Source organism: Canis lupus, chromosome 19 (genome assembly GCF_003254725.2).
Source record: "Canis lupus dingo isolate Sandy chromosome 19, ASM325472v2, whole genome shotgun sequence".
NCBI classification, from domain to species: Eukaryota; Metazoa; Chordata; class Mammalia; order Carnivora; family Canidae; genus Canis; species Canis lupus.
The window spans coordinates 21,133,801-21,269,660 of NC_064261.1; the positions used below are offsets into that span (position 1 = coordinate 21,133,801).

Below are 135,860 nucleotides of genomic sequence, written 5' to 3' on the forward strand. Positions count from 1 at the left end.
AGAAGAAATGGACACATTTCTGGAAAGCTACAAAACCCAAACTGGAACAGGATGAAATAAAAAACCTGAACAGGTCAATAACCGGGGGGGCGGGGGGGGGAATTGAAGCAGTCATCAAAAACTTCCCAAGGCACAAAAGTCCAGGGTCAGATGGCTTCCTAGGGGAATTCTATCAAACATTTAAAGAAGAAACCATACCTTTTCTACTAACGGTGTTTGGAAAGATAGAAAGAGATGGAATACTTCCAAAATTGTTCTATTAGGCAGCATCACCTTAATTCCAAACCCAGAAAAGACCCCACCAAAAATGGAGAATTACAGACCAATATCCCTGATGAACATGGATGCAAAAATTCTCTACAAGATACTAGTCAATAGGATCCAACAGTACATTAAGAAAATTATTCACCATGACCAAGTAAGATTTATTCCCAGAACACAAGGCTGGTTCAACAGTCGTGAAACAATCAATGTGATTCATCATATCATCAAGAGAAAAACCAAGAACCATATGATCCTCTCAATAGATGCAGAGAAAGCATTTGACAAAATACAGCGTCCATTCCTGACCAAAACTCTTCAGAGTGTAGGGTTAGAGGGAACATTCCTCAACATAATAAAAGCCATCTGCGAAGAGCCCACAGCAAATATCATTCTCAATGGGGAAGCACTGGGAGCCTTTCCCCTAAGATCAGGAACAAGACAGGGATGTCCACTCTCACCACTGCTATTCAACATATTACTGGAAGTGATTGCCTCAGCAATCAGACAACAAAAAGACATTAAAGGCATTCAAACTGGGAAAGAAGTCAAACTCTCCCTCTTCACTAATGACATGATACTCTACTTAGAAAACCCAAAAGCCTCCACACCAAGATTGCTAGAACTCAGACAGCAATTTGGTCACGTGGCAGGATACAAAATCAATGGTGAGAAGTCAGTGGCATTTCTATACACTAACAATTAGACTGAAGAAAGAGGAATTAAGGAGTGAATCCCATTTACAATTTTGGGTGATATTGCACCCAAAAGCATAAGATACCTAGGAATAAACCCAACCAAAGAAGGAAAGGATCTACCCTAAAAAAAGACAGTGTGGTACTGGCACAAAAACAGACACATAGATCAATGGAACAGAATAAAGAATCCAGAAGTGGACCCTCAACTTTATGGTCAACTAATATTCGTTAAAGGAGGAAAGACTATCCACTAGAAGAAAGACAGTCTCTTCAATAAATGGTGCTGGGAAAATTGGACATCCACATGCAGAAGAATGAAACTAGACCACTCTCTTTCACCATACACAAAGATAAACTCAAAACTGATGAAAGATCTAAATGGGAGACAAGATTCCATCAAAATCCTAGAGGAGAACATGGGCAACACCCTTTTTGAACTCATCCACAGTAACTTCTTGCAAGATACATCCACGAAGGCAAAAGAAACAAAAATGAACTATTTGGACTTTGTCAAGATAAGAAGCTTTTGCACAGCATAGGATACAGTCAACAAAACTAAAAGACAACCTACAGAATGGGAGAAGATATTTGCAAATGACGTATCAGTAAAGGACTAGTATTCAAGATCTATAAAGAACTTATTATACTGAACAGCAAAGAAGCAAACAATCCAATCTTGAAATGGGCAAAAGACAGGAACAGTAATCTCACAGAGGAAGACATAGACATGGCCAATAAGCTCATAGAAAATGCTCTGCATCACTTGCCATCAGTTAAATACAAATCAAAACCTTAATGAGATACCACCTCACACCAGTGGAATGGAGAAAATTACCAAGGCACCAAACAACAAATGTTGGAGAGGATGTGGAGAAAGGAGAACCCTCTTGTTCTGTTGGTGGGAATGTGAACTGGTGCAACCACTCTGGAAAACTGTGTGGAGGGTCCTCAAAGTGTTAAAAGTAGATCTGTCCTATGACCCAACAATTGCACTTTGGGATTTACCCCAAAGGTACAGATGCAATGAAACACCAGGACACCAGCACCCCAATGTTTATAGCAGCAATGTCCAGAATATCCAGACTGTGGAAGAAGACTCGGTGTCCATCGAAAGATAAATTGATAAAGAAGATGTGGTTTATGTATTCAATGGAATAATACTCAGCCATTGGAATCGACAAATACCCACCATTTGTTTCGACATGGAAGAAACTGGAATGTGTTATGCTGAGTGAAATAAGTCAATAGGAGAAGAACAAATATTATAAGGTCTGATTCACTTGGGGAATATAAAAAATAGTGAAAGGAATAAAGGGGAAATGAGAAAAATAGAGTGGTAAATATCAGAAAGGGACACAGAACATGAGAGTCTCCTAAATCTGGGAAATGAACTAGCGGTGTTGGAAGGGAGGTGGGCCGGGGTGGGGATGACTGGGTGATGTGCACTGAGCGGGACACTTGATGGGGTGGGCACCGGTTGATATTCTATATGTAGGCAAATTGAACACCATTAAAAATAAATATATAAATATAAAATAAAAATAATAAATATGAATGTCGATAAAAATATCTACTTTTTAAAAATGAAATAATTAAATATATACATTACCAGTGATTGATTCTTCCAGTTTTTACACCTGCTTGTCTGCTGACTTGTTGTTTTAATTCTCATTTTCCTTTTGGCTGCATTCTTTAATGCTATCTTACCTGAACATAATGACCTTGGTTTAGAGATGTTTTCTTTCTACACTATGTGTCACCATTGCTGTGTCTTTTGACCTCTCTTCTCTGAGAACTCATGGTCCTTGGAACTCATATTCTATTATGGTTAATGTCTCCTTTTCCTCTACTTTCAAGATTTTTCTTCCCCTTTCATAGCAGATTTATTACAGGGTGAGTGTTTTCCCAGTTTTGTAGATCTGAATCACAGACTCATGAAATTTTCAGGCATTTGCCCCCATAACTTCTTTTACAACAACTGCGTGTTCCTGTCCTAACTCCATGCTGTGTAAACAAAGTGGATCTATGGGGACACAACCCTGAACCAAACGACTTAATGCTTGGGGTAAAACCAAAATACAACCAGTAAGAGTCAATTGAAAGTAATGTGGAAAAAAAAAAGAAAGTAACATGGAAATTCATTCCTTAAGTTGAATCAAGAAAACTTATTCCAGGGCACAGAGTTGGATCATTCAGATATGTGTCTGTCTCCTGGATTCATCTCAGGTCATGACCTCAGGTTATCAGATTATCCTAGGTTGGGCTACATGCTGATGGTGGAGCTTCCCTAATATTCTCTCTTCCTTTTCCTCTACCTCCCTCCTACTTAACTTTCTCTTTTACTCTCTTTACAAAAAGATAAAGGAATCATTCTTCTACTGTGATCAGGACACCATAGTGCAAAGAATTATACTAAGCTGTATTATTTGTTTCACATGTGAAATTCTTAACTTAAATGATCAGTCATTAGTGTATACCCAAAAGGGTAAATCTGATTTTACCACCCAAATTTGATCAGATTATAAGGGAGGTTTTGTGCAGCTAATATTTGACCCTAGTTTGTGTAAAATACTAACAAAGTAAGATCTCTGATTATATTTTAATAAAGAGTGTTATTACTGAGATTACGGTTAAATTGATATCATAATGCCAGATATCATTTAAAAATTTCCATATCAACCTATCCCTTGATACACAACTCCTATGATCATACACACCTAATTTATTGTGGAAATTTTATCGCAAAGAACAAGCCAGGGTAGAGACATTATCACTGAAGTTGACCACATATATTAATGACTGCTCCGTGTTATGCATTCATGTGTGTTTTGACAAATTCATGCCATTATGTACCCAAAGACACTGGATACATAATGGACCCTAGATCAGGACAAGAGCCCAAAGTAGATGCCCAAAGGAACCAGCCAGATGTCCACATTATTACTACTTTTAATTGAAATTGAGATGACACACAAGGTTACATTATTTTCATGTGTACTACATATATTATATATAACCTATATAATACCATAATACTGTGTGGTATTATATACTTTACTGTGCACACCACAAGTGTTTATACCATATTTCCCTATAGAGCACTATTACAATTCGATTGATCATAATCCCTATGCAGTACTTTTGATTTCTATGACATCTTTAATGGATAATGGGAAGCCTGTCCCTCCCAAACATTTTCACTGCTATAGCTATTGGCAAATGGTAAGGTTCCAGTAGCTGAATTTCTCCCAGATGGAGTATTTTCATCCAAATTCAATAGTGGTGCACCTGGGTGTCTCAGTGGTTGAGTGTCTCTGCCTTTGGCTCGGGTCATGATACCATGGTCCTAGGATTATGTCTTGCAACAGTGTTCCTGAAGGTAGCCTGCTTCACCCTCTTCTTATTCTTTGCCTCTCTCTGTGTGCCTCTCATGAATAAATAAATAAAATCTTTTTAAAAAAAAACCTGATTAGTGAATAAATACAGTAGAGTACTATACTAAATAGAACAAAAGAATAATTTCTAGCACTGAAACAAACCTACCAAGATTATGGGTAAATTCAAGTGAAAAAAATTACAAAAGACAGGAAAGTATATGTGGATCTACAGACACAGAAATGATTTTGCCAGATGTCCAGAGGGTAGGAACTTTTAGTTGGGTTTCACAATAAGCTGCATGAGTTATGGGAACTCATCAATGGAATGGATGTGCAGATCAGTTCTATTCATGCAGTATGCCAGTCTCCTTGAAGTTGTCATTAACTTTTATGGAAAATTTTATTTAATTATTTGAGACAGGGAGATCATAAGAAAAGAGAAGGGCAGAGGGTAAGGGTGAAGCACATTTCGAGCTGAGCAGGTCCCCAAATATGGGATGGATCCTGGAACACTGGGACCTTGGCCTGAACTGAAGGTATTTTATCCACCAAGAAGGATGGCCCCCCACACCCTCATATGATGCTTATTAGTAACTCACTACAATACAGTCTTATTATTTATCCATATAAACAGTGATATCTCAGTAATTCCTGAACACCACATCCAATGCATTGACAAGTAATCTGCATCCTCCTAAATATTGCCAAGTGTTTGGTGCAAGAATTTCCCTCATGAAATCAATGAAGGAGTCTCCAATTTCTTCTATGGAATGTTTGCCTGTTTTCCTGAATTAGAAATTGGACTTCTTTTCCCTTTTGGAGGGAATTCAGATATGATAAGGAACAATGTATTTCATAGGTGTGTGGACCATTTTCATGGGGGTTTGAAGGGGAGATTATAAGCTGTGTGGTAGTGGAATTTTTTCTCACATGCATTTATTCCTTCTTGAGTTAAGGTATTCGTGTTGCTCATTCAGTGAACTTGAGAGATGTAACTCGGGTTTCAAAAATACAAAATCTCATAGTACAGGATGTTTTATAGTCCTAACATGATGAGTGTTCCAACTGTGGCAGTTTAGCCCATGCTTGGTAAGCAAATGCATCATGTTCAGTAGCCCTCTATTCATAGTGATTCACAGCCCCAGATTATTCTTTAATTTTATTAAAATACTTCTTTATGTATTTGAGAGACAGTGAGCTGGAGAGGTAAGCGGGCAGTGAGCAGGAGAGGTAAGAAGGATAGTTGGACAGGAAAAAAAAAACACTCACTGAGAAAGGAAATCCTTGGTAGGCTATATTTCAGGTCCCAGACAGCCTGATCTAAAACAAAGGCAGACTCTAAACTGACTGACAAGCTCAGGCACCCCCATCTGAGTTATTACTGAGCAGCATGACCAACGTACTGATGGGTACTCTGCGTCCTTTCAAAAGCACCCTATGATCCTTTCTGAATGTAAGTGTTCATCAAGAACAACACAGAAGATCAAATATATAATGTCAAAGGGAGCTTGAGTATCTTTGACTGAAACAAGTGTTGCTTTCTTGCTTCCTTTCCACACAAATTCTGATGAAATTCAGACACTGTCCTTTTGAGGTGAAATACAACATAGTCCTGCTGGGAGGAGGGCTGTTTGCCTCTTGCCAACAATTAACATATTTGAGAGGATGCTCCCTTTGGCAACACCGAAGCTGGTTATAAAGAGTGTGATGGGTTACTTTCTCTAAACAGCAGTTTCTCCTGCTTGTTTGAGGAATGTTGTAGTCATCATCCTGAATGGACTGGAGAGACACATCCTTCGGGACAAACAACTTCCTCCAGGTGTCCTTTCACATACTTTGGCATCATTATCTCAGACACTGCATTTCATCTGGCTTCCTAAAGTCATTCAGAATAGTAAAGATCACTTTTATTCTAGGTGGTACCAACTATTGATTAAAAACAGTAAGAGACTTATATTTGCTAGTGTTTTACCTAGATTAACATCCAAATATTAGTTTAAAAATAACTATTTTTAATGATCACATTTCATTTTTAAGGTATTTTTTATTATGTTTACTTTTTATTGGTGTTCAATTTGCCAACATATAGAATAACACCCAGTGCTCATCCCATCAAGTGCCCCCCTCAGTGTCTGACACCCAGTCACCCCCAACCCCCAACCACCTCCCCTTTCACCACCCCAAGTTCATTTCCCAGTTAGGAATCTCTCATGTTCTGTCTCCCTCCCTGATAGTTCCCACTCATTCTTTTTCATTTCCCCTTTATTTCTTTTCACTATTTTTAATATTCCCCAAATGAATGAGACCTAATAATGTTTGTCCTTCTCTGATTGACTTATCTCACTCAGCATAACCTCCAGTTCCATCCACGTCTAAGCAAATGGTGGGTATTTGTCTTTCCTAATGGCTGTGTAATATTCAATAATACACATAAACCACGTCTTCTTTATCCATTCATCTTTCAATGGACACCGAGGCTCCTTCCACAGTTTGGCTATTGTGTACATTGCTGCTACAATCATCAGGGTGCAGGTGTCCAGGCATTTCATTGCATCTGTATCTTTGGAGTAAATCCCCAACAGTGCAATTGCTGGGTGGTAGAGCAGATCTATTTTAAATTCTTTGGAAACCTCCACACAGTTTTCCAGAGTGGCTGCACCAGTTCACATACCCACCAAGAGAGCAGGAGTGTTCCCCTTTCTCTACATCTGCTCCAACATTTGTGGTTTCCTGCTGTTAATTTTCCCTATTCTCACCTGTGTGAGGTGGTACCTCATTGTGATTTGATTTGTATTTCCCTGATGGCAAGTGATGCGGAGCAGTTTTTCACGTGTTTGTTCGCCACGTCTGTCTTCCTCTGTGAGATTTCTGTTCATGTTTTTTGCCCATTTAATGACTGGACTGTTTGTTTCTTTGCTGTTGAGTTTAATAAGTTCTTTATAGATCTTGGAAACTCGCCCTTTATCTGATACATCATTTGCAAATATCTTCTCCCATTCTGTAGGTTGTCTTCTAGTTTTGTTGACTGTATCCTTTGCTGTGCAAAAACATCTTATCTTGATGAAGTCCCAATAGTTCATTTTTGCTTTTGTTTCTTTTGCTTTTGTGCATGTATCTAGCAAGAAGTTACTGTGACCGAGTTCAAAAAGGGTGTTGCCAGTGTTCTCCTCTAGGATTTTGATGGAATCTTGCCTCACATTTAGATCTTTCATCCATTTTGAGTTTATCTTTGTGTATGGTGAAAGAGAGTGGTTTCATTCTTCTTCATGTGGATGACCAATTTTCCCATCACCATTTGAAGAGACTGTCTTTTTTCCACTGGATACTCTTTCCTCCTTTGTCAAATATTAGTTGACCATAAAGTTGAGGGTCCACTCCTGGATTCTCTATTCTGTTCCATTGATCTATGTGTCTGTTTTTGTGCCAGTACCACACTGTCTTGATGACCACAGCTTTATAGTACAACCTGAAATCTGGCATTGTGATGCCCTCAGCTATGGTTTTCTCTTTTAAAATTCCCTTGACTATTCGGGGTCTTTTCTGATTTCACACAAATCTTAAAATAATTTGTTCCAACTCTCTGAAGAAAGTCCATGGTATTTTGATAGGGATTGCATTAAACCCATAAATTGACATGGGTAACAGTGACATTTTCACAATATTAATTCTTCCAACCCATGAGCATGGAATATTTTTCCATCCCTTTGTGCCTTCTTCAATTTCTTTCCAAAGTGTTCTGTAGTTTTTAGGGTATAGATCGTTTAACTCTTTGGTTATATTTATTCCTAGGTATCTTATGCTTTTGGGTGCAATTGTAAATGGGATTGACTCTTTAACTTCTCTTTCTTCTGTTTCATTGTTAGTGTATAGAAATGCCACTGACTTCTGGTTGTTGATTTTCTATCCTGCCACACTGCCAAATTGCTGTAGGAGTTCTAGCAATCTTGGGGTGGAGTCTTTTTGGTTTTTTAAGTAGAGTATCATGTCATTGGTGAAGAGGGAGAGTTTGACTTCTTCTTTGACAATTTGATTGCCTTTTATTTCTTTTTGTTGTCTGATTGCTGAGGCTAGGACTTCCAGTACTATGTTGAATAGCAGTGGTGAGAGTGGACATCCCTGTCTTGTTCTTGCTCCTGATTTTAGGGGAAAGGCTCCCAGTGCTTCCCCATTGAGAATGATATTTGCTGTGGGCTTTCCATAGATGGCTTTTAATATGTTGAGGAATGTTCCCTCTATTCCTACACTCTGAATAATTTTGACCAGGAATGGATGCTGTATTTTGTCAAATGCTTTCTCTTCAACTATTGAGAGAAGCATATGTTTCTTGTTTTTTCTCTGCTGATATGATGAATCACATTGTGAAGTATTAGTGGAGACAGTCACTTATTTGTACACCATGGGGACAAGGCATGATCCCATGTTTAGGATTCGCTCCATTTTGTACTCCTTCCTCTTGGGTAGCCTATTTCTCCTTCTAACCTTCTCCCTTCTCATGCCTCTCTCTTTCCATCCCTTTTCTTTTCTCTCCCTTAAATAAATAGATAAATGAATAAATAAATAAATCATTCCTTACAAAATTTACTGACCTTGATTTGAGAATGCAAATGGACTATTCTCATTATAGACAATGTCTCAGTAGTTAATTTGAATTTTCACATGTAAAACAAAATGAATATGGCTTAATAATTTTCTTCTAAGAATGAGAAACTGAGTAAACTTGAGTAATGCTTCTTTTTTTTTTTTTTTTTTGAGCCACGGAGAAAGAGAGAGCGTGATAACTGGAGGTGGAGAGGAAAGGGGGAAGAGAATCTTTACAGATTCCATATGCAATACAAATCTATGGCCAAAGCTACCTCTCATGGAAATGAGAATATGATCTAGTGCAAAATCAAGAGTTGGACACTTGAATGACTGAATCAACCAGGTGTCCCTAGAAGAGTGATATTTGAATCCATGATTGACTTTCCATAATACCTTCAATTGGGCCATTTATTCGATGTCTTTTTGCTTTCCCAGATGAAATATTCTGGCTCACCTGAGTAGGTACATAGATTTACAGCTTTGGCTATGTGTTTCTTTTGGAGGCTCTGGAATATAGACTCATTGAAATGGACTGAAATAGAATGATATGTTGACAGCTTAATGTCAGAACACCAAAAGAAGGACTGATAACCTTACTGAGCTCAAAAGTTTGATCCCATTCCTAATTGTTTTCCTAGCAGAGCCACCTGATTCAGGGAATCTGATTCACTGGGGCTTTACATAGGACACAGAATTGCTCTATACCTAAAATATCCAAGAGAGAATGTAAATTGATGCAGTTACTAGGACATAAAATATGGAATTCCCTCAAAAAAATTAAAAAATCAACTTCTGTATACATCAATATAATGACTTTTGGTAAACACGTCCCAAAATTGAAATCTGAACTTTAGACAGATATCTGTGCATGTTCCTCTGTGCTAATCACAAAAGGTAATATTACAGAAAGAAACTCATGTCTACTAATGATCAAATGGATAAAGAAAATGGAGTCTATGCATGCAGTGGGATATTATTCTGCTTCATGGAAGGAAATCTTAACATTGTTGACAACATGGATGGCCCTGGAAGCCATTATGTTAAATGAAATAAACCAGGAGTTGTATGACAAATACTGCATGGTGTCATGTGTATTTGGAATCTCAAATACTCAAAGACAAAGAAGGAGAAATTCAAACAGTCCCTTGGGGAAAGAAATATAGAGAAAAAGTTGGGGATAGGAAATTAAACATGTTCAGGAAGGCCTCTTTACCACATAGATCTCTTGATTAAACAAGGGCTCACACTATTTCTGAAAGTCATTGGGATAATATTTCCAAAGGTGTGGTGCCTAAATTGAACAAGAGCAGCTCTAGCAGAAACTGTGTGAGCAAAACCTTCTATTAGCTGAAAAATAGAGAATGATGGAAAAACAGATTCATTAAGAGCATGATGTGGGTGACTTACCAAGTGTTAACAAACTGATGGCTGGTGGGTCCCAGAGGAAGAATGGAAGTGTTTCGGTTTGAAGAAGGTTCTCATAACACCTGACATGTCCCTGAGGCACCTGAGTTCACACCAAATACCCCTGAGCCTTGATCTCTGTCGGTCTCTCCATCAAATCCTCCTGCACTAGGTTCACTGTGGGAGATATCAATATCCTGGGGGAGGTCTGTGAGCAAAAAGAAGGTGAAATCTAACTCAGGTTCCACCTCACATGCTGACCAAAACCACCATGCACCTACCCAAATAAAACCTCTTAGAATGGCCAGACAAGCTGTTGCCAGCCTCCCCAGCATTCACAACTGTTGCCAGCCTGTTGCCAGCCTCCCCAGCATTCACACTACCAGCTCTCTCCCATAGAGTTCTTCTGGGGACCAGCTGACAACTCTCAGTGACCAAGACCAGTGAGTGGTCTGCCCATCTTCCAGACTGATTCAGAATCCATGACATTCCAAACCATCTGTCACATGGCAGCTCTGCCTGCAGATGGCTTCCCTTCAACTGAAGAACCCTTGATGAGCACTTACTATAAATTAATTAGGAAAGTGGTTACTTGGCTGTAGATTAGGTGGTTTAATGGATAAAATATAAGCCACACAAGGTTCCACTGTCTGTGGGTCTCAGTATCTTCATAAGCAGCTAAGAATAAGGACTGCCAGGTAGTGGCCATTGGCTGAGCTTGCTCTAAGTGGGCCCCTTTCATGTTCCTTCCTTTTCTCTCCTATTCCAGCCTCTACAGACTTCTCATCCTTCTTTTGACCCTACTGTGTCAGGGTTTTAAGTCCAATTCTTTGAACAGGACCCTTCCTGGAGGTCTGTGTGTCTCAGGAAATTTAACATCTGACTCTGTCTCAGTACATCAACTCAGGTTCTGGAATCCAGTCCTGTATTGGACCCACACACGATTAGGAATAGAAGTGCCCACTCATATTGGGCCATATTTAAGCAGCTCGCAAACCCAAGCAAAGAATTCCCCCTTGCCATCATCTAAAGACCAAATAAACCATGGCACTTAGTAAATGTACTCATGTGTCAGTTCATATTTCAGGTGACCACATTGCTTTCCTAAAACAAAATTAGGATCTTATATAAAGGAAGAAGAAGTCATAGAGGAAGGGGTCAGAATTTCTTATAAACTCCATTAGATTATAAAACCACCTTTTTAATTTATACGTGGATATATCCTGAAAATGCACTACTTCCAAAAAGGCAGTATCTTACTACAGTCATGCAAAATTAAAAAAATACAAAGCAAACTAATTAAATAATCAGGCATAAAAATTCTAGGCAGACTAGGAAATGGCTTTCCATTTCATTCATGAGTAAAGAGAGGTGCTCTTGAAATAGCAATTCTTTCATCTCCTGCAGTCAACTGAGCTAAAATCAAAACTGCAGACTTTACTTATAAACATATATAAAAATGGAAATGGAGCCCTTACGTGGACCACAAGACACTCATAGAACATTTGCAAAGGTCTTTATTACAAAAAGGAGACAAGAGGAGCATTGGAAGGGCCTGCAGGTGACACATCTTGGTGTACCACACCCCAATTGAAGTACCCAGGTCATCTGTAAACAGTGAAAACAAAATAAATACTGAAGAAAAGATACGTCTTCCTGGCAAAAGAACACCAACACTTAGAAAAATCCTCCATTTCAAAGAAATGAAGGTGTTACAAGGAAAGAGGAAGCACTCAGATTCCTCTGTTGGCTTATGGATTTAAGATAAATTATCTAGAAATAAACAGTCATTCCCATCCAATTTCTGGTAAATCCTGGTACTCCTAGTTGTTTCTGAATGCTATCCGTGTTTCTCATGCTCATCTTTGGAGTAGATATATCCTGTAAGTTGTAGGTATCAAATAGCACACAGATTTTCCTTGAATCACCCCTGTGTCACCATACCCTGTGACCCCTGAACTGAAACAACTATTCTATGATTCTGTGTGTCTCCTGCCCTGCAGATTTACTTTGGAGAGACTTTGCAAATTTAATTGTATTATTGAATGTACACCACGAGGACAATGACTTGAGGTCCCATGGGTCTATTCATAACTGATATATATCTGCTCTGCATATGATTTTGCCTCCTCCATTGAAGGGAACACATAACTTTCACAAGGATTTGGCAGTGTACCTGACATTCCCAGGCTACAAATCACATCTACATAAGTAAAAGAATCAGAGCACAAAGCACAACATAGAAATGATAAGAGCCATCCAACATAACAATTACCTAAACTTCCCCAATAACTTATGATGTGGAAAATAAGGATCAGACTTGTAATTAAAAGCCTTTTAAATAAGATTTCATATACCTTCCACTTGTGCTAGTACCATTTTTGTATTGTTAGGAAAGGCACCAAATGAAGAAAGATAGTGATTTGTTCAAGACCTCAGGATCATCAACAATTTACTTTTTCTTCCTGGTAGGTCCTCACCAGGATGCTGAACTGTTATCAATTCTTCCAAAGCTACTTGCTTCGCTATACTGAATATTTGGTCTCGTTTCTCCATTTGTCTTTGGATCAGAGGGTTAATCCATTTCCCTCTCTCCAGAACAGCACAAAGGTGTTCCTGGACAATCATGGCCTAGGAGTTTACCGAAGGCCCCTTTGGTTTTCCCCTGGGCCTAGTCAAGACTTAAAATAATTTAAGGTTCCCTTGTAATTCAGTTGTTTTCATGTTTAAAGATCTTATTTATTTATCCATGAGAGAGACAGAGACATTGACATAGGCAAAAGGAGAGGCTGGGTCCCTCTAGGTAGCCTAATGTGGGATCCCGTGATCATGAACTAAGCTAAAGGCAGATGCTCAACCAGTGAACTACTGAGCCACCCAGGCAATCCTGTCATTCTTTTCTTATACAATAAGTGGACCTTCATCTGCTTTGTCCAGAGAACAAGAAAAAAAAAAGTAATAAGGATCCACATATTTGCTCCCAAACAACACAGAAAGAAATATAGACATTCAAAGGAAATTACAGTTTTGCTAAATAACTCATTAATCGTGACATAACTTATTTAAAGAGAGGAAATTATTTTTAGACCCATTAAAATAGGCAAAATTTCAAAAACTTGTGAGTTCCCTTCGTGCAAACTGACAGTAGCAAGGACGGCTATCCAGTACATTCACTTCAGTACATACTGATTCTTTTTCTAAAAGAGTTTATTTTTTTTATTATGACAGTCACAGGGTGAGAGAGAGAGAGAGAGACAGCCAGAAACACAGGCAGTGGGAGTAGTGGGCTCCATGCCGGGAGCCCAATGCGAGACTCAGGTATCCCAGGTGTCCAGGATTACACCCTGGACTGAAGGCAGCACTAACCCGCTGAGCCACCTGAGCTGTCCCATAGTGGTTCTTTTATTGTAAATTAGGAGTTGGAAGATACATAAGTCTAGGAATTTCAGCACTCAGACTTGAAGACACTACCTTACTACATGCAAATATGGTATCATTTTAAAGAACTCTTAGGATATTACCCACATTTTTCACCACCAAGTTAAGGCAAATGTTCTGCAAATAGTCCCAGCAGCCTCTCCCTACTCCTCAACAGGAGATGTTTCTGAAGGAAGAGACAAATATCAAAAACTACCCTGACACATCACTGAAAGGGAACTTGTCATGCCTATTTAAAACAAAGCAATAAAATTCTTGGAAATTCCACCTTTAATTACATTTTTAAAAAATTCAGAATTAGGGAAGGGGCAAGATGGCGGAAGAGTAGGGTCCCCAAATCACCTGTCTCCACCAAATTACCTAGAAAACCTTCCAATCATCCTGAAAATCTATGAATTCGGCCTGAGAATTAAAGAGAGAACACCTGGAATGCAACAGTGAGAAGAGTTCACGCTTCTATCAAGGTAGGAAGACGGGGAAAAAGAAGTAAAGAAACAAAGGCCTCCAAGGGGGAGGGGCCCCGCGAGGAGCCGGGCTGAGGCCGGGGCGAGTGTCCCCAGGACAGGAGAGCCCCATCCCGGAGGAGCAGGAGCTGCACCAACCTTCCCGGGCGGAAGGGGGCTCCCGGGGAGGTGGAGCAGGACCCAGGAGGGCGAGGATGCCCTCGGGTTCCCTGAGACAGTAACAGAGCAACTGCGCGCCCAGGAGAGTGCGCCGAGCTCCCTAAGGGCTGCAGCGCGCACGGCGGGACCCGGCGGGACCGGAGCAGCTTGGAGGGGCTCGGGGGCGGCTCCGCGGAGGGGGCTGCGGGGCCCCGGGAGCAGCTCGGAGGGGCTCAGGCAGAGGAAGAGGCTCCGTGCGGAGGGGGCTGCGCGGTTCCAGGAGCAGCTCGGGGGGGCTCGGGCGGCAGCTCCGCGGAGGGGGTTGCGTGGCCCGGGAGCGCGAATCCAACAGCGCAGGCCCCGGAGCACAGGGCGCCGGGACACAGCCCAGGATCCCGCCTCCCCCGGGACAGGCAGAGGCCGGGAGGGCCCAGGACAGCGAGGACGCTCCTGCCCCGAGCTGAGCAGATCAGCGGCCCCGCCCCGGAGCCTCCAGGCCCTGCAGACGGAGTTCCTGCCGGAGCTGAATCCAGGTTTCCAGAGCTGCCCCGCCACTGGGGCTGATCCTCCTGCGGCCTCACGGGGTAAACAACCCCCACTGAGCCCTGCACCAGGCAGGGGCACAGCAGCTCCCCCAAGTGCTCACACCTGAAAATCAGCACAGCAGGCTCCTCCCCCAGAACACCAGCTAGACTGACAACTTCCAGGAGAAGCCAAGGGACTTTTAAGGATCAGAAGATACTCCCCGGTGGTTCCTTTTTTTTTTTGTTTTTGTTTTTGTTTTTGTTTTGTTTTGTTTCGTTTTGCTTTTTGATTTGTTTCCTTCCCCCACCCCCTTTTTTTTCTCCTTTCTTTTTCTTTCTCTTTTTCTTCTTTTTTTTTCCGTTTTTTTTTCTTCCCCTTTTTTTCTCTTTCTCTTTTCTTTCCTTCTTTCTCTCCTCTCTATTCTCTTTTTCCCAATACAACTTGCTTTTGGCCACTCTGCACTGAGCAAAATGACTAGAAGGAAAACCTCACCTCAAAAGAAAGAATCAGAAACAGTCCTCTCTCCCACAGAGTTACAAAATCTGGATTACAATTCAATGTCAGAAAGCCAATTCAGAAGCACTATTATACAGCTACTGGTGGCTCTAGAAAAAAGTATAAAGGACTCAAGAGACTTCATGACTGCAGAATTTAGAGCTAATCAGGCAGAAATTAAAAATCAATTGAATGAGATGCAATCCAAACTAGAAGTCCTAACGACGAGGGTTAACGAGGTGGAAGAACGAGTGAGTGACATAGAAGACAAGTTGATAGCAAAGAGGGAAACTGAGGAAAAAAGAGACAAACAATTAAAAGACCATGAGGATAGAATAAGGGAAATAAACGACAGCCTGAGGAAGAAAAACCTACGTTTAATTGGTGTTCCCGAGGGTGCCGAAAGGGACAGAGGGCCAGAATATGTATTTGAACAAATTCTAGCTGAAAACTTTCCTAATCTGGGAAGGGAAACAGGCATTCAGATCCAGGAAATAGAGAGATCCCCCCCTAAAATCAATAAAAACCGTTCAACACCTCGACATTTAATAGTGAAGCTTGCAAATTCCAAAGATAAGGAGAAGATCCTTAAAGCAGCAAGAGACAAGAAATCCCTGACTTTTATGGGGAGGAGTATTAGGGTAACAGCTGACCTCTCCACAGAGACCTGGCAGGCCAGAAAGGGCTGGCAGGATATATTCAGGGTCCTAAATGAGAAGAACATGCAACCAAGAATCCTTTATCCAGCAAGGCTCTCATTCAAAATGGAAGGAGAGATAAAGAGCTTCCAAGACAGGCAGCAACTAAAAGAATATGTGACCTCCAAACCAGCTCTGCAAGAAATTTTAAGGGGGACTCTTAAAATTCCCCTTTAAGAAGAAGTTCAGTGGAACAGTCCACAAAAACAAGGACTGAATAGATATCATGATGACACTAAACTCATATCTCTCAATAGTAACTCTGAATGTGAACGGGCTTAATGACCCCATCAAAAGGCGCAGGGTTTCAGACTGGATAAAAAAGCAGGACCCATCTATTTGCTGTCTACAAGAGACTCATTTTAGACAGAAGGACACCTACAGCCTGAAAATAAAAGGTTGGAGAACCATTTACCATTCGAATGGTCCTCAAAAGAAAGCAGGGGTAGCCATCCTTATATCAGATAAACTAAAATTTACCCCAAAGACTGTAGTGAGAGATGAAGAGGGACACTATATCATACTTAAAGGATCTATTCAACAAGAGGACTTAACAATCCTCAATATATATGCCCCGAATGTGGGAGCTGCCAAATATATCAATCAATTATTAACCAAAGTGAAGAAATACTTAGATAATAATACACTTATACTTGGTGACTTCAATCTAGCTCTTTCTATACTCAATAGGTCTTCTAAGCACAACATCTCCAAAGAAACGAGAGCTTTAAATGATACACTGGACCAGATGGATTTCACAGATATCTACAGAACTTTACATCCAAACTCAACTGAATACACATTCTTCTCAAGTGCACATGGAACTTTCTCCAGAATAGACCACATATTGGGTCACAAATCGGGTCTGAACCGATACCAAAAGATTGGGATCGTCCCCTGCATATTCTCAGACCATAATGCCTTGAAATTAGAACTAAATCACAACAAGAAGTTTGGAAGGACCTCAAACACGTGGAGGTTAAGGACCATCCTGCTAAAAGATAAAAGGGTCAACCAGGAAATTAAGGAAGAATTAAAAAGATTCATGGAAACTAATGAGAATGAAGATACAACCGTTCAAAATCTTTGGGATGCAGCAAAAGCAGTCCTAAGGGGGAAATACATCGCAATACAAGCATCCATTCAAAAACTGGAAAGAACTCAAATACAAAAGCTAACCTTACACATAAAGGAGCTAGAGAAAAAACAGCAAATAGATCCTACACCCAGGAGAAGAAGGGAGTTAATAAAGATTAGAGCAGAACTCAACCAAATCGAGACCAGAAGAACTGTGGAACAGATCAACAGAACCAGGAGTTGGTTCTTTGAAAGAATTAATAAGATAGATAAACCATTAGCCAGCCTTATTAAAAAGAAGAGAGAGAAGACTCAAATTAATAAAATCATGAATGAGAAAGGAGAGATCACTACCAACACCAAGGAAATACAAACGATTTTAAAAACATATTATGAACAGCTATACGCCAATAAATTAGGCAATCTAGAAGAAATGGACGCATTCCTGGAAAGCCACAAACTACCAAAACTGGAACAGGAAGAAATAGAAAACCTGAACAGGCCAATAACCAGGGAGGAAATTGAAGCAGTCATCAAAAACCTCCCAAGACACAAGAGTCCAGGGCCAGATGGCTTCCCAGGGGAATTTTATCAAACGTTTAAAGAAGAAACCATACCTATTCTCCTAAAGCTGTTTGGAAAGATAGAAAGAGATGGAGTACTTCCAAATTCGTTCTATGAGGCCAGCATCACCTTAATTCTGAAACCAGACAAAGACCCCACCAAAAAGGAGAATTACAGACCAATATACCTGAGGAACATGGATGCAAAAATTCTCAACAAGATACTGGCCAATAGGATCCAACAGTACATTAAGAAAATTATTCACCATGACCAAGTAGGATTTATCCCTGGGACACAAGGCTGGTTCAACACCCGTAAAACAATCAATGTGATTCATCATATCAGCAAGAGAAAAACCAAGAACCATATGATCCTCTCATTGGATGCAGAGAAAGCATTTGACAAAATACAGCATCCATTCCTGATCAAAACTCTTCAGAGTGTAGGGATAGAGGGAACATTCCTCGACATCTTAAAAGCCATCTATGAAAAGCCCACAGCAAATATCATTCTCAATGGGGAAGCACTGGGAGCCTTTCCCCTAAGATCAGGAACAAGACAGGGATGTCCACTCTCACCACTGCTGTTCAACATAGTACTGGAAGTCCTAGCCTCAGCAATCAGACAACAAAAAGACATTAAAGGCATTCAAATTGGCAAAGAAGAAGTCAAACTCTCCCTCTTCGCTGATGACATGATACTCTACATAGAAAACCCAAAAGTCTCCACCCCAAGATTGCTAGAACTCATACAGCAATTCGGTAGCGTGGCAGGATACAAAATCAATGCCCAGAAGTCAGTGGCATTTCTATACACTAACAATGAGACTGAAGAAAGAGAAATTAAGGAGTCAATCCCATTTACAATTGCACCCAAAAGCATAAGATACCTAGGAATAAACCTAACCAAAGATGTAAAGGATCTATACCCTCAAAACTATAGAACACTTCTGAAAAAAATTGAGGAAGACACAAAGAGATGGAAAAATATTCCATGCTCATGGATTGGCAGAATTAATATTGTGAAAATGTCAATGTTACCCAGGGCAATATACACGTTTAATCCAATCCCTATCAAAATACCATGGACTTTCTTCAGAGAGTTAGAACAAATTATTTTAAGATTTGTGTGGAATCAGAAAAGACCCCGAATAGCCAGGGGAATTTTAAAAAAGAAAACCATTTCTGGGGGCATCACAATGCCAGATTTCAGGTTGTACTACAAAGCTGTGGTCATCAAGACAGTGTGGTACTGGCACAAAAACAGACACATAGATCAGTGGAACAGAATAGAGAATCCAGAAGTGGACCCTGAACTTTATGGGCAACTAATATTCGATAAAGGAGGAAAGACTATCCATTGGAAGAAAGACAGTCTCTTCAATAAATGGTGCTGGGAAAATTGGACATCCACATGCAGAAGAATGAAACTAGACCACTCTCTTGCACCATACACAAAGATAAACTCAAAATGGATGAAATATCTAAATGTGAGACAAGATTCCATCAAAATCCTAGAGAAGAACACAGGCAACACCCTTTTTGAGCTCGGCCACAGTAACTTCTTGCAAGATACATCCACGAAGGCAAAAGAAACAAAAGCAAAAATGAACTATTGGGACTTCATCAAGATAAGAAGCTTTTGCACAGCAAAGGATACAGTCAACAAAACTCAAAGACAACCTACAGAATGGGAGAAGATATTTGCAAATGACGTATCAGATAAAGAGCTGGTTTCCAAGATCTATAAAGAACTTATCAAACTCAACACCAAAGAAACAAACAATCCAATCATGAAATGGGCAAAAGACATGAACAGAAATCTCACAGAGGAAGACATAGACATGGCCAACATGCACATGAGAAAATGCTCTGCATCACTTGCCATCAGGGAAATACAAATCAAAACCACCATGAGATACCACCTCACACCAGTGAGAATGGGGAAAATTAACAAGGCAGGAAACCACAAATGTTGGAGAGGATGCGGAGAAAAGGGAACCCTCATACACTGTTGGTGGGAATGTGAACTGGTGCAGCCACTCTGGAAAACTGTGTGGAGGTTCCTCAAACAGTTAAAAATAGACCTGCCCTACGACCCAGCAATTGCACTGTTGGGGATTTACCCCAATGATACAAATGCAATGAAACGCCGGGACCCCTGCACCCCGATGTTTATAGCAGCAATGGCCACGATAGCCAAACTGTGGAAGGAGCCTCGGTGTCCAACGAAAGATGAATGGATAAAGAAGATGTGGTTTATGTATACAATGGAATATTACTCAGCTATTAGAAATGACAAATACCCACCATTTGCTTCAACGTGGATGGAACTGGAGGGTATTATGCTGAGTGAAGTAAGTCAGTCGAAGAAGGACAAACATTATATGTTCTCATTCATTTGGGGAATATAAATAATAGTGAAAGGGAATATAAGGGAAGGGGGAAGAAATGTGTGGGAAATATCAGAAAGGGAGACAGAACGTAAAGACTGCTAACTCTGGGAAACGAACTAGGGGTGGTAGAAGGGGAGGAGGGCGGGGGGTGGGAGTGAATGGGTGACGGGCACTGGGGGTTATTCTGTATGTTAGTAAATTGAACACCAATAAAAAATAAATTAAAAAAAATTTCAGAATTAGACAAAATAATAAGGCTCTCAACCTCCTCAGAGATCTTTTGAAACAGTCAGTCTTTGGAAAAGGCAGTTGATACAAGACTTCTAAGATAGGCAAATGATGATAGATAGTGGGCAGCTTCCACCCAAGATAATGTCCAAGATTCTTATCTAAATCTTTCTCCGTTTTCTATCCACTCAGTAAAAATAATTCTTCTCTTTCCACAGATCCCTTTTGGCCCTTCACCCAGATCTCCCCTTTCACTCCTTATCTTCTCTTATACTTTTTATGCTAATTATAATCATTGTTAGGTCAGAACATAGCCAAACAGGTGCCATGACTCCCTGTCTTTCTGACTGCTGGACATGTCATCCACTAGGGAAACTCGTGGTAAATCCCTCAGGGAAGTGTGGATTTCATCTAATGAAATGAATCACCAACGCTGGAATTTCCAACTTATATGTGAGTTCCCAAATAAGACCACAATTTTTTTTTAAGGCACAGTACTCAGGGGAATTACCCATTATGCCAAAGATTGGAAAAATATTCCCATGTGTGAAGATTGCACAAATCGGAAAGCCTGTATACCAGCGACCTCCAATTTTGGTAATTGGTCACATGTTACTGATGATACAATATATGTCCGACATGGAATATGGATCCATCAAATCCTATTGTCATGAATAGTGACGGACTGTCACATTGCCCTAGATTTCTTAATGGGTGCGTAGTGTCATATCTATCATTGTTAACACCTTCTCTTCTGGGACCAATAAAATCACAGGGCAGAACAGGATGTGCAGTGCCATAGGAATAACCTGTCTAGCTTTCAGGTTGATTTTTTTTCAGGCTGATTTTCATGGCTTCCAGGAACAAATATATTGGTCTAGGTTGAGAAAATGCAGTTCCCCAGTATGAGGTAAATTTTTTTCATTCTTAACTTTTCTTTTTGTTTGTTTAATTTCATAATGGTCATAGCCCTGATCCTTTGTCTTCTATATGGAGACTTAACAGTTTTAATAGAGATGTTCTCACATGACATGAATGGTCAAGAAGATCTTATACTTCAGTTGAATATGAAGATGACTAGACCATGTGCAGCAGCAAAGCATGGGATCTCTTGTTTTCTCTGAATATGTCAACCCCTCGCAAGTGAGAAAAGGACCATCAGGGACTGTGAATGGAAGTCACAAATTGGCAATGGACTGACTACAGATAAACTTGGACTCTGTTGTGAAGTTATCAGCAACCCTCCAAGGATACCAGCAGATAATCTAGATTTTCCTACTAGTAGAAATTCATAACAGTACCTTGAGCAAGCATCCTAAAGAGGCAACCAATAATTCCTCTCATTATTTTCCTAGTCAGAGTATTATTTGTCCCTTAGACAGTCCTTGACTGTTCTATCTTGACAACAAACAACCACCATTAAAATAGCCCAACCTGTGACATGGGATGCCCTGAAGGAAGGGTGTACAAGAAATTTTACACTGGGGAGCTGAGAAGTGGCACCATACTCCCATGATACAGGGGAGAGGGCCTGAAAAGATGAGGCATTAAGAAAAAAGACGATTTGGAATTGGGGTGAGTGGTGGAAGGAGAGGGAGGGAGAGCAAGAGATGGATGATAAGAAGGTCAAACACCATTTTTGCTATTTAGGTTCCTAGTGTGGATGAGACAGAGAAGCGATCTGGTCAGTCCCAAATTTTCCAGACTGTGTATGTAGAACACAATATTTACCAGAGCTGTTTGAAATTTGGTGACAACTGCAAGTCCAGAGTCCTAATACACTTAGGATGTATCATGCTCTGTACTCAGTTAGCTACTTAAGACCCCACAGGATACTTGACAGATTGTAAGTGAAACTCCACTTTTTGGGACAACATTCCTAAAGTTCAAAGAGATCTGTTATCTCCTTGGGGATGTGGGCCAAGGAATTCTGTATCTTGCGATAACAAAGGACATACTATACAAATGATTCAATTGAAGATTCCGTGGAGATTCATTCAGTTAGTTGATTCAAGATTAATTATTCAAGGGGTACCTGGATGGCTTTGTCAGTTAAGTGTTTATTGATTTTTACTCAGGTCATGATCTACGGGTCTTGAAATCCAGTCCTATGTCGGACTCCGTATTGGCTATGGCAGCTGCTAAGATGTTCTCTTTTTCCTTCTGCCCTTCCTCTTTTCCTTCTCTCTCTTCCTGTCTTAAACATAATAAAATGAATTATTATCCTAGTTTACTCAGTATGGCATAATTAAGAGCAACAGAACAAGGCATCTTATTTTTGTTTCATGTGTGTATATTTTAATTTTATGACGATTCATTAGTTTATAACCACACTAGTAAAATTTAATTTCCAACTCATATTTGATCTCATTCCATGATAGATATTTTGCAGCCACCATTTGAGTATTAGTTGGTTGTTAAATCTTAGCAAAAATTGAGGCCATTACTTTCTAGTGAATATAATTTATTATTTAGAATAACTCAGAATACTTGAACAAGTAGTATAAACTGTATCCCTATATCCCTATTCCCTGGCACAGATTTGCCACAATTATTAAAACTTGCATCATTGTGGAACATTTGTCATGAAGAAGAAATCAGTGGAGTGATTTTGTTTTTCATTGAAGCCTACCATTTCTATGAAGGTCAGCTCTGTATTGTGCCAATAGTGCAGGGTTTGACAAATGAATATCATTCATGCACCATGTGCATTGTAGTTTCACTGCCTTAATTCCCATTATTCAACTATTCATGCTGTTGCACTTTCTGTAGAAATCTTAGCAACCATTTAGCTTTTGTCATCCATATAGATCTTTTTTCAGAAATGGAGCCATAAAAAGTGTTGTTGTTTTTGAAGTCCCTACATTTTTCAATTTTATCTATTATTTAACATTCATCCATGTCTTTTTGTGGCTTAATAGGTCAAATATTTTTATATTAATATTTTTAGAGGGATAGACTGCAATGTATGGGGAAAGCAGAGGAAGAGAGAGAGAGGATCTTAAGCAGCCTCCAGGCACAGCACATGGCTGTCACGAAGCCTGATCTCATGAACCAGAGGTCATGAACCTGAGGCATAATCAAGAGTCAGAAGCTTAACACACTGAAACACATAGGCTCTCTAGGAGCTTAATTGCTTTTTATTACAGAATAGTATTTCTTTGTATGGTTTAAATTGAAGTTTCTTTTTCATTCCTTTAAGAGTGACTGCTTAGCTGTCTCTAGTTTCAGTAATCCTAAATAAAGCTGAATTTATTTGCAAAACATACTGGAATACCTTGGGGGAAAGCCAGTTTCAGGGGATCCCTGGGTGGCTCAGCAGTTTGGCTCCTGCCTTTGGCCCAGGGCATGAACCTGGAGTCCCGGGATCAAGTCCCACATCAGGCCCCCAGAATGGAGCCTGCTTCTCCCTCCTCCTGTGTCTCTGCCTCTTTCTCTCTCCCTGGGAGTCTTTCATAAATATAAATAAATAAATATTTTTTAAAAAAAAAATGAAAGAAAGCCAGTTTCATAGGCTAACCTCCTGAATCAGTTTGGATTAGGTCCATTAAAAATCTAATTTTCAAAGGGATGTAAGATTGTGGAGTATAATTCCTGTCAGCTTGTCCCCTAAATTTACCTACATAACATAAGCCATCCCAAACAACATTGAATTCAAGCTGAGATATAAGCAAGAACGGCTGTCTCTGCAAATAAAAAGTTGAAAACATGCATGGTGGAGTATGGAGAAATAAAACATAAGTGATATATGGGAGAATAATGGGCAGGTTGGGGGTGGGTTCATGTGTTAGCCAGCTGCAGGATAGTTAAAGAACACTGAAGTTCAAAATATGGAACTTTAGAAATCTGCTCCTCAATAGACTTCCCTGGCTGAAAGAGCTCATTGGTAAAAAGGAAAGGAACCACAGGTAATTGAGTGGGGTCTCAATTTCCTGGAGGCCAGAAGGACTGGGTGCCTGAGCCAACAGAGTTCCCATGTATTGGTTCAGGGCAATTGGTTTAGATCAGCAAGAGTTGGAGCATGCTTAGCTTGTGGTGCCGTCAACCAGGTTCCCAGGCTGGGCCTGAACTGCAGTCCATGTTGGGTCCATACAAGGGACTGGAACACAGCCTACATCTTCCTCTTAGGCAGAGCAGGTATCCATTGGGCTGATTGAATGTTCACTTACGGTGCCCAGCAAGCACAGAAAGGGACAAAACTTCCCTTCATCCAGGAAGAGGAGGTGAGAAGAGTGGCTAAGACTCTGAGGAAACCTAAACATTGCTCATTTCAGTGTCCCCCCCGCCAGATACCCTAGGGGACAATTGGGGTAGGCAGGCACCATCGGAGACTGCAGGTTTGTTAATCACCACATCACACATCTCCAGGCCTGGAGATGGAGGTGTGGCCTTCTTTCCACTCAGACCGAAAAAAGGCATAAGGGGTTTTAAGGAACAAACAGCTTATAATGTGCCTGGCCTCCTGACAAGGTTAGGGCAACACCACCCAGGCAGAGACCCTTGAGAATCTGTGCAGCAGGACCTTCCTTGGGGCATCATTTGGAAGAACAGGTGACCAGAACATTTCCTGATGGAAATAACAGAAAACTCCAGCCAGGGGGAACATTGCATAGCAACTCAAGGTTTTCCATTCTTGATTCGTTTGTTTATTGTTTGTTTGTTTGTTTGTTTGTTTGTTTGTTTTTTCAAGATAAAATTGTCCTTTATTTTTTAGTTTATTACAATCTCACCTATTTTCTTGTTTTATCAACTCTTCTTTTTAAAACTTTAATGACATATTTTAATATCACCTGAGAAATAAGCAGAGCATACGAGCAGGCATTTTTTGGAAGAGGACGATATGTGGTCAAAAGGCATGTGAAACAATGTCCTCCCTCACTTGTAAACAGTAAAATAAAAATCAAAACCACCATGAGGGCAGCGCCTGTGGCTCAGCAGTTTAGCACTGCCTTCAGCTCAGGGTGTGTGATTCTGGAGACTCAGGATACAGTCTCATGTTGGGCTCCCTCTGTGGAGCCTCCTTCTCCCTCTGCCTGTGTCTGTGCTCTCCCGATCTCTCTTGTGTCTCTCATAAACAAACAAAAACAAACAAATGATAATAAATAAATAAATAAATAAATAAATAAATAAAATCTTAAAAAAAAAAAACACAATGAGGCACCAAATCACACTGGTGAGAATGGCTAAATTTACAGCTAACGATGACAAGGATGACACTGATGGGAATGAAACTTGAAACAGCCACTCTGGAAAATAGTTTGGAGGGTCCTACAAAAGCTTCTGATACAAAGTAATTGCTCTGAAATACCTCCCTTGTCTCCCCAGATACACCCCCGTCTAGACAGCAGAAGTTGGTTGCTGTGCAGCTGCATTCACTATGAAAGGACTATGATGTCACACATTGCCAAGGTGACAAGAAATATACCTGTGCCTCTCTTTCCAAATGACACCCTTGAGCTTAGTAGATCAAAGTTGATATTGAGGGAGTTCTCCGCTCTCTACCTAACTTATTTGAAAATGGGCAAACTCAATTGTTACTGCTGTGAAGGTATGTTCATAAAGATCTTCTGAATGCTCTTTGTTACTAACTGGATACTTAACTGTTTCTCAAACTTTTTTTCTCATTGTTTGAAGTTTCCTCTCCCTGTATTGTCATGGGGACTTTACCTATGTGTTTTCATTTGTTCTAGTCCCTCATTTCTATTTTTGATTATTCTACCAAACTAGTTGCCTTGAAAATTTGGCCTCCATTTAAAAAAAAATGTCTTACTCACTATTATATCTTGCATCCCTCATTTGTCACTACAAAGATCCTCACAGGGGGAAATATGGTTATGTTTATTTTCAGGATTTGTTAGTGTCCAAATTTATATATTCAATTTATTCATTTTAATAATTCAGTGTGAATCCAGAAAGGTTGATATGGAGGATATTTGTCATTGTTTTATCAATGGTTCACAATGTCTTCCTTACTGTTTCTCCCAAATTGGGGATCAAATTCTGTATTTGCAGGGACATGTTGCTACCTTCATCTGAATGGTTGCCCAAAAGTCACTCTGTGAATATGTGTGTCTATGTTTCAATGTATGTCCTCTAATACACATTTCCTTTTACACTTTGGGCATTATCCAAAATAAGACTTTATAGAGATATCAATTTTATCCTAACCCTAATCAAATAATTCCTCCCCTCTTCAGGTGTAAGCATGGTGAGAGTATAGTGATAGTTTTCTCGATTATGCTGCAAATAGTCAGTCTTTCTATTTGCACTGAAGATTGGATAATTGGTTAATAAATTAATGATTAATTAAGAGATAAACATGTAAACATTTATTAGTCATACTAAAAAATAGGTGATGTACACATATGAGTAGAGAAAGGACATCTTACAGAAGTGGAGAATGGCAAGTATTTACATTTGGAAGGCCAGTAGAAAACAGGAGAGTTCATTAGAGTGGTTTTTATGTAAAGTATTACGCAGTTCTCCTGAACTGCCCTCCAGAACTCTGTCCAAAGCTAAGCTATGGTTTATTCTAGGACATGTCAAGGTCTCAGGCACAGTTTTGAAGCACGTATATGTGAGTGAGGAATAAATAATGCATAATGACATTGTTTCATAGGTTTTAAAACACAGGACTTGATACTAGTGAGTCTACTTTCCTGCAACTACTATTCATCACATTTGATGTGCTGATCATGACTCAAGAATTGGAACGTTCTACAGGATAGTCATGTATATTTTGATCAAGGGTCCCAAGAGTATATTTGGGGAGGTAGCAAACAATTTCCCTTTCTTTATTTTTTGAGACCTTAATTCTGTCAATAATACATTGTTTTAAGGTAAAATACTTGTATTTAGGCAAAGCCACTTTGCGTAAAAGACAATAGTCTGGGAAGTCATATTCTTAGATTTTAATCCAGCTCTGGAAGTTGTGAAATGTGAGATCTCAGACATGATATTTAGCTTCTACTTAGACTTCGTGATCACTATCCATACATTTATTCATTCAATGCTCATCAAACACATATGTAATGTTTTGTTGACTCCATCCTCCTCAGGTGGATAAATAGAGGCACAGTAATGAGTTTCATGAACTCTGAATTCAGGAGCTAGGATATGAATCCAAGCTTGTAGTGTGAAATCTCATACTTTTATTATTGAATTACATTGCAGTGATTACTCAGTCATAGGATTATTGGTTACTGTGTAAAGGAGCTTTAGCTTCTGTGTGTATATCAGGAACAACCTGTGCCAAGGGAAATCCCAAAATTTTCACCATTATGAGGTCATTTCAGTAGTTATATAGCTCAGGGAAGCTCTTGAGCTGTAGTGGGAGAGATCTTTCCATAGTCACTAATAGGAACGTGCACAGAAGCCTGGTCAGTCCTAAGTCACAGATCTGGTCAGTTCAAAGCATTATTATGGTCCGTTTAAAGCTATGATAGTGTCAATTCAAGCCATGGTTTGGTTTGCAGATTCTGAGGGTTTGGAGGCACCATTAGAAACCCTGGTCAGGAAGAGAAGTCTGTCATTGTTGAGCTGTCCCTCAGCACATGACCTCAATCTGCTCAGAATTGAGGAGTTTCTTTCATGATGGCTTTGTCTGTATGGTGAGGCTAGTAATGCTGAAATCCTGTAAGCCTACTCCTGGGACAATGAAAGATAGACAAAAGGGCCAGTTTATGGTTAGCTTGCTATCATCACACCTTTGCCATTCACTTGTACAGGTGAGATACAATGCTGATCAATGCCTGGCCAATCAGTGTCATGGCACGGTCTGACTTCAGGATGTGGCCCAAAAATACTAAGAATTGGAATCAGAATGGCGAGTGCCTGGATGGCTCATTGATGAAGAATGCGACTCTTGATCTAGAGTCATGTGCCCTTGTCTATGTTGGGCATGGTGCCTTATTAAGAAAAAAAACAGTATCGGACACATATGGTAATATGTCTGAAAATACATTCAACCTGAGACCTAAAACATGCCTGAATGACATGAATTAACAATAACTGTTCATCATGGCTGGTTAGTTTAAGGGAAGCTGCGTCTTGGCAGAGCCCTCATGGGACAGTATGCTTGGAAGCTCCCGGGTTCTGAATCACCTTGTGAGCAGTCCACTTGTAATTGGGGCTAGTCCCCTGGTGTCCAGGAAGGCTCCACTTGAGACAACTGGCAGTATGAATGCTTGAGGAGGTTGACCACATTTTGGGTTCCCATTGCCATTCCAGAGCTTGACTTGGGGACAACTGCTTTGTGTTTTTGGTCAGGGATTGAAACCAGGATTGGATGATTTAGATAGGATTTGTACTTTACTATTCGCTCAGGCCATCTCCATGTTATGAAATGTCATGCACAGAGAACTTAGGGCAGGAGGATTTGAGAAAGAGACTGAGGCAGCCCTTGGTTCAGGCGTGCAGAGCATGATCTTTGGGACCTTAGGCAATTCACAGACCTCTCTCCACTGCGATCCAACTCACGTCATGTCTCAGTCCCCTTATTCATCAGTTATGTAACTCTTGGCATAATCAACATCATGTCTTGTGCTCTCAAAGACTGTGTTGTTCTGTCTTTCTATATTGTCTCACCTAAAGAAAGGTATGTCCCCACATAGTGTCTGCTAGCTATTTTCTTGTTTTCTGACATTAAGTGCATTTGATATCATCTAATCTCTTCATGATTTTCAAACATATAATACAGTGTTGCTTATCACAGGCCCTTGTCTGCAGATGGAATTTCAGAACACATTGAATTTGTATCACTGAAACTTTGGACCCTACCTGCAACATTTCCCCCTTTGTCCCTCCTTCAGGCTCCTACTCTTTTCTCTTATGCCGTGTATTGGCTTTCCTAGGTTAGGAACATAAGTATCATTCAGTATTTGTCTCACACTACCTGCTTATTCCTCTTAATATAAGGGCCTCCAGGCCCATCCATGTTATCATTATTATTGTGATTTCCTTCCTTTTAAAGTGGGATAATATTTACCACTTTAGTGGGAAAGTGTGATAAGAAATAATATTTCCTTGTGGAGATAGACTAATTTTTTTATCCTTTTGTTCATCAATGGAAGTGAAATCCTTTCTTTTTTTCTTGGGTGTTGTGAATGATGTTGCAGATCATGTGCAGATAACTCTGTGACAGTCAGATTTCAACTCTTTGAGACATATTTGCCAAAACTCAGATTACTAGATTATATAACAGATCTTTTTAAATATTAGAGGGGGGACTCCATGTTTTTTCATCGTGGCTTTATCTGTTTATTTTTTTATTATTATTATTTTTTACTTTATCTGTTTAGACTCTCAGTTGGATACTTTAAGACTATGGCTTCTCTGAAGATTTTCTGCACCCCACTGTGACTCAGGTTTCTCTGCAAGGCAAATGACCAGTATTGGAATCAAATTTTGAATTTTGATAATCTTATCACTCTTTTTGGATGGTCTTCTCACATAAAGATATCAACAGCTCTTACTATGGTCATCCATTTCCCAGGATCTAGAGTTAAAAACCAAAACCCAAAACTATTTATGAAACCAGCTGGATACATCTGAACTGAGAAGTAAGCAAAAATATTTCAAGTTTTCAGAAACAGAAAAATTCACCCATAAAAGACATCAATGGAAGATACAATGAAAATTCATTCATTAAATTGACTCAAGAAATATTGTCATTGGGGCATCTAGGTGTTTATGTCAGTTAAATTTCCTCCTCCTGGTTTTCACCTCTGGTCATGATCTCAAGGTCATCATATTAACCCATATTCAGCATGGAGCCTGCTTGGTATTCTCTCTTCCTTTCCCTCTGCCCCTCTCCTCCTTACACTTTCTCTTTTGCTTTCTTTACAGAAAAAAAGAACCATTATGCAATTTTGCTCAGGGTGCTATTATAAAGACAAATATACCAAGCCATATTCTTTATATTTTTTGTTTGAAAATCTTAATTTAAATGGTCAGTCATTAGTTTATACCCAAAATAGTAAAGAACTCTATGTTGGTCAGACATAATGGTAGGTGTTGTGAAGCTAACATTTGCATACTTAATCCGTGTTAAATGTTTGCAAATAAACCTCTTATTGTATTTTAATAAATAGACCGTGTTACTGACATTGCGGTTAGGGTGATGTCATAATGCAGCATATAATATTAAAATAACCCTATCACCCTATGCCTTGGCACATAATCTCCACAATTATTCACACCTACACCTGTGTGGAGCATTTATCACATTTAACAAACTGGTGTAAAGATATTATCAACATTGACCACTCATATTAAGGACTGCTCTGCATTAGGGAATGTTTTGACACATGCATAGTAGTATGTAACTCAGGATCCTGGGAACATGACCTGAGCCAAAGGTAGTTGCTGATCCAAAGGAGCCACCCTCCTGACCACATATTACTGATTTTAATTCAGGTGAAGATGACCCACTAGGTTACATTAGTTTTAGGTGTACCTCCTGTAATTGTCACTTATGTTTATTGAAAATGCACTCACCCCAAACATAGATACCATGTGTCCCCATAGAGCACTATTACCATTCCACTGATCATATTCCTTTCACCCTCTCTCTTTTTTAATGGACGTGGAAGTCTGTCCCCTGTACTCTTCTTCACAACTATGACTATTTGTAAATTATATAAATTCAGTTTTTAAATCTCTCACATACTGGATGATTTTGTAACAATAGATTAGAGAATAAATACAATAGACTAATAGACTAAATAGAACAGAAAAAAATTTCCCTATGGGGCATTCGATACTGGGACTCCAGGATCACACCCTGAATCAAAGATAGATGCTCAACTGCTGAGCAACCCCGGCATCCCTTGCTCTTTTTTTTTTTTTTTAGTTTTATAAAGCTTATTTCTGACACTACACTACAGGTAAGTACCGTGCTACTAGTTCAACACAGCAGCCCATTTTATCTTTCTTGTCTGGGACCTCAGTTGTCCAGTTTTTTTTTTTTTTAGTTGTCCAGTTTTGTACTGCACTCACTGATGTGCTACCAGAATGGAAAGTCTACCAACTGCTCTCACAGTCATCAATTGCACCTGATGTGGACTTTGTGAGGTCCACAAAGTGTGTTTTGTGTGTGACAATCCGTGTGTTTCCCATTCTGCACACAAGGAAACTTAGGTCCATGAAATGGAGTAAGGACTGACATATCTGAGGTTACAGAGCCAGGGAGGACACAAAAGCAGAAGGAAAAACACACAAGGAGCTCAGATGCGACCACCAGCATGATGCATTTGGAGAATTGCATGTTGTTGTGGAAAGACTTGAATATTGGGGTATGGGGTACTGGGGTGGTCTAGGGAGATGTGGAGCCCAGTAAGAAAGGCAGCACCACGTGGTGGTTAAGATCACAGTCTCTGGTCAGACATACACATAACTGAACCTCATCCCTGCTACTTCCTCACTGTGTAACCTTCATCTTGACCCTTATAATTCCTGGCCTTTTTGCTTGTATATAAATGGGGATAACAATGATCACACTAACCTGTTGTGAGGATGAGATGGACACCAAGTTACTTGGTGTCATTCCCAAAATTTAGAAAATGCTCCAGAAATAGGAGCCTCTAGAATGTGGACCCCCCAATTCTGAATGGCCTAGCACAACCATTGAGTTGAGGCTGTGCTGGGTCACCTGACTACATCTGCTCCAATAAACTGCAGCCAGAGGGCAGAGGTTACTTGCTTCTATGGTCATTGCTGTTCCCAAGACTGATGGAGGGAGTCTCCCTGGAATGAGTCCATAGCTCCTGGTGTCTCCCTACGGAGGCCAAGAGAGCACATGAGAAAAATATTTCTTTCCAGGGATCCGTTTGAGCCCCATATGTCCTTGATGATTGGTCTTGGACACTCTACCACATCCACTCTCTCCACGCTGGATTATATGCAAGGGCATTCTTGTGAATTATGTGAAAGAAAAAGAACAGAGGCTTTGTTTATAAAACACGCAGAAGACAGACGAGGGTTACAGGAGGAAAACAAGGGGGAAGCAGAAGAACCGTAGGTGTCAGGGGGAATCCACCTGTTCCAGGTTTGCAGAGAAATGGGCCCAGAGCCTCCTTCTCAAGTTACATTAGATCCATGGGTTCTCACACTCGCCAAACCTGGGGCAAAACCTCAGGGAAGGCAGTGTGAGTGGAATGCTGTGTGTCTGACCATATGTGGTGGGAGGAGTGGGTCTATTGTAGCAGCACCCTGGGATCCCCAAGCAGAGTTCCCAGGGCTAGGCTGGATTTTGGGCATCTCCCCAGATATTCCATCGAGGACCTGGTGAGCAACATACACCTGAACCTGAGGAAGAAGGCCAAGGGATGGGGCACAGAGGAAGGAGACTTTCTCTATATGAGGTCAAGCAAGGCAGAAGTTAAGACAGGCTCATGTCCTCCTTACAATGATGCAAGGACAAGAATGTTTTCCCTCCTGATTTCAGGCCAGGATGGTCTCCAGTGACAACCAGGATATGATGCTCTGACTGGTTCCCATGGCAGTGAGGATGAACATGGCAGGATAGGCCAGGTTGGAAATACAGAAGCATCGCTCTTCAGGCTCTGTGGTGGAATTCACACTGCAAAGGGTGGACTTCTATCTGGCTCATTTGCCTCCCCCTCCTCCCTGTCCCTCAGAGGCTTGGTTCTCCAATATTCTGAAGAAATGCAGACATGGGAGATGAGTGGTGCTAGAAGCATGAGTGGGGTACAAGCTGCAGAAACCTGGGCAACAGCTATCTTTCAAGCAACCTGCCCTTTCCTTATTTAATTTCATAATATACCCATGAGAGATACAGAGAGAGACAGAAACATAAGCAGAGGGAGAAGTAGGCTCCACTGGGGAGCCCGCTGCAGGACTCAATCCCAGGACCCCAGGAGCACCCCCTGAATGGAAAGTATATGTGTCACTAGCCACCCAGACATACCACCAGCTGCCCTTTCAGGTCAGATTTGCTTCCCAGCAAAATCCCCAGTGTTATAGATCTGGAACCTGAAGGAAGTGAGCTTATTGATGGATATTTCTATGTCCAGCCTAGGCCTGGGCAGGTGGTTGGGGAGAGACCCTGACAGCTAGCTAGGCTCTTCCTCATGGTGTTCAGTGTGGATGCACAACTGCTAGGCTAGACGCAGGGACATAGTAGTGCATAAGCTCAGCCTTGCCTTTGATGGCACTGGGTCCTCTACTCCCCAATAATGGGACTCTCCCCAGATAGGCCTCCAGGATTCTGACTTAAGGTAAGGGCCCTGAGACCTCCAAACACAAAGTTATTGTTAGTTAACACTGGGTCCTCTGGTCGCCATGCAGGCGCTTGGGTGAGAGGGTCCCGGGTGTTCAGACCCAAGCCTCCTGGAGGCCATGTATAGTGCTCATGACCCTACCCTTCTCTGCTCTAATGCACAGTGCTCCAAAGGCACAGCTCACATCTGGGGCAGATCTGCCAAACAGAGAAAACAAGAGCCACCCCAAATCAATAGTCTCCTCTCCAAGAATCCATACTGGTGACATCTGGTGTACTTCCCCATGGCTTATTTTTAGGTGTGTTCCCGCTTCTCCATACCATTAAACCATTAGGGAGAGAGTCCTTAAGCATTCTGGAGCTCAAAGGGTTCTCTCAACAACTGGATTGAGAAAAGCAAAGGACAGTTTGGGAGAAGATACATTGTCCTGAAAATAGCTCAGTGTTAAGTTTTGGAGACTTAAAGAGGTGACTTGGTGCAATCAGAAAAAAAGTAAAGAAATTAAACTTTGTGAGTAGTTATTTTTTGGAAGATGGACTGCTGCTCATACACATGGGTGGTATACACTAGTGTGTTTCCAGCTATTTGAAGGAATATTCCTATAGTGATATTATGGAGGTCACTGATACATATCCAATTAATTTTGTAAATGTCTTAATTCCACACCAATGCTTCATTGCTATTTGTTGGAACTCCTTCAGTCAAAATTCCTGTAATCTTGCCACATAGATGGAAATGTGACTGGCCCAGGAAAACTGGTTTAAATATTTTATTTTTTTAATTATTTATTTTTAAACATTTTATAACCATTCATGAGACACACACACACGCACAGAGAAAGAGAGAGGCAGAGACACAGGCAGTGGGAGAAGCAGGCTCCATGCAGGGAGCCTGAAGTGGGACTCAACCCAGGTCCAGGATCATGCCCTGGGCTGAAGGCAGGCACCATTCTACTGATCCACCCAGGCATCCAATGTTTAAAAGATGTTAATTTTTTTATTTTTTTTTAATTTTTATTTATTTATGATAATCACAGTCACACACACACACAGAGAGAGAGAGAGAGAGAGAGAGGCAGAGACACAGGCAGAGGGAGAAGCAGGTTTCATGCATCAACGTGGGATTCGATCCCGGGTTCCAGGATCATGCCCTGGGCCAAAGGCAGGCGCCAAACTGCTGCGCCACCCAGGGATCCCTGTTTAAAAGATTTTAGAAATGCCTTTGTGGGTTTTATTAAAATAACTTGATATTAGTGATATCTGTAAAGAATTTGAGTAAGAAGAATCATTTTCTAAATGTGAAAAGTATAACAGCAATAACTGTATTTTACATGATATGCAATGTAAATATATCATTGCATCTAAATGAATAAATATCATGGTACACATTTGATTTTACTAAAGGTTTATATTATTAAGACTAGCGACAAAATCTATACCTACTTGATGGAAAAGTATTTTTTGTTACAGCACTGGAAGCTGGACTTAGATTTGGGATTAGCATATATTGGGGTATTAAGAAGTCTGGAGTATATGGTACCAATCCTTTAATAATCTACTTTGTAAGCTTAGCATATTTTAATTATAGTACTGTTTATATCCACAAGATCCTTGAAGTGCACTGGAAGTGCTGTCAGAAAGGAATTTACATGAAAATGCGGATGCTCTTCTCTCACTGATGATGATCTGAAGATGCAGTACTTGCTTCTGCTTCTGGAATACCCCTTGTGTGTATGTACATATGCTTCATGCTTTCCACAACTCTCACTCACCCATCAGAACCTGGGGGTGGTGGTGTGCCTGAATCCCTGCCCTTGGTGGCAGTCAAGGACAGCGGAGAAAACTGGTTTGTTCTGGATTATTTCACCCAAAGGTGGAGGGGGTGGGGCTGTGCACAGGGGCACCAGGGAAGGCAGGACAATGGGGAAAGATGGAAGTGACAGTATGATGAGTATCCTGCAGAGCCAGAAACCCAAGGACCTGGAGTCAGGGGGACACAGGCCTAGCTGCGGATGAGTTGCCTGGAGCCTGGAGATGCCCTGGTTGTGTGTTGTATTGAGGCCACTACTTCATTGGTAACGTGATTGTGAAGACTTGGGGGCTGTGGTGGAGGCAGTGTCCTTAGCTGGACACAGCACAGATGGAGCAGAACATGAAGGATGGGCATCTGAGCCCATGGAGCAGGAGACCCAGCTTCAATGAGGCCAGAGAGGAGGGAGAATGTCACTCCTCCATTGGCACTGAGTCCTGGATCCCATCAAGGGGATCATGCCTGACCTCCCATGCACATATGGGTCACTTCCCTGACATCTCTGCCAACATTTGTCCCTGTGTTTAGAACTTTCTATACCAAATGTCCCTGTGACGCTGTCACTTATTCTTTCCTTCCACTAGATGCTGCTCTACAGCCACTGCAACAACCCGCATTTCTGATTCCTCAGTCCCAGTGTGGACAAGGAAGAGAGAAGATCTGGTGAGCCCTCCTCAATCTCCAGAAGGCAAATGGGGATCCGAGTGTTTACCTGGGCCCTTTGACATTGAGGTGACAGTATTAAGCAGCTATAGCTTGTGGAACACTCCGCGTGTGTCAGGCTCCTTTTGCCAAGTAGCTTTTCTCTCTCTTTTAAAAAGATTTTATTTATTTACTTCAGAGAGAAGATTGTGTGCACAAGTGTAGGCTCTGTGGGGAGGTAAAGGCAGAGATGGATGGAGGGGGAGAGGGAAAGAATTTCCAGCTGACTCCTTGGTGACCAGAGAGTCTGACTCAGGGTGCAATTTCAGTACCCTGAGATCCTGACCTAAGCTGAAACCAAGAGTTCAACAATCAACCAGCAGAAGCACCCAGGCACTCCTTCATGAATTAGTCTCTTAACTGACCCCAGGATTCTTGAAGTTTGTTCTCACCCTACATGCTGAGAAATAGAATCTCCGAGAGATGACGTGACCTCTCCAGAGTCACACAGCATATAGGTAGAGAAGCTGTGATTCGAATTGAGGTCCCCAGATTCCAAATGTCACAGGCTTAACAACTCTCCTGACCCACTGCCTAAGGCAGTTGCTAATTATTGTGTTTCTATGATGTGCTGGAGAATACAGAGATAAATAAGACAGACTCACACTCTAAATGGTTTGTGCTGTGTCCACTCTCCTGGGAAACCTGTCCTCATTTCTCTCCAGGATCTAGCACACAGCTTGGAACAGAGTAAGGCCTCAGTTACTATGGAAAAAATGATTTGCACTTATGTCAGAGACTTTTTTATTTTTAATAAGATTTTATTTATTTATTCATGCAAGACACACAGAAAGAGACAGAGGGAGAAGCAGTCATCCTGAGGGAAGCCGGATGTGGGACTGGATCCCAAGACTCCCAGGATCATGACCTGAGCTGGAGCTAGATGCTCAACCAGTGAGGTACTCAGACAACCCTATCAGATTTTCTGTGGTTCATACCCGAGATTGTAGAACACAGAGGATGTCCTGGGACCTCATATTTCTCCTATCCAGGCATCTTTTTGAGTCCTTTCTTTTGGGCGGTTGGCTGAACCCCACTGTGCCATCCCAATGGTCCCTTCTGGTCCTGGAGTATTACTCTATATAAAATGGTGGTTTAGGATGATTTTTTCCAGTGGCACATGCTTATTCATTTTCTCCATGTTCCTAGGTTTATTTGGCACCTTAAACCTTGTGCAGAATATGTTAAGTTGTCTAGATGCCTTCCCCTGAAAAATACATTTACACCTACCTTTTGCATCCAGTTTCCAAGCCTTCCTAAACCTGAAATTAAGTGTCTGTGCTGCAGAGGATTCTTGGAGGCTGAAGACCTCTCAAACCAACAGAATCACTTCCTAATGGGAGGGGGAGGGTTATTCAATCAGAAAAGTCATAAATTGCTGCCATGTGCTATGCATCACACCAGGTGCTGGGGACCACAGGGGACAGCTGCAGCATCCAGGTGAGTTAGGAGGCCACTCAGGGAAGTAGGAGTAACCCCTGGGCTCTCAGACCACAGCTTCAGACTGGGCTATGGGGCTTCTGTAGATTCCCACCTCCCTGGGGGTGCCTGGGCTTTTCTCCCTCCTGGCGTCTCAATTAGAGTCTACTGTAACAGGCTTATCCAAGATAAGCAGGATGACTCCTAGTAAGGTTCCTTAGTGCTTCTGCTCCAGAGTATATCCTACAGCCATGCAAACTCAGCTGTTGTCTGTTACAAGTTCAAAGCAACCCTCATCCTAACTCCCTCAGCAGATTGTCAGAAACCTCTTCCTCTCCTTTTTGCTGCTAATAACAATAATAACAGCTAATAATAACAAAAAGTTTAGTCATTCATTGGGCACATATATATGGAGCACTGTGGGTCCCCTGGGCCTGCGGGGTGAACAAGATCACATGTTTGGCTGAGACATGGGGTGGCCCCCCCACGATGAGATAATGCCTGGCTGCCAAGTACCAATCCTCATTTTTTAGGGTCTGAATATTCCCCAATTTTTTAGACTGCTTTAAGGAAAAAATATAAACTTCAAAAACAAGTTTTGCTTCTAAAGTGGCAATCTGCAGAATTAAGAAAACTTTGAAATATTGATGGCATCACAAAACTCAGAAAATAACATTTTTGGTATTGACTTCCATCTGTGTACCACCTCTTCCTGAATTTCTTATTTACTTATTTTGCTGGCATGGTCTTTGATCACTTCTCCATAGGACATAAATGTTTCATTTAACAGAGAACGAGCAGTGTCTGGGAGGTGTTAGGGAGCAGAAGAGGGGGAGGGAGGGGAACAAGCAGACTCCCTCCTAACACAAAGCCTAACATAGGGCTTCAACAATGACCCTGAGATCATGACCTGAGCAGAAATCAAGAGTCAGATGTTTAACCTACCTAAGCACCCCACGGGAGTGCTTTTTCTAATATAATCCTTTTTCAAAAAGAAATATTTATTCATTTATTTATTTATTTATTTGTTTGTTTGTTTGTTTATTTATTTATTTATGAGAGACACACAGAGAGAGAGAGAGGCAGAGACACCGGCAGAGGGAGAAGGAGGCTCCTCGCAGGGCTCCTGATGTTGAATTTGATCCTGGATTTGGGATCATGCCCTTAACCCAAAAGCAGATGCCCAACCTCTGAGCCACCCAGGCATCTCTCTAATATGTTCTATTCAACAAGTAAAATAGACATCAGTCTTCCTTCTAACAGAAAAGAGTGAAATTGGTTCTTTCTTAGCCATAGTTTAGAAAGGGATGTGTCACATGTCCTCAGTGGTGACACTATCTAACTTTTTGAGATTGTTGTCATATGTGGGACAGATACTGAACTTCTGTCAGTAATATCCATAATCTGAATATTTTTAGTTTTCTTTGTGAACTGATTAAATTTTAATACTCTGTAGGAAGGTCAGTCATTAATTAGTTTTTCAATGGAGACAGAACGTAAAGACTGCTAACTCTGGGAAACGAACTAGGGGTGGTAGAAGGGGAGGAGGGCGGGGGGTGGGAGTGAATGGGTGACGGGCACTGGGGGTTATTCTGTATGTTAGTAAATTGAACACCAATAAAAAATAAATTAAAAAAAAAGAGTTTTGTAAAGAGTTTTCCATTGACTTGATTTTGTGTGAAACCAGGTGGAAACTCTTTCTATTGTTCAAGATCTTTAATATTTACTTCCTTTCTTAATTTTATTCATTTACAAATAAAGTTCAGTAAGTTTCAGAATGGATTTTATTTATTTATGTATTTATTTGTTTGTTTATTTATTATCTATTTATTTATTTGAGGGAGAGAATGGAAAGGGATGGAAAGAGAGAGAGAACATAGCTGGGGGGAGAGTTAGAAGGAGAAGTAGACTACCCATGAAGAGGGAGCACAACATGGAGCAAATCCTGAACATGGGATCATGCCCTGTCCCCAAGGAGTTCAATTAAGTGTTTCCACTAGTAACCTACAAATCAAATATGATCATCATTAATAGTACTTATTGTGAATTTATTATTTGGATGTAAACCTACTGTAAAACATCAATAGATGTTTTAATCAATTGATGATATTTTAATCAATAGATTTATTACCTAGAATAAAAGTGATCTTTACTACTATTAATGATTTTAGAAAGCCAGATGGAACATAGTGTTTGAGATAATGTCTCACAAAGTCAGTGAAAGGACATCTGGAGGAAATTGTTTGTCCCTAAGGATGTGTCTCTCCAGTCCACTCAGGATGGTTACTACAACATTCCTCAACAAAGCAGGAGTAAATGTTGTTGAGAGAAAGTACCCCATCACAATCTGTAACAAGCTTCGCTGTCTCCAATGGCAAACATCCTCTTAAATAAGGTTATTCTTGGTAAGAGACAACCACTCAGCACTCTTCCCAAATAGACATTGACTGATTTTCATCAGAATCTGTGTGCAAAGCAACCAAGAAAGCGACATTCATTCCTTGGTCAAAAATACTCAAGCTCACTTTGACAATATTTATCAAATCTTCTTCTGCGATGTTCTTGATAAACACTTTCTTTAAGAATGGATCATGGGAAGAAGCCTGGGTGACTCAGCGGTTGAGCCTCTTCCTTTGAATTGGGGCATGATTCAGGGTCTGGGGATCAAGTCCCATTTCGGGCTCCTTGCAGGGAGCCTGCTTCTCCCTCTCCCTGTGTCTCTGTTTCTCTGTGTGTCTGTTAAATAAATAAATAAATAAATAAATAAATAAATAAATAAATAAGCAAGATGGCGGAAGAGTAGGGTCCCCAAATCACCTGTCTCCACCAAATAAACTAGAAAACTTTCAAATCATCCTGAAAAATCTACAAATTCGACCTGAGATTTAAAGATAGACCAGCTGGAACGCTACAGTGAGAAGAGTTCACGCTTCTATCAAGGTAGGAACACAGGGAAAAAGAAATAAAGAAACAAAAGGCATTCAAGGGGGAGGGGCCCTGCTAGGAGCTGGGCTAAGGCCGGGGTGAGTGTCCCCAGGACAGGAAAGCCCCATCCTGGAGAAGCAGGAGCTGCACCAGCCTTCTGGGGCAGAAAGGCGCCCGCAGGGAGTTAGAGCAGGAACGGGGAGGGCGGGGATGCCCTCGGGCTCCCTGGGACACTAACAGACACCTGTGCGCCCAGGAGGGTGCACCATACCCCAAGGCCGAGCTCCCTAAAAGACTGCAGCATGCACGGTGGGACCCGGGAGCAGCTCAGAGGGGCTCTGGCGGTGGCTCTGCGGAAAGGGGCTGTGAGGCCGGGAGCAGCTCGGAGGCGGCTCCTCCAAAGGAAGAGGCTCCATGCGGTGGGAGCTGCGCAGCTCCAGGAGCAGCTCGGAGGGGCAAGGGCGGCGGCTCTGCGCAGACGGGGCTGTGTGGCCTGGAGCAGCTCGGAGGCGTTCCGGCAGAGGAAGAGGCTCCATGAGGAGGGGCCTGCATCGCTCCAGGAGCAGCTCAGAGGGGCTCGGGTGGCAGTTCCGTGGAGGGGGCTGCATGGCCGGAGCACGAATCCAACAGCACAGGCCGGGGAGCCCAGGGCGCCGGGGACAAAAACTGGGATCCGTCATCCCCACAACAGGCAGAGGCTGGAAGGGCCCAGGACAGCAAGGACGCTTCTGCCCCAAGCTGAGCAGAGCAGAGGCCCCGCTCCCCGGAGCCTCCAGGTGCTGCAGGTGGAGTGCTTCAGAGTTCCTGTGGGGGCTGAATCCAGGTTTCCAGAGCTGCCGCTGCCACCATGGTTGTTTCTCCTAGGGCCTCACAGAGTAAACAACACCTACTGAGCCCTGCACCAGACAGAGGGAAGAGCAGCTCCCCCAAGTGCTGACACCTGAAAATCATCACAACAGGCCCCTACCTCAGAAGACCATCTAGACGGACAAGTTCCAGGGGAAGTCAAGGGACTTAAAGTGTACAGAATTAGAAGATACTCCCCCATGTTTTTTTTTCTCGCTTTTTGATTTCTGTTTGCTTCTCCCATGCTTTTATTCCTTTCATTCTTTTTCTTTCTCTTTTTCTTCTCTTATTTTCTTTTTTCTTTTTCCATTTTTCTTTTCTATCCTTTTTTCTCTTTTTCTCCTTTTCCCAATACAACTTGTTTTTTGGCCATTCTGCATTGAGCAAAATGACTAGAAGGAAAACCTCACCTCAAACGAAAGAATCAGAAACAGTCCTCTCTCACACTCAGTTACAAAATCTGGATTACAATTCAATGTCAGAAAGCCAATTCAGAAGCACTATCATACAGCTACTGGTGGCTCTAGAAAAAAGCATAAAGGACTCAAGACACTTCATGACTGAGGAATTTAGATCCAATCAGGCAGAAATTAAAAATCAATTGAATGAGATGCAATCCAAACTAGAAGTCCTAACGATGAGGGTTAACGAGGTGGAAAAATCAGTGAGTGACATAGAAGACAAGTTGATGGCAAAGAGGGAAACTGAGGGAAAAAGAGACAGACAATTAAAAGACCATAAGGTTAGATTAAGGGAAATAAACAACAGCCTGAGGAAGAAAAACCTACATTTAATTGGGGTTGCCGACAGCGCCAAAAGGGACAGAGGGCCGAAATAAGTATTTAAATAAATCATAGCTGAAAACTTTCCTAATCTGGGAAGGAAAACAGGCATTCAGATGCAGGAAATAGAGAGATCCCCCATAAAATCAATAAAAAACGTTCAACACCTCAACATCTAATAGTGAAGTTTGCAAATGCCAAAGATAAAGAGAAGATCCTTAAAGCAGCAAGACACAAAAAATCCCTCACTTTTATGGGGAGGAGTATTAGGGTAACAGCAGACCTATCCACAGAGATCTGGCAGGCCAGAAAGGGCTGGCAGGATATATTCAGGGTCCTAAATGAGAAGAACATGCAACCAAGAATCCTTTATCCAGCAAGGCTCTCATTCAAAATGGAAGGAGAGATAAAGAGCTTCCAAGACAGGCAGCAACTAAAAGAATATGTGACCTCCAAACCAGCTCTGCAAGAAATTTTAAGGGGGACTCTTAAAATTCCCCTTAAAGAAGAAGTTCAGTGGAACAATCCACAAAAACACGGACTGAATAGATATCATGATGACACTAAACTCATATCTGTCAATAGTAACTCTGAACGTGAATGGGCTTAATGACCCCATCAAAAGGCGCAGGCTTTCAGACTGGATAAAAAAGCAGGACCCATCTATTTGCTGTCTACAAGAGACTCATTTTAGACAGAAGGACACCTACAGCCTGAAAATAAAAGGTTGAAGAACAATTTACTATTCAAATGGTCCTCAAAAGAAAGCAGGGGTAGCCATCCTTATATCAGATAAACTAAAATTTACCCCAAAGACTGTAGTGACAGATGAAGAGGAACAGTATCTCATACTTAAAGGATCTATCCAACAAGAGGACTTATAATTCTCAACATATATGCGCCGAATGTGGGAGCTGCCAAATATTTAAACCAATTAATAACCAAAGTGAAGAAATACTGAGATAATAATACACTTATATTGGTGACTTCAATCTAGCTCTTTCTACCTTCTATAGGTCTTCTAAGCATAACATCTCCAAAGAAACGAGAGCTTTAAATGATACACTGGACCAGATGGATTTCACATATATCTACAGAACTTTACATCCAAACTCAACTGAATACACATTATTCTCCAGTGCACACGGAATATTTTCCAGAATAGAACACATAATGGGGAACAAATTGGGTCTGAACAGATACCAAAACATTGGGATCGTCCCCTGCATATTCTCAGACCATAATGCCTTGAAATTAGAACTAAATCACAACGGGATCCCTGGGTGGCGCAGCGGTTTGGCGCCTGCCTTTGGCCCAGGGCGCGATCCTGGAGACCCGGGATCGAATCCCACATCGGCTCCCGGCGCATGGAGCCTGCTTCTCCCTCTGCCTGTGTCTCTGCCTCTCTCTCTCTCTCTCTGTAACTATCATAAATAAATAAAAATTTTAAAAAAAAATTTAAAAAAAAGAACTAAATCACAACAAGAAGTTTGGAAGGACCTCAAACACGTGGAGGTTAAGGACCATCCTGCTAAAAGATGAAATGGTCAACCAGGAAATTAAGGAAGAATTAAAAAGATTCATGGAAACTAATGAGAATGAAGATACAACCGTTCCAAATCTTTGGGATACAACCAAAGCAGTCCTAAGGCGGAAATAATCGCAATAAAAGCATCCATTCTAAAACTGGAAAAAACTCAAATACAAAAGCTAACCTTACACATAAAGGAGCTAGAGAAAAAACAGTAGATGGATCTTACATCCAGTAGAAGAAGAGAGTTAATTAAAATTCAAGCAGAACTCAATGAAATCAAGACCAGGAGAACTGTGGAACAGATCAACAGAACCAGGAGTTCGTTCTTTGAAAGAATTAACAAGACAGATAAACCATTAGCCAACCTTATTAAAAAGAAGAGAGAGAAGACTCATATTAATAAAATCATGAATGAGAAAGGAGAGATCACTACCAACACCAAGGATACAAAGGATTTTAAAAACCTATTATGAACAGCTATACGCCTGTAAATTAGGCAATCTAGAAGAAATGGAGGCATTCCTGGAAAGCCACAAACTACCAAAATTCGAACAGGAAGAAATAGAAAACATGAAGAGGCCAGTAACCAGGGAGGAAATTGAAGCAGTCATCAAAAACCTCCCAAGACACAAGAGTCCAGGGCCAGATGGCTTCCCAGGGGAATTCTATACAGTGTTTAAAGAAGAAATCATACCTATTCTACTAAAGCTGTTTGGAAAGATAGAAAGAGATGGAGTACTTCCAAATTCGTTCTATGAGACTAGCATCACCTTAATTCCAAAACCAGACAAAGACCCCACCAAAAAGGAGAATTACAGACCAATATCCCTGATGAACATGGACGCGAAAATTCTCAACAACATACTAGCCAATAGGATCCAACAGTACATTAAGAAAATTATTCACCAAGACCAGGTAGGATTTATCCCTGGGACACAAGGCTGGTTAAACACTCGTAAAACACTCAATGTGATTCATCATAAAAGCAAGAGAAAAACGAAGAACCATAGGATCCTCTCATTAGATGCAGAGAAAGTATTTGACAAAATACAGCATCCATTCTTGATCAAAGATAGAGGGAACTTTCCTCGACATCTTAAAAGCCATCTACATAAAGCCCACAGCAAATATCATTCTCAATGAGGAAGCACTGGGAGCCTTTCCCCTAAGATCAGGAACAAGACAGGGATGTCCACTCTCACCACTGCTGTTCAACATAGTATTGGAAGTCCTACCCTCAGCAATCAGGCAACAAAAAGATATTAAAAGCATTCAAATTGGCAAAGAAGAAGTCAAACTCACCCTCTTCGCCGATGACATAATACTCTACATAGAAAACCCAAAAGCCTCCACCCCAAGATTGATAGAACTCATAACAGCAATTTGGTAGTGTGGCAGGTTACAAAATCAATGCCCAGAAATCTGTGGCATTTCTGTACATTAACAATGAGAGTGAAGAAAGAGAAATTAAGGAGTCAATCCCATTTACAATTGCAACCAAAAGCATAAAATACCTAGCAATAAACCTAACCAAAGAGGTAAAGGATCTATACCCTAAAAACTATAAAACACTTCAGAAAGAAATTGAGGAAGACACAGAGATGGAAAAATATTCTATGCTCATGGATTGGCAGAATTAATATTGTGAAAATGTCAATGTTATCCAGGGCAATTTACACGGTTAATGCAATCCCTATCAAAATACCATGGACTTTCTTCAGAGAGTTAGAACAAATTATTTTAAGATTTGTGTGGAACCAAAAAAGACCCCGAATAGCTAGGGGAATTTTATTTTTGTATTTTTTTATTTTTTAACATATTATTTTATTTTATTTTTTATTTTTTATTTTTTTAAATTTATTTTTTATTGGTGTTCAATTTACTAACATACAGAATAACCCCCAGTGCCCGTCACCCATTCACTCCCACCCCCGCCCTCCTCCCCTTCTACCACCCCTAGTTCATTTCCCAGAGTTAGCAGTCTTTACGTTCTGTCTCCCTTTCTGATATTTCCCACACATTTCTTCTCCCTTCCCTTATATTCCCTTTCACTATTATTTATATTCCCCAAATGAATGAGAACATATAATGTTTGTCCTTCTCCGACTGACTTACTTCACTCAGCATAATACCCTCCAGTTCCATCCACGTTGAAGCAAATGGTGGGTATTTGTCATTTCTAATGGCTGAGTAATATTCCATTGTATACATAAACCACATCTTCTTTATCCATTCATCTTTCGTTGGACACCGAGGCTCCTTCCACAGTTTGGCTATTGTGGCCATTGCTGCTATAAACATCGGGGTGCAGGTGTCCCGGCGTTTCATTGCATTTGTATCTTTGGGGTAAATCCCCAACAGGGCAATTGCTGGGTCGTAGGGCAGGTATATTTTTAACTGTTTGAGGAACCTCCACACAGTTTTCCAGAGTGGCTGCGCCAGTTCACATTCCCACCAACAGTGTATGAGGGTTCCCTTTTCTCCGCATCCTCTCCAACATTTGTGGTTTCCTGCCTTGTTAATTTTCCCCATTCTCACTGGTGTGAGGTGGGATCTCATTGTGGTTTTGATTTGTATTTCCCTGATGGCAAGTGATGCAGAGCATTTTCTCATGTGCATGTTGGCCATGTCTATGTCTTCCTCTGTGAGATTTCTGTTCATGTCTTTTGCCCATTTCATGATTGGATTGTTTATTTCTTTGGTGTTGAGTTTAATAAGTTCTTTATAGATCTTGGAAACTAGCCCTTTATCTTATATGTCATTTGCAAATATCTTCTCCCATTCTGTAGGTTGTCTTTGAGTTTTGTTGACTGTATCCTTTGCTGTGCAAAAGCTTCTTATCTTGATGAAGTCCCAATAGTTCATTTTTGCTTTTGTTTCTTTTGCCTTCGTGGATGTATCTTGCAAGAAGTTACTATGGCCGAGTTCAAAAAGGGTGTTGCCTGTGTTCTCCTCTAGGATTTTGATGGAATCTTGTCTCACATTTAGATCTTTCATCCATTCTGAGTTTGTCTTTGTGTATGGTGCAAGAGAGTGGTCTAGTTTCATTCTTCTGCATGTGGCTGTCCAATTTTCCCAGCACCATTTATTGAAGAGACTGTCTTTCTTCCAATGGATAGTCTTTCCTCCTTTATCGAATATTAGTTGCCCATAAAGTTCAGGGTCCACTTCTGGATTCTCTATTCTGTTCCACTGATCTATGTGTCTGTTTTTGTGCCAGTACCACACTGTCTTGATGACCACAGCTTTGTAGTACAACCTGAAATCTGGCATTGTGATGCCCCCTAGATATGGTTTTCTTTTTTAAAATTCCCCTGGCTATTCGGGGTCTTTTCTGATTCCACACAAATCTTAAAATAATTTGTTCTAACTCTCTAAGAAAGTCCATGGTATTTTGATAGGGATTGCATTAAACGTGTATATTGCCCTGGGTAACATTGACATTTTCACAATATTAATTCTGCCAATCCATGAGCATGGAATATTTTTCCATCTCCTTGTGTCTTCCTCAATTTCTTTCAGAAGTGTTCTATAGTTTTGAGGGTATAGATCCTTTACATCTTTGGTTAGGTTTATTCCTAGGTCTCTTATGCTTTTGGGTGCAATTGTAAATGGGATTGACTCCTTAATTTCTATTTCTTCAGTCTCATTGTTAGTGTATAGAAATGCCACTGATTTCTGGGCATTGATTTTGTATCCTGCCACGCTACCGAATTGCTGTATGAGTTCTAGCAATCTTGGGGTGGAGACTTTTGGGTTTTCTATGTAGAGTATCATGTCATCAGCGAAGAGGGAGAGTTTGACTTCTTCTTTGCCAATTTGAATGCCTTTAATGTCTTTTTGTTGTCTGATTGCTGAGGCTAGGACTTCCAGTACTATGTTGAATAGCAGTGGTGAGAGTTGACATCCCTGTCTTGTTCCTGATCTTAGGGGAAAGGCTCCCAGTGCTTCCCCATTGAGAATGATATTTGCTGTGGGCTTTTCATAGATGGCTTTTAAGATGTCGAGGAATGTTCCCTCTATCCCTACACTCTGAAGAGTTTTGATCAGGAATGGATGCTGTATTTTGTCCGATGCTTTCTCTGCATCTAATGAGAGGATCATATGGTTCTTGGTTTTTCTCTTGCTGATATGATGAATCACGTTGATTGTTTTACGGGTGTTGAACCAGCCTTGTGTCCCGGGGATAAATCCTACTTGGTCATGGTGAATAATTTTCTTAATGTACTGTTGGATCCTATTGGCCAGTATCTTGTTGAGAATTTTTGCATCCATGTTCATCAGGGATATTGGTCTGTAATTCTCCTTTTTGGTGGGGTCTTTGTCTGGTTTTGGAATTAAGGTGATGCTGGCCTCATAGAATGAATTTGGAAGTACTCCATCTCTTTCTATCTTTCCAAACAGCTTTAGTAGAATAGGTATGGTTTCTTCTTTAAACGTTTGATAAAATTCCCCTGGGAAGCCATCTGGCCCTGGACTCTTGTGTCTTGGGAGGTTTTTGATGACTGCTTCAATTTCCTCCCTGGTTATTGGCCTGTTCAGGTTTTCTATTTCTTCCTGTTCCAGTTTTGGTAGTTTGTGGCTTTCCAGGAATGCGTCCATTTCTTCTATATTGTCTAATTTATTGGCATATAGCTATTCATAATATGTTTTTAAAATCGTTTGTATTTCCTTGGTGTTGGTAGTGATCTCTCCTTTCTCATTCATGATTTTATTAATTTGAGTCTTCTCTCTCTTCTTTTTAATAAGGCTGGCTAATGGTTTATCTATCTTATTAATTCTTTCAAAGAACCAACTCCTGTTTCTGTTGATCTGTTCCACAGTTCTTCTGGTCTCGATTTCATTGAGTTCTGCTCGAATCTTTATTAACTCCCTTCTTCTCTTGGGTGTAGGATCTATTTGCTGTTTTTTCTCTAGCTCCTTTATGTGTAAGGTTAGCTTTTGTATTTGAGTTCTTTCCAGTTTTTGAATGGATGCTTTTATTGCGATGTATTTCCCCCTTAGGACTGCTTTTGCTGCATCCCAAAGATTTTGGATGGTTGTATCTTCATTCTCATTAGTTTCCATGAATCTTTTTAATTCTTCCTTAATTTCCTGGTTGACCCTTTCATCTTTTAGCAGGATGGTCCTTAACCTCCACGTGTTTGAGGTCCTTCCAAACTTCTTGTTGTGATTTAGTTCTAATTTCAAGGCATTATGGTCTGAGAATATGCAGGGGACAATCCCAATCTTTTGGTATCGGTTCAGACCCAATTTGTGACCCAATATGTGGTCTATTCTGGAGAAAGTTCCATGTGCACTTGAGAAGAATGTGTATTCAGTTGAGTTTGGATGTAAAGTTCTGTAGATATCTGTGAAATCCATCTGGTCCAGTGTATCATTTAAAGCTCTCGTTTCTTTGGAGATGTTGTGCTTAGAAGACCTATCGAGTATAGAAAGAGCTAGAAGAAGTCACCAAGTATAAGTGTATTATTATCTAAGTATTTCTTCACTTTGGTTAATAATTGATTGATATATTTGGCAGCTCCCACATTCGGGGCATATATATTGAGGATTGTTAAGTCCTCTTGCTGAATAGATCCTTTAAGTATGATATAGTGTCCCTCTTCATCTCTCACTACAGTCTTTGGGGTAAATTTTAGTTTATCTGATATAAGGATACCTACCCCTGCTTTCTTTTGAGGACCATTCGAATGGTAAATGGTTCTCCAACCTTTTATTTTCAGGCTGTAGGTGTCCTTCTGTCTAAAATGAGTCTCTTGTAGACAGCAAATAGATGGGTCCTGCTTTTTTATCCAGTCTGAAAGCCTGCGCCTTTTGATGGGGTCATTAAGCCCATTCACGTTCAGAGTTACTATTGACAGATATGAGTTTAGTGTCATCATGATAACTATTCAGTCCTTGTTTTTGTGGAATGTTCCACTGAACTTCTTCTTAAAGGGGAATTTTAGAGTCCCCCTTAAAATTTCTTGCAGAGCTGGTTTGGAGGTCACATATTCTTTTAGTTGCTGCCTGTCTTGGAAGCTCTTTATCTCTCCTTCTATTCTGAATGAGAGCCTTGCTGGATAAAGTATTCTTGGTTGCATGTTCTTCTCATTTAGGACCCTGAATATATCCTGCCAGCCCTTTCTGGCCTGCCAGGTCTCTGTGGAGAGGTCTGCTGTTACCCTAATACTCCTCCCCATAAAAGTCAGGGATTTCTTGTCTCTTGCTGCTTTAAGGATCTTCTCTTTATCTTTGGAATTTGCAAGCTTCACTATTAAATGTCGAGGTGTTGAACGGTTTTTATTTATTTTGGGGTGGATCTCTCTATTTCCTGGATCTGAATGCCTGTTTCCCTTCCCAGATTAGGAAAGTTTTCAGCTAGAATTTGTTCAAATACATATTCTGGCCCTCTGTCCCTTTCGGCACCCTCGGGAACCCCAATTAAACGTAGGTTTTTCTTCCTCAGGCTGTCGTTTATTTCCCTTAATCTATCTTCATGGTCTTTTAATTGTTTGTCTATTTTTTCCTCAGTTTCCCTCTTTGCTATCAACTTGTCTTCTATGTCACTCACTTGTTCTTCCACCTCGTTAACCCTCGTCGTTAGGACTTCTAGTTTGGATTGCATCTCATTCAATTGATTTTTAATTTCTGCCTGATTAGCTCTAAATTCTGCAGTCATGAGGTCTCTTGAGTCCTTTATGCTTTTTTCTAGAGCCACCAGTAGCTGTATAATAGTGCTTCTGAATTGGCTTTCTGACATTGAATTGTAATCCAGATTTTGTAACTCTGTGGGAGAGAGGACTGTTTCTGATTCTTTCTTTTGAGGTGAGGTTTTCCTTCTAGTCATTTTGCTCAGTGCAGAGTGGCCAAAAGCAAGTTGTATTGGGAAAAGGAGAAAAAGATAGGAGAGAAAGAAGGAAAGAAAAGAGAAAGAGAAAAAAAAGGAAGAAAAGAAAAACGAAAAAAAAAGAAAAAGAGAAAGAAAAAGAAAGAAAGAAAGAAGAAAAAAGGGGGGTGGGGGAAGGAAACAAATCAAAAAGCAAAAAAAAAAAAAAAAAAAAAAAGAACCACGGGGGAGTATCTTCTGATTCTGCGTACTTTAAGTCCCTTGGCTTCCCCTGGAAGTTGTCAGTCCGTCTAGCTGGTCTTCTGGGGGAGGGGCCTGCTGTGCTGATTTTCAGGTGTTAGCAGTTGGGGGGGCTGCTGTGCCCCCTGCCTGGTGCAGGGCTCAGTGGGGGTTTTTTACCCCGTGAGGCCCCAGGGGCAACAGCCCTAGTGGCGGGGCCAGCTCTGGAAACCTGGATTCAGCCCCCACAGGAACTCCGGAGCTCTCGGTCTGCAGGGCCTGGAGGCTCCGGGGCGGGGCCGCTGCTCTGCTCAGCTCGGGGCAGGAGCGTCCTCGCTGTCCTGGGCCCTCCCGGCCTCTGCCTGTCCCGGGGGGAGGCCGGATCCTGGGCTGTGTCCGGGCGCCCACGCTGTTGGATTCGCGCTCCCGGCCGCGCAGCCCCCTCCGCGGAGCCGCCGCCCAAGTCCCTCCGAGCTGCTCCTGGAACCGCGCAGCCCCCTCCGCACGGAGCCTCTTCCTCTGTCCGAGCCCCTCCGAGCTGCTCCCGGGACCGCGCAGCCCCCTTTGTGGTAGCAGCCGCCCGAGCCCCTCTGAGCTGCTCCCGCCCCGCAGCCCCCTCCGCGGAGCCGCCCCCAAGCCCCCCGAGCTGCTCCCGCCCCGCAGCCCCCTCCACGGAGCCGCCCCCGAGCCCCCCAAGCTGCTCCCGCCCCGCAGCCCCCTCCGCCGAGCCCCCCCCCCGAGCCCCCCCGAGCTGCTCGGGGTCCCGCCGTGCGTGCTGCAGCCCTTAGGGAGCTCGGCGCACTCTCCCGGGGCGCAGGTGCCTGTTAGTGTCCCCGGGAGCCCGAGGGCATCCTAGCCATTCTGGGTCCTGCTCCAACTCCCTACGAGCCCCTTTCCGCCCGGGAAGGTTGGTGCAGCTCCTGCTTCTCCGGGACGGGGCTCTCCTGTCCTGGGGACACTCGCCCTGGCCTCAGCCCGGCTCCTCGTGGGGCCCCTCCCCCTTGGAGGCCTTTTGTTTCTTTATTTCTTTTTCCCCGTCTTCTTACCTTGATAGAAGCGCGAACTCTTCTCACTGTAGCATTCCAGGTGTTCTCTCTTTAATTCTCAGGCCGAATTCATAGATTTTCAGGATAATTTGAAGGTTTTCTAGGTAATTTGGTGGAGACAGGTGATTTGGAGACCCTACTCTTCCGCCCTCTTGCCCCTCCCCCCTCATTCTTTGTTTTAAGCAAGGATTTGTAAGTAGTGGTCTATGAGAAATTATATCTCACAATACACATCCCTAAATCTGCTCCACAAAAAATACAAAAGGTAATTTCTCACACTGAAGGAAAATTTTCTACTTGAAGTACAGTCTGTATGTAGGAAATAAAAGTAAAAATGTTTGTGTGTATATGTGTGTGTAATATACATGCTAACTATTTATGCATTTTTGAATATAGATATATAAATGAATATAAATATATATAAACATTAAAAGGGTAAATGAAAATTGACTTTTAAAAATAAAAATTAGTGTGGTTGCAGACATGTAGAATTAAAACATATGAGGGTAATAATAATAAGGCAGAGTGACAAATCAATCTCGTGAGTCTTAAGACTGAGAGGTTAGAAGTATGAAAACTGCTATCAGCCACACAACTCTAAGTAGAGGGTATATGTATTGAATCTGTAGCTTGACTGCCAATTAAATTGAAAAAAATATGTATAATCTGTGTACACTAACCTAGAAATAGATATAAATTTCTACATATATGTGTAACTATATATGTTAGCACAGGAGAAGTAAAACATTAAAAATATTTCATCAAAAAAAAAGAAATAAAGCTAAATCTAAAAGGTATAGTCATCAAACAATATGATCTAGATATCACTAAAGACAACAGAGAAGAGAATGGAATAATTAAAAATAATTCATGAGAACAAAAGCACAAAGAGTGATAAAGTAACAAATAGAAGAATGCTGACACAAAACAGCAAGAGTTGAATTATGATTATGCACCAATGATTCATGAAATATAAGTAGACTAAAAAAAAAGCAAATTTCAGCAAATAAGGCAGACTGAAATAAAATGAAAGATGGAATTCCATGCTGTTGACAAGTAGCACATGCAGACTGAAAATAAAAAGTTGAAAATAAAAGGTTGGAAAAATGAACACCTTGCAGAGACAAACCAAAGAAAGCAGTGGTGCTCTATTACTATAAGACAAAGCTGACTCCAAGTGAAGAATTACTACCTGAGACAAAGTGGAATATTTATTAATTAAGAGGGTCAGGGCAGCGAGATAATACAAAAATCCTATATTTATATGCACATATAAACATGACCTCAAAATAAAAGGAAGAAACAGACAAATCCCATACTGGAGTTATACACATAACTCTTTAACTGCTAGAATAAGAAGGAAAACCCAGTCGCAATACAGGAGACTAGAACAACATGACTACCAAACAGAACAAATATATCCAACAGTACACACAACTCAGAATATACATCCCATGGCATTTCAGACAAAATGATCACCAGAATAGACTGTATGGTGGATGAGGAACCAAGTGTCAACAAATAGTAAAGACTGAACTCACACTGACTGTGCCCTCTGAAAAGTGTGGATTTCAATGTGAAATCAATGACATGGAGAGAACTGAGATTCCCTTTCCTACTTGGACTGAAGCAACACACTTCTACATGAGCCATGGGTCAAAACACACATCACAGAAAATTTCAGAAAGAATTCTGGACTGACTAGTAATAAAAATAGAATTTTGCATGGGATGTAGGTTAGATGGATAAAGAAAGTTTCATGTGTCTATATTAGAAAAGAAGAAATGCTGAAAATCAATTAAGGAAGCTTCTCCTATAAGAAGCCAGAGAAGAATAGTAATTGGGCACCTGGGGGGCTCAGATAGTTGAGCATCTGCCTTTGGCTCAGGTCATGATCCTTGGGTCCTGGGATTGAGTTCTGCATCAGGGTCTCTGCTCAGCAGGGGGGCCTGCTTCTCCCTCTCTCTCTGCCTTTCCCTCAGCTTATGCTCTCTCTCTCTCTGTATCACACACACTCTCCCCCTCTTAAATAAATAAATAAATAAATAGTAAATAGAACAAAAGAAAGTAGAAGCAACTACAGTACAAATATTAAAGCAGAACTTCATTAAAAGAAAGCAGATGCATGCTAGAGAAAATCAGTAAAGCTAAAAGTTGGTGGTCTGATAAACTTAGATTAATGTGATAAAAAAAAATAAGATTCGGCAACAGAAATGGTAAGCACTGGAAATATAATGATAGAGACCTATGAAGTGCTGGGACAGGAAGCTCTGCCCAGATTGTCAGCATCACGTACAACTGCACGGTAGAAAGCAGCTACCTCACTCAGTGTGTCTGGTGTTGCTTCTTAGGGATTCCCCTGGCCTTTCCCTTTTGGCCACCAGATGGCAAAACATATCCAGACGTCACTGCCACTGCCACTCCAGCCTTGAACACTTCTGTCAGGAACCTGTTCTGGCCACTTTGATGCTTCCAAAACCCAGATGCATGCGCCCACTTTTACCAGAAAAGTGAGGAGCTTCCTTCCTTAAGTAGCTTATTCTCCACTGAAATTCCATCAGGCAGATCTGCCTGGTGGAGCTTGTGCCTCTGCTGTAATTCTGTATTCTTTAGAGTTCTCTTTTATCCTTGTGATAGCAAAGCACCTTTCTTTTTCAGGTAATAATTCATCCTAGTAAATTGGCCCTGTCTCTTACAGAAATGGTTCAATATTCACAAATCAAACAATATAATATATTACATTATTAAAAGAAAGGATAAGAAGCATATGACCCTCTCACAAAAAGCATTTAACAGAATATAGTAGCATTACTTGATTAAAAAAAACCTCAACAAAGAGGGATAGATGGAACATACCTCAACTTTAGAAAGGCCATATATAGAAGACCCACAACTAATATTGCCTTCAATGGGGAAAAATCGAGAGTCTTTCTCCTATGGTCAAGAAAAGTCAGGGATGTCCAGTCTCACAATTACTACTGAACACAGTATTGGAAGTCCCAGCCTCAGCAGTCAGACAACACAAAGAAATCAAAGGCATCTAAAATGTCGAGGAAGTAGTCAAAATCTCACTATTCGCAGAGAACTTAGTACTCCATATAAAACCTGAAAGACTCCACCAAAACCAGTTACTACTAATATATGAAACCAGTAAAGTTGCAGGATATAAAATCAATGTATTAAAATCTGTTGCATTTCTATCACCAATAATGAACATCAAAAAAGAAATCAAGGATTTGATCCCATTTGCAATTATATAAAAAAATAGGATTCGTAGGAATAAAACCAACCAAGTTGATAAAAGATCTGTACTCTGAAAACTATAGAACACTTTTGGAAGAGACAAGGAAGACACAAAGAAATGGAAGGATATTGCATGCTCATGGATTGGAAAAACAAACATCATTAAAATGCTTATACTACCCAAAGCAATCTATACATTCAATGCAATCCCTATCAAAATAGCACGGGCATTTTTACAGACCTGGTAAAAATAATCCTAAAATTTTTGTGGAACCAGAAGAGATCCTAAATGATGAACATAATGTTGAAAGAGAAAAGCAAAGCTGGAGGCATCACAATTATGAACTTCAAGCTGGATTACAGAGCTGTGACTATCAAGACAGTATGGTACTGGCACAAAATCAGACATGTAGATCAATGGAACAGAATACAGAACCCAGAAATGAACACTCAATGAAATGGTCAACTAATCTTGATAAAGCAGAAAAGAATATCCAATGGAAAGAAGACAGTCACTTCAACAAATGGTATTATAAAAATTGGACAGCCACATGGAAAAAAATTAACCTGGACTACTTTTTTATACCCTACACAATAATAAACTCAAAATAAATGAAAGACCTAAATTTGAGACAGGAAACCATCAGAATCCTAGAGGAGAACAGAGAAATATCTTTGTGCAAACTGCAGCAACTTCTTACTAGATACATTGTGGGAGGCAAGGTAATCAAAAGCAAAAATGAACTATTGGGACTTCATCAAGATAAAAATCTTCTGCACAGTGAAGGAAACAATCAAGAGAACTAACAGGCAGCATGTGGAATGGGAGAAGATAGTCGTAAATGATATATTGAATAAACATTTAGTATCCAAAATCTATAAAGAACTTAACAAACTCAACACTCAGAAGAACAATCCAGTCAGAAATGGGCAGAAGACATGAATAGATACTTTTGCAAAGACAACATCCAAAAAAGATGTCATGGAAAAAACACTCAACATCACTCATCATCAGGGGAATAAAATCAAAGCCACGAAGAGATACCACCTCGCACCTGTCAGAATGGTTCAAATGAAAAAAAAAAAAGAAAAGAATGGCTCAAATGAATAACACAGAAACAAGAGGTGTTGGAGAGATGTGGAGAAAGCAGAACCTCTTACACAATTGGTGGCAATGCAAACTGGTGCAGCCATTCTGGAAAACAGTATGGAGGTTCCTCAAAACGTTAAAAATAGAAGTACCCTAAGATCCAGCAGTTGCACAACTATGTAATTACACAAAGGATACAGAAATAGATTTAAAGTGGTCCATACACCTCAATATATATAGTAGCATTATCAACTATAGCCCATCTAAAGAGAGAACCCAAATGCCCATTGACTGATGGAGTGAGAAGGTATAATATACACACACATACACACACACAACAGATTACTTACTACTCAGCTATCAAAAAGAAAGAAATAATGCCATTTGCAACTACACGGATGGAGGTAGAGTATATAATGCTAAGTTAAATAAGTCAGAGAGTATATAGTCAGAGAACAATACCTACTGATTTTACATATTTTTGGAATTTAAGAATCAAAATATATGAACATATGGGTGGGGGAGAAGGGGAGAGGGAAATAAAACACAAGAGGCTCTTAACCATAAAGAATAGAGGGCTGATGGACAGAGGTGGGTGGGGGGATAGGCTAGATGGGTGAAAGATGTTGAGGTGGACACTTATTGTGATAAACACTGGCTGTTGTATGTAAGTGATGAATCATTGAATTCTACTCCAGAAACCAGTTGTTTACTGTATACTCACTAGGTAAAATGTAAATTAAATAAACAAATAAATTAATCAAAAATAGGCCCTGTTCCAGTCACTGGTGGGGTCTGCATCCTGAGTAGACCCTGACTGATACACTTTGTCAACACATTTCATATTGAACTGCAGTCTGGGATTTGATCTTTCTGTCTTACGTAAAAGTAACAATTATCAATGCTCTACAAAAGTGGGTAAAAGTAATTGATTGTGAAGAAGCAAAAGGGATATTTCTGGAGTGATGGAAATGTTCTATGTCTTGATTAGGGCAGTTGTTACTGAAAAGGGAATTACAAAAGTCTCTAGAATTTTGGAATTTCTTTCCTGACAAAATAAAGAATCTCCATGAAACACACCACATCCCAACTTTAACTTAATGTTGGTCATACATCCAAATAGGAACAGAAAAATTGTAAACTTTTAGGAGGAAATTGGACATCATCTTATAATATATGTTATATACATTTGATATCTATTCTGTTTGCTGTATTCAATATCAAGTATATATTTGATGAATTTGTTTAATACATTACATAAAGGAGATATTATATATACTAGTATCTATTTATAAATCAAGTGTATGGGAATTTTCATATACATCAATAAAATGCATATCAATGTTTCATATTTAAATAATATACATATTTACATATCACTTATAGTATGTATATTTTTGTTAAATCTACTACAAATCAAAAGAGAGAGAGATTTCCTAAACCTCCCTAATTAAAACAAACATCCTGGTGGGACACCTGGCTGGCTTAGTAGAGCATGCCAATCTTGACCTTGGGGTCAAGAGTTCAAGATCCATGTTGGGCATTGAGCTTACTTAAAAATAAAAAAAAGTGGTGCCTAGGGGGCTCAGTCAGTTAGGCATCTGCCTTCAGCTCAGGTCATGATCCCAGTGATGTAAGAATGAGTTAGGGGCAGGTGTGGTTAGACAGGGAAAGATAAGGGAAAGGCCCAGAGTTGGGCTCCCATAAATCCCAAGGACACCAAATGGTCCAGAGTTAGGTTCCTACCCATCCCAAGGAAACAGAGATAAGACAGTAAAAACAGAGAAAGAAGTAAACATAGTTCTCTCACAGTGCTAAACTCCCTAACTTTGAAGTGTTACAGAGTATCTCCCTTTGATGGCTACCAGACAATCCCAGAGATTCACTAATCTCAATCACTGAGACAGCGTAAAGAAATCCCAAGGCCTTGGGCTCTCTGGTTAGGTTTCCAATAAAAGGCCAGCCAAAAAGCCCTCAGTGGCAACCCTGTCAGGACCCCTCTCACTTCTGAGAGCTTTCTCTGTATCCTTGCTTAATAAACTTCTACTGCTTTACTCATTTTCCTGTGTCCACGAGATTCATTCTTCAACTCTGTGAGACAAGAACCAAATTCTCTAGTATCACAAGGGTCCTGGGATTGAGCCCTTCATTGGGCTCCCTGTGCAGCAAGGAGCCTACTTCTCCTTTTGCCTCTGCTGCTCCCCTTCCCCCTACTCCTGCTCTCTCTCTCTCTCTCTCTCTCTCTCTCTCTGAAATAAATAAATAAAATATTTAAAACAACAAAAACAACGTGACATGAAAATGAGCAAGTGAGCCCTGCACTCTGTCTGTGGTCAGCAGGCCCAGCAGCATGGGCAGCTAAGAAGGCAAGACTGCTTATTTGCTCTAGGAGGGGAGGAACCTCCCAGACTCAGGATCAGCCCCCAGTAGTGGTAAAACCAGATGAGGTGCAGCAGTGGCTTGGTGGCTCTTTGGGGATGTGATCCAGTTCTTTGAGAGAAGCAGCTTGAAGCTGGTAAGGATGAAGATTCTGTAGGTGCTCAAAATTATGCTTGCTGCAAATCACCATGATTTGCAGAGGAAGTCCTTCTGCTCAGTCACCACCAGCAAAACAAGCTCCAGCCCCATGGTGGCCATGGCTGGGAAGGTCCCATTGTGGTCTGCACCTCACCAGCCAGGACAGGACATACCTGCTAGGCTGAGGTTATATCTCCAGCACTAGCCAAGGAGACATCAGCAGGAACGTAAGCAGTGCCACTGACTCCATGGAGGCACCTGAGGGAGACCCAGCTGTGGATCCAGAGCAGTGAGCTGGTGGACTGGACAGAGGAGGGACACCAGAACATCCAACCAGGCCAAACTATCTCTGACAGTGAGAACTTTAGCGCAAACACTTGCTCTGCCAATCTGCCCAGACCACCACCCTGTCTACCTTTTGCTCCAGCTCAGTACAAAAGGATTAAGCCACAAAGCTTATGTGCCTTTCAGTCTCCTAAGAAAGCAAGAAATGGCTTTCTATACCAAAGTGACAGACAACAATGGGGGTGTCTCTGAAAGTATGTAATGTGACCTCCTTTCCTAAAGGGCAGGCAGTCACTTAAATTCACCTTGCAGTGCAAAATAAAAAATAAAATAAGCAAAGAATATGCATTGTCCTTCATAGAAGAAAATGTACAAATGGTAGTAAATGGTGTGGGGAACACAAGCAAAAAGGAAATGTAGATAAAATTACATTTTCTTATGACCTACAGGCTATTGACAAATACTTGAGACAGGCTGACTGTAACATTCTTGAGAAAACTCCCAACTGTCTTAATGTTAATGCATTGCTTAAAGGTAGAACAACTTTAGCTTGAAAATAGCAAGGCTTCCAGGATTCTGAGAGTCTTCTTTAGTATATGACAGTCCTTTTGTAAGCTTCCCTTTGTCTTTACCTCCCCCAATTCCAAAGTCTATACCAGCCATTCCTCATAACCCCAGGGAAGTTCTTGCTGCCCAAGGGTCCTGTCCCCCTGCTTTAATAAAACCACCTTTTTGCAACAAAGACAGCTCCTTGGCCATAAGGTCAGAACCCCAGCACTCCAAACCACATCAGTAAACAGAGGCATAGCGCTCAACATGATTAGTTGTCAGGGAAACACAAAGCAAAACTACAATAAGGGGCAGATACACAAACCTAAAGGGCTGAAATTTGAAAAAGACATCCACAATGGGTCAGAAAGGATCTGACACAACCAAAAGACTCATAAGTTACTTGTGGGAGTGTAACATGGTACACTCGCTGACATTATCTCATAAAAGTAAATTAACACTGTCCTTTAAGCCAGTAACTCCACCCCTCAGTACTTACTCAAGAGAAATAAAACAAGTGTCCATAAGCAGAGTTTTATCAAAATGTTTTTAACTACTTTTTCATAGCAGTTTCATACTGGAAACAATTCAGATATCCATCAGGAGGAGAATGGCTAAGCATACACAAGTAGTTATCTTTAAGAAAGGATACTACTCAGCAGCAAAAGAATCAAAGTTTCATCAAAGTGATAAAATTGATAGATCTCAAGAATACCATGTTATTTGGAAAAAATGAGACACTGAATAGTAGCTAAAGTGTAATTTCCCCTCTTGCCGTTGGATTATCTTTGCGTTTGGTCAGGAAAACAGTGGGGTAAATTGTGGATCTATTTCTGGACTCTACTCTGTTCTTTGTATTAATTCTGAAGCCATTTCCACCACGCTACCTTGATTGCTATTGTTTTTTTACAGATCTTGAAATCAAGTTATGTGATTTTCCAACTTTGTTCTTTTAAACAGTGTTTGGACCTTTCTAGGTCATTCAGCAATGCAGTTATTTTTTGTTTTGTTTTGTTTGTTTGTTTTAAGATTTTGTTTATTTATTTGAGAGACATACAGAGCAACAGGCATTGTGAAGTTTGGACTTAGATCTGGCAAGATTTTCCACTAGATCACTGGAGACCTGGCCTCAGGAAAGAGGTGGCTGTTCTCTCTGGAGGCAGGATATAGATAGCCTTAAAGTATCAAAAGCCTTGGCAATCTCCCAGGAAAAATGCCTGTGAGTTCTCAGAATCCCAGACCTGGGCATTTTCTTCTCCCAACACATCCTGCCCTGCTGTTGGAGCAACTGATTATGTACTTTGTGGTTGAGGGAAGTAAAAATAAGGGAAGTTTCAAAAGGATTTTCATATGTTAAAGAAGACTCACAGGATCCTGGAGGCCTTGCTCGTTTCTTTCTTTCTTTTTTTTTTTTTAACTTCTTTTTATTTGCCAACATATAGCTTAACACCCTGTGCTCATCCCATCAAGTGCCCCCCTCAGTGCCTGTCACCCAGTACCCCACCCCCCCACCCACCTCCCTTTCCACCACCCTTGTTCGTTTCCCAGAGTTAGGAGTCTCATGTTCTGTCACCTTCTCTGATATTTCCCACTCATTTTCTCTCCTTTCCCCTTTATTCCCTTTCACTAGTTTCAAACTAAGGTTGTTTTTCCCTCTCTCAAAGCATTAACATTAAGATATTTGTGAGCTTCCTGGGGAAAGGCTATATACTTTGCCTCCCCCAAGTATTTGTCAATGGGCTACACATTATAAGAACATTAAATATTATCTACATTTACTTCTGCCTTTGTATCCCACATCCTTTCCCCTGAACAATTTTTTTTTCAATTTTCCCCTTAAATCTTTAAGGTTACTGAAGGTGGGAGGTCTCACCTTCTGTAACTTCTTCCTGCTGAATAGGGGGGTAGAGATGTCCCTATGTACTGGTCAACATTGGTCAGTTGAGGAATTTATATATATGAGTCACAAAAGGCAGAGGCATCCAATCCAAGGGAAACAACATATATGAATCTCTTTGAGTAAGAAAGGATCATCTATAACTAGAAGTTATGGCAGTGAGGAGTCTTGGTACCAGGTAGGGATGTGGAGGCTGAGAAAATTAAGGCCATTCCACCTCAAGTTCAGCGTTAGCACAAGTACAGCCATCTCAGACCCCTGTGCTTAATGCCCACGGCAGGAAGCCCCATATCAGAATGAGAACAGAGCTTAAGAAATTCCTCCACTCCTTCTGGAAATCCCCTAGACCAGCCCATAAAAACCCAACTGAAACCCACCTGGGGTCCAAGTCCCTGCTCCGCTGTGTCGGGTATACTTGGACCCAAGCTTGAGCTTGTTAATAAACCCTCATGTACTTGCATTGGTGTCAGCTCCTTGGTGGTTTCTCAGATTCACAATCTTGGGCACAACAGGGAGACACAAAAAAGACAACAAAAGAAGGTTAGTATTATGATAAGAAAGAGAAGACTACTTCAATAAATGGTGCTGGGAAAATTGGACATCCACATGCAGAAGAATGAAACTAGACCACTCTCTTGCACCATACACAAAGATAAACTCAAAATGGATGAAAGATCTAAATATGAGACAAGATTCCATCAAAATCCTAGAGGAGAACACAGTCAACACCCTTTTTGAACTCGGCCACAGTAACTTCTTGCAAGATACATCCACGAAGGCAAAAGAAACAAAAGCAAAAATGAACTATTGGGACTTCATCAAGATAAGAAGCTTTTGCACAGCAAAGGATACAGTCAACAAAACTCAAAGACAACCTACAGAATGGGAGAAGATATTTGCAAATGACATATCAGATAAAGGGCTAGTTTCCAAGATCTATAAAGAACTTATTAAACTCAACACCAAAGAGACAAACAATCTAATCATGAAATGGGCAAAAGACATGAACAGAAATCTCACAGAGGAAGACATAGACATGGCCAACATGCCATGAGAAAATGCTCCACATCCCCTGTCATTAGGGAAATACAAATCAAAACCACAATGAGATACCACCTCACACCAGTGAGAATGGGGAAAATTAACAAGGCAGGAAACCACACATGTTGGAGAGGATGCGGAGAAAAGGGAACCCTCTTACACTCTTGGTGGGAATGTGAACTGGTGCAGCCACTCTGGAAAACTGTGTGGAGGTTCCTCAAAGAGTTAAAAATAGACCTGCCCTACGACCCAGCAATTGCACTGTTGGGGATTTACCCCAAAGATTCAGATGCAATGAAACGCCGGGACACCTGCACCCCGATGTTTCTAGCAGCAATGTCCACAATAGCCAAACTGTGGAAGGAGCCTCGGTGTCCATCGAAAGATGAATGGATAAAGAAGATGTGGTCTATGTATACAATGGAATATTACTCAGCCATTAGAAACGACAAATACCCACCATTTGCTTCAACGTGGATGGAACTGGAGGGTATTATGCTGAGTGAAGTAAGTCAATCGGAGAAGGACAGTCTATGTTCTCATTCATTTGGGGAATATAAATAATAGTGAAAGGGAATATAAGGGAAGGGAGAAGAAAAAGACTCCTAACTCTGGGAAACGAACTAGGGGTGGTGGAAGGGGAGGAGGGCGGGGGGTGGGGGTGAATGGGTGATGGGCACTGAGGGGGGCACTTGACGGGATGAGCACTGGGTGTTATTCTGTATGTTGGTAAATTGAACACCAATAAAAAATTAATTTATTTAAAAAAAGAAAGAGAAGACTAAATAAAAAGATCTTTGATAGTTAACTAAAATTTTCCTTCAGTTCTTTATTGTCCTTTGAGGTGAAAGTTGAGGTCTTCCCACAGGTTCACAGGAATAGAAAGACATGTGAGTTTCCATATTGATTTCCTGTGAAGGAGATAACAGGTTTTCTTCTAGATATAAGAGCCCATGAAGAGTGCCCCTTTATATTTATTGCAGTGGGAGTACATAAAATGACCCGGTAGGGGCTGTTTCTGTTTTGGAGTTAAATTCCCTGGTGCATTAGACTTACCATCTTTTAAATAAACCATGTCTCTGGGGTTCATATAGGGTGGGTTGCTAGAGACCGTCAGATCAGGGTTAGGAGGGATATGGTTTGCATATTCATTTAGAGATTTGTTAATTAATATGGCCTCAAGTGATTAATTTAAAGAGCACTATAAGATGAGAATAAAAAATAAAAAATGAAAAAAATAAAGACCACTATAGTCTCCATCTATTGATAGGTCTACAATTTGAAAAAGGAGTTTAAACTTTTTCCATTTAGTAACTCAAAGGAGCTTAACCTTATTGGTTGTTTTGGGGCAATCCTCATTCTGAGAAGCCCTATTAGCAAAAGAGTAATCCAGTTTTCTTGAGTCTCAATCTCTAGTTTGGGCAGATGCCACTTTAAGGTGTGGTTAACGTTTTCCACCTTTCCAGAGGATTGTGGATACCAGACCTAATGTAAAGGGTAACTTTTAAGGCCCAACCTATTTGGTGAGTTATTTGTGCAATAAAAGAAGGTCTGTTATCATTTTGTAGAAACCAAGAGAGTCCAAATCTAGCGACAATTTCCCTTAGCAATGTTTTTGTCACCTCAGTAGCTTTTACTGTTTTACAAGGGAACCAGTAGAAGTGTTTTCATAAGTATTTACTTACATCCTTTACATGATTGCATTTGCATGAAATCTAATTGCCAGCCCTCCCTAGGATATGTCCCCTGCCTTTGGATTGCCCTTAAAAGAGCAAGAGGGGGGCCAAGAGGGAAGAGTGGGACGAGTAGCACCTTCTAGATTTGGTGTGCTCAATGAATAATAGCGCATGACTGACAGAACTGTTTTATGGTAGTGGTTAAGTTAATCCCATCATAGGTGTTTTTAGCCATTTGTTCCAGGGCCTTTTTAACCCAAATGAGTACCCTGATGTATCCCTGAACTAGTTTCCATTGGTTGACTCTGGGTATAAAGACTTTTCCTCTATCATTTATAAGCTAGTCCTGCACATTTCTTTTTGAAAATCACTGTTCCTGGATTACTCAGGTTTCTTGATCTGAATAAACTGGACATATATCTTTTCTTGGTGACAGGACTGCTATGAGACTCAGTATTTACAGGCTTTGAGCAGCCTCCTTGGCTGTTATTCCCTTTAGATTCCATGGTGTCATCCTTTGGATGTTCCCTGAGGTGAATTATAGCCAACTCTCTGGGTTTGTTAACAGCTTCTAAGAGAGCTATTATTTCAGGTCCATATTTAATGGGAGAGTTATGACTTGATAACAGCCCCCTCTCTTTCCAGATTGCCTCATGCATGTGTGGAACCTGGAAGGCATATGTAGAGTCAGTATAGATATTGATTCTGAAGCCCTCTGCCAACTAAAAAGCATGAATGAGTGTCATTAACTATGCTTTTTGGGTAGATGTATTTCCTGGAAGAACTTTGGCCTCAATAGTCTGAGTTAGACTGATTTGCATACCCAGCTTTTCTTTTTTTTTCTTATTTATTTATTTATGTATTTATTTGGGTGCAGAGAGAGAGGGACAAGCAGATTCCATGCTGAGCACAGAGCTCAATCTAAGGACCCTGAGATCATGACCTGAGCAGAAATCAAGGGTCAGACACTTAACTGAGGCACCCAAGCACCTCATGTACCAAGATTTTCTTATCGCCTTTCCTACAAAACTATTGCCACCAGCAAACCAACTGTTATCTGCATTATCAATAGGAGAATCTTTTCAGTCTGATCAGCTAGAAAAAACAAAACCAATAACCTCTGATCAGCTATGTTCTATTGAAGTACAATAGTCAGGTCCAGGCATATGAGTAGCTGAATTTAAAGTCTGACAGGTCTTAAGGACCACTTTAGGTATGCCTAAAAGCATAGCCTGGTATTTAGTAAGTCAGCCCTCTGTTATTCATTGATAAACTTTAGATGTTTGGTTTTTTTGTTGTTTTTTTTTTTTTAGATTTTATTTATTTATTCATGAAAGACACAGAGAGAGGCAGAGATGCAGGCAGAGGGAGAAGCAGGCTTCATTCAGGGAGCCTGATGTGGGACTTGATCTCAAGACCCTGGGCTCACACCATGAGCTGAAGGCAGATGCTCAACTACTGAGCCACTCAGGCATTCCTAACCTTTAGTTTCTTTTTTTTTTTTTTATTTTTAACCTTTAGTTTCTGTAACACTTTGGACCTGGTATGAGGTCATCACAGTTCAGGACTGCTCCATAGTAAGTTTTGAAGCTTCCTCTAGCAGAAGGGCAATCACAGCCACTGATTGCAGGTAAGTGGTCACCGTTGTGCTACACTATCAATTGGCTTAGAAATATAGCCCACTGATCTTGTTTTATTTCCTAATTTTTGGGTAAGAAGTCCCAGCTCTTGGCCGTGTTCCTCTGCTACACATAAAGTAAAAGGTTTTCCAAAATTTGGTAGAGCCACATCTGGAACTGATAGGAACTTATATTTTAATGTTCTGGAGGTCTTCTGGGGGCTTAGTCCTGAGTAAAGGCTCTTCATTAAGAGGTTTAATTGAATCATACAGTAGCTTGGCTAAGAGCCCAATTCCTGGAATTCATAGAGGGCAGAAGCCTGCCATGACTAGGAAAGTGTGGAATTGTTTCTTAGTAGTTGGAGGCTCAAGATAGCCTTTTCCTATCAGTATATAGAGAATGGTGACCTTTTGTTAGTTAATATCCCAAATAGTGTACTTCCTGGTTAGATATTGGTGTCTTTTTAGGGAAGACATGATACCCTCTGTCTGCCAAGAAATTAAGCTAAGGTCTTAGAATTTTTATCAGATGTTTTCTTTGTAGGACTACAAATTAAAATATCATCCCCTTTTTGAATTATAGTTCCTTGAAGCAGTGATATCACAGAGGTCTTTGCTAAAAGCAGCCCCAGTAAGTGAGGACTTGCCCAGTTATTAGTAATGTGGAAAACAAGGCAAAGAAAGAATTAAATTTCCTTACTACTTACAACCCATTGGCAAGTCCTTGAAATAGGCAAGGTGACATTCCTCTAGGAACTAAGCTGCCTCAATGTTAATATGTTAAGGGCAAAAGGCAATCTTAGCTTTTTTTTTTTTTTTTTTTTTTTAAGGCAATCTTAGCTTAACATTACCCCAGCCTCCAGGATCGTATAAGTCTTCTTTAACATAAAAATTCCTTTGGAAACTTCCTTTATCTCTACTCCCCACCTAGATATGTGTTAGCAATCACCCTCCAAGCATATGGCCCACTGATAAACATCTGAAAGTCTCATGACTGAGTTTTTACTAAACGGTAATAAATGACCTTTCCCTAAAAATAGCTAGGTCCCCGAGGATCCTGCAAACCTTGTTTCCAAAATACCTTAGAGGCTTGTACTGTTCCTAACTTCCTCCCAACTTGAAAGTCACAACCCCAATTCAGCTTTTTCTGCACAGGTGTCCTGTGCCTGTGCTTTAAAAAAACCAAATTTTTGCAATGAAGATATTTGAAGAATTATTTCCTGACCTTCAGCTCTGAACACCAACAACACCATTCCAAAAACTACATCATTTGGCATCCAGGGTGGAGCTTTAACTCTTTTCTTCTGGACTCTAAGCCATGGTGAAAACTGGTGAGTACTTTCTTACCTCTCCTCATTACTTTCATTCCAGGGGCTTTTCAAAGAGTAGTCTTATTGCATGCCAATTGCTCAGGCTGCCATCCTCTAGCCCATGACTACTCTTTGAGGAGAAAAATGCCTGTCTTCTGACTGGTAGTACTCTGGCTGGAATGGTAATAAGACCCAGAAACCTGAAACCCTCTCTTTATTCCTGTCCTTATACAAAGCTGTCTGTCTTGGGCATAAGACAGCTGCCTAACTACCATGGCTGCCAATCTTGAGACTGCTGTTTGAGATTTCCTCCTCATTTGTCTAATGTGATCCCCTCCACATCTCTGTTCTTGCTGCTTCTGGCCTTGAGACATCCAGTGGGAGCTGGCCAAAACCAGTACTCAGTTGAGTTAAAACCCAACCAGGGAACATTTCCTAAGGAATCTGGGTGTAAAGACCACAGATATTGGAATATCACTTAGATCACGATGGATTTTTATCTTTACTGTTGGTCAATGTCCTCTACTAAGGACATGTCCTCTTAAGTTACAAAATTGGGCACTTTCCTCTTGTAAAACTTTTCAAATGTTTTCCATGAGTTATAAACAGTGGGTTCTTCATGGCCTTCATGGTACAGCCTTCACTAGAAGGCAAGCCAAGGTGCAGTGGGGCCTTCACAGCAGGGTAAACTTGGTCCATATGTCGGCATGCATCATAGTATAGAATGCATTTGGGAAGTGAGAGGAGGGCAGACCTCCCTCCTATAGGGCCTTTACAGAAAGTGGTGATCATAGCAATTTCATTTGAGGGATGCCTCAGGTCACTGTGACACCACTCTGACATATCATGCACAAGGGATGGCACCTGGGAGTCAAGGGGTGGGGCTGATTTTCTTGGTAATGCATCAGAGCTTCTTTTTCAATCCCCAAGGATTGAAAGACATTCCCTTGGGATGTCTTTTAACCCATCAGAAACAATTTGCATTGCAAGGTTTACGGAAAAAGAAAATAATCTGTAATACTGCATGGCCTCAGTACTCTAGGAGATGAGAAAAACTGGCCCACTAATGAGACACTCACTTTCAATAGGACTTATAAGATCTCTATTGAAAGAAATAAGGTAATGGACAGAAACCCCATGTTCAGGCTTCTGGGTTCTAGATCCAGACCCTGACCTAAGGGCCTCTTGAGTTTGGCCACTAATCAGACCAACCAACCTCCTCCTGATATATTGGATAATGATCATCTAAACAGGTTTCATCCTAGTGAATCTAAGTTGTCAAAGGAATAACAAGCCTCTTCAAATGAAGAGGACACTTATTCTGTCACTTCTCCTTCTAAGCCTGAAGGCCCTTATATGCCCAGCTCAGCTGGGTACTCTAGGAGCAGGACTCCTTATATCCTTGGAACTCCTCCTATATTAGGATTATATTCTCTTAGAGAGGTGGCTAAGGGAGAAATGGGCACTATTCAAGTCCATGCCCTGTTCTCCATGTCAGACTTGGGTCAAATAAAACAACAATTAGGATTACATTCTGAAAACCCTTCTCAATTTATTGAGAGTTTTCAACAAATATCCATTAAGTTTGATGATGTTTGATCCATTGTGTTTGTTTGATATATATCATACTAACTCACTGCTGCACCTCTGAGGAAAGAAACTGTATCTGGGTCAGTGCCCAAACTCTTGGTGCCCAAGAGTTTGATGATGAATTGTCAACAAGGACATAGAACATTATGTGGAGGGGGGTGCTGTTGTCCCAAATACTGAACCACATTGTAACTATCAGGAGGATAGGGAAGAAAGAAACGAGATCATATGATTACCTGCCTGATACATGGAATGAAATAAGGCTTTACTAAACCTATACATTTTAACAAAATTCAGGAAAGAACTGATGAAAATCCTGCTCTATTTCAAAGTTGCTTTAGTAGAAATTGTCCACAAGTATACAAACCTGGACCCGAGTATGCCTTAGGGAATAACTATTTTTAAATATGCAGCACTGCTCCTAGCCCATAGGAGAGGTATGAGAGGTATTTCCCATTAAAAACCACAGGTGTCCTCCCCCACCCAAAGGTACTGCCCAACTTCTTATCTTCCCTCTCTGCCAAGAGTAAATGGAGTGAGCACAAAAAGGCAAACAAAAGTGACTATACTTACTATTGGGGAAGGGAGAGGTTAGCAAAGTGGTTGTGACAAATAGGGGTGCCATGATTGCCAAAGGGCCAGGTGTGACCTTGCCCCAGAGGTACCCCATGTTGCCAGGGGGACCCTGCTCTGGGACATTAAAAAAAGGCAGGTCTTCAAGGCTGCTTCCTCCTTTAGAACTGCCCAAGGTTCAGATCAAAAGGGGATGGGGTCCAGGAAGGCTCTACAACCCCAGGAGGCAGTCACATCCACTACCAATGGAAATTTCTTAGTATAAGTAGCATCTGAAATTCAATTTTAACTGGCTGTCCTATATTTCATCTGGCCCCCTTGTCGTTCTTTTGGAGGCCGAGAAAATTAAGGCCATTCCACTTTAAGTTTATTGTTAGCAGAAGTACAGCCATCCCAGGCCTCTGTGAATAAGAGCTGAAATTTACATTACTTCAGTTACAGGAAAAAAAAACCCCAAAAAACAGTTTACAGCTTAATGCCCTAGAAAGCCCCATATTAGAATGAGAACAGAGCCCAAGCCAGTGGCAAGAAGCCCTATATTAGAATGAGAACAGAGCTTAACGCCCATGGCAGAAAGTCCCATATTAGAATGAGAACAGAGCTCAATGCCCTTGAAAGCCCCATATCAGAATCTAAACAGAACTTGAGAAATTCCTCCACCCCTTCTGGAGTTCCCCTAGACCAGCCCTTAAAACTAAGCTGAAACCCACCTCGGGGTCCAAGTCCCTGCTCCGCTGTGTCAGGTATTCTTGGACCCAAGCTCGAGCTTGTAAATAAACCCTTGTGTGTTTGCATCAGTGTCGGTTCCTTGGTGGTTTCTCGGTTACGTAATCTTGGGCACAACAATTCTGTATTCTTTTTCCCTAATTGAAATTGTTGGCAAACAGACAACAAAGAAAAGGTAGGTTCTCTGGCAGCATACTAATGAATTCCAGCTCTCTAATCACCAATACTAAAGTTATCATCAAAAAAACACAAAGGACTACTATACTGCAATCCTATGCATAAAAATTGAACCTTTTGAAAGCTCTCAGATGAATAATTTGTAATGTAAAATTCTTTCTTAAATCAGATTCTTTCATTTTACGCTAAAAATCACACTGTATATTTAATAATATACAATATTACAATATACAAGAGAACAAACAAATTACACTCTACTTAAAAAAGTGATGCAGGATGATTGAGCTAAATGGTTGGGGTTTTTTTTTTTTTAAAGATTTTATTTATTTATTCATTAGAGATACACACACACACACACACACACACACAGAGGCAGAGACATAGGCAGAGGGAGAAGAAGGCTCCGTGCAGGGAACCCAATCTGGGACTCTATCCTGGAACTCCAGGATCACACCATGAGCTGAAGCAGACGCTCAAACACTGAGCTACCCAGATGTCCCAAGCACAATCGTTAAGAAAGAATTCCTGAGATGTTTCATGGTGCAAAAGGTGCTTTTATTGTAGCAGGGTGGACAGGACCTGTGGACAGACAGACCTGCACTGTGATTGTGAGGTGTGACTGATTATATATTTTTAAGTTGAAGCAAGGTAGAGATAACAGAAGTCTCTAAAGGGGTTTCTGTTTGTCAAAGAAGACTTACAGGATGCTGGAGTTCTGGCTATTGTCAAGATGAGGTTGGTTTTTGTCTCTAGCAAAGCATTGCAACATTAAGGCAGCTGTGAGGTACATGAGGAAGGGTCACATTCTGCAAGTCTCAGGTGGGCTGCCGGTTATAAGGAAATTTAATTTTATCTACAGTTCTCTTGCCTTTGTTCTTTTCATCAGAAGGGAGATTACTCATTGCTAAAATTGTGGGAGTAGAAAGCACCCAGAGGCTATGTTTCAGCCACAAGCCCTAAAACTAATCTAATCTTAGCATTTACTACTAATGGGTGGTGTGAACAGAGCCAAACAATTTTCTTCCTTTGAGTTTCAATTTCATCCTCTCTAAAACAGGGGAACTATCACCTGTTCTGAATTCCTTAGGAGTGCAAGGTGCTGTTTTCAGCAGGGTTTAAAGTCAAGAATACCAAACTGGTAATCAGGAGCTAATTTTAGGTCCAGCTACAAGACTATACAGACATGATTCTGAACCCATTACAACTTCTCTGGAGTTCAAGCTTTTCAGTTGTAAAAAAAAAAAAAAAAAAAAAAAAAAAAGCCAGTTGAATGGATAGATCATCAAGCCCCCACTACTTTCTTCACAGGCCAGGTGATAGCAAATTCACTTAAGATCTGTGAATTCACTTAAGATCTGTTTGCCCCTCAGCTTCCTCTTTTGTTAAATAAGAGAAAGATCTCACTACACAGGACTGATATAAATCAAATTAGAAATTGCATGTGAAAGCATTTGAAAGCTCTAAGATTTTCTGATCTATATCCTTAATTTTCATTCCAACAGAGATGGAGATGTAGGTCTGGGGTAAGGAGCAATGACTGTTCATTTCTACATACAATTTTACAATGAGGACAGGGCAAGGATAAGGGGGGAAAGGTGCTCCCAGAGTACAAGCCCATAGGCTGATGAGTTAATGGGATCTGGAAAAAGGCTGGATACATGCACCCAGGACTCAAAGGCCTAGGCCAAAGCAGACACTGCAGAATGCTTCATGAAGTCCCCCTGATGCCCACAGGCCAGGTCCAAGGACGCCGAAGGAGTCTTGCAGAACCAGCCAAGAGAGTTATTTCTGGCTTCACACAGGATGGAAATCAAAAGTGAGCCAGCAGGAGGTGAAAGCAGTTTATTGAAAATAGAGAGCAGGTAATAGACAGCTGAATGACCAGGAGACTCAGAAAGGAAAAGACCAAGAGTGTCGTCTTTGTACAGGGTCTGGAGTTTTTATTGAGGACAGTAGTCTGAAATGTGTCTTCTCAGGCAAGCAAGAACCAATTAGAACAAAGGCATAGGCCCATGTGTTATTTCTTGGAGCCAAGGGGCCTTGGCCTCCAGATATCTAGCTCCTCTTTTCTGGAATATGTATATGATAGCTTCCTCTGGTCATTCTCACCTAGTACTTCCTTAGATGTTATTTATTCTACAGAATCATTAACTGCTTGTCCATTATTAGGAAAACACAGGCTACTTGCATTACAAGGCATATGTAAAGTGGGATGGTGGTGCAGGTCCTGGCAAGAACAGAAGCAGGAAAAGAAGCAAAGGCAAAATAATGCTTCTTTTCTCCCAGGGTTCATTTGATTTCCCTGTCTCATCTCCACTCAAAATAAGGGTAATGTCATAACTCTTGCATAAGTTACATCCCAGCCATCTAAGCAAAAGGAAAGAAAGGAACACAAGCTCCACAAAGGTGTTTCATCCTTTGCCACAAGCACAGAACTTAGTAACTGGGCTTTCATGTATAAGCTTGTCCTTGTAACTACTCTGCAATCTTTTTAGCAGCCCCAAGCAGAGCTCTCCTGAAGTCTTTGAGTTGATTTAACTATATAAGGCTGTTGAGAAAGCTAAGAGCTCCTAGACAGCACTTGAAATAAAACTATGGCCAAGAGAAATGCAGTGAAAATTGGTGCCGGCAGCTGCTTGGGTGGCTCAGTGGTTGAGCATCTGCCTTAGCTCAGGTCATGATCCTGGAGTTCTGGGATCCAGACCCACATTGGGCTCCCAGCAGGGAGCCTACTTCTCCCTCTGCCTGTGTCTCTGCCTATCTCCCTGTATCTCTCATGAATAAATAAATAAAATCTTAAAAAAAAGTGGTGCCAAGAATTTATAATGAATGACAAGACCATGATGTTTAACATCCCATCCAAATCGTTCCCTCTCTCCTTAACAAACTCTGTTTTATTATTTTCCAGTCACTGATTTCCTTCTGTATTTTATTACACAAAAAATATCTCACCTCATAAATTACTTGTATTATATACCTTTTTGAGTGGGTAATTTGAATATAATTTGTGCATGTGTATTTTTTTAGCTTTTATAATTTACCTTAAAATTGCTGGAGAAAACCTGGAGGGTTGAAACCAATGTTGGGTGTTATTCCTCTCAGTAAATACAAATGATAATGCCATCTGGGGTTTCAATCTCATATCATAGATGCTGCTCAGGCTCCCCTAAGGAACCTTTTCCCACGCTGAGCAGCAGAGACCCCAAAAGACTGATATCAGTTAAACAGCAGGAAATAAAGCTAAATGGCAGTTGCCAAAATCTTGCCAGTTTGACATAAACGAGACACCAATATTCTATCTCAAATCATTTAGACAAATGAATTGAATCAGAAGTTTACCCTTTAAAAAAAAGTTTATCCTTTTAATATTCTACCTTAGGGAAGACTCTTGCAGCTCAAACTGATCATGCAATGAAGATTTGCTATAAAAATCAGTGTCGTGAAGAATAATGTTCAGCACATTTTTATTTCACCAGGCTTCTCTAATACCACCTGCACTGCACTCTTCAAAGCAGTGTTACAACATAGGTGGAGCGCTCTACAAATAAATGAGTTCAGGCATGCAAAAGCCCAGGCAGCCAGGTTCCAGCAGTAGATGCAGGAAAAGGCTGAGCTGGACATTTCCAGTGGTGGACATTTTGCATCTTTAGTAATATGCAGAAGGATGAATAGGTTCACTCCTGAATAGTAAAAAGGATAAAAGGAATTCTAAGGAGTAAGAAGCTTAGAAGATGAATTGTCAGGTTTTTTTTTTACAACTATTGTAACAGAGTTTATTTCATCAAAATGACAAACATAGCAGGATCCTGCGTGCTCATATTCAAGTAAGATGAAGTATATCATTCTTAAAGTGATAGACTGATACATATTAAAATTTTTTAAATGACGGACTGAACCAAGTTAATGATTTAATTTTTTTTTACAATTTCAAAATACTTTAATGTCTTTTATCCACATAACAGTTTTATGCTGTAGCAGCTATTGTTACCCTTGTTTTACACTTCAAAAGGAAAACACAAGAAGGTTAAGAGACTTGACTTGCATAATTAGCCAGTAACAGGCTCAGCTGAAATGAGGATCCAGACTTTCCGTAGTCTGACAGCTCAATACCTTTCTTTGAGCCTTTTCTTCCTTCTTTTTGAACTTCTTTTCTCAAGGCCAGTTGTTTAAGTAACAGCTGTCTTGATTAATGGTGCCAAGTTAGTAATATCTTTTCTATTGATATTTAAATAGGTTTAGGTTTTTTATATTGGGGGTACTTTATCTTCTACTTTGTAAAAATATCGATTAGTAAGATTGATTGAAAACATGAGATGTCACTGTATGGCACATGCTCTGTTAGAAATTGAAACTTCCACCTTTTCCAATTTCTTATTTGCATTCAAGATTATGATAAACCTGTCACAAGAAAAAATAACTAATTTATAGTCTGTGTTCTACAGATTTTCTACTAATTTAGACAAGTCACACCTTCATCCAAATGCCTACTATCTAGAAGTATTAAAAAGGATATGCAAAATGTATTGACATACAGAGGGATGTAAAAGCTCATATAATCCTTCAAATATGGTTAGTAAAAGACATGCACACACACACACACACATGCCTCTGTCATAAGGGCTCCATGCAGCAGTAACTTTATTTTCTAACAGAGTTGAACTACTCAGTCATCAAAATGAATCTTGATAAAGATAGAAATGCCTTAATGTATATATTCAGCATTCCATTGAATATTCAATTTTCAGCTGGGAGTCTGCTTGAAAATTCTCTCCCTCTGCCCCTCTGCTCATGTGCTCTCATGTACTCTCTCTATATAAATAAATATATAAATCTTTTTTTAAAAAGGAAATATACTGGACTTAGGGCATTTGTGTTCTGATACTAAAAGTACAAATGCAATTGTCTAGCATCTAAATTTTCAGCCACTTTTATGTTAAAATGTCATTTGAAAGTTCTCAATTTTTGAACTCTAAAATTATACATGGAAACTAAACCCACGTGTGCACAGTATCTAGGCATATCACTTAGTAATGTGCTTGTACATGAAGAGGCCCTTGAAGGAAATTTCATCTCTTCCTGAGTTAGATTCCACATGACATTAAACCCCAGAACTTTTGCTTTGCTGCATTAATGCTAACACTGAAGTTCAGTAAAGCTTGGTAGATAAGGCTCTAGGTGGGACGGACTTAGGCTTCAACCCCAGAGATACTTCTTTCTAAGAATAAGACCTCAGGTATATTACTTACTTGCTCTATAAAATGGAGGTAAAAAAAAAAGATAAAAAAATTAAAATAAATAAAAAAATAAAATGGAGATAATAACATTAAACCTCCCAGGGTTTAAGGAAATAAAGGAAAATACAGATAAAGTGACAGCACAGCATCTATTATAATCAGATTCTAGTATGCCCAGACTCCATGAATAATACATGATAGGCACTGTTTGTAAGTTAGTTGAACATTATTAAATGGAGTATATTTTAAAAAGTGATTTTTTTGGTAAAAATAAAAATACTTGATTCAATGGGATTAAGTCATTAAGCATAACTTAAATGGTAGCTGCAGCTGCTTCTTAAGCTCTTAAATTAAAAGCACTAATTTTCCTATGAAAACACTTGTATAAAAAAAGAGTTGTTTTAATGTTAGCACTTAAATTACAACTGAAGGGATCCCTGGGTGGCGCAGCGGTTTAGCGCCTGCCTTTGGCCCAGGGCACAATCCTGGAGACCTGGGATCGAATCCCACATTGGGCTCCAGGTGCATGGAGCCTGCTCTACCTATGTCTCTGCCTCTCTCTCTCTCTCTGTGTGACTATCATAAATAAATAAAAATTTAAAAAAAGAGGTCTAGAGTTTATTTTAAAAAAAATAAAAATAAAAAAAATAAATTACAACTGAAAAAACATCGACTCCCAAGACCAATACTACACTTCCGTATGACATCATTTTCTGAATAACATAAAGATTAAGAGCTGATCATTTGAATCAGAATTAAGATGGTGGAGGGACTATGGGGTCCCTAATTTTGTCTGGTCCCTGGGTTTCAGCTAAATAGTTATCAAATCATTCTGAATACCTGAAAAATCTATCAGAGATCTGAGAAAAGAATTTCTGAAATTCCACAAGTAGAAAAGTGACCACTGTTTGCAAATTAGGAGGTACGGAGAGGAGAATCCAGGGCAATATATAAAAAAATAAGCTAAAAAGGTGAGGAGCTTCTTTAACCTGACTACAGGAAAGTATTATAAGCAGGTGGAGCACAAAATCAAAACTTTTAGAACTTTGCTACAGGGCACCTGAGTGGCTCAGTCAATTAAGTGTCTGCCTTTGACTCAGGTCATGATCCCAGGGTCCTGGGATGAATTCTCACATGGGACTCCTTAATCAGTGGGGAGCCTGCTTCTCCTTCTCCCTCTGCCTGCTGCTCCCCCTGCTTGTGCACATTCTTTCAGTCAAATAAATAAATCTAAAAAAAGAAAAGTAAAAAAGAAGAAGAAGAGGAGGAGGAGGAGGAGGAGGAGGAGGAGGAGAAGACTTCTACAGTTAGGGACATCCCTGGCATAAAGGTGCTCAGGTGGTGATGTGGGGAGGAATCCCACGTGGGACAACATTGTCTTAGGATCCTAGGGGTCACAGAAAGAACAGTGGTGCCTGAGTGTGGCAGAGTTCCCAAGCATCAGAGAAGAGAAGCTGGCTGAAAACAGTGAGTGTAGATATTAGCTTTCTGCTCAATGTTGCCATAAACCAGAAAACACTGCATGGTCATGCAGTGATTCACCAGGCTCAGCAAAATGCAGAAGTACAGCAAGAGCCACCTCCCTCCCCTAGGAGGAAGGGCTCTGGGCCACTAGGCAAGAGTCCATAAAGTTTGGAACCTTGAAACTAGGTCATGTGCCTGAGATAAAAATGCTTGGTCACAGGCTGGGTAAACACAGAGTTAGGATGGAAACCAAGGAGACAAGAGTGATTGATTGCTTTTCTGTGGCTCACTGAAGAGTAGAGGGTGCAAACTTTCAGCTCTGGGGCTAGAGATCTGGGTACCATCACTTTCATTCCCCTCTTCCCCTGTCACTGGTGTTGAAAGTATTCAGGTAGCAAAATAGCTCCACATAGTGTAAGCTGGAGCCACTGACACTAAGCCCTGGCAAGGGGGTGGGGGTGCAATGATAGCTGGGCAAGGCCTCATGAGAATCAGGGCAACAACCCCCACCCCCACCCCAGGAGACCAGCAGGAACAACCAGCTAGCATCAAGTTCACTGATTATAGAGAATTTAAAATTCCAGCTCTTGGGGAAAACAGTATGTAGTATTCTTTTTTTTTTTTTTTTTTTTTACTATTATTATTATTTAGTCTTTCAGGGTTTTTTCCCAGCTATTTTCTTATTTTTCATTCTTTTTTAATTTTAATTTTTATATTTTCATTATATATATTTAAAATTTTTGGTTTCCTTTCATTGTATATTATATATAGAATATGTATATATATATAATATAATAAATATATATTATGTGTATATATATAATACATATATGTGTGTGTTTTTCTTCCTTTCTTACTTTGGGATCTAATTTCCTTTAACAAACAGATCAAACTACACACAGGGCAGTAGGGTCAGAGGTGCAGGCAGAGGGGAGAAAACCATTTTTCAGTGTGAGCCACAACAGGATTAAACCTCTGTGAGTGTTCCAAGCAGCTACTTTTCTGGGACTGGCTGAGCCCAGCACAGAGACTCCAGTGTATCGCTGGTAACCTGACCCTGCTTTTTGCTCTGAGCCACAATAGGCTTGAATTCTGTGCATGTGTCAAGCAGTCACTTTTCTCAGCTGGCTAGGTCATTGCAAAGACTAGAGCATATCACTGATATGATTGATAGACACCACTTTTTGCTGTCTGTCACAAGATTCAAGCCTCTGTGATGACTTTTCTGGGACAAAGCAGATTAGGGGACTAAATCAACTGCAGATGGCTGATAGCCTCGCTCCAGCTTTTCAGTGAGCATTACAATAAACTCTAGCTTCTGTGCATGCACTGCAGAAAGGCTTTTTGGGGGATGAGATGGTGCTGGGCACACCTTGAGCCTCCCCGTCTGGGGACAAGAGGGTATGCACATTAGACTGTTCAAAATTAGAGTTTTCAGGGGTACCTAGGTCGCTCAGTCAGTAAAGCATCTGCCTTCCACTTGCATCATGATTTTATGGTCATAGAATCCAGCCCCACATCAGGCTCCCTGCTCAATGGTGAATCTGCTTCTCTTCCTCCCTCTGCCCCTTCTGCCCCTCTCGTAAACGAATGAATAATTTTTTTTGTTTAGAATTTGTTTCTTTTATTTTTGTTATTGGAGTTCAATTTGCCAAAATATAGCATAACACCCAGTGCTCATTCCGCCAAGTGCCCCCGTCAGGCCAATCACCCAGTCACCCCCACCCCACCCCCCCACCCACCTCCCCTACCACTACCCCTTGTTGATTTCCCAGAGTTAGGAGTCTCTCATGTTTTGTCACCCTCAGTGATATTTTCACTCATTATCTCTCCTTTCCCTTATTTCCCTTTCCCTAATTTTTATATTCCCCAAATGAATGAGACCATATAATGTTTGGCCTTTTCCAATTGACTTATTTCTCTCAGCATAATACCCTCCATTTCCATCCACATCGAAGCAAAAGGTGGGTATTTGTCATTTCTTTTTTTTTTTTTTGTATTTGTCATTTCTAATGGCTGAGTAATATTCCATTGTATACATAGACCACATCTTTAACCATTCATCTTTCTTTCTTTTAGTTTTTAAAATTTTAAAATAAATTTATTTTTTATTGGTGTTCAATTTGCCAACATATAGAATAACACCCAGTACTCATCCCATCAAGTGCCCCCCTCAGTGCCCGTCACCCAGTCACCCACACCCCCTGCCCACATCCCCTTCCACCACCCCTAGTTCGTTTCCCAGAGTTAGGAGTCTCTCATGTTCTGTCTCCCTTTCTGGTATTTCCCACTCATTTTTTCTCCTTTCCCCTTTATTCCCTTTCACTATTTTTTATATCCCCAAATGAATGAGATCAAATAATGTTTGCCCTTCTCCGATTGACTTATTTCACTCAGCATAATACCCTCCAGTTCCATCCACGTTGAAGCAAATGGTGGGTATTTGTCATTTCTAAAGACTGAGTAATATTCCATTGTATACATAAACCACATCTTCTTTATCCATTCATCTTTCGATGGATACCGAGGCTCCTAAAGTTGAGGGTCCACTTCTGGATTCTCTATTCTCTTCCATTTATCTATGTGTCTGTTTTTGTGCCAGTACCACACTGTCTTGATGACCACAGCTTTGTAGTACAACCTGAAATTTGGCACTGTGATGCCCCCAGCTATTGTTTCCTTTTTTAATATTCCCCTGGCTATTCGGCATCTTTTCTGATTCCACAAAAACCTAAAGATTATTTGTTCCAACTCTCTGAAGAAAGTTCATGGTATTTTGATAGGGATTGCATTAAATGTGTAAATTGCCCTAGGTAGCATTGACATTTTCACAATATTAATTCTTCCAGTCCATTAGCATGGAATATTTTTCCATCTCTTTGTGTCTTCCTCAATTTCTTTCAGAAGTGTTCTATAGTTTTTAGGGTATAGGTCCTTTACCTCTTTGGTTAGGTTTACTCCTAGGTATCTTATGCTTTTGGGTACAATTGTAAATGGGATTGACTCCTTAATTTCTCTTTCTTCAGTCTCATTGTTAATGTATAGAAATGCCACTGATTTCTGGGCATTGATTTTGTAGCCTGACACACTTCCCAATTGCTTTATGAGTTCTAGCAATCTTGGTGTGGAGGCTTTTGGGTTTTCTATGTACAGTGTCATGTCATCTGCAAACAGGGAGAGATTGACTTCTCCTTTGCCAATTTGAATACCTTTTATTTCTCTTTGTTGCCTGATTGCTGAGGCTCGGACTTCTAGTATTATGTTGAATAGCAGTGGTGAGAGTGGATATCCCTGTCTTGTTCCTGATCTTAGGGGAAAGGCTCCCAGTGTTTCCCCACTGAGAATGATATTTACTGTGGGCTTTTCATAGATGGCTTTTAGATGCTGAAGAATGTTCTCTCTGTCCCTACACTCTGAAGAGTTTTGATCAGGAATGGATGCTGTATTTTGTCAAATGCTTCTCTGCATCTATTGAGAGGATCATATGGTTCTTGTTTTTTCTCTTGCTGATATGATCAGTCACATTGATTGCTTTATGAGTGTTGAACCAGCCTTGCATCTCAGGGATAAATCCCACTTGGTCATAGGTGAATAATCTTCTTAATGTATTGTTGGATCCTATTGGCTAGTATCTTGTTGAGAATTTTTGCATCTCTGTTCATCAGGAATATTGGTCTATAATTCTCCTTTTTGGTGGGGTCTTTGTCTGGTTTTGGAATCAAGGTGATGCTGGCCTCATAGAATGAGTTTGGAAGTACTCCATCTGTTTCTACCTTTCCAAACAGCTTTAGTAGAATAGGTATGGTTTCTTCTTTAAACATTTGATAGAATTCCCCTGGGAAGCCATCTGGCCCTGGACTTTTGTGTCTTGGGAGGTTTTTGATGACTGCTTCAATTTCCTCCCTGGTTTTTGGCCTGTTCAGGTTTTCTATTTCATCCTGTTCCAGTTTTGGTAGTTTGTAGTTTTCCAGAAATGCGTCCATTTCTTCTAGATTGCCTAATTTATTGGTGTAAAGCTGCTCATATAAGTTTTTAAGATCGTTTTTATTTCCTTGGCATTGGTGGTGATCTCTCCTTTCTCATTCATGATTTTATTAATTTGAGTCTTCTCTCCTTTTTCATAAGGCTGGCTAATGGTTTATCTATCTTATTAATTCTTTCAAAGAATCAACTCCTGGTTTTGTTGATCTGTTCCACAGTTCTTCTGGTCTCGATTTCGTTGAGTTTTGCTCGAATCTTTTACTTTTCTTCTTATTCTTGGTGTAGGATCTGTTTGCTGGTTTTTCTCCAGCTCCTTTAGGTGCAAGGTTAGCTTTTGTATTTGAGTTCTTTCCAGGTTTTGAATGGATGCTTGCATTGTGAAGTATTTCCCCCTCAGGACTGCTTTTGCTGTATCCCAAAGATTTTGAAGGGTTGTATCTTCATTCTCATTAGCTTCCATGAAACTTTTTAATTCTTCCCTAATTTCCTGGTTGACCCTTTCATCTTTTAGCAGGATGGTCCTTAACCTCCACGTGTTTGAGGTCCTTCCAAACTTCTTCTTGTGATTTACTTCTAGTTTCAAAGCATTATGGTCTGAAAATATGCAGGGGTTGATCCCAATCTTTTAGTATGGGCTAAGACCTGATTTGTGACCCAGTATGTGGTCTATTCTGGAGAAAGTTCCACGTGCACTTGAGAAGAATGTGTATTCAGTTGTGTTTGGATGTAAAGTTCTGTAGATATCTGTGAAATCCATCAGGTCCAGTGTATCATTTAAAGCTCTTGTTTATTTGGAGATATTGTGCTTAGAAAATCTGTCAATTGTAGAAAGTGCTACATTCAAGTATCCAAGTATAAGCGTATTATTATCTAAGTATGTCTTAACTTTGGTTATTAATTGATTGATACACTTGGCAGCTCCCACACTCAGGGCATAAATATTCATGATTGTTAGGTCCTCTTGTTGGATAGATCCTTTAAGTATGATATAGTGTCCCTCTTCATCTCTTACTACAGTCTTTGGGATAAACTTTCTGATATAAGGATGTCTACCCCTGCTTTCTTTTGAGGACCATTTGAATAGTAAATGGTTCTCCAACCTTTTATTTTCAGGCTGTAAGTGTCCTTACGTCTGAAATGAGTCTCTTGTAGACAGTAAATAGATGGGTCTTGATTTTTTATCCAGTCTGAAACTCTGCACCTTTTGATGGGGTCATTAAGCCCCTAAAGTTCAGAGTTACTATTGAAAGATATGAATTTAGTGTCATCATACCTATTTAGTCCCTGTTTTTGTAGATTGTTTTCTTGGACTTCCTCTTTCTTTTACAGAGTCTCCCTTAATATTTCTTGCAGAGCTGCCTTGGTGGTCATATATTCTTTCAGTTTCTGCCTATCTTGGAAGCTCTTCCTCTCTCCTTCTATTCTGAATGAGAACTTTGCTGGATATTCTTGGCTGCACGTTCTTCTCATTTAGGACCCTGAAAATATCCTTCCAGCCCTTCGGCCTGCCTGGTCTCATGAGAGGTCTGCTGTTAATTTAATATTTCTCCCCATATAAGTTAGGGATCTCTTGTCTCTTGCTGCTTTAAGGATTTTCTCTTCATCTTTAGAATTTGCAAGTTTCACTATTAAATGTTGAGACGTTGAATGTTTTTTATTGAATTTACGGGGGACTTCTCTGTCTCCTGGATCTGAATGCCTGTTTCCATCTCCAAATTAGGGAAGTTTTCAACTATGATTTCTTCAAATATTCTTTCTGGCCCTCTGTCCATCTTGGCATCCTCTGGAATGCCAATTGTATGTAGATTTTTCCTTCTGAGGCTGTCATTTATTTCCCTTAACCTTTCCTCTTGGTCTTTTCATTGTTTTTCTCTTTTTCCTCAGCTTCCTTCCTTGTCTCCAACTTGTCTTCTATGTCACTCACTCTTTCTTCTACCTCATTAACCCTCGTCGTTAGGACCTCCAGTTGGATTAAATCTCATTTAATTGATTTTTAATTTCAGCCAGAGTAGATCTAAATTCTGCAGTCATGAAGTCTCTTGAATCCTTTATGCTTTTTTTCCAGAGCCACCAGTAGCTTTATAATTGTGCTTCCAAATCTTAGCTTTCTTTTGATGTCCATTAGCATGATACATGGTTCTCCATCCCCACACGTTCAATCTGGAGGTGATTTGGATATAAAATGAGTCTCTTATAGATGAAAAATGGATGGGTCTTGCTTTTTTATCGAATATGATATCCTGTGCATTTTGATTTAGCCCATTTACATTCACAGTAAGTATTGAAATTTATGAATTCAGTGCCATTATATTACCTGTAAAGTAACTGTTTCTGTATATTTTCTTTTCCTTTATGATTTATGTTACTTTTGGGCTCTCTCTTTGCTTAAAGGATCCCTTTAATTTTTCTTGTAGGGCTGGTTGAGTGATCACAAATTCTTTTAGTGTCTGTTTGACCTGGAAGCTTTTTATCTCTTTTCATTTTTACAGTGTTGCTGGATAAAGTATTCTTTGCTGCATAGTTTTCCCTCCTGAGGCATTTGAAATCTTCTTGAACTTTACTCAAAATTTTCTGTTTTGGAATCCCTGTTTTTAATTCTACTAAAATGCATTCCTTTTTAAAAAGATTTATTTATTTAATTTTAAATAGCTAGCACTCATGTGAGAGCAAATGGGAGGCAGATCAGAGTGAGAGAATTCCCAAGTAGATTCCCCACCATGTGAGGAGCATATCTCAGGGCTTCAATCTCACAACACATGAGATCATTACCAGAGCTGAAACAAGTCAGATGTTTAACCAACTGAGTCAGGTGCCTGTAAAATGTATTCTTTTTTAAGATTTTATTTTTATCTAATCTCTACACCCAACATTGGGCTTGAAACAATCAAACCAAGATTAAGAGTTACATGCTTTACCGACTGAGCCAGCCAGACACCCCTAAAATGCATTCTTGGTAGGTCTGGAACCTAGGAAGCCCACTTTCATTAACATCTCATTTGGGGTTACATCTTGGTACCACTTTTAGGGTCTCCAGTCTGGCCTCCAGCAGGTGGAGGTTCCTCCCATGCTTCATTCAAAGCCATACAACATTCTTCTACTGTCAGAAGGACATTTAGTAAGGTTTGGATATCTGCCTGAGTGGGATGGTTAGTAGCAACTATCAAGGAAATAAGCCTTCCATGCTGAGTGGTTCATGAGACTTTTTTCCCATTAAATAGATCTCATGTGGTGAGTCGAGAATGGACTCAAACCATTCCTATAGATTTGCCATTAGCAGTTAATCCTCCAATAACGTATTGGCACAAAGGATATTGCAATATTGGCAAGCAAGGTTGCAAACCCACACCAAAAGGGGGACACTGATGAGTATGCAAAAGGGAGATCATTCCTGAGCTTTCTTCTGAGGGTCCCTGGTTAGAGTCCCTTGTTTCCTATACAGGATGGATTTGTTCCATCTTGGGTGGGGGGAGCAGGTGGAGGAGCTAGCAGTGGAGTATTAGCTTCTGCACTATTTTCTAGTTCCCTGGATGGGGGCGGTTATCATATCAATAATTATTTTTGCATTATCCCCTTTGTCAGAATCAGGGAGGATAGGTCGAATCTTTATGGACTGTTATACTATAAGCTTACATGATTTCTGGGCAGGTTCATTTTACACAAAATCTTGTACATAAAGTATTTCATCTCATTTTCTGTTCTTATAAAACAGGATTATAATTTCATGTTCCATTTGTCAGTCACTTTTCTGTCATTCAATGCATATTGCAGCTGACCCACATTACAAAAATATATCATATTTTTCTTTTTCATAGACTCATAACTAAAAGTAGACCAATTTTGGAGTAAGCAGCCCAACAGGCTACAATCTGGAATCAAATCAGCATTTCTCATGGCACAAACAAGACAAATGCACAGTAACACACAAAGACAATTAGGGCCCTGTGAGAGGAAAGAAATCAAATAAGGATAGTTGTACAACTTTATCCATTTCGTAAAATGTGAGAGTCCCTCTTACAAACAGTCTATCAGGAAAATTCCCTGAAAGGACTAAAAGCAAAATGAGAGGAAAACACAGTTGCTGGTATGCACACTAGAAGCTTACTCTTCAGCTGCAGAATTCCTCGCAGTGGCCAGAGGTTTCTCTGCCTAGTGGTGGCTTGACTTTGAAGGTGGCAAATCCTGGGCAGAGAGACAGCTGAGAGAACTCCCTTGGATTCAATCTGCAGCCCAAACAGCCACAGGGAACCCCCCAAGTCACACCATTGCTCAGGGCCTTTCTGCCATAGAATAAATCTTCCTGGCTGGCTCGCATGATTGCTACCAAACCCTAAAATCAGATTCATGTATGTGCAAGAAGTCAGTCTCTGAATCACTGGGTTTGAAGCAGAGAAAGCTTTATTATCAGAAGGGCAGCCCAATGAGAAGGCAGTGGGTTGGTTCTGAAATCTGCCTTGATTTCATTAGGTCTGACGTTAGGTGAGTTAGCTGTTTTGTTTGGGGGCTTTGATCATAGTAGCTGCCCCCTTGTGTCCTCCACAGGTCTCTGCTTTTGGCCCCAACCATCCCTACATGGTCTAGACTCTACAGTCAGACAGGCTAGCTTTAGTGTACTTTGCTTCCTACCAACCTCCAGCCCTCAGGTTTTCAGAACCTCTAGTCCCTTTGAAATAGGATTTTCCCCAGCTCAGCAGGATGTGTTTCTTTAGCTAGAGGCTACCAGCACTATTCTACTGATGCAGTGATGGGAAGATTATTTCAGTGAGAGCCCTTGCGACCTGGTGCCAGGTAATACTCAAAGCACCTGTAGGAGTGAAGTCCCCTAGGTGTCTCTCATTAGAAATTTCCTGGATGCTTTCAGGTTAGAAAGACTGACAATTTCCTATGAGATCTGGCTTCAGAGGAACAGGCAATTTCCTTTTACAGCGGGTTGCAATTTGGCATCCCTGTGAGATTCATAGAAGTCCTCATTAGAGGCCCTGTCTCCACAAAGCACTGGGAACAGATACTGAGTGATAGCATCTCAAGCATGCTTAGTTGGTTCCTGCCCACTTACCCCCAGGCATCAGGCCTAGTTGGCCTGTTACATAAGACTGGCAATTGCTTGCCACACCACCTTCCTGGGGCAGTGTTTCTCTACATTAATCCAGTGATTAAGAGGTTTGAATGCTATTTACAGTCATACCCTATAGGATGTCTTATCCTTATTGGACTGTTTGTTTAGCAATCAACCCCAAGCTGTCTCCCATCCCAGGAAACATGTTCAGACCCAGAATGGCTATTCAGATCCCATGAGATCTGCACCAGTTATTAACTATACTGTTTTGGGTGTATGGACCTTTGCCCTATGTGTACCCTGCTGGACCCTGTATCTGGCCCAAATTAACATACATGGCATTTACCTGGGGGTTGAGCCTGGAGAGCTTGACATTTCCTTTGGATTAGTCAATGCCTGTGCACTTTGTTACCTAAGTACTTTGGGCCTTTAGATGTTTCAGAATTCTCCATAAAGCAGGTATTCTTCCTGGATCTAGGGGTTCTGTGCACTGTGCTGCAGTGGGAGAATGGAAACTTTTTTTTATTTAGACCACTTGTAGCCTCGTGCCAGTGGGATAATCAGGGATTCTGGGGGAGGTCAGGTCTCACATGTGTCTCTTATGAGTGGTCAATATGGCCATACTTGAGATGGCAAAGCTAAGCAGTTCCATGAGACCTGACTTCAGGGAACAAGGAACTGTGTTTTGGAACAAAGCACACATTGCCACCACTGAGTCCCCCAGAAGTCCCTAATAGGGACTAGTCTCAGACCTGGGGACCCATCCCAGGGTGTCTGAACAAAGAATCAGTAAGGCTTAGGCATTCCCAGTCTGCTCCTGGGAATCTGCCACAAGCATTTTGCACAAATAGCCTATTAGAATAAGCCTGCCCTCATCTACCAGGACATCTTCCTGGTACAGGCTTTCCCTATACTGTGCCATTGATGAAAGAGTTCGAATGATGATTATTCACGTTAAACCCCCAATAGACCTTGCTGTCTTTACCCTGTCTGGGAGCCTATAATCATGATGTCTAGGTGTTTCCAATCCCACTGGGCTCTAGTGACCCTGGAAATTCATCTGAAATCTCAAGAGATCTGGCATCAAGGGAATTAGCTATCCTGTTTTAGAGTAGGATGACCTCTAGCAGCCTCATGTGTCCCCACAAGCTCAGGCTTGTAGGCTGGAATATCCCTACATATTTCTGATGGGGAACTGTATCAGGGAGCCTGGCTGCAGGTGAGAAGGGCCAGTGCATGCTCACTTTGTTCCCTGTGTACTTCCTGTCATCAGATTTCCAGGACCTCTAGTCCCAGAGAAATAGGCTCTATTTCATCTCAACTGGATATCTTCCTGTAGCTGGTGTTACCAGCACTGCACTCCTGATGCAGAAAGTGGAAAGATGTTTGAATGAGATCCCTGGCACTCAAGGGATACTCAAGGTGTCAGAGGATACTTAAGTCACATGAGAGTGAGGTCCCCCAGGTATCTCTCATCAGTGAACTTCCATTTGTCCTGTTAGAAAAGGCCTGGGCTTTCTCACCATGCCATCTTCCCAGGGCAGTGTTTCTCTGCATTGAGGAAGAGACTTGAATGGTGGTTACCCTCATAACCCATAGGGTCCCTTATTGGACTAAGGACTTACTTGTTTGGTTTTCATGATTCCAAGGTGTGTCCATCCCACATAGCCCTGGTCATGCCTGGCTATCAAGATCCCAGAAGATCTGGTTGTGTGATCCCAGGAGACCCTCAGACCTGCTTTGGAGCATGATGGACACTTTGGGCCTTTTTGTATCCCACCAGTCCCCACCCATTGCCCAAATTATGCCTGCATGGCTCTGACCTAGGGGCCAAGACCATGGAGGCTGTCTTCCATTTCTGATGGGCCTATGCATGGGCAAGTCCTGCCCTGTGCAACTTCTGCCCTTAGACTTCCTAGATTCTAGACCTAAGGGCCTTTCTGACAATCATGATTTCAAATTGTCTCCCATCTCTTGTAGCCCTGGTTAGGTGTGGAGTATTAATCAAGATCCCAAGAGATCTGGCATCAGAGGAATTAGCTACTCTGTTTTAGAGCCCTTTTAGATGGGCCCTTTTAGCCCTGTGTGTACCCAGCAGTCCCCACCTGTGGCCCAAATTATGCTTCCATGTCCTGATTCATGGACCAAACCCAGGAGCCTGGCTGCCCCTTCAGATTGCCCAACATATGCACATTGCTATGCATGCACTTCCTACCCTCAGGCACCGTGGACTTCTAAGCTGCTGTTTACAGAGGCTGCCCCAGCTCAGCAGGCATCTTTCTGGAGTGAGGGGTTACTTACTTGCACTGCACTTGTGGTGCAGTGAGGGAAAGTTCATCTACTGCTGTGGAGAGTGGTTTGGCAATTCCTCTAAAAGTTAAAAATAGAATTACCTACCACACATCCCAACAATTTCATTCATAGGTATATTCTTAGAAGAATTAAAAATAAGGACCAAAGTGAGATATTTATATACCAGTGTTCATTACTATAGTATTCACAGTAGCCAAAATCAACCCAAGTGTCCATCAACAGGAGAATGGTTAAGTAAAATGTGGCATATATGCAAACAATATGAAATAACTTTCAGTTATGAAAAGAAGTGAAGTTCTGATACATGCTACAACATGGATGAACCTGAATATGTTAATTATCCAGAAATAAAGGGTCAAATATTGTGTGATTCTACTCATATGAAATATTTAGAATTTGCAAAATAATAGAGACAAGGTAGATTAGAGGTTATCTGGGGCTAGGTAGGCAATCAGTGGGGAGTTATTGCTTAATGGGTACAGAGTTTCTTCTGGGGTAATGAAAATGCTTTGAAGTAGTAGTGATTCAAAGACAGTATTGTTGCTAAAATTAATACCACTGAATCATACACTTAGGTATGGTAAAATGGCAATTTTTGCTATAGACTGAATTGTGCCCCCTCCATTCATATGTTGGAACTGTAACACCCCATGTGATGGTATTTGGGAGATAGCTTTTGGGAGGTTTAGATCAGAGAATGAGGGCTGGGCCCTCAAGATGGGATTAGTGCCCTAATCAAGGAAGAGACCTTGCTTCCAGACCAAAGAGCTTGCTTCCTGCCCCACTTTTCTGCCATGGGAGGACACGGTGAGATGGCAGCTGCTTGCAAGCCAGGAAGAGAAACATAACCAGGAACCAATTCTGCCAGCACCTTGATATTGGACCTCTCAGCCTCCAGAACTCTGAGAAATAAACGTCTGTTGTTTAAGCCACTCAGTCTGTTGTATTTTGTTATAGCAGCCTGAGCTAAGACATTTCATGTTATACACATTTTACCACAACAAAATCAATTGTATTCCTAAATACAAGCATCAAAGAGAGGAATTAAATAACAAAAAATACCATTTACAATGATATTAAAATATATAAACCACTTAAGATTAATCTTTAAAAATGGCAGTTATCCCATGCTCAGCAATCTTCATATACTGCACATGCACCCTGCAGCCTTCTTCCCATAATACCTGTATATTTTCCAAAGATTGAACTGCCACAAGCTGTAAAGCTCAGTTGCCTCATACATTACATGGGGATAATAAAAGACTTGAATGAAAAAGCTAATAGTCATTATTTCTGAACAATGACAATATGAGTGATTTTAATTTTCTTTCATGTTTTCTTGTAGTTCTTAAATTGACTGACTGAAAGAAATCTATTCGAAGCCACTCCCCCACCCCGACCCCAGCCACACTTAGACAAAACTCACAAGTGTCTGGACTTGGCCCTAACTTTTTTTTCTAGGTCACGGTGCCCTGCATTCTCAGAAAGTAGACCCAAACTACAAAACATATTCTTCTCTAGCCTGACCATAACCCACATCCAGGACAGAGTCCCTTGAAAAACCTGCCACTTCCTGCTCTATCTGGCCAAGAATCAACCCTCTCCCTTCACCCCATGGGTGCAGCTGCAACCCTCTCACATCCTTAAAAATCTCCTAAAAGGCCCAGCCAGACAAAACTCAAGGCTGACATTTCTCCTGATGCCTGGCTCCTCCCCCACCTTGGAGAGTAAATAAACTCTGTCCTGCTTGTAGCTTTACTCTTTGTGCAATTTTTTTGTGCCCATGTCACCCACTTTAACACTAACATCAGAATAGTTTTTTAGAGAGAAATGATATTGGTTGTTTAATATATTTAGAATTTATTCTTTTCTCTTAATTCCCACTTAATCTGTATTCTAGGTCTTCATACTTCCTGCATGAGCATCCAATAGGTTCCACATTGTCTGGCCTTTCTATGTTGTAGTTCCTCCTGCACCCACAGCTCCTCCTCCTGCCCTTCCACCCCTCCTAAAGACTCTGGTGTTCTCTGTTGTCATTCCCATGAGACCTCCCTCACTCTAGCAGTCTGTGCGCTCAACACTGCCCCCCACAAAGCCCATGTCCTGTAGCTGTCCGGTAACTGTCCTGTGTGGGTACTTTCTGCTTTCTAAACCCCTCTGTTACCTGCACAACTAGGGCAGTGATTCTTCACCTAGTTTTTTCCACTGTGCCCAATCAGAAGGCCTCAGGCCCTGTCTGGGGCAGCAGCATTCTGTCATGGCTGCAAGCAGTAGCTTAGCTTTCACAGCCTGGTACAAGTACTCAACTCTTGAAACCTCACTTTTCTCGCCAATAAAATGGAGAAATTAATGTCTATGTCATAAGAATAGATGACAACAAAATAAAACAATCTGCGTAACTCAGTGGGAATAGTATGCTTGGCCTACATTAAACAATAATTTTAAAGCAACTTGAATCAAACAAGAGTTTAGATCAGATGAGCCTGGGTTCAAGCCTCTCCACACAGCTGTTTGTTAGTCACGTACCCCCAAGCCAGTTTCTTAACTTCATAGATCTCAGTTTCCTCACTGAAAATGGGTGTAAGTATGATAATCCATTTATTCGTTTATTCATATGAACAACACCAGATTGTGTGGTAGCTACATTAGGCACTGTGTTGAAAGGTAGGAATGCAGAGACAAGAAAGGAGCACTTCCATCACCGGGGGCACATAGCCACCTAGAAAACAGACAGCAGAATCATAGTCCTGGCTACATATTGAAGTCCCCTGAGAAGATTAAAAAATCCTGATGCTGGGCTCTGCCCAGGAATTCTGAGAGGAGGTCTTGAGGTCTGGCTTTAGCATAGGTTCAGAGCTTCCCCGTCGACCCCAGTAAGTAGTACACATCTACAACTGCTGCTTTAGTCACTCTCAGAGAATTTCTTCACACCTAATTTGCTGCAGGACATTTCTCTCAGAGATTGTTTGATGTACTGAGGACACAGAGGTGGGGTGGTCTCCAATCCTGGGACAGGGTGTCCCAATTCCCACACACTTTATGTCAGCTCAAAGTGAGTCAGAAGTTCCACTGGAGGTCTGCTGGCTGGGTTGGCTCCAATCTCATCAATTTACAACTGATAACAAGAAGGAGTCTTACCCAGAGCTAATGATGTGCTGCCCCTCACTAGGCTTTCAGCTGTTCCCAGGCAGCCTCTTCCAGCTGGGCCTTATTAATCAAGCATCCCGGGCTCCTCTGCCGTGAAATGCAAAACTCATTTTAATAATACCTGTAAGTAAATAAGAGTAAGTGACAGGAAGCTGAGAAATAGCTATCAGCAGCTTTCTACCGGTAGGCCATCAGCCCTTTCCCCCTGGAGCTGACTTTAGGTCCTAAGCAAATATGGGGCATTTCATTCCTAATATGGGCATTTCATTCTTATTTCTAGACAGTAAGTCCCATCTTGCCGGCAAGACATTTCCTTTCCTTTTCCTACAGTTTCCTTATAAAGTGCTTATTTTCAAAATCTTATTTGACATAGAAAATATGATTTCTGAGAGTTGCTTTCAAAAACTCCAGAAAAAAAAATGGGGGTGGGATACAGAATAAATAAGACTGGCAAAGGTTGATGTTTAATCGATGAACCCCAGTTTACTGAATCATTATCCTGGCTTTGGTGTATGTTCAAAAAATGCCCACAATACAAAATTTAATGAAAGAAGCTATGGGGGAAAATTAGATTTTAGATACTACTCTTATAATTTTAATGTTTCAGAAAGGTTTGGATTTGTTATCATATAAACTCATGTTTTAAATCTTCTTATTCAAATATAATCCCTTAGATTATAGTTTTATTTTAGTGTACAAGCTATTTTGCCCAAAAAGTTTCCATTGATTTAAAGTAATAAATTATTCTTACTTTTACATATAACTCAATTATGTAGTTACTAAGTAATAACAATTAAGTTTAAAAGTATATTTGTCATGACTCCAGTTACACATGTTTCCATGAAGGTGTGAGGTGTCTTCTTCCACATAGTTCCCCCAGCCAGGTCTGCTGGTTCTGACGTGGTCCTGGCAGCTCACACAAATAGTCCTTGGGAAGCTCACTAATTTCCTGTTGCTTTATATAATAGCCTTTTTAATAAACCTCACATTTAAAGGTCTAAAAATTAATCAGTATCAAAGACGATTTCATCCTTGGAGGAAGCATGTTATTTTTAGAAAGCCATTTTTATACTAAAATCACAACGATTTACCCCAGAGCTTATTTTTATTTATTTATTTATTTTGCCCCAGAGTTTAAAGTATCCTCTTCAACGATTATAAAAGGGTCCCAGTCCTTATTTTGGCAATCACTCCCTTCTTGGATTTAGAGCTTAACATCAGACCACCAATGGGGCAGTCACCTCTGCATTCAGTGGTCTTCACAAACTAAGCACATTGTAGACTTCTCATAAAATCTGTTCATTACATATTGAAGATGTAACTGCCCCAAGAGACTTAGACTAAGCCTCTGTTGCCTCTCCTTTTACATAGGGGATAATAAAACACTTTCCCAGAGGCATGCTGTAGTAAATGGGTAATGTAGATGGTATATTCACCACCGTGCTGGACACAGAGAAAAGGCTTAGTCTGTGGAGGTATCAATACATCCTCAGAAAGCAGGTGTTGAAATGTCTCCCTTTATATTCATGATTCCCAGTCAAGACTTTTGGGACCCATGCCTGCTGGTTATGTTCCACACGATGGCTCCCTCCCTTCTCTATCTGGGCCCTTACCATCAAGCACAAAGGTATGAAATATAAAATTTCCATTTTCCTGTGAACATTTTTTCATGCTGGGATTTTAATTTTGGGTTTTTTTTTTTTTTCCAGTGAGGAAAAGACTTGTTGCCTTAGCCACCAATGTTTGACATCAGGGTTGACCACTCCTGCTGCTTTCAGCACGGTTAACACTACTGAGAGAATCAGGCCTAGTCTCCAGCCCCTCCCCCCCCAGGTCCCATTGAGAGGACAGCCTGGAGGCTCAGCATGGGCCTGCCTGTCACAGCAGGTCACTGCCTAATGGGCTTCCACAGCAGAACCCAGAGATCTCACTGCTATTTCTCACAGCCTAGGGAACAGGTAGGAAATATCTGTATCTTCTTTCCTTATCCATCTTATGTCTTAATACAGTTATTCCAGGACCTGGAGTAAAGATACTTTTAAACACAAAACCCAGTAAGACTGGACTTCCTTGGAAACTGGTCTCAGCTAATGTATTGATTAGAGAAGGAGCTTCTCACACCAGACTTGCCAGTGTGAAAATGACCTGGAGCTACCCTGTCAGGTAAGAACACAGATCATCCAGATCTGAGAGTCAAGAGGGGGCATTTAAAAGCTTCTAGAATAAGCTGCAATGCATGCACAATTGTTCCATCCCATTAAGGGACACAAAGACTTCGTTGGTCTCAAAATCTTTCTAAGTCATGACAACATTGACATGTTAACATTAACATATCTACAAGTTGCAAAATGATGACATAATATTATACATTAAATACTGCATATACTTACATTTATATGATTATATGATTGCTTTACATTTTAAACACGTAATTTTCTACCTATGCTTTTAATATTTTAAACTTCAATAATTTTCTTTAAATATTCTAGGCTTCTGTTTTTTGTCAGTTTGGCATTATGGAACATACACTTGGGAAACAACAGTAAGAAGCATTTTATTTATACTGTCTTTTTATCACATATTTATTTCTTAATCATTAAGTCTCATATTTTCAATGTTTTTAAAAGGTCACAGAGAAGAAATCAACAATGCTACAACCCAGAAGCTCCAGCAGAAAACACTCAACTGGACCCTGAATAATTTGGGGGAGGTGAATGGGAACGGAGATGGCTGGAGGCCCCAGGATACACGTCCCTACTTCCATGCTTTCCAAGATCGTAAGCCGTGATATCGCCCAGAATACCTTTGTGGTCATCTCCATCAGTGGCTTCTCAGTCTAGATCTGAGAAAAACCTGGAGTAAACTAAGGATAAAATGAGAAATCCAACACAGCACATTTTATCATATTCAGATGATGCACTATAAAGTGGAAAATATTTCCTAGTGAGGTGTTCTTTTGCTCTGAAACAGGTTTTACTATTTCATTGGTAAAATGTTGCATTTGCTCATGTCTAGCGAACTGTGATTAGATATATTCAAAACAACTACTCCATCTCAAGATAATAGCAGACTTTTGCTTGGCTTATTGCAGACTCTCAGGCTCCAGACCCCAGTCCCTGGCGCGGGGAGGAGTCCCTCTGGCGGGAAGGAGGGGTTGGGGGTTTTCTATAGCCATCGAACCCGTGGGTGGTCCCCGCCCTGGAGGCCTGTTTTTAATCATTGTCAGGGCAACTCGCAGCTTGACTTTAACATGTGAAGGGAAGGGAAAGAGAAAATCATACTTACAGTCGGGGCAGGGTTTCTCGCCGGGGACCTCGAACTGGTTCCTGACCCTCTGGTACCCCTGGCAGTTTGTTTTTAATCCTTAAATTAAGAAGTAGGGTTTACCTGAGCAAACATACTTGGCAGGGGGTTAAATTTTATTGCCTCTCCGAGGCAATCTCGTGAGGCCCTCCCGGGGATACACTAACGCTGAGGGCCAGACGGTCGGCGGACACTGATGCCCAGGTGTCCCCCCGCAGTAGGTGCCTCCTCGCCGCCGCGCTGCTGCAGGAACGGCGGCACCTGCGTGCTGGGCAGCTTCTGCGTATGCCCCGACCCCTTCACCGGCCGCTACTGCGAGCACGACCAGAGGCACAGGTGGGCGCTTGCACCAGCTGACTGCATGGCCGGGGGGGGGGGGGGGGGGGGGGGGGGAGCGCACGGAGCGGAGCGCACGGGGGACAGGAGGGACAGGAGGCGCACGGGCGGGGGAGGGACGGAGCGCACGGGGGACAGGAGGCGCGGGGCGTGGAGCTGAATGGGCGTGGGGAGCGCACGCGCGAGGGCAGCGCTGACGACGCGTCTGTCTCATCAGCGAATGCGGCGCACTAATGCACGGAGCCTGGACGTTCCGCGGCTGCCGCCTCTGCAGGTGTGTCTTCGCAGCCCTGCACTGCCTCCCTCGCCAGACACCTGGCAGCTGCGGTAAGGAGACCCACGTCCTGTGCACACAGTCCACGCACGCGGGCTATTGCTCCTTTGTATCTACCAATTTGTAGAGATCTAGCTGTGCCAGGCGACACAGAAATGAGCAAACTTAGAAAAGTCACATTCGTTGTGAATCACATGGCATATTGTCATTATTATTTAAAAATATTCCTAAGTTTACTCTGCCCTAATTGCTTGGTTTAAATCTGATTTCCGAACACTGCCCTTTCAGTAAGCAGAATTTGGGGGAGCACACAAGCTGGTAAGCAGAGCCAAGCCTGCCAGACAGTTTACCCGATGAAATCTCCAGTTGATGTCCCTACACCACACCAACACCATCTCCTTAACTGTGAAATAAGGAGGACACTGGAGCAGGACAGGAACAGGCATGGATGGCCAGGCGCCATTAGAGCCAAACAGACATTGCTCCAGAGAAGGAAGATACCTTGTAACCACAGCCCAGGTCTGCCACGCATATTAAAAGCCAGGAGGGTGTGAGGAATCTACCAGGTAAAACACTCCTTTGTAAGAATTCTGAGCAGTGAGCAAACTCAGTGCAAATGTTTCACTTGTAAAACTCAGTAAGGAATTGCCTGGGTCAGAAAACAGATAAAACACTCTGCTGTTGACCTTGGACAGGCCTAGGGGCACAGGGAAACAAGGCACAGCATTTCAATCCCACTTCCTGCCTCCTCTCACCTCTTCAGCATGCTCCAACCAGACTCCAGTGAGGAGCACACTTAATGAATGCTAAGCTTCCAATCCTCCTCCTGCTCCCTCTTCTGCAGCCTTGGGTAAGATTAGCTATCAAAGGATCCTTAATGAAGGTAAAGCCCATTAACCTCGCTTCCAGCCCCTCCCTCTCATCTAGCTGGGCGTGGTGTGGGCAATGCCAGTAGGGAGAGTGTGATTATAGTACAGTATTGCAAAATGTTGCATCTTTTTGTCTTTCTGCCTACCACATTTCCCAAATCTTTCCCTCTCCTTCCATTTGCTGGGCTTATGCCCCTGATTCACTAGCTGCTCCTTTTGTGCCCCAGAGAAAGGAGGATGCAAATTAGGGAACAGGTATTGGGATTTCAAGTGGGACTTGTGTGGTCCTACAGGTGAAGTCATTTCCTCATGCCATTGGTGCTCCCAGCTGTAATGTGGGGAAAGGGCCATCTGTGATCATGTCCAGTCTCCTATGCAAGTCCAGCTTGGGTTCAGAAGCAGCAGGGCAGAGACTAGATTCCAGACTACCTGCTTATTATTTTTATATCCTTGGAAACATTCAAGTCTGGGAATGCTATCTTCCAAGGACAGTGACAATGGCTCCTAAATGTAGCTTCTGCTCATCACAGTTGAACAAAATAGTCATTTCAGAGTAATTTTTCAGGTGCCAAAAGGACAGTAACACTTTTGTACTGTTTGATCCATTGATCCTTCCTCAGGGCATGACTGCAGTGGCCGTGCTGACAGTGGTTATGATGACATGAGAGATGATGAAGATAATGATGATGGCTCTCAGTATATTTCAGGCACTTTATACACTTTATTCCATTTAATTCTCTTAAGCCCATAAAATAGGTATTATTATACTTTTTATATTTGAGGAAACTGAGGCTTAGAGGAGTTAATTCCTAATAGCTAATAAACAGGGTCTGATATTTTTTCTTTTTTTTTTTAAGATTTTATTTATTTATTCAAGAGAGACACAGAGAGAGGCAGAAACATAGGCAGAGGGAGAAGCAGGCTCCCCATGGGGAATGCAATGTAGGACTCGATCCCAGGACTGTGGGATCATGACCCGAGCCAAAGGCAGATGCTCAACCGCTGAGCCACCCAGGTGTCCCTGATATTTTTTTCTTAAGAGATAATCACAAAAGGCTAATTGTTAATTTAGAAATAATATATTTTGTAACATTAATTATTTAGAAATACTGTAAATAAACATACCATAGCATATTTATATAATTAATATTATTCTATGAATATTAACAATATTAATCTATGAATAAAACTGCTACCGTATTGAGATATAATTTGCAGATAACATTATATTAGTTTCAGGTGTATAACATAGTGATTTGTTACTTGTGTATATTGTGAAATGATCACCACACTAAGTCTAGTTAACATCCATCACCTCACATAGTTGTTATTTTCTTGTGATGAGAACTTTAAGATCTACTCTCTTAACAACTTTCAAATATAATTTTATTAACTATAGTGACTACTATACATTACATCCCCATAAGTAATTTTACAACTGGAAATCTGTACCTTTTGATCTTTGATCCTCACCCACTTTGCCCACCTACCAGCCTAGATTGGCAATCACCAAATTTCTTGTATCTATGAGTTGTTTTTTTTTTAAGATTCCACATAGAAGTAAGAGCATATGGTATTTGTCTTTCTCTGATTTATTTAACATAACACCCTCAAGGTCCATCCATGTTGTCACAAATAGCAAGATTTCCTTCTTTTATATGGCTGAAAAATATTCCATTGTGTGTGTTTGTGTTATCTACATGTCATATATTTTCTTTTATCTACATTTATATCATATTTATATCATCATATTTATACATATTTACATCATATTTTCTCTGTCCATCAGCATACACTTAGATTGCTTCCATATTTTGGCTATTGTAAATATGCAATGAAAACAAAAGTACCTATATATTTTTGAGTTAATATGGTTGTTTCCTTTTGAAAAATCCCCAGAGGTGGAATTGCTGGATCATATGGAGCTCTATTTTTAATTTTTTAAAGAACCTCCATACCGGTTTCCATAATGGCTGTACCAATTTACATTCCCACCCAGCAGTGCAGAGGGTTCATGATGTGAATCTTAACTACTGTGCCATTTCTCTACTCTTCCTATAAGAATAATTATCAATATAAACTAAAGAAGATAATTTTGACAGTGTTATTTAGAATATTGAAAATATAGCCATATTATTTTTTATTAAGATTTTACTTATTTATTCATGAGAGACACAGAGACAGAGAGAGACAGAGACAGAGAGAGACACAGGCAGAGGGAGAAGCAGGCTCCATGCAGGGAACCCGATGCAGGACTTGATCTCGGGACTCCAGGATCCTGCCCTGAGCATGAAGGCAGACGCTCAACTGCTGAGCCACCCAGGTGTCCTAAATATGGCCATATTCTAAATCTAACAGCAAAGTAATAGGTAATTGAATGTTTTAAATCCTTTAATAGGATGTTATGAGGATTTTGAAGAACATATGGAAAATTATGTTTATAATATAATTATAATGATGTAAAACGATACATCTGGATGGAAGAATCACAAATAGATAACAACACATTACAAAATCATGACCCTCTTGGCACCTCCAGGGACCTGAGGGCCAAAAGATCTCCAAGGGCTCTTCTTGCTCTGATGTTCTTTGGGTCCAAGAATGACAGGTTTTCATAATCCCAAATATAATGTCTTTTCAAGGGCCTGTTTTTCCATTCTTACTCAGAAGAACACTGCAAGTTTCCCAGTTTTCTTTTGTAAAATGAGGATAACCTATGCTCTATCCTCACATAGATGTTGAAGGATAAAATAATCTTGTTAGTGTGAGCTATTTTGCCATTTTTCTGCTCCATGACCTAAAATAATGTTTTGTGAATAATAATTCTGAATATTGAATGGATGATTTTTGACCAATTATTTTATTTTATTTTATTTTATTTTTATTTTATTTTTTGTTATTTTTTTCTTTGACCAATTAATTCCAAATACAGCTCCAAAGAAGAAATTGCTCCATATAAGCAATTATCTGTTATTATATTGCAATTAAAAGAAACCATTTTTAGTATTCTAAAACCAATTTGCTTGAGGCAGGCAACTGTCATTATCTCTACCATTTTCTTCATTTACATTTGTTAATTTTGCATTTAAAGAGACAGTGTAGCATAATGGAAAAATCATGAAGATCCCTCCAAAATACGTGTTCAAATCCCAAAATATACTTTTTATAATATTTATGATCTTTATGAAATGTTGAATAATTTGTGTTTCAGTCTCTGCAACTGCAAAATTAGAGCTGAATATTTACCCCATTGATTTAAGATGAAAAGGCACTGTACCTGTTACATATTATGCACATAATAAATTCTTACTTTATTATTATCACCATCAACAGTATTCAAGTCAATATAATGAGATTTTAAAAATTGTTTTTTGATCTATCATTTATATACTGATGTGTGTTTTTCAGGTTGTGAACAACATTCACTAATTTAGGGGCATTAAGTAAATAAGGGTTTAAAAAAAAAAAAAACAAGCTTCCATCTAGCAGGGTCTTTGCTTAGTGTTGAGCTGGGCCAAAAACTCATTATATTAAGAGGGTAATTCTTCCCACACATAGCCCCAACGAATTACTTCATTAGCCTCAAGAACCAGTTTGGTGCTCTAAAATTTTAGGTTTAAGTTCTGACACAGTGAAGTAGCAAACTCAAGTACCTTCAGGGGTAAACAGATAATGTGAATGTCAGGTTGGGGTCAGATCAAGCCTCTTCTCATGCTTTGAACTCAGTTTTTAAAAAGTACATTTCTGGCACCAACCAACCCAAACAAGCAAACAAACATTTTAGGGCCAGAACCATCCTGAAGGCCAATGGGAGAGATGGCCCTCCAGGGTCCTGGCCCCGGGTCAGCTCCAAGTGTGCAGTGTTGGAAAGAGAGACCCTTTGTTCTGCCTTCTGGGGACATTCTCCCATTGCCATTTCAATGGGTAAGATTCTCTGGGTGTCATGGCAGGAGAGGAAGCCATCTGGCTCCCAGAGGTATCTGCAAATTGCAAATTTTAGGAGTGCTGGATCTGGACCTCAATTCAAATATGACATTAGCCTCATTCAGGGTGGTCTCCAGACTTTTTTTTTTAATTTCCCACTCCACTCCAGTAAAAATACTTGAGTATATTCCCCATTCAGTGGTAGTGAGACAGTTGCCATGCTGAGCATGTACAAACTTGAATTTACTTATATCTTCTTTTTCACATATGCACAGGATTAATACACATGATAGAAATCTTTGCTATGTCTAACCAAGTCTAAAAAAGGCCTTTTGATAAGTATATAATAAAAATCCTAGATTATAGTCAGTCATCCACAGATAGCAGAGTTTCCCTCTTGGTATGATGTGAAATAATGGCTATAGAACAGTTGATTCAGTAGATTCTAATAAGTACAGTAAATATTAGTAAAGCTTAGTTTTAAATTTTCCTATAAATATATAGTTCTAGTATTTTCTCTCTAAGCTCAGTGGATGACCTGGGGCCTCGTGAGAGGGACATCACATGGTGCTCACAGCCCCAATTTGGTGAACCCTGCTTGCAGGACTGACTTGGTCTAGCCAAATTCACAAAGCTGACTAAAACAAAGGCCTTTGAATTTCTATACAAGAAATAACTGCCAACAGGGTCTTAATCCTTTCCTGTAGGCAGCCTATTTCCTTCCACTAGGGGAGAGTCAACACAGAAGCTCAGTATGGGCTGATGCCTTTCTCACTTGAATAGCTTCTTATGCTGTGAGCACCTGTTTTATTTAGCATCAGCTTTTCTGGAACATTCTCTGAGCCCAGAAGTTAAGTTTCCTGTTTTCTGAGGTTTTGGCACTCTGGAACAACCCTTTCCCAAGGTAAGGTGGTATGTAAAAGTGGTACCCAGGCCTAGAGTAGGCCAGACCTCAGTCTTATCCTGAATCTAGTCTCTTGGATGGTCCCACCATAGCCCACCTGTGAACAGGTATAGAATGGGTACCTGTTGCAGTTGCTTGTCATCATTACTTGTTAACTTCCACTGTTTCATGCTCACCATAGGTTCTCACATTCAGAGGACATCTCCTGAAGGTATTGTAGAGGGCAGGACCAGGCAGTCCAGTCTGGGGTGGGGTCAGGGGGAAGAAGGTGGGAAGTACACCAGGTTGGCCTCTGCCAGGCAGTCCTAGAGAGAAGTTCTCCGTAGTGCCTTTTCTCATCTGCATGCTTACCTGCCAAGCCAACCCCACACATAGGCCCAGATTTGCTTGTGAGAATGCTTTAGTGGAGTTGGCACCCTTGCCCGTGGGGCTTGGCAGCTTCACATAGTCATTATTCAGGAGGGACTTTAGCTGAGAGCCTGGGTTCTGCTACCCCAGGGACTCCCAGCCAACACCTTTGGGGTGGAGTCCCAACCATACAGAAAGCTGGACTCACAGACCCTTAGGACTAGAGTGAGACCCTACTGTTGAGGAACCACACTGTGGCAGCAAAGAAAGTGAGCACCTTGGGGTGCTGCACCAACCCCCAGAATGCTATGAAGCTGTTCATTTTTGTAACTTCCTCTGTAGAAGTAGTAGCCATTGCTTTAGGGATGGGTGCTTTCCTCCTGTTTAATAGGTAGTCCCTAATCAAGGAAATGGTATAAGGACTAATTTGGGGAAAAGTTGGACCTTCTTTGCAACACATAGATGCAAGTTGTTTTATTTTATTGTATTTCAAATCAGATCTATTTGCCCCTGATTGCTAAATGACTTGGTGTGGAATTCTCTGAAAAATCACCTTTGGTCAGCTCACAAGTAAATGAGAGAGCTGAAGGGCTGTTTCTTTCTTAAGCCCTAAAAACAATAAATTCTCTTTCAGTTCTCTAAGTTCCACAAAAATCCCATATAAAAGCTAAAGGAAGGCACAGCTTCCTTGAACAGCCACTCCCACAGTGGAGCTTCCTTCTGCTGCCAGGTGAGCCCACTGTTGGCATGGTGGGGCTGTGCTTTGGAAGGGCTCTGCAGCAGAGCCCCAGCAGCAAAGTCTAATGAGGAGGTTCCAGCAGAATAGGGCCTTTATCAGAGCAGGTGCAGACATCTCTATTTCAGTTTCTTAAAGACAGTCTGTAACAATGTGTCTTACACACTTGGGATTTTTTTTCAGACCTGGAAGATCTTCTTGCTGCACGCTCTGATGGACTAAGCGCACAACTAAGCTCACAACGCATGCTGAGTGTTCTCTTCCTCCTTCCCTGCTTGCTCTTACAAACTATCCTGAGTGAAGGGGGAGACTGCTAACTAAACCGTAGAGGACTTAATCTGCAGTTCCACACTGGCAGAACCTTGGCGTCACCAGCACAGCTTGAGTAAGCATGGTCCTCTATGGGAAAACCAGGACTTGTGCATCATCTCATTTTCTGTTGTAGGTAATAGATTTCCTACATTTCCTATAAACTGAAGCATGAGATGAATATTTTTATTGTTCAATAAATATCCTCATGAAAGAGATTTTCTTGATTCTCTAAGTCTTATTTCAAGGGTCTGCCACTTAGACGCCTTGTGAGTAAACACTTGTGCTGGGGCCTATTCAACTCTAAATTATCTCTGATTTTGGAGTAAACTGAGCATGTGGCCCCTCCCAAATGACAACTATTCCTTGAGCACCCCTTCATCCTCCACACACATGGATAAACCATGGATAGGGCAATGCTTCACTGTTCGACTCCCCCACTACTCTCTAAGTCCTTGGGAGGCAGACATAGCACCACATGTGGTGTACTCTGGGTCTGGCAAAGAGCTGCAGCCTAAAAAATGCTTCATTGATAAGGAAGACAAGAAAGGGGAGGGAGGGTGAGAAGGTGGGAGCCAAGACTTGAGTCTGACAGCCTGTCAACCCACCTCCTTTTCTGTAGCTTCCTCTACTAACCAGCTCCTTTGTGACATGCTTTCCAGGGCAATTAGCACTTACTGGGATTATTACCAATCTACTTAAAAGGGGAAGATTTTACAGAGCAGAACCCATTCTAAAGGCAAGGCAGAGAGAGAATTTAGCAAAAAGGGTTACATTTGCTCAGGTTCTAGGCTAGCCCTCCTCTCTTGGAGTCCAGTCATCTGACAGCCAGCCAGGCAAGCACAGCTTACCTGCAATAGTCCAGCCACCAAATCTTGTTACTTACTCAAACTTGCACATGCTGTGCCTTTCTTTTTGTCCCCAAATCTGCCTTGCTCTGTTGAGCCTGGGAACAGTTTACATATAGTGATTGCGTAGGGAGATGAACACATGAGAGGAGGGTGATAGGTTTCTTGAAGCCTTGGCTGGGGGAGCTTTGAAACAACCCCAAGGGATGTATTCTTCTGAACAATGAGATGCCATCCAGAATCTGGTATGATGGGATATATCAGTTTAGATCAAGACAGACGTTACCATCTAGTCTCCATTAAGTTTCTATAATCAATGTGTAAACAAGGAATAGAGGGTGGAAAAGGTAGTTAATGATTAATCATACATGGGGCTGAGAGGAGATTAAAACATAAGTAAGGAACATAACAGAAAACGACATAAAGCTAAGTTAATAAGGTAATTCATACAATTATGGTACTGCTTATGCTTTCAAAACAGGTCCAGCAAGCATCCAGCCTCAATCTGAACCCCAAGCTGAAATTTGTGAAAAAATAAAGGGACTGAAGGGCCCGTCTTGAATCAGTTGCATAGCACTTGGGAGTCAGGCATTACTAAGCTGGATCTGTCCACTACATTAGCTATCTAATAATCACAGCCCTGTTTGAGCAGTTACTTCAACTAGAACTCAGATGAGTGAAAACAAGAATATTACATTATTCAGGTAAATAAACAAGAATAAAATTGAAGCAAGAAAAGGACTCTGGAATAGATAAAACAGTCTGTATTAAAATATTAATTGATCAAGATATTGATACTTTATAAGACTTATGGATTTCATTTAAAATGTTCACACCTGGGGGTGGGGCAAGACGGAGGAGGAGTAGGGCCCCCAAGTCACCTGTCCCCACCAACTTATCTAGATAACTTTCAAATCATCCTGAAAACTTTTGAATTTCACCTAATTTAAAGAGAGAACAGAAAGGGGAGGGGCAAGATGGCTGAAGAGTAGGGTCCCCAAGTCACCTGTCCCCACCAAATTACCTAGATAACCTTCAAATCATCCTGAAAATCTACGAATTCGGCCTGAGATTTAAAGAGAGAACAGCTGGAATGCTACAGTGAGAATAGTTCACGCTTCTATCGAGTTAGAAAGACGGGGAAAAAGAAATAAAGAAACAAAAGGCCTCCAAGAGGGGGGGCCGCGAGGAGCCGGGCTGAGGCCAGGGCGAGTGTCCCCAGGACAGGAGAGCCCCGTCCCGGAGACGCAGGAGCTGCACCAACCTTCCCGGGCGGAAAGGGGCTCGCAGGGAGTTAGAGCAGGACCCCAAGAGGCCGAGGATGCCCTCAAGCTCCCTGGGACACTAACAGACACCTGCGCCCCAGGGGAGTGCTCCAAGCTCCCTAAGGGCTGCAACGCGTGGTGGTACCCGGAGCAGCTCGGAGGGGCTCGGGCGGAGGAAGAGGCTCCGGAGGGGGCTGCGGGGCGGGAGCATGAATCCAACAGCGCAGGCTCCAGAGCACAGGGCGCTGGGACACAGCCCAGGATCCGGGCTCCTCCCTGGACAGGCAGAGGCCAGGAGAGCCCAGGACAGCAAGGATGCTCCTGCCCAAACTGAGGAGATCAGCGGCCCTGACCCCAGAGCATCCAGGCCCCTGCAGACTGAGACCTCTGTAGTTACTGCAGGAGCTGACTCCAGGGCTCCAGAGCTGGCCCCGCCACTGCGGTTGTTCCTCTTGTGGCCTCACAGGATAAACAACCCCCACTGAACCTCACAGTGGCCTCACCAGATAAGCAGCTTAAACATTACTCACTGAGCCCTGCACCAGGCAGGGGCTGAGCAGCTCCCCCAAGTGCTAACACCTGAAAATCAGCACAACAGGCCGCTCCCCCAGAAGACCAGCTAGAGGGACAGGGGAAAAACAAATTATTGACCAAGCAGCACTGGAAAGTACCAGGGGAAGTCAAGGGACTTATATTATACAGAATCAGAGGATACTCCCCCTTGTTTTTTTTTTCTTTTTTTTTTTTTTAATTTTCGTTTGCTTCCCCCACCCTTTTTTTCTTTTCTTTTATTCTTTTTTATTTTTTTATTCCTTTTTTCTTTATTTGTTATTCTTTCCTTCTTTCTCTTCTCTCTTTTTCTCCTTTTCCGAATACAACTTGTTTTTGGCCACTCTGCACTGAGCAAAATGACTAGAAGGAAAACATCACCTCAAAAGAAAGAATCAGAAACAGTGCTCTATCCCACAGAGTTACAAAATTTGGATTACAATTCAATGTCAGAAAGCCAATTCAGAAGCACTATTATAAACCTACTGGTGGCGCTAGAAAAAAGCATAAAGGACTCAAGAGACTTCATGATTGCAGAATTTAGATCTAATCAGGCAGAAATTAAAAATCAATTGAATGAGATGCAATCCAAACTAGAAGTCCTAACGACGAGGGATAATGAGGTGGAAGAACGAGTGACATAGAAGACAAGTTGATGGAAAAGAGGAAACTGAGGAAAAAAGAGACAGACAATTAAAAGACCATGAGGATAGATTAAGGGAAATAAACGACAGCCTCAGGAAGAAAAACCTATGTTTAATTGGGGTTCCCGAGGGCGCCAAAATGGACAGAGGTCCAGAATATGTATTTGGACAAATCATAGCTGAAAACTTTCCTAATCTGGGAAGGGAAACAGGCATTCAGATCCAGGAAATACAGAGATACCCCCCTAAAATCATTACAAACTGTTCAACACCTCGACATTTAATAGTTAAGCTTACAAATTCCAAAGATAAAGAGAAGATCCTTAAAGCAGCAAGAGACAAGAAATCCCTAACTTTTATGGGGAGGAGTATTAGGGAAACAGCAGACCTCTCTACAGAGACCTGGCAGGCCAGAAAGGGCTGGCAGGATATATTCAGGATCCAAAATGAGAAAAACATGCAACCAAGAATATTTTATCCAGCAAGGCTCTCATTCAGAATGAAAGGAGAGATAAAGACCTTCCAAGGGAGGCAGGAACTGAAAGAATATGTGACCTCCAAACCAGCTCTGCAAGAAATTTTAAGGGGGAGTCCTAAAATTCCCGTTTAAGAAGAAGTCCAATGGAACAATCCACAAAATAGGGACTGAATAGATATCATGATGACACTAAACTGATATCTTTCAATAGTAACTCTGAATGTGAACGGGCTTAATGACCCCATCAAAAGGTACAGGGTGTCAGACTGGATAAAAAAGCAGGACCCATCTATTTGCTGTCTACAAGAGACTCATCTAAGACAGAAGGAACCTACAGCCTGAAAATAAAAGGTTGGAGAACCATTTACCATTCAAATGTTCCTCAAAAGAAAGCAGGGGTAGCCATCCTTATATCAGATAAACTAAAATTTACCGCAAAGACTGTAGTGAGAGATGAAGAGGGACACTATATCATACTTAAAGGATCTATCCAACAAGAGGACTTAGCAATCCTCAATATATATGTCCCGAATGTGGGAGCTGCCAAATATTTAAACAAATTAATAACCAAAATAAAGACATACTTAGATAATGATACACTTATACTTGGGGACTTAAATCTACCGCTTTCTACAGTCGATAAGTTTTCTTTTTTTTTTAATTTTTATTTATTTATGATAGTCACACAGAGAGAGAGACAGAGAGGCAGAGACATAGGCAGAGGGAGAAGTAGGCTCCATGCACCAGGAGCCCGATATGGGATTCGATCCCGGGTCTCCAGGATCGTGCCTTGGGCCAAAGGCAGGCGCTAAACTGCTGCGCCACCCAGGGATCCCTCTATAAGTTTTCTAAACACAACATCTCCAAAGAAACAAGAGCTTTAAATGATACACTGGACCAGATGGGTTTCACAGATATCTACAGAACTTTACATCCAAACTCAACTGAATACACATTCTCTCAAGTGCACATGGAACTTTCTCCATGGATAGACCACATACTGGGTCACAAATCGGGTCTGAACCGATACCAAAAGATTGGGATCGTCCCCTGCATATTCTCAGACCATAATGCCTTGAAAGTAGAACTAAATCACAACAAGAAGTTTGGAAGGACCTCAAACACGTGGAGGTTAAGGACCATCCTGCCACAAGATGAAAAGGTCAACCAGGAAATTAAGGAAGAATTAAAAAGATTCATGGAAACTGATGAGAATGAAGATACAACCCTTCAAAATCTTTGGGATACACCAAAGCAGTCCTGAGGGGGAAACACATCTCAATACAAGCATCCATCCAAAAACTGTAAAGAACTCAAATACAAAGGTAACCTTACACCTAAAGGAGCTACAGAAAAAGCAGCAAATAGATCCTACACCCAGCAGAAGAAGAAAGTTAATAAAGATTTGAGCAAAACTCAACAAAATCGAGACCAGAAGAACTGTGGAACAGATCAACAAAACCAGGAGTTGATTCTTTGAAAGAATTAATAAGATAGATAAACCATTAGCCAACCTGATTAAAAAGAAGAGAGAGAAGACTCAAATTAATAAAATCATGAATGAGAAATGAGAGATCACTACCAACACCAAGGAAATACAAATGAATAAATTACGCAATCTAGAAGAAACGGATGCATTTCTGGAAAAGCACAAACTACCAAAACTGGAACAGGAAGAAATAGGAAACCTGAACAGGCCAATAACCAGGGAGGAAATTGAAGCAGTCATCAAAAACCTCCCAAGACACAAAAGTCCAGGGCCAGATGGCTTCCCTGGGGAATTCTATCAAACGTTTAAAGAAGAAAACATACCTATTTTACTAAAGCTGTTTGGAAAGATAGAAAGAGATGGAGTACTTCCAAATTCATTCTATGAGGCCAGCATCACCTTAATTACAAAACCAGACAAAGACCCCACCAAAAAGAATTATAGACCAATATCCCTGATGAACATGGATGCAAAAATTCTCAACAAGGTACTAGCCAATAGGATCCAACAATACATTAAGAAGCTTATTCACTATGACCAAGTGGGATTCATCCCCGGGATGCAAGGCTGGTTCAACACTCATAAAGCAATCAATGTGACTGATCATATCAGCAAGAGAAAAAAACAAGAACCGTATGATCCTCTCAATAGATGCAGAGAAAGCATTTGACAAAATACAGCATCCATTCCTAATCAAAACTCTTCAGAGTATAGGGACAGAGGGAACATTTCTCAACATGTTAAAAGCCATCTATGAAAATCCCACAGTAAATATCATTCTCAGTGGGGAAACACTGGGAGCCTTTCCCCTAAGATCAGGAACACGACAGGGATATCCACTCTTACCACTGCTATTCAACATAGTACTAGAAGTCTAGCCTCAGCAATCAGACAACAAAAAGACATCACAGGCATTCAAATTGGCAAAGAAGAAGTCAAACTCTCCCTCTTCACCAATGACATGATACTCTACATAGAAAACCCAAAAGCCTCCACCCCAAGATTGCTAGAACTCCTACAGCAATTTGGCAGCGTGGCAGGATACAAAATCAATGCCCAGAAGTCTGTGGCATTTCTATACACTTAACAATGAGACTGAAGAAAGAGAAATTAAGGAGTCAATCCCATTTACAGTTGCACCCAAAAGCATAAGATACCTAGGAGTAAACCTAACCGAGGAGGTAAAGGGTCAATACCCTAAAAACTATAGAACACTTCTGAAAGAAATTGAGGAAGACACAAAGAGATGGAAAAATATTCCATGCTCATGGATTGGCAGAATTAATATTGTGAAAATGTCAATGTTATCCAGGGCATTTTCACATTTAATGCAATCCCTGTCAAAATAGCATGGACTTTCTTCAGAGAGTTAGAACAGATTATTTTAAGATTTGTGTGGAATCAGAAAAGACCCCGAATAGCCAGGGGAATTTTAAAAAAGAAAACCATATCTGGGGGCATCACAATGCCAGATTTCAGGTTGTACTACAAAGCTGTGGTCATCAAGACAGTGTGGTACTGGCACAAAAACAGACACAGAGATCAATGGAACAGAGTAGAGAACTCAGAAGTGGACCCTGAACTTTATGGTCAACTAATATTCGATAAAGGAGGAAAGACTATCCATTGGAAGAAAGACAGTCTCTTCAATAAATGGTGCTGGGAAAATTGGACATCCATCTGCAGAAGAATGAAACTAGACCACTCTCTTGCACCATACACAAAGATAAACTCAAAATGGATGAAAGATCTAAATGTGAGACAAGATTCCATCAAAATCCTAGAGGAGAACACAGGCAACACCCTTTTTGAACTCGGCCACAGTAACTTCTTGTAAGATACATCCACAAAGGCAAAAGAAACAAAAGCAAAAATGAACTATTGGGACTTCATCAAGATAAGAAGCTTTTGCACAGCAAAGGTTACAGTCAACAAAACTCAAAGTCAACCTACAGAATGGGAGAAGATATTTGCAAATGACGTATCAGATAAAGGGCTAGTATCCAACATCTATAAAGAACTTGTTAAACTCAAGAGGAAAGAAACAAACAATCCAATCATGAAATGGGCAAAAGACATGAACAGAAATCTCACAGAGGAAGACATAGACATGGCCAACAAGCACATGAGAAAATGCTCTGCGTGACTTACCTTCAGGGAAATACAAATCAAAACCACAATGAGATACCACCTTACACCAGTGAGAATGGAGAAAATTAACAAGGTAAGAAACCACAAATGTTGGAGAGGATGAGGAGAAAAGGGAACCCTCTTACACTGTTGGTGGGAATGTGAACTGCTACAGCCACTCTGGAAAACTGTGTGGAGGTTCCTCAAAGAGTTAAATATAGACCTGCCCTACGACCCAGCCATTGCACTGTTGGGGATTTACCCCAAAGATACAGATGCAATGAAACGCTGGGACACCTGTACCCCGATGTTTCTAGCAGCAATGTCCACAATAGCCAAATTGTGGAAGGAGCCTTGGTGTTCACCGAAAGATGAATGGATAAAGAAGATGTGGTTTATGTATAAAATGGAATATTTCTCAGCCATTAGAAATGACAAATACCCAGCATTTGCTTCGACGTGGATGGAACTGGATGGTATTATGCTGAGTGAAATAAGTCAATTGGAGAAGGACAAATATTATATGGTCTCATTCATTTGGGGATTATAGATAATAGTGAAAGGGAATAGAGGGGATGGGAGAAGAAATGGGTAGGAAATATCAGAAAGGGAGACAGAACATGGAAGACTCCTAACTCTGGGAAACGAACTAGGGGTGGTAGAAGGGAGGGGGGCGGGGGGTAGGGGTGACTGGGTGTACGGCACTGAGGGGGGCACTTGACAGGATGAGTACTGGGTGTTATTCTTTATGTTGGCAAATTGAACACCCATAAAAATAAATTTATTATTAAAAAAATAAAGAGAGAACATTTGGTACGCTACAGAGAGGAGTTTATGCTTCTAACAAGGTAGGAAGGTTGAAAAAAAAATCAAAATAAAAATGAATCAAGTGGGGGAGGGACCCCAGAAGAGATGGGATAAGGCCGGCCATGCAAGCCTCCTGGACAGGAAAGCCCTGTCCCAGAGAAGCAGGAATTTAAAAAATCGGCACCAGATTCTTCCCAGAGGGAAAGGGGCTTAGCAGGGAACTCAGGCAGAACCACAGGAGGGTGGGTGGAGCCTCCAGTCTCCAGGAGTCACAAACAGAGGAAGCGTGCCCCAGGGGAGAGCTTGGTAAAGGGCTACAGCAGGCACCTGACAGGGCCACAGGAGAAGCTCAGGCGGTGGCTCTGCCGGCCTGAAGGATCTGCCCCTGCTGCCTTTGGGAGCCGAGGCCTCGGGAGCGCAATTCCAGCTGCACAGGGCCCGGATCCCAGGACACAAGGGGACACAGCTTGTGATCCTGTGCTACCTCTGGGACAAGCAGAGGCAGGGAGGGCACAGGACTGTGAAGACCCTCCTGCCACCCGGTGCCCCCAAGCTGTACAGATCAGCACCCCAAGCCCCCGGAGCATCCAGGTCAGTGTGGACTGTGATAGTTACTGCGGGAGCTGACTCCAGAGCTGGAGAGCTGGCCACTGCCAGTGTGGTTGTTCCTACTGGTGTCACCCTGTGCTTGGGATGGAGTGCAGCCGCCAGGGAACAGGGGCCTACAGGATAAATTGCTCCCACTGAGCATGGCACCTGGCGGGGCGGGGCAGCTCCCCCATGTATGCACACCTGAGAATCAGCACAGCAGGCCACTCCCTCAGAAGACCAGCTGGAAAGACCGGGGAAGAACAAGTTCTTAACCCAGCAGTGCTGGAAAGCTCCAGGGGAAGTCAAGGGATTTACAGTATATAGAACCAGAGGATACACCTCTTTTTTTTTTTTTCTGAACTTTCTTTTTCTTTCTTTTTCTTTTTTTTCCCCCCTCCCTTTTCCCAGTACAACTCGTTTTTAGCCACTTTCCCCTGAGGAAAATGACTGGAAAAAAGAACTCACACAAAAGAAAGAATCAGAAACTACTCTCTCCCACAGAGTTACAGAATTTGGATTACAATTCAACCTCAGAAAGCCAATTCAGAAGCACAATTATAAAGCTACTGGTGGATCTGGAAAAAAGCATAAGGGATTCAAGAGACTTCAGACTGCAGAATTTAGATCTAATAAGGCCAAAATTAAAAATCAATTATATGAGAGCAATCCAAACTGAAGGGCCTAAAAACGGGGGTTAATGACGTAGAAGAAAGAGTGAGTGACATAGAAGACAAGTTGGTGGCAAGGAAGGAAGCTGAGGAAAAAAGAGAAAAACAATTAAAAGACCATGAGGAAAGGTTAAGGGAAATAAATGATAACCTCAGAAGGACAAATCTACATACAATTAGGCTTCCAGAGGACCCCAAAAGGGACAGAGGACCAGAAAGCATATTTGAATAAATCATAGCTGAGAACTTCCTTAATTTGGGGATGGAAACAGGCATTCAGATCCAGGAGGTAGAGAGGTCCCCAAATAAAATCAATAAAAACTGTTCAACACCTCGACATTTAATAGTGAAACTTGAAAATTCCAAAGATGAAGAGAAATTCCTTAAAACAGTAAGACACAACAGATTCCTAACCTATATGGGGAGAAATACTAGATTAATAGCAGACCTCTCCATGAGACCAGGTAGGCCAGAAAGGGCTGGCAGGATATACTCAGGGCCCTAAAAGAGAAGACATGCAGTCAAGAATGCTTTATCCAGCAAGGCTCTCATTCAGAATAGAAGGAGAGATAAAGAGCTTCCAAGATAGGCAGAAAGTGAAAGAATATATGACCACCAAACGAGCTCTGCAAGAAATAGTGAAGGGGACTCTGTAAAAGAAAGAGGAAGCCCAAAGAAATAATCCACAAAAACAGGGACTGATTAGGTATTATGATGACACTAAATTCATATCATTCAATAGTAACTCTGAACTTGAATGGGCTTAATGATCCCATAAAAAGACGCAGGGTTTCAGACTGGATAAAAAAGCAAGACCCATCTATTTGCTGTCTACAAGAGACTCATTGTAGATCTAAGGACATCTACAGCCTGAAATTGACAGGTTGGAGAACCATTTACTATTCAAATGGTCCTCAAAAGAAAGCTAGGGTAGCAATCCTCATATAAAATAAATTAAGTTTATCCCAAAGACTGTAGTAAGAGATGAAGAGAGACAATATATCATACTTAAAGGATCTATCCAACAAGAAGACCTAACAATCATGAATATTTATGCCCCTAATGGGGGAACTGCCAAGTATATCAATCAATTAAGAACCAAAGTAAAGATATACTTAGATAATACTGCACTAATACTGGGAGACTACAACATGGCACTTTCTGCAAATGACAGATCTAAGCACAATATCCCAAAAGAAACAAGAGATTTATTTATTATTATTTTTTTAAGTAATAATTTATTTTTTATTGGTGTTCAATTTGCCAACATACAGAATAACACCCAGTGCTCATCCCGTCAAGTGCCCCCCTCAGTGCCCGTCACACATTCACCCCCACCCCCTGCCCTCCTCCCCTTCCACCACCCCTAGTTCATTTCCCAGAGTTAGGAGTCTTTATGTTCTGTCTCCCTTTCTGATATTTCCTACCCATTTCTTCTTCCTTCCCTTCTATTCCTTTTCACTATTATTTATATTCCCCAAATGAATGAGACCATATAATGTTTGTCCTTCTCTGATTGACTTATTTCACTCAGCATAATACCATCCAGTTCCATCCACGTTGAAGCAAATGGTGGGTATTTGTCATTTCTAATGGCTGAGTAATATTCCATTGTATACATAAACCACATTTTCTTTATCCATTCATCTTTGGATGGACACCGAGGCTCCTTCCACAATTTGGCTATTGTGGACATTGCTGCTATAAACATCGGGTGCAAGTGTCCTGGCGACAAACAAGAGATTTAAATGATACAGTGGACTAGATGGATTTTACAGATATTTACAGAACTTTACATCCAAACGCAACTGAATACACATTTTTCTCAAGAGCACATGGAACTTTCTCCAGAATAGACCACATACTGGGTCACAAATCAGGTTTTGATGGATACCAAAAGATTGGGATCGTACTCTGCATATATTCAGACCATAATGCTTTGAAGCTTGAACTCAATCACAAGAAGAAATTTGGAAGAAACTAAAACATGCGGAGGTTAAAGACCATCCTCCTAAAAGATGAATAGGTCAACCAGGAAATTAGAGAAGATTAAAAAGATTCAAGGAAACTAATGAGAATGATGGTACAATCATTCAAATCTTTGGGATACAGCAAAAGCAGTCCTGAGAGGGAAATACTTTGCAATACAAACAATTGGAAAAAACTCAAATACACAAGCTAACCTTGCACCTAAAAGAACTGGAGAAGGAAGAGCAAATAAAACCCACACCCAGCAGAAGAACAGAAGTAATAAAGATTTGAGCAGAAATAAATGAAATAGGGACCAGAAGAACTGTAGAACAAATTAAATAAAGCCAGGAGTTGGTTCTTTAAAGAATTAATAAGATAGATAAACCATTAGCCAGCCTTATTAAAAACAATAGAGAACTACTCAAATTAAGAAAATCATGAATGAAAAAGGAGAGATCACAATCAATACCAAGGAAATACAATGATTTTAAACACATAGTAGGAGCAGCTATACGCCAATAAATTAGGAAATCTAGAAGAAATGGACACATTTCTGGAAAACCACAAATTACCAAAACTGGAACAGGAAAAAATAGAAAACCTTAACAGGCCAATAACCATGGAAGAAAATTAAGCACTCACCAAAAACCTCCCAAGACACAAAATTCCAGGGCCAGATGGCTTCCCAGGGGAATTCTATCAAATGTTTAAAGAAACATACCTATTCTACTAAAGCTGTTCTGAAAGATAGAAAGGGATGGAATACTTCCAAACTCTTCTTATGAGGCCAGCATCACCTTAATTCCCAAACTAGAGAAAGACCCCATGAAAAAGGAGGATTATAGACCAATGTTCCTGATGAACACAGATGAAAAATTCTCAACAAGATACTAGCCAATTAGGATCCAACAATACATTAAGAAGATTATTCACCATGACCAAGTGGGATTTATCCCCGAGATGCAAGGCTGGTTCAACACTCATAAAGCAATCAATGTGACTGATCATATCAGCAAGAGAAAAAACAAGAACTGTATGATCCTCTCAATAGATGCAGAGAAAGCATTTGACAAAATACAGCATCCATTCCTAATCAAAACTCTTCAGAGTGTAGGGACAGAGGGAACATTCTTCAGCATCTAAAAGCCATCTATGAAAAAGCCCACAGTAAATATCATTCTTAGTGGGGAAACACTGGGAGCCTTTCCCCTAAGCTCAGGAACACGACAGGGATGTCCACTCTCACCACTGCTATTCCACATAGTACTAGAAGTCCTACCGTCAGCAATCAGGCAACAAAGAGAAATAAAATCAATCAATGTCCAGAAATCAGTGGCATTTCTATACACTAACAATGAGACTGAAGAAAGAGAAATTAAGGAGTCAATCCCATTTACAATTGTACCCAAAAGCATAAGATACCTAGGAGTAAACCTAACCAAAGAGTTAAAGGACCTATACCCTAAAAACTACAGAAGACTTCTGAAAGAAATTGAGGAAGACACAAAGAGATGGAAAAATATTCCATGCTCATGGATTGGAAGACTTAATATTGTGAAAATGTCAATGTTACCCAGGGCAATTTACACGTTTAATGCAATCCCTATCAAAATACCATGGAGTTTCTTCTTAGAGTTGGAACAAATCATCTTAAGATTTTTTGTGGAATCATAAAAGACCCTGAATACCCAGGGGAATATTGAAAAAGAAAACCACAGCCAGGGGTATCACCATGCCAGATTTCAAGTTGTACTACAAAGCTGTGGTCATCAAGACAGTGTGGTACTGGCACAAAAACAGACACATAGATCAATGGAACAGAGTAGAGAACCCAGAAGTGGTACCCTGAACTTTATGGTCAACTAATATTCGATAAAGGAGGAAAGACTATCCAATGGAAGAAAGAGAGTGTCTTCAATAAATGGTGCTGGGAAAATTTGACATCCACATGCAGAAGAATGAAACTAAACCAGTCTCTTGCACCATACAGAAAGATAAACTCAAAATGGATGAAAGATCTAAATGTGAGACAAGATTCCATCAAAATCCTAGAGGAGAACACAGGCAACACCCATTTTGAACTTGGCCACAGTAACTTCTTGCAAGATACCTCCACGAAGGCAAAAGAAACAAAAGGAAAAATGAACTATTGGGACTTCATCAAGATAAGAAGCTTTTGCATAGCAAAGGATACAGTCAACAAACAGAATGGGAGAAGTTAGTTGCAAATGACATATCAGATAAATGGCTAGTTTCCAAGATCTATAAAGAACTTGTTAAACTCAACAGGAAAGAAACAAACAATCCAATCATGAAATGGGCAAAAGACATGAACAGAAATCTCACAGAGGAAGACATAGACATGGCCAACAAGCACATGAGAAAATGCTCTGCGTGACTTACCTTCAGGGAAATACAAATCAAAACCACAATGAGATACCACCTCACACCAGTGAGAATGGGGAAAATTAACAAGGCAGGAAACCACAAATGTTGGAGAGGATGAGGAGAAAAGGGAACCCTCTTACACTGTTGGTGGGAATGTGAACTGTTGCAGCCACTCTGGAAAACTGTGTGGAGGTTCCTCAAAGAGTTAAAAATAGAAAAAATAGACCTGCCCTATGACCCAGCAATTGCACTGTTGGGGATTTACCCCAAAGATTCAGATGCAATGAAACGCTGGGACACCTGCACCCGATGTTTCTAGCAGCAATGTCCACAATAGCCAAACTGTGGAAGGAGGCTCGGTGTCCATTGAAAGATGAATGGATAAAGAAGATGTGGTTTATGTATACAATGGAATATTACTCAGCCAATAGAAACGGCAAATACCCACCATTTGCTTCAACGTGGATGGAACAGGAGGGTATTATGCTGAGTGAAGTAAGTCAATCGGAGAAGGACAAACAGTGTATGTTTTCATTCATTTGGGGAATATAAATAATAGTGAAAGGGAATATAAGGGAAGGGAGAAGAAATGTGTGGCAAGTATCAGAAAGGGAGACAGAACATGGAAGACTCCTAACTCTGGGAAATGAACTAGGGGTGGTGGAAGGGGAGGAGGGCGGGGGTGGGGGTGAATTGGTGGCGGGCACTGAGGGGGACACTTGACGGGATGAGCACTGGGTGTTATTCTGTATTTTGGTAAATTGAACACCAATAAAAAATTAATTTATTAAAAAAGAAGATTTTTTGTGGAATCATAAAAGACCCTGAATAGCCAGGGGAATATTGAAAAAGAAAACCACAACCAGGGGCATCACCATGCCAGGTTTCAAGTTGTACTACAAAGCTGTGGTCATCAAGACAATGTGGTACTGTCCGAGAAACAACCACAGAGATCAATGGAACAGGATAGAGAACCCAGAAATGGGCCCTCATTTCTATGGTCAACTAATGTTTGACAAAGCAGGAACGAGTATCCACTGGAAAAAGGACAGTCTCTTCAATAAATGGTGCTGGGAAAATTGGACAGCTACGTATAGAAGAATGAAACTAGACCACTTTCTTACACCATACACAGAGATAAACTCAAAATGGATGAAAGATCTAAATTTGAGACAAGAATCCATCAAAATCCTAGAGGAGAACACAGGCAACACCCTTTTTGTACCTGGTCACAATAACTTCTTGCAAGGTACATCTATGAAAGCAAGGGAAACAAAAGCAAAAATGAACTTTTGGGATTTCATCAAGATAAAAAGCTTCCACACAGCAAAAGAAACAGTCAACAAAACTAAAAGACAACCTACAGAATGGGAGAAAATATTTGCAAATGACATATCAGGTAAAGGGCTAGTATCCAAGATATATAATGAACTGATTAAACGTAACAGCAGAGAAACAAAAAATCCAATCATGAAATTGGCAAACAACATGAACAGAAATTTCACAGAGGAAGATATAGACATGGACCACCAGCAGGTGAGAAAATGCTCCTCATCACTGGCCATCAGTGAAATACAAATCAAAACCACAATGAGATGCCACCTCACAGCAGTGAGAATGGTGAAAATTAACAATACAGGAAACAACAAATGTTGGCAAGTATGTGGAGAAAGGGGAACCCTCTTGCACTGTTGCTGGGAATGGGAACTGGTGCAGCCACTCTGGAAAACTGTGTGAAGGTTCCTCAAAGAGTTAAAAATAGAACTACTCTACCACCCAGCAATTGCAGTGCTAGGGATATACCCCAAAGATACAGATGCAGTGAAATGGCAGGACACCTGCACCCCAATGTTTATAGCAGCAATGTCCACAATAGCCAAACTGTGGGAGAAGCCTCAGTGTCCATTGAAAGACGAATGGATAAAGAAGATGTGGTATTGTATATAATAGAATATTACTCAGCCATTAGAAATGACAAATACCCACCATTTGTGTTAATGTGGATATAACTGGAGAGTATTATGCTGAGTGAAGTAAGTCAATTGAAGAAGGACAAACATTATATGGTCTCATTCATTCATGGGATATAAAAATAGTGAAACGGAATAAAGGGGAAAGGAAAGAAAATGAGTGGGAAATATCAGTGAGGGTGACAGAACATGACAGACACCTAACTCTGGAAAAGGAACAAGAGGTAGTGGAAAGGGAGGTGAGTGGAGGAATGGGGTGACTGGGTGATGGGCACTGAGGGGGGTACTTGATGGGATGAGCACTGGGTGTTATGCTATATGTTGGTAAATCAAACTCCAATTAAAAAATATACAAAAAAATAAAAAAAATAAAATGTTCATTGCTGAATTCAATGGAAAAGCCATCCTATTACATCATGTGCCCATGTGATGATGTTTATAAAGCTGGATGTACTGGAGTACGTTTGTGGACAGAAAAGTGCTCTGAGACCATTGCCACAGTGCTCAACTGTCAAATGCTCCATGAAGGATGGTTTAGACTCTGCCTAGATAATTGACACAGCACCTCTATGTGAATGGAGAGTTCTTGTTGTGAGCACTGAAATGAGAAGTCATGCTGAATTAAATAGGCTACTACTTTAGTGCTATTCATAGCATACACACAAACACTCAAATGTAACAATTCAAGAAAATCTTTTGAGGTCCACTATAACCTGTTCTCCTTGGCCCAGCCCTTCAAGCAGGAAATGCCAGAGAGAAGTGAAACAATACAAAGTTTCCCAGTAACTACAGAAGTCCATCAGGATGGGGGAAGGGCACACTGGGAACCAGACCATAGAAGCATGTCCGGAAGGTTCACTTTGAAAGCACCCACTTCAAATAGATGGTATTTCTATTGACTTTTTCAGCTTTTTAAATCCACTTTATTTCATAAGCCTATGTAATACAATTAATTCAAAAATTTATAGTATAGTTTATTGGCATTTTCAACCATTGGCTATGAAAATATGAGTTAAACGCAATATTCAAATGAATGTTAAGACAGTAGAGTTCAGAAAAATGTTGATTTGTCCTCCTATCTCGGATCTTTTTATTTTTTAAAAATATAAATTGTTTATATTTAAGGCATACAATGTGATGTATCAAGTTAGTTAACACATCTATCATCCCACATAGTTATCTTTTTTCTAGATAAGAACAGTAAGAGCTCTTAGCAAATTTCAGGTACACAATAAGGTGTTTGTAACTGTGGTCACCATGCTGTACATTTGATCCCAGAACTTCTCATAACTGAAAGTGTAGACCCTTTGACTAACATATTTCCATTTCATATGCCCACCACCCTTGGCTGACAACCACATTTCTACTCTTTTCTTTAAGTTCAACTAATTTAGATTCACCATATAAGTGAAATTATGCAGAGTTTCTGTTCTGTGCCTGGTTTATTTCACTTAGCATAATATCCTCTAGGTTCATCCATATGGTCCAAGATGGCAGCATTTCCTTAATTTTAACACTGAATAATGTTCTGCTGTATATATGTGTACTTATATATGTGCATATGAGATATATAAATATATCTGAGAATATATATTAATACATATTCATATATATCCATACATATTCATATATATATATATCCATTCATTTATTGACAGATACATAGATTGTTTCCACATCCTGTCCATTGTGGATAATGTTACAATGATCAAGGGATTGCTGGTATCTCTTCAAGACACTGTTTTTATTTCCTTCACATGTATACTCAGAAGTAGAATTCCTAGCTCATAAGGTAGTTTCATTTTTTAAAAATTATTTATTTATTTATTCATGAGAGACACACAGAGAGAGGCAGAGACACAAGCAGAGGAAGAGGCAGGCTCCCTGAGGAGAACCCAATATGGGATTCCACCCTGGGACTCCAGGATCACACCTTGAGCTGAAGGCAGGCACTCATCCACTGAGCTACCCAGGCATCCCAGGTAGTTTCATTTTTAATTTTTTGAGGAACTTCCCTAGTGTTTTCCATGATGGTTGTACCAACAGTATACAAGTATTCCCCTTTCTTCAAATCCTCATGAATACTTGTTATCTATCTCTTGTCTTTGGCATAATAGCCATCCTAACAGGTTGGATATGTCATTGTGGTTTTGATTTACATTTCCCTCATGATTAGTAACATTGAGTCCATATTCATATACCTGTGGATCATTTGTATGTCTTCTTTGGGAAAATGTCAGTTTCAGGTCAGTAAAAAGGTTGATTTGCACTATGGTTCACGAAAAAGTAAATACTGAAGTTTTGAGACAGAGGTGCCTGGGTGGCTGTCAGCTAAGCATCTCCTATTGGCCCAGGTCTGATCCCGGGGTTCTGGGACTGAGCCCCCCAATGCATGGGGTTCTCTGCTCAGCAGGGAGTCAGCTCCTCCCTCTCCTTCTGCCCCTCCCTGCCTCCACTAATACTCTCTCTCTCTCTCTCAAATAAATAAATAAAATCTTAAAAAAAGAATTAGTTAAAAAAAAAGTTATGAGAAATAAATATTTCTATGCAATTGTGATTTTTGATAGCAAAGTTGTGTTTAAATAGTTTCAAGTACATTCTGAGCAGTACCTTCTATTTTTTTTTTTAAGATTTTATTTATTTATTCATAGAGACAGAGAGAGGGAGAGGCAGAGACACAGGCCGAGGAAGAAGCAGGCATCATACAGAGAGCCTGACGTGGGACTCGATTCAGGGTCTCCAGGATCACGCTCTGGTCTGCAGGCGGCGCTAAACCGCTGCGCCACTGGGGCTGCCCTGAGCAGTACCTTCTATTGCACCTCAGTTATTACAGAAACAAGTGATGAACTTTGAAAACTTATCCTCAGAACTTGATGAATATGTTTATACTATGTGTAGAATATTTATAAAATGCTTTTTATATTTTTTACCCTTTTACACCAATAGGAAGTATGCTGAAAAACATAGGCAGACAAAAAGACACATTGTCTTATTTTCAATGGCCTCATTTAGGAAATTGAACTGAGAGGACTGTCCCACATTTGAGAGAGTCTAATTGTGGTAAAAAGGAAAAGCAAAATGTGTTCATTATTGGTATGAATATGTAAGATATAAACACTCATTTGCATTTTAAGTAGAAAATTGGATCCTACTAATAGAATGATTCCTGATTATAAATAAGAAAACCAGGGATGCCTGAGTGAGTCAGCAGTTGAGTGTCTGCCTCTAGCTCAGGGCTGGTTCCTGGGATCCAGGATTGAGTCCCACATTAGACTCCTTTCAGGGAGACTGCTTCTTTCTCTGCCTATGTCTCTGCCTCTCTCTTTGCAGCTCTCATGACTAAATAAATAAAAAGTTTAAAATAAATAAATAAATAAACCAAATTAACCATTTTGTCTCCTTCCCTCCCTCCCTCCTTCCCTCCCTCCCTCCCTAAGAAACCTATACCTACCTAACTTTGAAAAGAACATAAATTATCATCCAGTAATTGTGAAAAGTAAGCCACCAACTTTTATAGTGCAACTTTTGTAGTGCAACTTTTGTAGTTGAGAATTTGAGGATAAAAGGTATTTTCCTTGTAAATAGCTCTCCAGGTATCCAGAGAGATCATTAAAAAACAGATACTTCCCAGGACACAAAAGAGGATTCTGGGCTCATGGTTGGAAACTTCACATAAATGTGTCCCATGTCTTATCTGTACCCTGCATTGAGTAAGGCACATAGAGATAGCCTTCCTAGACCAGTATCTCAGAGCTGCCCCATCCCAGGGATGAGCCTTTTCACACTCCTGGTTTTGCTCACCCTACAGCCCATGAGGAGACCTCGTCTTGGAAAAAGCAATAACAAGCTCTCACCACGCTGGATTGTTTATAGAAGATATTCTTTCCTTGCCAGCCTTCCTTCTAACTCAGTGTACCCTGGCATATCCTAGAAAGGTAGGATCTGTTACCACAAGGCCATGTGGACTCTTGCTGAGGGAGCCACTTGAGGATATTGAGAAAAGGAACAGGGAAAGCCACAAGGATTTATACCAGTCATACAGTTTCAATTTCCTGACCTTTCAGAGCTTTTAAGCCATTCCTGCATTAGAGTTTACTTCAGAGCCAAAGTGAATGCCTGCCAGGCCTGAGCCCTCTTGTACCTTTCAGCCACATCATAATCCCTTCACACCAGCCTGGAATCAATTGATTTCTTGGCTGGGAGCATATAAAAGCAGCTCTGAATGTATTTCCAATTTTTGAGGTCTGCAAAAGTCACTCTGGCACAAGTAGCTTTATATCACACAGGCAATATATTTATTGGTCCTGTGACTGGCCTTTCTATTAAATTTATCTTTGAATATTTAAAATTAAATTCTATAAGCTTTATATACACAGACTTTTGTCATTTCACCTGGGCTGTCTACTATTGGAAAGGAAAACAAGGAGCAGTATCTGCTCCACTTAGAACTGCTGGGCACTCCACTGATCTTCTGACCAGCAACTGGACCCCAACTAGATTATGAAAATTTGTAGCCATAGAGATGGCTGAGTCCCAGCAGCTTATATTGCCAAGCTGAATGAGAGTATGCTTGGAAATGTCTGCAGCACTTCCACTGGTATTTATATACTGGCATGCAGGTAAATGTTCAATAACCTGCCCTCCAGAAAGAAATCTATCTACAAATATATACATATATTGCTCTTTATAATATTTATTTTATATTTTTACAAATCTGTTATATATTATAAATGAACATATCTATCAGTTTATCATAAGTAAGATAGATAAGAGTTTGTTATATATAAAATATAGATAACTCAGAATTTATACATAAAAATAATAATACATATAATATTCTCTTGTAAGTTCCATGTAGCCAATTAGCTTTTATTGATTTTTTTACCAAATTTTGCATCTGTATGCAGCATATGGTTGTGATTCAACCATAATTTGACAAATGGTGCTGCATCCTAGTTCACTCTTTCTCCAATAAATTTATTGTCATTATATCTGATTGTGATCTACTGTGAAACTATTTCTTTTTTTTTTAAATTTTTATTTATTTATGATAGTCACAGAGAAAGAGAGGCAGAGACATAGGCAGAGGGAGAAGCAGGCTCCATGCAGGGAGCCTGATGTGGGACTCGATCCTGGGTCTCCAGGATCACGCCCTGGGCCAAAGGCAGGCGCCAAACTGCTGCGCCACCCAGGGATCCCCTGTGAAACTATTTCTAATGCTCATACAAATGATGTTAATTAACTGAAGCCTCTTTGAACTTTGGTACTACATGAGAGCTTCACTTGCTTGTTGACATGAGTGATTTCTTTGCTGTTTTAAAGTGTGGTTGGGATTTGTTTTACTTCAGCATGGTAAGACATACAGACAGACACACAGGACTGTCACAAACAAAGAAGTTTATGTTTGCAGATCCCTAGAAATAGGAGGCATGAAACACCACACAGAGCCACACAGGGAAGCACCAATGTCATTCAGAAGACATCTAGATGGAGCAAGGGAAAAGTGTAGGCAGAAGTCTTAAATGTGGTTTGCAAGGAAAGGAATGAGCAAGGCAAGGTAAGAAGGGTTAGGATTGGCTAGTTTGAATAATTTCAGGAGACTCTTGGGTTTAGAGGCTGTCCTGGTCCAGTTTTCTGGGACATTTTTCCATTGCCTCCTCTGCCTCCTAACTGACCCTGTGTTTTCCCACATAGGCATGGTGTGCCCTGTCCTCTGGAGACTTGTGAGTACAACAAACTATCTTTTCAATGGCCTTGCCATACCTAAATAATAATAGAGCTGCATTTTAAGACACTAGGGAAGAGCTATTCATACATTAGAACTATAATGGACTGAAGAACTGCTTAAGCATTGGCATTGGGTCATCACTGTGAAAGCTCCTACATATGCTGATGTGTTGGCTGAACTTCCACAAAGGCCAGTCCTACAGGTATGGCCCAAAGGTCAAGACAAGGCTGGTTAGGAATGAGCATCCACTTGGACCCCAGGCATTGTCTTTAGGGAAGCCTGGTGCTGCTTGGGACTCTGGAGTTTATTATATACTGAGGGATACTTCAGTGAACCTAGGGGTGGGGGGGCATGTCATCACCACTAAAGAAAATGCATGAAAACCATTATTTTAGAATCTCTGTTACTGAGTCAATAAAAACTTCATCTGATAATAAACCTCACCTTGGCTTCTACATTTCCCTCATGGCATTTGATTAATCCTGATAAAAGAAAAGCCACCCTAACTGTCTCTGTGTGTGACGTGAGGGAACGGAGGCTTGAGGACTCAGCAGGGACACGGCCAGCATATGAGAAACTGGGCACTGAAGTTGTGGTGCTTGATTCCAGAGCCCATGCACTTTCTCTTACATCTCTACTCCCTGGAAGGGATTATAAATTTCTGCTATGAGTTTGGCATCAACTGTGACTTTAGTCCTTGCTCTTGGACTTCCTGTGTGGAGTGCCTGCCAGGCCCAAGGCATCAGTAACCCAGTCCTTGCCCATTCAAGTACTTTTAGCATCAAATGGGTGTTTTTCTCATTGACGCTTCACTCCTTTCCCTTTCCTCACTCCCAAACTCTTTCGATTACAGGCAGTTTCAGAGTTAATCCTCCCACAATCTTAAAAGTTTGGAGTTCTGGAGCAGGGCTCCTTCCTGTTGTAGTCAGGTCCTTGGAACAGCTCTGGTGGGAATCTGAGAAAGGAGGAGACTTCAGATGGAGCTAGGGGAACTTCACTCCAAATTTCACCCATTGGGATCTAATATTTCACTTCAGATAATGTTGTCAAAAATGAAAATGCCATTCCCTTGTGGAAAATCTGTCTTCCTCACTTGTGCCAGCCATGGTTTCTGTGTGATAAGCAAAAGACACTAGAATATTAAAAAGAAGCAAAAGATCTTCTTCAGGGGCAGAGCATTAAGATGGGCACCTGGCTTCCTTCCCAAGAGGGTAAAAGAATAGGCCATGTATTACAAAGTGGAGGAGGAAAAGCTTAGCAATGGGAGAGAGAGAAGGAACCACCTAGGTTCCTGTCGAATTGACCAGTTCAAATAGGCTCTTGCTCTCTTATGTGGACCTTTGGAAAGAAACAAACCTAGGTTGTCATTTTGAATAAATATAAATATAAAATGAGACAAATTATGGTTTGAACTTTCCTTTTAGATCATGTATATGTATGAAATATGTTACATTTGAATGGACTTTGTTCGCCCCATCAGTGCCATTATTTTTTTTCCCACAAAATAAAAAGCTGAGACTGCTTCATTTAAAAATGACACTCACCTCAGAAAGTCCTAGAAATCCATAATTTCCACAGTATAGTTTCCATGACATCAACAGGGAGGACCTCAGGATTAAGAGACAGCTACCTGGTGGGCTCCGTGGGTGAGTGCCCCACTCAGTGCCTAGGGCTGGGCCTTATGAGGAAAAAGATTTCTGAGGGTAGAAGGAAGACGACTAGGCACATCAGACCATGAGATAGATGAAGGGTCCAGCATTTCAAGATCAGAAGAATCAGGAGAGCACCATCTTCTGAACCCAGCTATGACTGATGGACCATCTGTTCACCAATATTTGTGCTCCTCTGAGTAGGGATGAGGCAAGATATGTTTCTGTGGCTGTCATGAGCACCATATGGAGGTCTCCCCACAAGACTTCTGTAGAGCTTCCTTCTGTTCTCTTGTCTTGTCCAACTACCTGTGTGACATGGGACTTTCCTGACTAGCAGTCTCACTGACAGAAGTTGGTGAGAGGCCAAGTGAAGTCAGGTCTACAATGATTGGCCCAGAAACATTTACACTGAAGGGCAATTTAAAGGGCTAGGGGAGGTGCTTATAGCATGTTCTAGTACAGTGGAAGTGGTGAGGGCACTGACTTCAGTGCAGGGTAAGCCCAGCAGAGATGGGAGCACATCCTAGGGCTCAGGTGGTTCTTGCTGCTTCCTTTATGGCCTGCAGGGCATCTGTTGGAGTTTCTCTAAAAGGCCTTTGGAATTCTCAGGCCCAGACTCTCCCTTTGTGTGTCATCCCACTCACAGGGACAGGAACCCTGGCTATGAGCAAGTCCTACAAGGGCAGAAACCATGCCAATCTCATCACCAGTGCTCAGCCCTGGACAAAGTCAGGTGAATACACTCCTGGACTGCGATCCCATTCAGGTGTGAAAAGAATCCCTTCTCAACTTGTTCAGGCCTGTTGGGTTCCAGATGAAGCAGGTGTCTGCCCATACTCTCATCAAGGGTGGGCTTCTGAAGTCAGTGGAGGATTTTTCTGCTTTGATTGTGTCTAGTACAGTCTCTGTAAGACCATGCTCTTCACCTCTGTTTTCAAGTGACCCTCTGCTGGGAACTATTCCAGGACCTGAATATTGATCTAACTCTTTCAGTGTTCCCATGGCACCTGTGTATGTGCCTAAGCCAGTGAACCACTCTACAAGGAAAACCAGGGGATCTTCTTCATCACTGGAACTCTAGAGCTGCACTATTCAGCATGGTAGCCACTTGCCAGATGAGCCTGCTTATATTTCAATGAGCCCTATTTCAAGTATCCATCAATTCTCTGTGCCAGCAGCCACCATGTTGGACAGTGCAGAGGGAATATATCCACCTTCACAGAGGCTATCTTGGGCAGCTGCTTTGAGTCCAGCATAGGGTCACTGGCCTTATACTTCATCCAATCCAAAGTTTCAGAAACAGAGAGTAGCAACTGGCATGTGATTTACTTCTTCTTTCTGTCTCTTTTGAATTCTCTCTTTTAGTCATAAGCTCTTCTTTGTAGTCCTTCCCCATTCCCTCTTTCAAGATTTTCAACCTGAAGGACCTGGGCTCATCTAGTCAGTTGAAGTCATTGGATCTTCTGTGCCTATAAAATCTGCCTGCAGCCCCTAACCCCTGCCCAGTTTCTTAGCACTGCCCTGGTTTCTGAATGCCAAGCTGTGCCCTGATGTGTTGAGCAACCCTGAATGCCAAGGTAGTGGGGCTGTGAGTCAGAAGACCTGGGCCCACCCTGCTGGAGTGGCCACAATAGTGCTGCCTGTTCCCTGGACACTCCCTACACAGGAAATTTTCTGCCTTGGACATGCATGATTGTTTTTCTTTCTTCCAGTTGTCAATTCTGTTCCAGCAGGAGTCTGGTTCCAGAGATTCTCTTGTCATGGACTCAAGAGAAGGGATTGAGGAAGTAAAGGACATGATAAAGTAGGAGAAATGTGCATGTGGAACAGGTGAGATGAAGCAGAGAAAGCAAATAAGTTCACAAACTTTTATGCTTTTGTATGTTTTTATTAGCACTGCATAAGAATTTTTTTTAAATCAAAAGGCACAGGCAAAGTCTGATGGTTGTGCTAGAAAGAAAAAATCCTTATTAGGGCAAAGGGAAGCACTCCAGGAAGCTGCCGACTTTTGAAGTGTAGATCTCATAATGGGACTGTCTTGAGTGGAGGAGGTGGGGAAGAAAAGGTCTGAAAGAAATGGAAACCTTTCCATTCTAGTTCCAGAGAGACCTGAGACAACCGGCTACTTAACTGGCCCAGGTCTGTGGGACTCAGACTTTCATCCCTGGAGATCTATAGCCTTCCCCTTTCCTTTGCATTATTTCACTGCCCAGGGGACCTGACCCTTGAAAACTGCTCTGCCCATCACGTAGGTTAAATGGCTCTGTGCACAGAGCAGCCAACAGACCTCCATTGTGCATCTGACCTCTGGGGATTTTAGGGGTCAAGGTTATGTTCCCAGGGCTTAAAACACACTCATATATCCACACTGGTGAGACCCTCTTCTATCCATCTCTGTGACCCCTGTGGATTCCTGTTTGTGCTATAGAATCTGGAACTGGTGACCAGAGTCCTCAGCCTGACCTTCAGAGGGGCTGGAGCTTGCCCACTGCTGGGGGGGCTTCCATCAGCCACTCCTTGACTCCTTGAACACTCCTCTCTCCCAAGTCAGCTTATGTATTGCCAGTTATTTAGTTCCTGAATTGTGTGGACTTAGAATTAGTTTTGGCGAATACTCTTTTATATTTTTTATATTAGTTTTAAACTCTTTTATATTTTTTAAAATTTAACATCAATTAATTAACACATAGTGTATATATTAAGCAGTTTTAATTTTTATTCACTTATAAGCAAATAATATTTACTACCAGCTGTTTTAAAAATATGTATACATAAAATAAAAAGCATCCCAAACCAAGAAAGTTAAATTATTATGAGGCAATTACCCTAATGACTGCTACTAAGATCATTCTCCCTCTCATACTCTTAGTCATGCAAAGTCATTATAGATTTGGTGCTTACCATCTGTCCTTACATTCTTTGTAGGCATTTCATTATCCTAAGTTTGGTCATTCCTCTTCAAAGTGTCATGAGAACAATATTCCCTGAGGTCTTGCATGATGACTTGAATGCCAAGATTTTTAATCTATGTAAATCAATTTTTCTAGCTATAAGTATCTGTGGCTCACAGTTTCTTCCCTCAGTGTCTTTAACTACATTACTTAATTTTTTTCTGACACAAAATATGGCACTCAGAAATGTTGATGAAATTCTAATTTCCTTTCCTTTGTCATTTGCTCTTTTTTCTAGATACCCTAGGATCTCCTTTTTCTTTAAATTTTCATTTTTACATTTTAATTTGAATTTAATTTTTCTTTCCAATGATTTTGCTAGACTATGTCTTGCCATTTGTTGTTCTGAATCAGTGCCCAGTATGTTCTGTTAATATACAGTTTGAAAAGCATTTCTTTATTTCCAGGAAAATTTCTCAATTATAACTTTTAACTTTTTTGTGTTTTTGCTTTGGTTTTCTTGTAAGCACTCCAGTTATTTATCTTCTCTGCTTATCCTCACATTTTGATGTTTTCCCTCAAATCTTGTAATCTCTTGCTTAGTTTCTTTTTTAGCATTTTCCTTTTCTTGTCTTCTATTTCTCATACAGCAGTGTTTGCCACCTTGCTCTTACTACTTTACATTTCATTTATGATGTTGATTTTTCAATATGCTTCTTCTTCCCTGAGGTCTGTCCTTTCATTACTGAGTTTTCTAAGTCTAATTTATGATGTCATTTAATATTTGTATCATTTTCTTAATGCCTTTTACTTCATTAAAAAAAACCACATTACAGTTGATGAAGTATGTCAACAAAAAAAAATGTTTTCGTTTTGTGTAGTGGCATTATTCTGAAGTTATTTCCCTTTTCTCCTACAGTCCATGGGATTGTATGGGATTCAACACTGTCACTAAATTTGTTTTCTTGGATATATAGAAAGCAGTATGACTTAAATAGACTTTCCAGCCTCACAAAGCTATTTTTGTTCTCCTATTGTTGCTGTGAAATGCTCAAAACCATGGCAACTTGCTTCTGGAGATTTTCTAGCTGTGTTCCCCTACCCCTTGTTTGTAAGGGTTCTGCTTTCTTGCTACTTCTATTGCAACCGTCCTTCTCTATTTACTGTAGCAAGCAGTTTGTACAACTTAGAAGGGACAACTGCCTTTGTCTTCCTGAAATTTATAGCCACTTCTTTACATAGTTACCTATTTTCAGATTCATTTGACTTTAAAGTTATTTTCAATTATACGCATGTTTTTGAATTATTTCATTTTAGAATTACTTTTAAACTTATTTTTAATAATAAGTATTTTATTCTTATAATTATTATTTTTTAGTTTTTTATTTATTTTAGTCATTGATTTTCTTTTATTTTTGTTATTTATATTTGAGTCTTTTGATAATAAAGTTGTCAATTTTCACTTCATTTCATTTATTTTATTTTAAAAATCAGAATAGATTAACTTATTTAGCAATCTTCTGTGCTAGGTTTTTTTTTGGGTATGGGGGGAGGATCCCAGCTCAAAGAAGCTTGCAATCTTAGGCAAACTCTTAAAATGTTAAAAGTATACAAATGGAGTTCTATTAAGATGACACTTCCTGATGAAACTGATGAAGATTTCATGTAAAAGGTAATACTAGACTCTCCAAAAGAGAAGAAAGGGAAGGACATTTGATGCATGTGCAAAGCCTGAGTGTTACCATTTCATTATTTTTTAGTTGTCTATTTTAGAAGGATATGGTTTTTATTTTTATTATGGCAATTTATTTTTAGTGCTTAAGTAGCTAGCTTTTTTTTTTTTTTTTTTTTAATTCTAGTTCTCTAGATTCCTAGTCATGTAGGTTCAGAATCATGTACTTCATCAGCAAATGGCTTTTTTGAGTATCAGGCACACGTGCCAGGCTCCCCTTTGGATCTTGTGTATGTCACAGAGCCTCCAAGTATTATCTTAAACACTAGTCCATACCACATAAAAAAACATTGTTTTGGGAAAAACCTCTAAAATGAAAGAACTCTTTTAATTTTTACTTATTTTTAACAATGTGAATGCACATAAAAAAGTCAACCACATAATGCCATAAATCTAATTAGTCAGCATCTTGAAAACAGACATGCAAGCTAATTATGTGGGTCACAGACAAAAATGTTAGCCTTCTACATATGAATGAGCTCTTGTTCCAGGAGTTGAGAAATGTACTCACAGACTGCGCAAGGGTGGTTTGCTGCTCACTGCCAGCAGACTATCAGTGCTAGAAGTCCTTGAAGCAGAGCCACAGCTATATTTGAAACACCTTCTTAAGACATCTCTCTTTATTAAAGGATGAGAGCTACATCATACAAGGCCCCTGCAAAACTTGATCTCCACAGAAGCCCTGTCCCAGAATCTTTCAATAAAGGTTGCCTGGATTCATGGATGACAGAGCATGTGACATGTAGCTGAGTGCTGGACCAGGGTGACTATGTCTCATGGGCAACTGTAAGCATATCATTCGCCTTGGTCTAAGTCACTTATAGGCTAATGGGAATTCACATAATTAAGCTCTGGGCTTGTCCTACACTTGCTTTTCAGATGGTGGGCAGAGGGCCTTGATTGCCTCAAGAGTAGGTGTAATCAGAGACAAGGGTATCAAATCCTTGACTTTTCTTTGGAGAGAGAATGTAGGAAAAGAGAGAAAAACAGGGGATTCGTAGCCAAGGCATCAGGTAGCATGTGTCAGGGGAGGAGTAATGATGGCCAGATTTTCACCCAGGTAGAGTCTTGCAAAGTAGCAGGAGAAGGACTGTGGTACAGAATTCGCTGTCAAATGTGCAGTCCATTGACTATGGGATTAGTCTTTCCCTGATCATCAAGGAAGACAGCAAGTGGGCAGGCCCAGCTTCATGGGCATGTGGCACAGTAATTTTTATCTTTGAACTTGTGTTTTGTAACACAGTATGTGCACAGGGACAGGAGAAGAGGTGCTCCAGGTGGACACCTGGCAGGCCATGGGAAGTGTGCAAAGGAGTAGTTGGCCTGATCCAATTAGATTCAAGCTCCTTTGGGGGGATGGTTTTTGAAGTCAATGTTTGAGATTTGATCTCACCCAGGAGGGCTTTTCTTAGCTTTTTTTCTTGCCCTGGTTCTCTCCAGTAAACCATCTGGCCTTCAGTTTAACTTTTATCTCTAATAATTCTGCCTGTCTTTGTCTTTGATGAGTCTGTCTTCCAGAGTAGGCTGGATGGTAGAAAGGGCCCAGTCTCTTAGCCACACTTGCCAGGAATTTTACCTCTCCAACAGGTAGCTGAGGTCAGGATGAGAAAGCCTGGTATCCTGCCTCTCCCAAGAGGATGCAGTAACCCTCTAACTGGGGACAGGGAGCTCTGTGTCCTTGGCTGCAGCTATCTGAAGTAGACTTTGTTTCATGCTGAGCTGGGAATGGGAAAGGGAGGAAGTAGGTTGTGATTCAAATGTCACAGACTTTTATTAGTCTTACTAAGTTTTTGCAGGTTTTCTTGAATTTTCTTTCATTTGCTAGATGTCCATAGGACCATTTCTGGACACTTTAATTTTTAAAAAATAATCTTTATCACTTTCACTTTTCAGAATTGGTCTAGAGAGCCATGCTGGAAGTGGTACTTTTAGATGGTAGTTTTGTGGTCATCTGTTGTTCAGGAAATAATAATAGATACAGGGATATGAGTAGAGATATTTAAAAGCTAACAGACACAAGGAAATGAGTAGAGGTATATGTAATGTTTGACATTTACAAAGTCTGAAATCTTAGTCCATTTTTGCTTTCTCTTATATCTTCTGGTTCTTACATAATGAGTTGTGTTTCCTTTCATGGTTGGTTTTGTTTGACCATATGCTGCTTTTTATTCTTGGAAAACTAATTATAGTGATTTTCTTATACCAAGAATGAATGTACCCTCCTTTAGAGCAGCTCAGCATTTGTTTCGGCCAGGAGGCTGGAGCCCTATTGATCACAGACCACCTCAAACCACATTCACAGCTTGATGTGGGTTGACAGACCCCTAGCTAGTCAAACTACAAGGGCACATCTACCCATTCCTTTGCTTTATCCTTTCAACTTAGTGCCAATGTGGCCTTCCCTGCAGGTTTCTGGGCTTGAGGAGACCGGTGTATCTTATCCTGTTAGGACCCAAGTATAATAGGGGGAGCATTTCCCAGAAAAGTCTTGGGATGGATAATTTTATATGTCAAATTGGTTGGCTCACAGTGTCCAGGTATTTGGTCCAACATTATTTTAGATATTTCTGTAAGAGACTTTTTCTTGGATGTGATTAGTACTTAAATCAGGGGACTTTGAGTAAAGCACATGTACTTCCATAATGTAGGTGGGCCTCACCTAATCAGTCAAAAGCCTAACTAGAACAAAAGACTAACTGTCCCAGAAGAAGAAGGCTATTATGCCAGTAGACCACTCCAAACTTGAACTGCAACATTTTCTCTTCTTGCATCTCCAGCCTGACAACCTTTGGACTTTGTGTTAAAATACCTGTGAGGTTTTAACTTATGGAGGTGATTATGTACTGACCCAAAGAGGCAAATGCCATTGGGAAATTTACATTTCCCAAGAAGAGGGGGAATGCTACTTCACACAGGACCACATGATGAAACGTCAATTTGATCAGGAGACAGAAGCAGAGGTGAGGTGAAAGTATAGCCCAGAGCCTTTTCTGTGGTTTCCATGGACAAAGCAAATCAGAGCAGGGGAAACAGTTTAGGACTGACCAGCTTGAATAATGTCAACAGGTTCTAGGCTATAAAGATGGTTTCTAATTGTCTGGCATCTAGCTTTGCAGTGATTTAGAATGGCAGAAATATTGGTTTGGTGTGTGAGAGTGAGGTAAAGGAGGTGTACAGACTTGGGACTGCTTGGTTTGCATATGGTTGGGGGCCCCTTTCATATGCAAAAGGTATGTTCACATTTAGTTATTATCTCCAAGAATGGAACAGCTTCTCCCTGGCCAACCCCCACTAAGATGTCAAGTCACCATAAAATACATAAAGTATTGGTTAATATAGCCTTAAATTGCAATATCAGCTTTTCCTGGGTTTGAGCCTGCCAGCCCACCCTACAGATTTTGTATTGCTACTCTCCATAATCACAAGACAATTCCTTAAAATAAATCTCCCCCCTGCCCCTTCTCTGTAGATATATAGATAGATACAGACATATATATTTACCCACGGATATCCAATTGGTTCTCTGGAGAACTCTAATACAGCTTCCTTCCTGCGGCCTTTGCAGATGTCTGCTGAAGCCCAGTTAATGAGCTCAAAGAACATCCTTGCGTCAAAAACAACTTTGGTTATCAGATATTCTGATTATACTCTGATTGCAGGCTTTCTCTCAGAATTTGGCCTGGCAGATCTTTGCTCTCTTTCTACCTCTTCAATGACTTTATGATGATTTTTAAAAAGATTTTATTTTTTTGTGCATTTTTATTGAAATCTTAGTCAACATACAGTGTAATATTAGTTTCAGGTGTACCATATAGTGTTTCAGCACTTCAACACAACATCCTATGCTCATCACAAATGCCCTCTTTAATCCCCATTATCTATTTAACCCATGACCCACCTCTCCTCTGGTAACTATCTATAATGGTTTGCTTGTTCTCTATAATCTTGTCTTCTATAATTAAAAGTTGGCTTCTAGGTTTGCCTCTCTATATAAGATTTTATTTTTTTAAGTAATCTCTACACCTAATGTGGAGCTCATACTCACAACCCCAAGATCAAGAATTGTATACTCCACCAAACTGAGCCAGCTAGGTGCCCCAAGAAGATTTTTTTTAATGAATTAATGAAAACTTTACATTTCTTTTTCTAAGCATTTGAATGGAATCTAGTAATCTAAACCCCTATAGCAGTTATCTCCTGTCTGTCCCTCCTTGCAAACTCTCCACCCTGTCCCATTCCTTCTGTGGGGAGGAAGTAGAAAGTGGAAAGGCCTGACAGTCTCCTATGCTCTCTTGCTGCATGGATTCAGCCAGTGGGGAGCCTCAGCTGAAGATCTGAGTAAGGGACTAAAGTGATCACAGAGTTTATTTCCCTGAAAATGCTATTTGTGAGGTTTCCTCAGTTAGCTATGTCCTTCAGCTGTAGGTCTCTGCTCCTCATTCTCCCTCCACTGCCCCTTAGGGCTGGCAGTAGTGGGGGTGGTGGGGACACTAAGGAAGGTGGTAAAGAGGATGGGGTAGTGACAAAAGCTCTGTTGCTGCTGCTTATGCCAGGCCTCTTCTTCTTATACCCCAATCATATCTTGGTAATTAGTTCTTTTTAAAGAAACTACACAAATTATCCTACCATAAGTGTGCCAGCTTCAAAGTCCATACTTTCTAATGTCCACACAAAGTAGTGATTGCACATCCCTTTTATCTGTGTTCATCCTATTATTCACCCAATCTATTTTGCCCTCTAATTCAACCATTATATTTTTCATATGCAATATTTTGACTTGGTTCTTTCTTGTGGTTTGTCTTCGGTCTTATTGCTAACAATATTTCCTATATATATAGGGATATTTATTGTGTTTATTAGTTTTTCAGAATCTATCTCTTCTAATAATTCTATTTCAAATAATACATAATATTCAGTCTGTTGTAATTCTTATGTGGCAGTCATATTTCTCAGGTGTATAGTTATTTTTGCATGTGTGCTCATATTCCCCATGGGTTAGCAGCTACTCTGTCACTGTTTGGTAATGTGCACCAGAGAATGACAGAAGTCCTGATGAGTTCAAGGAAAAGTGAAGGTAATCCCAGAGCAGAGGGCCCCAGGCACCAAAAAGCCAGTCTAAGCCTCTCCTCCATACTGCCACTTGCTAGGCAACTCCTACAGCCAGCGCTTCAACTTTAAAGCCCATACAAGAAATCATAGAGGAAGGACCAAGTCTCCTCAGGTAGTTTCTCCCCCTGCACTTGGGGAAAGAAATAGGGGCATGTAGGGCATGTACTGAAGGTGGCTGTCAGGACCTACATACACACTAGTTGTCATGGCCACCCTCCAATATACTGGCACTTGAGAAAGATTAGGCAGCATTTGTCACAGGATATGGGATGGGAAAAGAATGGAACATGTAAAAAGCATTCTTCAAGGCTATCCTCTCATTGCCCTATCCTCTTCTCCCAGCTACAGATCACTTCAGGATAATCTTTAGTTTTTTCAGGTTTTCTCATTGATTCTACATTTTCCTCTCACCTCCCCTTGCTCATCAAGGGTTGATTTGGGGGTGTGAGCCAGCAGTCCACTGGGGGTTCCTGATGGCAAGTCAAACGTAGCCTGAGAAAGGAAGTCACACAGGGCGTTGAGGTACCTGAGAATGGTTTGCATTAGAAGGAAGACCCTCTGACCTCCTTTAAAAGACCTCCTTTAAAATAGTAGACCTTCTGTTCTACTATTTGCTACCCACATGACCTTAGAGAAGTTACTTAACCATGCTAGGCCTCAGGTCCAGATCTGTAAAAAGAGATCGAACATGGATAATAATACTGAGTATTGAGTCTGGCTGTGGATAACAGGAGAGTAGGCTGTAGTGGAGCTGTGATTTGGCAG

At 40.9% G+C, this 135,860-nt stretch overlaps 1 protein-coding gene across 10 annotated transcripts; it reads left to right on the forward strand.

Annotated features, from left to right (window-relative positions):
- The first annotated feature begins 20,696 nt into the window (after positions 1–20,696).
- LOC112652438 (cryptic protein) lies at positions 20,697–102,401 on the forward strand. Of its 10 annotated transcripts, none has more exons than XM_049097355.1 (16): positions 20,697–20,796; positions 25,669–25,891; positions 29,643–29,903; positions 33,748–33,882; positions 35,191–35,314; positions 35,978–36,056; positions 36,878–36,994; positions 65,518–65,626; positions 66,770–66,945; positions 92,720–92,809; positions 93,192–93,345; positions 93,672–93,724; positions 93,810–93,959; positions 94,704–94,821; positions 95,039–95,148; positions 102,060–102,401. In XM_049097355.1, exons 9-16 carry the CDS (start codon positions 66,933–66,935, stop codon positions 102,191–102,193), a joined length of 822 nt encoding a protein of 273 aa, XP_048953312.1. In that variant the 5' UTR covers positions 20,697–20,796; positions 25,669–25,891; positions 29,643–29,903; positions 33,748–33,882; positions 35,191–35,314; positions 35,978–36,056; positions 36,878–36,994; positions 65,518–65,626; positions 66,770–66,932; the 3' UTR covers positions 102,194–102,401. The 10 variants fall into 10 exon arrangements, 8 of the variants coding, with proteins under 8 accessions (XP_048953312.1, XP_048953314.1, XP_048953318.1 ...); XM_049097357.1 differs by having other exon boundaries at positions 66,846–66,945; XM_049097361.1 differs by lacking the exon at positions 92,720–92,809.
- The last annotated feature ends 33,459 nt before the right edge of the window (positions 102,402–135,860 follow it).

Coding starts and splice junctions, on each gene's coding strand:
- LOC112652438 (XM_049097355.1), top strand. Junction 93,346..93,671: donor ACCTGGAGCTACCCTGTCAG/GTAAGAACACAG, acceptor TAAATATTCTAG/GCTTCTGTTTTTTGTCAGTT. Junction 94,822..95,038: donor GAGCACGACCAGAGGCACAG/GTGGGCGCTTGC, acceptor CTGTCTCATCAG/CGAATGCGGCGCACTAATGC.